Genomic DNA, 144,179 nt, shown 5'->3' on the forward strand with positions numbered 1-144,179 from the left:
GTTCATAAGTTTATTGTGTTCATTAAATTCTACATATAAGTGACATCATGTAGTATTTTTCTTTTACTGACTAGCTTAATTCACTTAGCATAATTTCCTTCAGGTTATTTTCTTAAGTATTTGAAAGTCAGTTGCAGAGGGGAGAGAGGGGAGAGGGGAGAGAGGGGAGAGAAGGGAGAGGGGAGGGGGGAGAGAGGGGGGAGAGGGGGGAGAGGGGGGAGAGGGGAGAGAGGGGAGAGAGGGGAGAGAGGGGAGAGGGGAGAGAGGGGAGAGAGGGAGAGGGGAGAAAAGGGAGAGAGAGAGGGGAGGGGGGAGAGAGAGAGAGAGAAAATGAATGAATTGTTGTTCCACCCATTCATGCATTCATCGGTTGACTCTTGTATGTGCCCTGACTGGGAATGAAATCTGCAACCTTGGCAAATGGGTGTGATGCTCTAACCAACTGAGCTCCCTGGCCAGGGCCAGTATATGTCTTTTCAAGACTGGTTTATTTCAATTACTGTAATGTCTTCCAGGTTCATACATATTGTAGCAGGTGTCGGAATTTCCTTTTTAAGGCTGAATATATTTCATTGTATGTATATACCATATGTTGTTTATCTGTTCATTCTTGATGGATAGTTTGTTTCCACCTTTCGATTGACCATGAACACTTGAAAACATACCTAAAGGTAGGGAAAATATTATATTAGTAACTCTCATCCAATTCAACAATTATCAAGATTTTTGCCACAAATTTACCTGTGCACAATATGCATGAAAAAAATTTTAAAGGACGTTTTCTTAGCCCTGGCTGGTGTAGCTCAGTGGATTGAGCGCAAGCCTGCAAACCAGATAATCGCAGTTGGATTCCCAGTCAGGGCACATGCCTGGGTTGCAGACCAGTTCCCAGCAGGGGACACATGAGAGGCAACCATATCTCTCTCCCTCTTTCCTTCTCTTCCCTTCTAAAGATAAATAAATAAAAATCTTTTAAAAAATCTTTTAAAAAAGGACCTTTTCTTATAAAATCTCAATGCTATTTTTATTTTCATGCATAACAAAATAACAATTCTTTGATTGGTTGCTGTCAGGTAATACCTTGTCTACAATCTAATTTTCCTAATTGTCTTATAACGTCTTTTATTTTGAATCGTATCTAAACGAGATCTCCACTCACTATATTTGGTTGTTGCGTCTCTACATCTCTTTAAATTCTAGCAGTTGGCCTTCGCTTTTTAAAAAATGTCATTTATCTTTCTGCAGAACTTAATTTACATACACACGCATTCACTGCAACCCGCCCCCCCCCCCCGAACTACACACATACACACATTCAAAAGGAATCAAACAGCGTGAAATTTTCAGGTTTTGGAGCTTGATTTTATTTAAAAATACTTTTAGTGTTCTAAAGGCACAGCATTTCTAAATTCATGTAAACCTCATGGTATCGTATAGGTCGATTGTTGTCACATGATCAGACAGCAACTTAGGGAACCACAATTTTGGTCTCGGTAGATGCAGCCCTTACAGGAGGGGGCAGGATTCCCTCCTGCCAGAAGAGTCCAGGAAACCCCTTCCAACGCTAAGCAGGGAGAACCGTTTTCAAGTAAAAAAAAAAAAAAATAACTAAATGAAAAACTTTCTTCTGAATACAGAGATAAAGTAAATTACCAAGGAATGTAGTGCTAAGGAAACGTAATACTGAATTAAATGATCAGTGCATATGGAGAGACGGTGGGCGACTAACGGAGGAAGGTGAAAGGTGGGATAAACAGCGGTTGTCCGAGACGGGCGAAACTTGCTCGACCTTTCCACCCGAAGAAAGAACTCAAGACTCAGAGGTAAAGCCCCTGGGGCAAATGGAGTCAAGCGAGAGAAGAGAGCAAATCTCAGCGAACTACGGGTGTATGACATGCAATACTGGAACCGGTTTTACCAGGGAGTGGAACTCTCCGGAACCAGGCTCTGGCCGAAAACTCTGGCCGAAGCCTCCCTCCACCCAAGGCACACGCCCAGCACACGCCCCCAGCAGGTGATTCACCTTGCATGACTCACTACCGGAGTCTCAGCCGCAGAAAGTAGTCCCGGACCGCGCAGCCTCAAAAGGAAGGAAGGAGGAAGAGGAAGAGGGAGCTTCGAAGTTCTCGGAGCGTAAGTCCCACGAGCGACAGCCGCTCAGCCAATCCCTGGAAAGGAGAGCGTCGTCAGCTCGGCCCGCAGATCCCTCCGCCCGCATTCGCTGTGCTGAGGCCGCGGGGGCCTCCATTTTGGATGCTTAGCCGTGATTCGGGATTCAGTTTGTGCTGTTTTCACGCCTGGATTTGGCCAGGTGAGTGTGGCATCCTCTGCGTCAAGGGCCTTTTCTACCATCTTCGCCCTGCGACTCAAATGTAGAAGTCTCTAACCCGGGGTTCAAACCATCCTGACATGGCAGGTGAAGAGAAAAGGGAGGATCCTGGTTGTGGGGGGTCAGGCCGCAGGGGCTGAGGCCCCGGAGACCGCTGAAGGCCGGGGGCGTGACTCGGTCGTGAGCATCTTGGAGGTCACTGGTTCAAGTTACTTGAACCTGTCAAACTTTCCTAATGTCTTCTCGGTCCCGAGGTGTCTCTTCCCTGGGGCCGAAACGCCTCGGCTACCGCCCCAGTCGGCGAAAGGGCTCGGGCTGCATTTTGAACTCCGAAAAGCGAAGCCGCTACCCCTCTACTCTGGCCCAGAAAGACTTCGGGAAGGTTGTCTCTCCAGTGTCCGGAAGGGTCTATTCGCCTCCGAGTCTCGCGGCCTTCTGGACTGGTTCCTGCGCGGCTCGGAGGTGGGGCACCTTGGGCTGAAGGAAACTGCGGCCTCAGCCCCTTTTCGCAGACAGGATCCTGCGTGTCTGACGAGAGACCATGAGAGGAGCCCGTGGCTCTGTCCTTGCCCCTCTCCTCTTTGTGTACTAGGTGTTCCTCTCCCGGGGTGCTGGAGGTGGGGACCTCGAACTCCACCAGTGCAAACCTTCTCAGGGATGGGGGAAAGACGCAAGAGCGTCTTTTTCATCTTTTTATATAAGTGGGACATTTTGAGATAATTACTAGGTACTAGGAAAGGCACAAGAGAGACACTTTCACTCTCTTTAGTAGTAAAGTTAAAATTAAGAGCCGGAAGTAACTCTTCTTGAGGATTGTAATTTTCCTGTTATGCCTATGTATTTATTATTTTTAACTTTGTATTGCGAAAATTTTATTTTTTGAAAAATTTTACTCATTTACTTTTAGAGACGAGAGGGGAGGGAGAAAGAAGGGGAGAGAAACAACAATATGTGGTTGCCTCTCTCAGGCATTGGGGACCTGGCCTGCAACCCAGGCATGTGCACCCTTTGGTTTGCCGGCAGGCACTGAGCCACACCAGCCAGGGCCAGGACGGATGTTAGCATTAATTTTATTTTATTTTTTAAAGATTTTATTTATTTATCTTTAGAGAGGAAAGGAAGGAGAGAAGGAGAGAAACATCAGTGTATGGTTGCCTCTCATTAGTCCCCTGCTGGGAACTGGCCCGCAACCCAGGCATGTGCCCTAGCTGGGAATCGAACCGCGATCGTTTGGTTCACAGGCCTGTGCTCAATCTACTGAGCTACACCAGCCAGGGCAGCATTAATTTTAAATGCACCCAGTTTAAGTCCTCTCACTTTTAAAGTAGTCTTACTGGTTTGTCCAAATTACTTGTTTTCATTTTTTCCCTTTACCTGTGTCTTTGGCTTCTAAATGATCAGAACTCCAGAATTCCCAACTCTGATTTACTTAATTTAAGCTCTCATTCCTTTAAAGTCAGTCCCAATTACATGCAGCCTGTTCGGATTAAAAAATATGGAGTGTAGTCTTATGAAGTAACTTCAAGAACAGGGAAAGTAGTAAGCACATAAATACTAATTTCAGCATTATGACATGGCAAATGTCAAAGGGTTGGGAAATTAATATAAAAATTATTACTCTGGAATATTAGACAGCCATTAAAATAGTATTATATTACAGCATTATAAAGATTGTAACAATCTTTATACAATACTAAGTAGTGGAAGGATTCAGTGATGCTCAGAGTCCATGATTTCAACTTTGTAAATACATGCCTTAAGAAAAACTCTTGGTAAAAACTATGCTTAATTAATTTTCTGTAGTTTTTAAATCACTTCATTGAGAAACAAATTAAGAATACTTTCATAATGCCTACACATTTCAGATTTATAGCACTTTCCATAAAATCTTGATGGTCTCTGAATTATGTAGCCTGTACTTTGCTTGCGAGTTACGCATGATGCTACCAGTGTTGTGGGTTTTTTTTTTTTTTTCATTTAAAAAATTTTTCAATCTTGATTAGTTTGATTAATAAGGATCTGATTACAGTTTATAGCACAGGTGGCAAACACAAGGCCCTCGTGTTGAATCCAGCCCTCCACCTTGTTTTATCCGGCCCTGCATCTTGTTTCTACCAGGTGGTAGTGCTGAGTTCCTTGCCCCTAGTTAAGGAGTAGTTCCATTTATACAGTCCTAAAGTTACATTCAGCCCTTTGAAGACAACCGCGAGGCTGATGTGACCCCCTGTGAAAATGAATTTGACACCCCTGCTTTATAGTGTGAAAATATAGTACATGCAGTCATTTTAAGTATTGGTCTCTATTACCTTGGAAGTGCTTTTTAGCTTGTTCCTACTTTTTTAAAAAAGACTATTTATTTTTAGAAGGAGAAGGGAGGGAGAAAGAGTGAAACATTAGTGAGAGAGAAACATGGATCTCGCATGCGCCCTGACCAGACAGGGTACTGGTTCCTACTCTCGTTGTCGTTACTTCATAACTGCAGTTTCAGTGGTTATCCGTAAAACTGTTCATATCACTTACTTTACAAGAAAGAAAAGTTCAACCCTGGCTGGTGTGGCTCAGTTGGAGCACATCCTGGGGCGTCTAACCTTTTGGTGTCTCTGGGCCACACTGGAAGAAGAAGAGGTGACTTGGGCCACACATTAAATATATTGTGACATATAGTCAGAAAAAAAATCTCATGTTTTAATTAAATTTATGACTTTGTGCTGGGCTGCATACCCAGAGCCACATGGGGCCCAGAGGCCACAGGTTGGGCAGCCCTTTAGGTTTCGGGTTTTATTCCTGGTCATAGCACATGCCTGGCTTGTGGGTTCCATCCCTAGCCAGGGAGAGTGCAAGAAGGCAACTGATTGATGGTTCTCTCACATCCACGTTTCCCTCCCTCTCCCCCTCCTACTTCCTTTCTCTAAGATCAATAAGTATGTCCTCAGGAGAAAATAAAAAAGAAAGAAGGGAAAGAGAGTTCAGGATCAATAATACATTGCAAATACAAAAGTTTTCCTATAAACTACAAAATACAATTCTAGCCACTGTTGACTCTGTTGCCCCCTTGCCCACTTGGTAGTTTTGGAGGTACAGACTTTAAATCTGGTCCCTTAGTACTTTAGGGTCTTTTTTGCTATTTTAAATAGAGTTTCCACTAGTTGCCCAGCTTCAGTATTTGGGGCAGTGAGTTGTCAAATATGAGGAATGACTTAATCCATGTGTTTTACACTTTCCTGTATTCAGAATGGAGAGATTATCCAGCTTTAAAAGGCTCTTGGAACTAAGTGATTAAAAGAGGGCCTAGATGAGTGTGTTCTAATGTTAAGGATTGGGGTAAAGGGAGGGATTGGAAAAAAAACAAGAAGGGCACATCAGGCTGTTACTAATGTGAAACATAATGGTGTTTCACTAATAAAAATAAAGTATGTAAACGAGATAGAATGCTGAGAACTATTTCTGCAGTCACTAGTTCTGCAGTCACTAGTTCATAATCCTTTTATAACATTTATGTGAAAGTTGTGTGTATATGTCTTACAGTTGTTTTTATGCCATCCCATTAGATTTTGAGCTCCTTGAAGTGCTACGGTCATTTAAATGCCTCCTCTATGGTGACTTTGCACAGTATTTGGTAGATTAGCACTCAAGTGTTGTGGAGTGAGTGAATGATGGTAAAGATACTGGGGTACAAAGTGATCTTAGAATAATCCCTGAATCAAAAAGGACTTTTAAATTAGGTAATTGGACAATATTATTATGTGAGATGTGTATAAATTCATTTTTGCAAATATTCGTGTGCTTGTTTTATGTATACAAGGTGGGGCAAAATAGGTTTACAATGGAGTATGCAAAAGGGTTTATTCTTGTATTATTATTTATTATTGTATTATTTCCCATATGAACTGTAAACCTGCTTTTGCCCTACCCTGTAGAGATATTTGTTTATAAAGCAGTAACAGTTGACCATTATATTTCATTTACTTTTAGGTTATTCCTAAAATCAATATTCCTAAGCATGTAAGCTACAAAGTTTATGTTAGTTTTGGAAACACAGATTCAAATCCTGAAATGGTAATTAAATTGATCTTTTGTATTAGTCTCACCTTGGGACTAATGATTTATATATTGGTAATTATTATAGATAATTATTTAGGACATGTCCTTATTACCTCTGTAGTTTAGTGTCATTTTCTTTAATTAGTTTTTTAGAATAGGAATCAATTTTCTGAACATTGAAAATCATCAACACTTAAGTTAACAAAAGACTTTGGCAAATTCCTATTTCCTTTCTTTAAATTTAAAGCAAACTAAGTTAGTGGAATTTTTAAAAAGTTACTCTTGACTTCCGGCTAAGATGGAGGCATAGGTGGAAACACTGTGCCCCCTCCCACAACTAAATTTAAAGACAACAAAGTTTTAGAAACAAAAATGCAGCCAAAACAGTGAAAATTGAACTGTATGGAAATCCAACAACAACAAATCACTCAGCCAGACCGGTAAGAGGGGCGGAGGCAGCGGTGGAGCAGGGTCGGGCTGGAAAGACCATTCCCTCCGACCAACCCAGGAGCTGACCCAGGAGCGGAGGCAGAGGTGGTTGGTGGATCCCAGGCTTGGGGTGGTGACAAGAGGACCCAGTGAGGGCACAGGGCGGCTGGCTGACTGCAGTCACACATTCGTGCACAGATAAACCAAGCAAAGGAGCGAACAGTGAGACAGACCACTCAGGCTCCGGCCCCAGCGACGGGAATTAGAGCCTGAAAGCACCAACTGGAAAGACTTTCTTGGGGTCGAGGGTCCAGGAGAGGCTCCCAGGCTCACAGAATTCGTTGGAGAGACCCACAGGGTCCTTGAGAGTACACGGGCCCACACACTTGGGAACCAGCACCAGAGGGGCCCAATTTGCTTGTGAGAAGCTGCAGAGGGGACAGAAATCTGAGAGAGAGTGGAGCAGAGCGGAACGCAGCACCATTTTTTTCCCCTCTCTGACCCCGCCCCCACATACAGCGTCACAATCCAGTGACTGGGTTGCCCAGCCCTGAGGAACACCTAAGGCTCCGCCCCTCAGCCATCTGCAACATGCTTTTTGGCTTATGCTGCATAACACAGATGGGGGCTACCCCTGGCCTGCACCACCTGGGAAACCCCAGAGCCTGTGCACAAGTGGATAGCTACAGACCATGCTGAAGCACCATCATCCTGCCCCTGCTACTCCACAAAGGGTGGAAGTTGGTGATCAGTGGTCATAGCCAGTCCTTACAGCTGACTGGCCTGGGTAAATCCTTCCCACTGACCTGCCAACAGCAACCAAGGCTCAACTACAAGAGGGTGTACTCAGCGCACACAGAGGGTACACCTTGAGTACCCAGCTTGAGTGACAGAAGAGGCTGTGCCACCAGATCCTACAGATGTGCCACCCACTACATTAGGCCACACTAACACCTAAGCAGGAAGTCAGAGCCCCTCTACCTAATTCACAGAAACAAACACAGGGAGACTGCCAAAACAAGGAGACAAAGAAACATGGCCCAATTGAAGGAAAAAGAACTAAACAAAATGGAAACTGCATCTGAAAGAGCAGTCTTTCAGATGCAGGATTCAAAACACTCGTTATAAGGATGTTTATGGAACTTAGTACTTTAATTGCGTGAAAAGAAATCCAGGCAGAAATACTAATGGAAATAAAGAATAATTTACAGGGAATCGACAGTACAGTAGATGAACGTGAGAATCAAATCAATGACATGGAACATAAGAAAGCAAAAAAAACAATCAGAACAACAAAAAGGAAAAAGAATCCAAAAAACCAAGGACAGTGTAAGGAGCCTCTGGGACAACTTCAAGGATTCCAACATTCACATCATAGGGGTGCTAGAAGAAGAGGAAGAGCAAGAAATTGGAAATCTATTTGAAAAAATAATGAAAGAAAACTCCCCAAATTTGGTGAGGGAAATAGACAACAAGTCCAGGAAGCACAGAGAGTCCCAAACAAGATGAACACAAACAGGCCCACACCAGGATACAACATAATTAAAATGCCAAAGGTTAAAGAGAAAATCTTAAAGGCAGTAACAGAAAAGCAATTAGTTACCTACAGGGGAATTCCCATAAGACTGTCAACTAATTTCTCAAAAGAAATTTTACAGGCAAGGGACTGACAATAAATATTCAAAGTCGTGAAAAGCATGGACCGATAGCCAAGATTGCACTACCCAGTAAAGCTATCACTTAGAATTGGAGAGCAGATAAAGAACTTCCCAGACAAAAAAACTAAAGAAGTTCACCATCACCAAACCATTATTATATGAAATGTTAAAGAGACTTATTTAAGAAAAAGATCAAAATTATGAACAATAAAATGGCAATAAACACACAGCCATCAATAACTGGGTCTGAAAAACAAACTAAGCAAACAAGAACAGAGACAGAATTGTGGATATGGAGAGCATTTTGATGGTTTTGAGATGGGAGAGGTTGTGGGGGAATGGGTAAAGAGGTGAAATGGTGAGAGGATCAGATAGGGCCCTGGCTGGTGTGGCTCAGTGGACTGATTGAGCAGGGGCCTGTGAACCAAAAGGTTACTGGTTCCATTCCCACTCAGGGCACATACCTGCGTTGAAGGCCAGGTCACCAGTAGGGGGTGCATGAGAGGCAACCACACAGGGCTGTTTCTCCCCCTCTCTTTCTCCTTTCCTTACCCTCTCTCCAAAAAATAAGTAAAATCTTAAAAAAAAAATCAAATAGGTAGTTAAGAATAGCCATAGGATGTAAAGTACAGTCTGGAAAATGGAATAGCCGAAGAACTTATATGCATGACCCATGAACACGAAAAAAGGTATGAGGATTGCCTCAGGAAATGGGGGGTGCAGTGGGAGTGGGCAAAGGGGAAAAAATCAGAACTGTAACAGCATAATCAATAAAATTTTTTTGAATTCCAAAAAATAGAAAGTAAAAAATAAATTCAGTCAACAGACCCATATTCAAAAAGTCTCACTCATCATCTAAAGATGAGCCGAGGCCCTGGCTGGTGTAGCTCAGTGGATTGAGCTGGGGCCTGGGAACCAGAGGATCGTGGTTTAATTCCCAGCCAGGGCTCATGCCTGGGTTGCAGGCCAGTTCCCACCAGTTCCTACCAGGGGATGCACAAGAGGCAAACAACCATACATTGATATTTCTCTCCCTCTCTCCTTCCCCTCTAAAGATAAATAAAATATTTTTTAAAAAAAGATGAGGTGATAGATGTACTATTATGTGCTTTAGGTTAAAATAAAATATTTAAGGTATGCTTTGCATCCTTTCCCCACTTTAACTTTTTGATTATTAACCTGTTTCAACCATACTGAAGGATTTCAACTGTACACAATCTGTATAGCTCCTGTATACCATTAATATAGGTTTCATCGCTATTCCCACACTACCTACCATAAGTGCTTTGTACAAAGCTGTCGTTCATTGTTAATCAGCAGGAAATTTAATTAAGAGTAACTTTTTTCATTCTATTTTTTAAAATATATTTTATTGATTATGCCATTACAGTTGTCCTATTCCCCCCTTCACTCCCCTCCACCCTGAACACCCCTCCCCTACCATTCCCCCCTTTCATTCATGTCCATGTGCCACAAGTTCTTTAGATTCTGCATTTCCCATAGTATTCCTGCCCTCCCCCCTGTCTATTTTCTACTTACCATCTATGCTACTTATTCTCTGCACCTTCTCCCCCCTATTCCTCCTCCCACTCCCCTGTTGCTAACCCTCCATGTGTTCTTCATTTCTATGGTTCCACTCCTGATCTAGCTGTCCTCTTGGTTTGCTTTTGTTTTAGGTGTGGTTGTTGATAACTGAGTTTGCTGTCCTTTCACTGTTCATATTTTTCATCTTTTTCTTATATAAGTCCCTTTAACATTTCATATAATAAGGGCTTGGTGATGATGAACTCCTTGAATTTGACCTTATCTGAGAAGCACTTTATCTGCCCTTCCATTCTAAATGAAAGCTTTCCTGGATAGAGCAATCTTGGCTGTAGGTTTTTGGATTTCATGACTTGGAATATTTCTGTCCAGCCCCTTCTTGCCTGTCAGGTCTCTTTTGAGAAATCCGCTGACAGTCTGATGGGAACTCCTTTGTAGGTGACTGTCCCCTTATCTCTTGCTGCTTCTAGGATTCTCTCCTTCATTTTAATCTTGGCTAATGTAATGATGATGTGCCTTGGTGTGTTCCTTCTTGGGTCCAACTTCTTTGGGACTCTCTGAGCTTCCTGGATTTCCTGGAAGTCTATTTCCTTTGCCAGACTGGGGAAGTTCTCCTTTATTATTTGTTCAAATAAGTTTTCCACTTGTGGCTGTTTCTTTCCCCCTTCTGGTATCCCTATAATCCGGATGTTGGAACATTTAAAAATGTCCTGGAGGTTCCTAAGCCTCTCCTCATTTTTTTGAATTCTTGTTTCTTCCTTCTTTTCTGTTTGGTTGTTTCTTTCTTCCTTCTGGTCCACTCCCTTGATTTGAGTCCCAGTTTCCTTTCCATCACTATTGGTTTCCTGTGCATTTCCCTTCATTTCAATCAGTTTAGCCTCCATATGTTCCTCTAATTTGTGGCTAAAATCAACCAAGTCTGTGAGCATCCTGATCACCAGTATTTTGAACTGTGCATCTGAAAGGCTGGCTATTTCTTGGTCACTTAGAATTATAGGCTCTGGGGCTTTGAGCTGTTGTTGAGTCATAATGCTTGATATGTTTACCTATACCTCCATATTCTAATCTACTTTAATTGACAGATATTTATACAGTGCTTATTGTATGCATATAACACTTTCTATGCACCAGGAACTGTTGTAAATTAAAAATTTTTGTTTTATTTAAGTGATTGATTTTTAGAGAGAGAGGAAGGGGAAGAGAAAGAGAGAAAGACCAGTTTGTTTTTCCACTTATTTATACATTCATAGAGTGATTCTTGTAGGTACCCTGATTGGGAATTGAACTCACAACCTTGGCATATCAGGTTGATGCTGTAACCAACTGAGCTATCCAGCCAGGGCTTTCTAAATTATTTAGACGCTTAATTTTTTTTACGTTCTCATACCAGCTTATGACTTGTGATGGTTCGTGTAGTGTTGGTGCTGATTTTCTTGAATGTTTGATAGAATTTCCCTAAAAGTTTGATGGAGAAGCTACTGGGGCCTGGATTTTCTTTTAGAACTGTTCTTAATTTTAGGTGCAGGTTTTGTAATGTATATGGGCAATTACATTTTCTATTTCTTTGTATGAATTTTGATAAATTGAGTTTCTGAGAGATTTGTCCTTTTTTGTTTTTGTTGAACTTACAGATATAAGTTGGTAATAATGTCTCCTTTTAATATGTGTAGGATCTGTAGTGATCTTTATTATTTCTGATACTGATAATTTGTGGATTTGTGGGTTTTTTTAATACCCACCCAGTGCTTCTGGTGTTATCTAACTAGAGCACTGTTTTTTTTCCTTCTTAAGGAATTTATTGGGGTGACACTGGTTAATAAAATTATACAGGTTTCAAAGTGCACAATTCTTTGGATACAACACATCATTTGGATGCTGTAGTGTGTGTTCACCCCAAGTCAAGTCTCCATCCATTACCAGTTTTATCCCCCCATCCCCTCTGCAACCTCCCCTTCCCTGCCTCCCCTTCCTTTCCTGGTGGTTACTGCACTGTCATCCATGTCCATGGGTTTGTGGAGGTTTTTTGGTCAGATTTATCAACAATATTTTTGATCTTTTCAAAGATTCAGCATTTGGTTTCATTGATTTTGCTTTGTTTTTACTCTTCTGTTTCGTAAGGTTTTGCCTTGTGTTTATTACTTCTTGCTTTAGGTTAGTTTTCCTCTTTTTTATGGTTCTTTCTGGTGGAAGCTTATGTGATTAGATTTACAGGTGATGTTTTAAAGTCTTTATCAGTTAATTCCAACATCTGTGTGACCTCAGCATTGATGTGTGTTGTTTTCCCCGTGGGTTGACTTTCCTTGTTTGGTATATTGCACCCACTCTCTCTCCTCTTTGCCACTGTTCAAGTTGGGGTAGAGAACTTCTCTTGGTGCTCTTTCTTTCAGTGCCAGTGCGTATTTCAGGTGTTGGGCTGCCTTGCATCTCAGGACAGGCAGTATCAGAGGGGAAAAAAGTGGTAAACTCACTGCCACTTTATTCGTACTTCAGATTCTGGTCTTTCCCACCTAGCTGCTATTGTTTACTTTTTACAGTGCTCAGATAGCTGCTCCAGACACTCTGTTCAGGTTTTATAGCTTCATTTCGTGGGTGTGTGACACTGAACCTGGAACCCTGTTCCTTTTTTGCTTCTGTTTTTAAGGACTAACCAGGCTTTAAGTATATAGCTTATTCAGAAATTCTGACTGCTGTGTAGTATTCTGTCATGTGCTTTTGTCGCATTTTACTTTTTCTCTTGTAATGGACACTTAGCAAGAATGTCTCCACCTCCTTAAAATCACAGACTGCGTGTGTCTTCCAGGAATGGGATTGCTGGCTCTAAGGTATATGTTTATATTTACATTAAGGCATAGATTTACCAAATACTAATAGGCTAGTACTGTTAGAATACATTAATAGAGCCTAGACTCTTAGACTAATTCAGCTTTTAAAAGGAAGAAATCTTGTCACATGCTATGACATTGTACTGTTAAGACTAGACTAATACTAATATTCATGTGTGTGTGTGTACCATTTGTCAATGGACATTTGGGTTGCTTCCACCTCTCGGCTGTAGTGAATAATGCTGCTGTGAACATAAATGTGCAAATATTTCTTTGTGACCCTGCTTTCAGTTCTTCTGGATATATAACCAGAAATAGGATTGCTGGATCATATGATAGTTTTGTTTTTAGTTTTTGAGGCACCTCCATCACTTTTTCATAGTGATTACCACTTTATAATCCCATCATGCACAAGACCTCTAGTTTTTCACAGCCTGTCAGCACTAGCTATTTTTTCTGTTTTTGTTTTTTTTTTTTAAATAGTAAGCATCCTCATGGGTATGAGGTGATATCTCATAGTTTTGACTTGCCTTTCTCTGATGACTTGTAATATTGAGTATGTTTTCATATGCTCGTTGGCCACTTGGGTATCATTGGAGAACTGTGTTTTCAGGTCCATTAACCATTTTTAAGTGTTTTTTTTTTTTTTTGAGTTGTAGAAGTTCTTTATATATTCTGAATGTTTTATGGATCTTTTTGTGTGTGTGATGGGAAGAACACAGTGATATGTTTTATCTTTTTACGTATAGAACTAATACAGTTTTGGGTATATACTGAAACTTTATAAATACTAGTTGAATGAAAGTGACTTGCTTTTTTTCATAAAGATGGTGTTCTCATTTTAAAAAATAGATTTTTTAAAAGATTTTATGTATTTTTAGAGAGAGGGGAAGTGAAGGAGAATGAGAAGGAAAGAAACATCAATTTGTGTTTGCCTTTTGTGTGTCTCCAACCAGGTACTTGGCCTGCAACCCAGGCATATAACCTGACTTGGAATTGAATAAAAATAGATTTCTAAGAGATGTGTTGAGGATTAATCTCATTTGTCTAGGCATTTTTGCCTATTTTAGTTCAGTATAATTGGGTAGCTAGTGTCCTTTAGAATCTTAGGGTTGGAAGGCACTTCAGAGATTATAAGAACTTAAATTATGTACATTATACAATACTTTTAATTGTGGAATGGACATATAAATACACAATTTTCTTAGACATTTCAGTTAGTTTCCATGTTCTAGTCCGGTTAGTTAAAATCTTACCAGTATAAATCTGGGGTTGCTTTGGTAGATCTAGGTCTCGAATTCTTCGGTCTTCTTTAACTGTAGTCTTTGTGCTGGTTTTCTTACACTTTCTCCTCCAGAGCCTTATTCCTCTGATGTACTTCCCTCAGGACTCACATGTGCACTGTGTCTGTGGGCCTGTTGCTTCCTGGCTTCCACTTCCATGGGTAGTTGGAAGGCACAGTCAAGAGGAAAGAGGGCTATGTTGTGTATTACCCTATTCCTTCCCTGCCAGGTTGCTGCAAATTGCCTGGATGCCTCTACCAGTAACCATGATTCCTCTCAGGAGATCCTCTTCAGGTTCCAGTTATTCATTTTGCACTGTTTACGCCTAGTTCTGGGGCAATACACTATTATTTTTTGGTTTCTTTAAACCTACTTACACCATTGTAAATAGTCTCTTCATGAAATTCTCAAATTACCCAGGTTGTGAATGCCCTGGGTTCCCAGTGGAACCCTGATTTTAGGCTGTTTTAAGCATCCCTGGCCTCTATCTAATAGATGCCAGTAGAATCCCCTCCAGTCCTAACAGCCCAGAATGTTCCCAGTCATTGCCAGGTGTACTCTTGGGGGCAAAATCACTTGCATTTGAGAACCACTGTAATTATAGTCCTTATGAAATAGTATTGTAGTTGCTAGATTTTCTTAGCTGTTTCCCCCCCAGTAGAATATATGTTCCCTTGAGGGCAAAAACTTCTTTATTTTTTCATCTCCAGCAGCTAGTCATTGTCTGACATACAGGTACTCAGTAAATATTTGTTGAATGGATTGTACATAATTCAGTAAATGGTACCCAGATATTTTGTGACATATAAGTCCCATTGTATATGGGGACTTGGTTAATTAGGTAGTAAAAAGAAAATGTATTTAATATTTAGTATTAGTGGTATGCACAAGCAAACACTATTCCCAGTGGTTTTCTGTATATTTGATATCTTGTTTGGTTTGTCTACTCTTCATTTACTTGGTTAGACTTAGCTTTTGTTTAGATATTACATGTTTTGAAGTTCAAATCCAGAATTAATTGAGAAATAAGAATTGTGCTGTCTAGATACAGAATGCACAGTGGAATACCCTAAAGCCAGGGGTGTCCAACCTTTTGAGGTCTGGGCTACACTGGAAGAAAAGTTGTCTTGGACCACACATTAAATACACAAACACTGAAGAAAACGATGAGCAAGAAAAAGGTTTTAAAGCCTAAAAGGCCTTAAGTAAATATATGATTCTCTGTCAGGCTGTGGGTTGAACACCCCTGTGTAAGTCTTGTGGGTGAAGGAGGGAGTGGTTTTGTTGATTGTAACTCTACTATTCAGTGAAAGTGTTGGTAAAAATAGCCTTTTTGCCCAGTCTGGTGTGGCTCAGTGGATTGATTGCCAGCCTGTGGAGTCACCAGTTGGATTCCCAGTCAGGACGCATGCCTAGGCTGTGGGCCAGGTCCCCCAGTTGGGGGCACATGAGAGGCAACCACAGATTGATGCTTCTCTTCCGCTTCTCTTCCACTTCTCCCTCCCTTCTCCTCTCTCTAAAAATAAATAAAGAAAATCTTTAAAAAATAGCCTTTTGTTGTCCAATTTTGTAGAGCAGCTTTTGTTTCCCCCTTGGGGCGTTTTATCCCTTTGTTTATTTCTTTGCATGTGCTTAGTGTTAGTGCTTTTTCTGTGATCTCTGGCACTAGTTTTTTTTCCCCAAAAAGCTGAGACTTAGAGGGCGGATTTGAATAATTAAAATGAGAAATATTTAAAGTTTTTAATTTATCGGGGTCAAATTGGTTATAATAGCATTATATAAGTTTCAAGCATACAGTTCTAAAAGATATCATCTATATGTTGCACTGTGTACTCACCACCCAAAGTCTTGTCACCTTCTATCACCTAATTTATCCTCGTCAACTTTTCCCTACTTGCTTTTCTCTTCTGGTAATTACCATAGTATTGTCTATAAGTTTGTTTTGTATGTTCATATGTTGCATTCTATTTTATATCCCACATATGAGTGAAAACATGTTTTTCTTTTCCATCCGACTTATTTTGCTTAGCATGATACTTTCAAGGCCCATCTGTGTTGTTGCAGATGGCAGTGTTTTATCCTGGCATTGTTTATGAATGAGTAGTATTTCATTGTATTGGCTTGGCCAAAAGGTCCATATGGTCTTTTTCTGTAAAATAAGACACACATTTTTATCTTTTCACCGATAACTTTATTGATTTGGATATTTTGAATATGTTGGGTATCTCTTGTGTTGTATAACATTGATTGTTCTTAATATGTCAATTTGATTATTATCAACTTCAACTGGTCTGTGGAAATCTCCAACACAAAACTTCACAAACCACTTTTGATATGTTCCTTGTCACAGCACCTTCTCTACACACTGCACAGATCTGTTTTTGTGTTTCAATTGCATTTTTTTAAAGATTTAGTTTTAGAGAGAGGGGAAGGGAGGGAGAAAAGGAGAGAAACATCAGTGTGTGGTTGCCTCTTGCATGCTCCCTACAGTGGACCTGGCCAGCAACCCAGTATGTGCCCTGACTGGGAATCAAACCAGCAACCCTTGGTTTGGTGGTTGGCACTCAATCCACCGACTCACACAAGCCAGGGTCAATTGCATTTTTATGTTTCTTTTTTTTTCTTCTTTTTTTTCAAGATTTTATTTATTTATCTTAGAGGGTAGGGAAAGGAGAGAGAGAGAGAAAAATATCAATGTATGGTTGCCTCTCATTTGTCCCCTGCTGGGAACGTGGGAACTGGCTTGCAACCCAGGCATGTGCCCTGACTGGGAATCGAACCGCGATTGTGTGGTTCACAGGCCCCCGCTCAATCCACTGAGCTACACCAGCCAGGGCAATGTTTCTTGAAATAATAAAACATAATATGCCAAAAATGTTGCTTACTTTCTTCCATCTTCAATATTAAAATGGCTACACAGTTCACCAATTTTGATTTTTTAAAAATGCACATTGAGCCCTGGCTGGTGTAGCTCAATGGATCGAGCATGGGCCTGGGAACCAGACAATCGTGGTTCGAGTCCCAGTCAGGGCACATGCCTGGGTTGCGGGCCCGTTCCCAGCGGGGGATGCATGGGAGGCAGCCATGTATTGGTGTTTCTCTCCCTCTCTCCTTCCCTTCCCCTCTGAAGATAAATAAATAAGATCTTTAAAAAAAATGCACATTGATATGACAGCTGTCACACTACAGTGTAACAAAATTGTTTCAAATGAAGTTGAAGACAAGTAAGCTCTATTGGAGCCGGTTACGGAGAAAATTGGCCAACCCAATATATATGTTCTTTATCCAGTCATGCATCATGCATCATGCATCAAAGGACACTTAGGTTTCTTTGTCTTGGCTGCTGTGAATAATGCTGCAGTGAATATAGGGATATATGTATATATACTTATCAGTGCTTTGGGTAGATAACAGAAGAGGGATTGCTGTGTCTTATGGTAGCTTTATCCTGAATTTTTTTTGAGGGACCTGTGTTCTGTTTTTCATAGTGGCTGTACCGGTTTACATTCTCACCAGCAGTATGAGGATTCCTTTTACCCACGTCCTCTTCAGCACTTGTTATTTTTTGTCTTATTGATAATAGCCTTTCTGACAGGTGTGAGGTGGCATGGAAGTATCTTGTGGTTTTGAATTTCATTTCCTTTAGAGCTAGTAAAGTTGAACATCTTTTCCTACATCTGTTGACCACTGGTATATCTTCATGGGAACAGGGTCTGATCAGTTCCTCTGCCCATTTTTTAATAGGATTGTTTGTTTTCTTGTTGAATAGTATGAGTTCTTTATATATTTTGGAATTAGCCTCTTTTCAGAGGTATTATTTATAAATTTTCTGCCATTCGGTTGGTTTCCTTTTCATTTTGTTGATGGTTTCTTTTGCTTTGCAGAAGCTTTTTAATTTGATGTAGTCCCATTCGTTTATTTTGGCTTTTACTTCCTTTGCCTTTGGGGTTAAAATTGACTAAAGCCTCTCTGAGACCAAGGTCTCTAACTTGAGTGCCTATATTTTCTTCTAGGGATTTTATTGTTTCAGATCTTATATTTCTTTTTTAAAAAATAATTTTATTTATCTTTTAGAGGGGAAGGAGAGAGGGAAAGAAACATCAATGTATGGTTGCCTCTTGTGCATTCTCTGCTGGGAACTTGCCTGCAGGGAACTGGCCTGCAACCAGGCATGTGCCCTGACTGGGAATCGAACAGTGATCCTCTAGTTCACAGGCCTATGCTCAATCCACTGAGCTACACCAGCCAGGGCTTATATTTAAGTCTTTAATCCATTTTGAGTATGGTGTCAGATAACAGTCTACTTTCATTCTTTTGCATTTGGTTTTCCAGTTTTGCCAGCACCACTTACTGAAGAAGCTTTCTTTTCTCTAGAGTGTGTTTTGGTTCCTTTGTTGAAAATCTGTTACCCATATATGTGTGGGTTTATTTGGGCTCTCAATTCTTTTCTATTACTCTTTTAGTCTGCTTTTCTGCTAGTACCACACTGTTTTGATTATTGCAGCTTTGTAGTATAATTTGAAGTCAGGGAGTACGATACCTCTGGTTTTGTTCTTTTGTGCTGTTTGGGCTTTTTCGTGGTTCCATACAAAGTTGATGTCTTTTTTTTTTTTTTTAATGCTTTTGGGATTTTGATGGGAGCAACATTAAATCCGTATATTGTATTAGGTAATATGGCAATTTTAACTATGTTGATTCTTCCAATCTATGGACAAGGAATATCTTTCCATTTATTTGTGTCTTTATCATTTTCCTTCAGTAATGGCTTGTTTTCAGTGTATAGATTCTTCACTTCCTTTATTAAGTTTATGCCTAATAATTTTATCCTTTTTGTTTCAGTTACAAATGGAATTGTTTTATTTCTTTTTTAAAAAATATTCTATTTATTTTTAGAGGGGAAGGGAAGGAGAGGGAGAGAAATATCAATGTATGGTTGCCTTTTGTGGGTCCCTTGCTGGGAACTGGCCTGCAACCCAGGCATGTGTCCTGACTGGGAATCGAACCACGTGATCTTTTGGTTTGCAGGCCCACACTCAATCCACTGAGCTACACCAGCCAGGGCAGAATTGTTTTATTTCTTTTTCTGATATTTCATTGTTAGTATATAGGAACACAAGGGATTTTTGCATCCTGCAGCTTTGCTCTATTTCTGATAGTCTTTTGGTGTGATCTTTAGGGTTTTCTGCATATATAATCATGTCATCTTCAAAAAGTGACAATTTTACTAATTCATTCCCAATTTGGATGCCTTTATTTCTTTCTCTTGCCTGAGTGCTCTGGCTAGTACTGTGTTGAATAACAGTGGTGACAGTTGGTATTATTTTTTTCTTCCTGATCTTAGAAGAAAAGCTTTGTTTTAAGGTGAGATTTTTGGGAGAAGCAGACCTTCCTGCTTCTTTGTCTTTTTATTACCCCACTCCTACACCAATACATGGATATTCATCTCATATGTCAACAAGTTCTTTCAGCTCTGCCTTCCAAATAGATCTCAAATCTGAGTACTTCTGCCAACTACCCCAGTCTAAGCTGCTTCCATCTGTTGTCTGGAATATAGTAATAGTCTCCCTTGTCCTCTCACTTCCATTATTATCCTCCCCCAATCAGTTGAACATCCACACAATAGCCAAAAAGCTTTTATATTTTTTAATACTTTTTAGTTTTTTCCTCACCTGAGGACATTTTTCTCATTACTTTTAGGGAGAGAGAAGGGGCGGGGAGAGAGAGGGAGAAGAATATCAATGTGAGAGAGAAACATCGATTGGTTGCCTCTCCCATGCATCCTGACCGGGGACTGGACCTATAACCCAGGCGTGTGCCCTGACCTGGAATTGAACCTGCAGTTTTTTGGTTTACAGGATATGACACTCCAGCCACCTGAGCCACACTGGCCAGGGCCAAAAAGATCTTTCAAAAATGTGAATCAGATCATATCACTTGTCTGTATTAGGAAAAGCACTCTGGTTTATAGTGTCAAATAATCCATCCTCTAATGGGTGTTAGTTTCTGAACTAATTTTAATTTGAAAATAGTCAAAATACTGTGCTTCTTATTTTTTTCCAGGAGGAACAGCACAGCATGCTGGGCTCTGGATTTAAAGCTGAGCGTTTACGAGTCAATTTGCGATTAGTCATAAACCGTCTTAAACTGTTGGAGAAAAAAAAAAGTGAGTAATAAATAGATGATTGCCTTTTATTTTTCTCCCCCCGAATACATCACTGGATCCTAGCACTCCAATATTGGCTCTTTCAGGCTGGTGCCATGAAGTCTTAGGGATCCTATTTTTAAACATTGGATAATACATCTGTTTAGATTGAATCACTGTTGCAGGGAAAGGGACATACTCTGTTAATATGAAATGGATAGCAGGACTCCTGAAGTTTCTGGCTACACAAACAATATTCTCACCTAGACTAAATAGCAAGTTCTAGACTAGATTTGCTAAGGGAGAGTGAGTTAGGGAAAACATGATAGGAACAGCCCCTTGTCTCTGTTGTGGTGGAGGTCACCTTCAGGCCATGGCCCAGTGTACTGTGTGACTACTACTGTGTGACTAGAGTGGGATTTGTACCTTAGCGGAACTGGCCCAGAAAGCAAGGAAAGAGATTGCTGATTATCTGGCTGCTGGGAAAGATGAGCGAGCTCGGATCCGAGTGGAGCACATTATACGGGAAGACTACCTCGTGGAGGCCATGGAGATCCTGGAGCTGTACTGTGACTTGCTGCTGGCCCGGTTTGGCCTCATTCAGTCTATGAAGTAAGACTGTGTGTGTGTGTGTGTGTGTGTGTGTGTCTTTTTAAATTGATGTATAATTGATAGAGAAAAACTACACATAATTAATGCATGGAGTTTGATGAGTTTGGATGCATGCATACATGTGTATACAGATACCACAGTCAGGGAGGTAAACATCTCATCTCCAAAAGTTTCCTTGTATCCCCTCCTCCCCCTTTTCTTTTTTGGTAAGAACACAACATGATTTATACCCTCTTAATAAAATTTTTAAGTGCACAATACAGTATTATTAATTATAGGTGCAATGTTGTTCAGCAGACCTTTAGAACTTATTCATCTTATATATATATATAACCTTAATGAAGTGAGATATTTTGATCAAAATGCTGAATAAAACCACCTCTGGAATTTGAGAAAGGGGCAGTATTGGACTTCCTACATGTAGGAGGCTAGCACCAAGGGACTATTTCACATACCTAAGGACCTTTTTCCTACTATTTGCTTGAAGGCCTGAATCCAATGTAGACAACTGTTGAAAAGAAAATATAGAACTGAACTCAAGAGGCCTAAATCTGAATTGAGTCTTGGCTGGACCATTTTCTGACTGTGACCTTGGGTGCATCATTTAGTTTGAGTTTTTGCAGAAGTAAAATAGTGTGATGAAAATGGCTAGAAGTTTAGAGTTATTGAATATTTAATGAGATTTGTGAAATAGCTTTAGAGGCCATCTGGTATATCATAAAACTGTTAGGGTTTGTTGGTTTGTTGTAAACAATGTTAAATTTTATTAATATTTTCCTTAATTAGGGAGCTGGATTCTGGTCTGGCTGAATCTGTGTCTACACTTATCTGGGCTGCTCCTCGACTCCAGTCAGAAGTGGCTGAGTTGAAAATAGTGAGTATGACCAGTTTCAGTGATGTCTGTAGTTTTTCATGTAGTTAGGAAGGTTGGTTAATGTAAGTCATTTCTGCTTATGTAACCAGGTATTTGTACTCTTCTCATGCTGCCTTTGACACAGGGTTCCTTTTCAGACCTCTTATATCATAGAATAAAAAAGTGTTTTGCAATCTCAAATAATCATTTTAAGGAACAAAGGGCCTTTCTAAGTGAGAGGCAATAAGCATTTATTTCAAATCAATAAGAACAGCTACTGGGGATGCACAGCTTTAGGCAGAAGCCCAAATAGTGTTTCCATTAAGAGTCAAAGGCAATGGATATTTATGGGAAGGGAAAGGGGACTGATTACATCAATAAAAGAAAGGCATTTCTATTGGGGCAGATAATGGTAATGTTAATTCTAACTAATGTTTTTTAATTTTCATTTTAGTGGTTTCTTGTTACTTTGGCAAACAGTTCTTTGGGAGACACTGTTGTCCTAGGCCCAGCCCAGAGAGCGTTTGCCCTGTTTTAACATTCCAGAGATTTGAGGCATAAGACATGCAAAGCAGTTCGTCAGGCATTGAGAACTTAGGTTCCATTTTAAAGCGGCACCATTTATTTTTTGTTTTGACAGATGTTAAGTATATACAAATAGAAAAGTTCTTATACAACTGTACACCAATAAAGTTAAAATAACAATTTTATATTAGATGGTTTTGCTTCAATCATTACACAAATATTTATTGAGCAGATGTGAGAGCTAGGTAGGCACTGAGGATATAGTGATGAGCAAAATAGGATACTTGTAGCTTAGAGTCTAGCAGAAGAGATAGACATTAGCTAAAAAATTGCCTGCCACACATAGGTACGGTATTGACTCAGTTGAAAATAGGTCAGTTATTTTCTCTGTCTTTGTGTATTTGTTTTATCTTTTTGGAGATTATCTTAGTCTTGTCTCCCAACCCAACTTTTGAAATTTCCTTCTCTTCTGTTTTTATTTTTATTTATTTTCATTTTTAAGAGCTCTTTTTAATTTTCTGAGTACTTTTTAATACTTTGTTGTTTTTGTTTCATGGCTGCAGTGTCTTCTAACTTGATAAGAATATTATCTGTTCTTTTTAATTTTTGTTTCTGTAATGTTTTCTTCTATTTCTTAGATTTAGACTATTTTATTTTTTTAATTTATTTTTTAATCCTCATCTCAGGATATATTTGATTTTAGAGGAGGAAGGAGTGAGGGAGGGGGAGAGAGAGGAGGGAAACATTGATGTGAGAGAGAAATGTCAATCAGTTGTCTCCCATATGTGCCCTAACTGGGGTTTGAACCTGTGACCTTTTGATGTACGGGACAGTGCTCCAACCAACTGAGCCACCCGACTGGGGCAGATTTAGACTGTTTTGTAGTAGGGACTTTTCTCAAAGCTTTGGTGATTCTTGGCTGTTGGTTTATAAGTAAGATACTAAAAAGCAGATTGGAACCTTTTGTGTGCCTGGGTGGGGCTTATTGTCAGATGCCTTCATTGTTGAACAATCTGACTGAGCCCTTTCTTGAGGGAATGCCAGACTGTCAAGAACTAGTTTTCTTTCCTTGGGTTGGTCGTTTTCCTCAGAGAGGAATCCTACACCTGGAAGGTATAAGCTGGGTCAGCATTTCTGAGAGCCCAGGAGAGAAGGAAGCCAAAGGTCTCATTCTTTTCTTGAAGAAGACCTACACTTAATTCTTCTGTTGTCAGTAAGTATCTCTGCTGTGCTTGGAGTCCAGAGTCCCTTTAGTTCAACCTCCCCAGAGAGTAAATCTGTGTTCGAATGGGGCAGGGAGCATAGGCATAGTGTTCGTGGTAGAGGAAGGGGAGAGCAGGGCAGCTGCTGCTTACGTAGTTTTAACCTCAGTGTCGTTTTTAGCTTCTCCTATGCTTCTTCTTTATATCAAAATTAATTCCAATTGGAAAAGATTTACATGTTTTTTAAATAATGAAACCATAAAAACTTGAACAAAACCATGCAGATTTTTAAAAAGTATACTACAAAACCCAAAAGCTATAAAAAGTGATAAATTAATACAAACATTTAAAAATCCTACATAATACATAACAAAAATCATTATTAAAAGACATATGACAAACTACTTAAGGTACCAAGTATCCCTGAAAGTCTACATCTTGGACAGTGAGGATCCCCTCACTGAGCTCCCAGGTGTTGGGACCACTCTGGTGCAATGCTACTGTCATCTCTTGCCTAGACTGTTGTAACTTCTTGAATACTCTTCGTATATCTGCTTTGGTTTTCTTTATTCTGTTCACCGTTCCATCAGAACTGAGGTTCTGTTCAAAACACTGATGGGATCCTGTCACTATGCATAGCCCTGCATTGTCTGGCCCCAGTTGCCCTTCTTCATTTCCTACTACATTCCTCCCTCAGGCTCTGCACTAGAGGCTCACTGTCCATATTTTGGAATTAGGATTGGCCCTGTTTTTCTACTTGAGGCCTTTGTACCATGCTCTCTTCCTGGGATGCCCCACCTCACCTGTTTAGTTAACTACTAATCCTTTGTATCTTAGTGAAGCACTGCTTTCTTCTGGAAGCCTTACCTAACTTTTTAAATTTCTTGGGGTGACATTGTTAATAACATAAGAGTTTGAAGTATACAAGTCTATAATCTGTACATCTGTATATTGTATTGTATGTGTACCACCCCATTACCTTTTTTTTTAAAGATACTATTTATTTTTAGAGATAGGGGAAGGGAGGGAAGAAGAGAGGGAGAGAAACATTGATGTGAGAGAGGAACATCCATTGGTTGCCTCTCATACATGCCCTGACCTGGGATTGAACCCACAACCAAGGCATGTGCCCTGACTGGGAATTGAGTTGGCGCCTTGTCACTTTGAAGGATGATGCTCCAACCAACTGAGCCATACTTGCCAGGACTATTTTTTTTCTTAATCATTAGATCTGATTCTGTCATAAGCTGTTTATAGTATGGTGTACTTTCCCTTGGTAGCACTTAGTACAGATGCATTTGTACCTTTACCTGTGTGATTGAGTAATGGCTGTTCTCGCTAGACTGTGAAACTCTTAAGAGTGGAAACATTGTCTGGTTTTGTTCATCATGTTTACAGTGTACATCACAATGCTTACAGTTTTGCGCACAGTTGCAGCTCAGTGGATGGATGCATAAACAAGTAACTGAATGAATTAGTATGTACCCCTTTAGATTTTACAGGCCCCAGTTTTTTGGATGCCCTGTAATAGAAGCCTGTTCACTATTGATAGGAGGGAACTTGAAGCAGTCTTTAGAAATGGTTTCCACTTTTATTTACCGTTCTTTTTTTTCCCCTGTAGGTTGCTGATCAGCTCTGTGCCAAGTATAGCAAGGAATATGGCAAGTTATGTAGAACCAACCAGATTGGAACTGTGAATGACAGGGTAACAAACACACTTGTTAAACATGAATCAGTGGGCAGGGTGGGAGCAGGTTGATTTATTGCCTGCAGTGCTCTAGTGGGTACTGCTGTATGTAAGGGTGAGTCTACGGCTGCACATGTCATAGTGAGGGTGGGGAGAAGGCTCTCTGGTAGGCAATGCAGTCAACTCCTTACCCTGATTTGTGAGGCTAATGTCCTGTGTCCTTTCTTATTCGCCCCTATTCTTTGTGCCCCTTGTAGTTTGTGGAGGTAGAAGTGAGGTTGGGAGAAGGGTGGGTGAATTCAGATATAGAAGGCAGCAGTATCAGCTTTTCACCAACACCTCGGTCATGTAACCAGAGATTGTTAGAATGACAAGGGTCTTGTAATGTACTTTGCAGCTGCGAAAAAAAAATTAACTAGTCTGAACCTTTTTCTCTTTTCCTGCCTCAGTTTACCTATAAAATGAGAGGAACAAAATTTACAAGTGAGATATGTTAGGCTTAGGCTAGTTGGTATAGATGCATCTTAATCTTGGGTCTTTTAATTACAGCTAATGCACAAACTGAGTGTGGAAGCTCCGCCTAAAATCCTGGTGGAAAGATACCTGATTGAAATTGCCAAGAACTACAATGTGCCCTATGAACCTGACTCTGTGGTCATGGTAGGTTTAGAGTCTTTCAGAGTACACAGAAAAGTGAGTCTCTAGGTATCACTTTCTTTGTAAGCATTATTTCACTACAGTTTGTATGTGAAAGTTGAAGCCTTTGCCTTTTTGGATAAAAATAATTGTGCCTACATATCTCACAGAATACTTAAGGATCAGGTAAAACAAATGCCTGAAAGCATTTTGAAAAGGTACAAACCCCAAAATAGTATTATTGTTGTTTTTGTTTTTAATGTAATTATTTGTTGATTTGAGATAGGAAGGTAGTGAGGGGAGAAGCGGGGAGAGAGACATTTTTGTTCCACTTATTTATGCATTCATTGGTTGATTCTGGTATATGCCCTGACCAGGGATAAGACCTGTGACCTTGTCATATTGGGATGGTGCTCTAACCAACTGAGCTACCTGGCCAAGGCATTGCTAGTTTTTGATGACGATCCAGGAATTATGAATCATCCTGTGGGTATTGAGAAATGCCCTAAGACCCAGAACAAATCCTGAAATGTTCACTGGGTACCTATGACATGGCACATAATAAACAGAAAGCTGAGAGTACAGAGATACATAAAAACAAGGTCCATGTCCTGAAGAGGCTTACAGTGTAAGGAGGGTAAATATGCAAATACAATTATTCAGCAGTTAAGGTCAGTGAGTATAGTAGATGTTTTAGTGTGCTACTTAGACAACCCCCACCCCAAATATACACACTCGCTTCAGAATAGAAACACTTAATTTCCATCTCTTGAGATTATTAGTGATTGGTGTCTCATACAAAGCTGAGTGCTTCTCTGCCGAAGAAAGAGCTTTCCTACCCAGAATCTTTCCTAAGGGTGGCTTGTATTTAATAGCTGGTCGGTGCAGGGATTCAGAGACACTTTCCCTTTGACACAGTTGGGGACATCTGCTGTAGGCTCATCCTTCCTAGCTAGCTAGCTCCAGAGCTCTCTGGCTGAAGCCTCTGACTGCATGCCAGCCCAGCTTGTTCCTTTACCCCTCCCCACTTCCTTCACTTTCTCACAGGTCATTATCCCAAGAGACCTCCCCAGTAAACTTCCATCATGCTAATCTCCATCTCCAAGTTTGTTCCCTGGGATTGTAGCCCATGATGTGGGCTAATGATGTGGATTTCTCTCTTTTTCTCAGGCAGAGGCTCCCCCTGGAGTAGAGACAGATCTTATTGATGTTGGATTCACAGATGATGTGAAGAAAGGGGGCTCTGGAAGAGGAGGAGGAGGGGGCGGGTTCACAGCCCCAGTTGGTGTACCTGACGGAGCAGTGCCAATGCCTATGCCCATGCCCTCTCCAAGTACTCCTTTCTCATACCCTCTTCCAAAGGGACCAGTAAGTATACGTGTAAATAAATACATGTGGTATAAGCTGTATGTAACAGAAGGTGACAAGTTGGCTCTGAAAACATTCAGAAATTTTAGGTTGTCAAGAGGATTTAAAAGTAAGAGCATTTGATATTAGTTTAATAATCATATAGTGAAAAAATGGGATTTAGAGAAAGTCTTTTTGGTTTAGCTATAGGTAATGCGGGGGGGAATCTGGAGAGATAGTGTTAGAAAAACTCATATTCGTGTTTTTTTTTTCACTGAACATATTTGGGGACCTGTTGTAGTTGTACTAGTAGCTTTTTCAAAAAAGGAACACAATCATTTATTACCAAGTAGAAAAACCTATTTTGTAGACAAGATGTTGAAGGTAATTGCTAATAAAATCTAATAATCTTCCCTAAATAATTGATTTGGTAATTTGGTTACAGATCTTTAAGAATCTGGAATCCTTCTGATGATGTGGTATTTTAGGCTTTTTTTTTTCTTTTGTGGCTCTTGAGTAGTATGTATATTGATACATGTGTATAGTTCGTCCTCATTTAATGTCATTGATATTTCTGTGACTTTAAGTGAAATGATTATTATGAAACTAGGTTTTACCATAGGCTAAATGTTAGAAACAAGAGTTCCATTCCTAGGGCATTCAATGTTTTAATGAAATGATATTATTTGAAGACCTCCAGTGTGTGTGTATATATATATTTATCCCTTCTTGTACACAAACCTCAGAAAATCGCTAATTAGGGGCACTGTCTCTGATGTTGCCTTTCTCCTCTTGCAGTCGGATTTCAATGGATTGCCAATGGGGGCTTTTCAGGCCTTTCCCAATATTCATCCACCTCAGATACCAGCAGTTCCCCCATCGTATGAATCTGTAAGTGCCTGAGCCTCTTTTATAAGCAGCAGAAGAGTGAATCCCATGAAGAGAGCAAAATAATGGCCACAGGGAAGGCAAAGTTTTGATCAACTCCTAGTACCAGCATTGCTCTTGCTTTGGATTCTTGTGTTGCTTTAACATTACCCTGGAAGTGGGGTGTGGTGGTGGCAGCAGCATCATTGGTGGCAATGCTTTGTCTGCAATTCAGCCAGAAATCAGGAGGGAGCCGCAGATCTCTTGGAAGGCTCTACCAGGGCACTGAAAAAAAAGACTGGTTGACTGTAGAGAATTAATTGAAGCTGATACAGTCTTGGTGCTGGAATAGTGTAATAATTGAACTACCAGTTTTATAAATTCTCAGTACTGTGTAAGAGAATAGTGACCAGACTTTTATCTTACATAGAAGTGTCCAGTAGTAAGTTTCAGCTTGTAGCATTAATTGTACTTTTTAGTTTTACAGTTAAAACTGGCTATAATTGGCTGTTGTGGTAATGCTGCCTTGAACTGTAGGTGGTTGGAGCAGCTTTGGTTTAGAATTAGATGACTTTTTTACTGCCAGCCCCATTTGCTCAGCTAGTATGTGCGTTTTGAGAGCTATTTCCAGTTGATGCATTACTGAGAAAACAAATTGGTATAGAATTTGTTATGGAAATGATTCATCTAGGGAGAGTCTCCTGTTACCCAGCTTGCTTCGTATTCTTTCCTTTCGTTTTTATATTGGGCCTAAGTTTTTGTTTTGGTCTTGCGTGCACTGAGGCATTGCCCAAAACTCTTAGGAATGAGGTAGATGATTTTCATCAGTATTTGAAGACTGACTTCCTCGAGATGAAGTCAGTGGCTCAAAAGGTGAAGGTATCAGTTTAAAGAGGTGTTAACGCTGTTGTTAGGTTTTTCTTTTTCCCTGCTTGGTGGTTGTGTTCAATGTGGTATCTATGTGTGTGGGAAGATCAAAAGAAGTGGAGGGGCAGTTTCTTTGGAGCAGGTTCTGTTGCTTTTGCCAAACAGCTTAGCTCTGGGGAAGTTCAGGGGCTTATATATTATATCAGTTCTTTCTCCAGTGATGCCATTGTTTTCTTCTCTGGTAACAATTTTTGTGTTTCAGGTTGATGACAGTAATGCTGATAAGAATGTCTCTTCTGCACAGATTGTTGGTGAGTGTAAGTTAGAAACCCTCCAGGCTCAGTGCCCAGCCCATTGCTGGTTTCTCATTACTGATTCTCATTACATGGTTTTCCTGTACATGGCATTCAGCTCACATGCCCTGTCCTCCCTCCAGGTGTGGTATAGCAGAAACAGAACTCAGAATTTCTCTCCTCCAAAAAGAAAAAAATCTTCCCTGGCCCCAAGAATCTCTCTGAAAAAATGACAGTGTGTGAAAAAGGACACGAGAAACAATGTCTGGTTTTCAGTTACTCTTAAGTTCTTTATGTTCCTGCTGCTTTAGCTTCCATTGTGCCTGGAAATTTAAAAAAGGTGTAAATAGGCACAAATTATAAGTAAATAGCTCAGTGACTTTTCATAAAGCAGGCAGGCTCATGTAGCTGTCCATTCAAAAAATAAACTACCACCAGCACCCTATAAACCCAAGGGTGTATATTTTTTAAGATTAAACAGTTGTATTTTTATATAATTTATATACAAAAGTACAGAAGTATCCATTTTGATACTACATGTGTCTGTACACACAATATGTAACCACTACCTTAGTAAGATATAGAATATTTCTGTCACCTGAGAAAAGTTCCTTTATATTCCTTTTCAGTCAGCTCTACCCCAGAGGCAAGCACTGTTCTTAAACATTTAACAGTAGGAACATTACAGTAGGTAGAGAGGTGGGTGGGTGATTGATTTTAAATACAGATCCTATTATTGTACATCAAATAAGATTGACATTAACATTTCTTGACCCCCTAAGCCTTAAAGAGTAGCTTCGTCCCAACACAATTACAGGAGCAGGCCTTTGTGAAAGGGGACAATTTGTTTAAATGAATGCTCTGTGCACTTCCCTATAGAATTAAATATTAACCATTTAAAAGGAAAACTAGTGTTTTCTACTGTATTTTGATTGTTTCTGCCAAAGGGGACCGTGGGTTCTGAGGGTCTGAGCCACTTCTCTGGCATTTCTAATACTGCTCCTTGCCCTAATTTAACTAGGTCCTGGACCTAAGCCAGAAGCCTCTGCAAAGCCCCCTTCCAGACCCGTGGATACCTATGACAACTTTGTACTACCAGAGTTGCCGTCTGTGCCAGATACACTACCATCTGCTGGTGCCAACACCTCAGCATCTGAGGACATTGACTTTGATGATCTTTCCCGGAGATTTGAAGAGTTGAAAAAGAAAACATAGGCCTCTTAAACCAGGCAGCATCAAAGTTATGGGAGTTGAGACTGAGCACTTTCTCATTGTAACAAAGAAATCTCCATGAAATTCTGTTCCATCTCTTAACCATCACTGAGCACACTCTTCCTCTGGGTTCTCTTCCTGTTCTACCAAACTGTGCAGCTTGCCAGTTCTTTATTGCTCCTAATAGACTAATGACTGGAGACACTATGAGGCCAGACCAGCTGACTCCTGTAAGCCGTGCTTATCTGTTTCCGGTCAGTATGATCCCAGGTTCTCTCCTTGCTGGTCCCACAAAGCATTGTGGAGAAAGCTGATCAAGATGGCTGGGCTGTGGAAGAGAGTAGAAGACACTTCAGGAAACGTCTCAGCCCTGAGATGAGGTTCTAGACTGAGAAACAAACCCATCTGTACGGAGGCATTTGTGGTGAGTGAGAAAGCTGAGACGAAGGGGAGAGAAAATGACTCAGGAAGCTGGGTCCTGTCATTGGCATATACACTACTCCTTGCTGCAGGGCAGTGTTCCACCTGAATCCAGTTGCAACGTTGAAGGCCTCTCTCATTTCCACTGGATTCACAGGGAGCCCTTGTGGCCTTTTTCTTTGAGTGCTGTGCTTCCCTTTTACCAGAGGGCAGCACTGTAAATTACTGTTTTTTCCCATTGCATGTTCTGTTGGATCGCATTACTAAGGCAGGACAGGCCACGAAATGGGCAGAAGTCACCATTCAAGGCTAAGGTAGGCTTCCAGTTGCCTTAATAGAAGTATTCAAGTCTTTTTGAATAGTGAGCTGGAAGGCCTACAGGAGAAGAGGGGTTCCTGTTTTCATTTGAAAACTTTAAGAACCTTTAAAAACATCTCAAATTTTGGTGCCCATGTGGCTATAGTGGTTTCCTACTTTCCTTGATGGAGGAAACTATTACATTGTAACTAACGTGCTCCTTTGTTCCCTAGCTAAGGTCGTCTTTTCCCACAGTGATGACTTTGGCTTCTATGTAATGTATCTATGTATACCTGTTTCAAGTAGCTTTTAATGTTTTTGATTGGTTTGTATCTCATAGCTCAGCAGCTGATAATAAAATTTAAAATTCTGTGCCCTGCTTTCTCTACTGGTGTGATCAAATGATGAGCTGTGGATTTTAGTGGAGAATTTTCTTTAATTGTTGAAATACATTTGTTTCCATTTTCCCCCACCACTTGGGAGAATATTTTAAGCAAGTGGTCCATGCTTAGACACAAGTCAGACCTTACCTTGGGCTTCCTGGGGAATGTGGATGCCTGCAGCAGTAAGGGGCCCATTGTAGTCTCTGTATGTGAGCCCAGGTGGCGTCTGTGAGTTTGCCTGGTTACTCTCGGGCCTTTGCAGAGGCTTCTGGCTTGGGTCCAGGACCTAATTCAATTAGAGCAAGGCACACAGTACTGGAAATGCTCGCCATCAGCCAGGTCCCATGCTTGTACATTTCTAATAAGCTGGAGTGAGTTCACCTTTGATTCATTCATATTCCCCACAACCATCCTGGAACATGGATTGTGAGGGTTCTGTTTCTTGCTCTTTGGCAGCGGAGCCAGTTTAATCTGTCACTTTTGTAGCGTTGACCCTTTCCCAACAGTGCCAAGATCCGTAACATAAGAACTGTCAGTGAAGGGGACTTTGATTCCTCACTGACCAAGTTTTCTAAGCTACACTGTACAAAGATAGGTATTAGCTAGGCGGTAAAAGGGTTAAGACAGTTCATCTTTGAACAGTTTAGTGTCAGTGCCCATTGCTGTTTACTCACATGTGCTCTGGCGTACTGTATTCCTAACAAACTGGAGAGTTTCTGTAGCAGCGTATCTACCAGTGCAGCTTCTTTCCAACTCTGTGGGAAGACATGAGGAGAAAATAAGATGAATTTGTTGCTCATGTTAAAGGAAGAAAAGTAAACATACATTGTAAAGATACTGTTTCCTTTAATTTTCTGTTAAGCAGAAACACTCCAGTGCCTAATAGCTGAGGATCAGCTATAATGTTCTAGTCATTATAGGCCAGTGGCTAGAACATAATGTAGTCTTGGTAAAATTGAATTTCCTGGGAAAATAGATGGCAGAGCTGTGGGAGACTAATAAGGGAATATGCTGATCTTCTGCATCGGTAATTTTAAGACCAGCTACAGTCAGGCTTTTCCAGTCGTATAAAAATGTTGTTATTTTTTTTATATACAGGTATTCCCTACTTTACGCCACTTCATTTTTAGGAAAGACCTATGTTGTTAGTACCTGTTTTTGCCAATCAGAAGAAATCTAAAGAGGACTTTCACTTTTATGAAAAAGGCAGAAAAGTGAAATTGTGTTCAGTATTTGCAGAGAGCTGTTAGAGGCAGTGTACACTGTGAAATCACACTGTACATTATTAGTGCTTTACATAGCTGTATATTACATCATTCCTGCTTTTACTCTATGTTAGTGTTTCAGGTTTGATGTATTATTTAGTAGGTTATTTTAGGGGTCTGGGAAAGCGTAAAAACTTATCCCATATAAATGAATGGTGATTGCATCTCTCCTTAATGCCATTTCGGCTTTTGAAAGTTTTCATAGGAATTCGCTCTACTTTTGGGCAGTGGGAGAATGATCAAGCCACAGAGTAACCTACCTTAAGAAACATTCTTTCTTTACTAAAGGACATCAGAATGGCAGAAACAAAAAGGTTAATGATCACAAGTACCATCAAGATGACGCTGATGAGGATCAGAAAGGAGCCCAGCACTGGGCATAAAGCGATAATCTGAAAAGGCAATAAAACACTTTGAGTTTAAAATTGACCATTTCATTTTTACTTTAAAAATGTAAATTGCATGCTATCTGATGTTTGGGATATATTCACATAAACCATGTCAGGTGGAAACTAGGGAGAAAAGCAAAAGTTAAAAAAATAACTTGTGAGTGGACAGAAGAGCAAGGACGCCTGACTCGAAGGGCGCCTTCAGGGCTTTCACAAGAAGAAAACAGGGGAGCTGAAAAATAAGCCCATTTGAGTTTTGGCAATTCCAGAAAATACAGGGACGAGCAAAAGTAGGTTTACAGTTGTGAATATATGAAACAAGTTTATTGTATTATTTATTAATTATTGTATTATTTTCCCTGTGAACAAGTATAAACGTACTTTTGCCAACCCCTATGTATCTAAACATGGAAGCTTGGAGGAGTAGCAGAAGCGTATTGAAAGAGTAGATACCAGAAACCACAATGAAAACTATCTGCCATTCCAAGAAACTTACATTCTAAACACGGAATCACTCCAATAACACAGCCATAGAAAACCAGCTTTTAATTTAGTATTTTTTCATTGTTACCTTTAAATGGGTAACTACTGAGTTTTGTTACTCTCTTCAGTATAAAGAAATCTTTCTAAAACTTAGAACTTAAACTAGAGTGGTTTCCATAATAATCTTATTTTAATTTAGGTGTGTATTTTAACAAATGATGTTGGTTCTCCAACACTGATGTTATTTTCCCTTGGAATTGGCTCTTTCATTATTGGCACTGTTTAAAAAAAAACAAACAAACCAACCCCCCCGCCCCCGCCCCGTAATTTAGAGAGTAGATACTTACACTAAATATCACTGTGATGGAAATCTCCTAGATGTCAAAACATTTCCTAGTCGGTGTATCAACCAATTAAAGTGCTTAATTATATCAAGCTTAGGCAATCTTTTTGAGTTTGTGATGTGATAAGACTTTTCTCCCCAATAAATATAACTCCGGTCAACCTTTACATTGTACAGTTATGATTAGAACAAAGTTTGTTAAAAATCGCCCAAAAAGTAGGTGTTAGTAAAAGCGTGTTACTCTGATCGTCGTTACTTCAGTATAAAGTGTTCCAGGGCTGAGGACTTCGTTCCATAGTGTTGGGACTAAAACTACAACAACAGGTCACCCAGGAAAGGGGCAACTTTCCACATTAGAAACTATGTTAACTTCCCCATTTTTATTAGTATGCTTTGAAATCTAGATTATCAGAATGATTAGCCTTGATGAAAGTCTTGATAGTTTCACTAATTTGGCAGTTTTCCTTCCTTGATCGAATCTGTGTGCTTGTGCTTTGGACCCAAATCCTCATCTGGGTTTCCTACTTTATTTTGTGTTGAGTAGAAAGGGATTTGTGTTGGTAGTTCCTGGGGGAAATACTAGGCCATCTGAGGTATTTGTTAACTATGAACAGAACTATCACAGCTCTTCTGGAACTGTACCTCCCTAGTTTTTTTTTTACTTTTTTAAAATTTATTTTATTTTTTTTCAATCCTTTCACTTCTCATTTTCTTTTTTTTTTAAATATATTTTATTGATTATACCATTACAGTTGTTCTATTCCCCCCCTTCATTCCCCTCCACCTGGAACACCCCCTCCCCCACCATTCTCCCCCTAGTTTATAACCATGTGTCTCAAGTTCTTTGGATTCTATATTTCCCCCACTATTCTCGCCCTCCCCCCCATCTATTTTCTACCTACCATCTATGCTATTTTCTGTGCCTTCTCCCCTCTTCTCCCCCTCCCACCCCCCTGTTTCTAACCCTCCATGTGTTCTTCATTTCTATGGTTCCACTCCTGATCTAGCTGTCCTCTTGGTTTGCTTTTGTTTTAGGTGTGGTTGTTAATAACTGTGTGTTTGCTGTCCTTTCACTGTTCATATTTTTCATCTTCTTTTTCTTATATAAGTCCCTTTAGCATTTCATATAATAAGGGCTTGGTGATGATGAACTCCTTGAACTTGACCTTATCTGAGAAGCACTTTATCTGTCCTTCCATTCTAAATGAAAGTTTTGCTGGATAAAGCAATCTTGGCTGTAGGTCTTTGGATTTCATGACTTGGAATACTTCTTTCCAGCCCCTTCTTGCCTGTAAGGTCTCTTTTGAGAAATCCGCTGACAGTCTGATGGGTACTCCTTTGTAGGTGACTGTCCCCTTATCCCTTGCTGCTTCTAGGATTCTCTCCTTCATTTTGGTCTTGGCTAATGTAATTATGATGTGCCTTGGTGTGTTCCTTCTTGGGTCCAACTTCTTTGGCACTCTCTGAGCTTCCTGGATTTCCTGGAAGTCTATTTCCTTTGCCAGACTGGGGAAGTTCTCCTTTATTATTTGTTCAAATACGTTTTCCACTCGTGGCTGTTTCTTTCCCCCTTCTGGTACCCCTATAATCCGGATGTTGGAACGTTTAAAGATGTCCTGGAGGTTCCTAAGCCTCTCCTCATTTTTTTGAATTCTCATTTCTTCATTCCTTTCTGGTGGGATGTTTTGTTCTTCCTTCTGGTCCATTCCATTGATTTGAGTCCCAGTTTCCTTTCCATCACTATTGGTTTCCTGTGCATCTCCCTTCATTTCAATTAGTTTAGCCTTCATGTTCCTCTAATTTGTGACTATGTTCCTCTAATTTGTGACTATAATCTACCAGTTCTGTGAGCATCCTGATAAATAATGTCCTGAATTGTGCTTCTGAGAGGCTGGCAATTTCTCGGTCGCTTAGAGTTATTGGCTCTGGGACTTTGAGTTCTTCTTGCGCCATCTTTCAGGTTGTTCGTGCCTGTTCCATAGCAGGATCAGAGCCCTTAAGTGTTCACTAGAAAAGGGCAACTCAGTCGCTGGGTTGTGACGCTGTATGTGGGGGCAGGGTCAAAGAGGGACTATGGCGTCCTGTCCACCGCCTGCCGCCACAGCCCTCACCGGTGCCGCAGTTGCTGCTGTCACCTGGCCCACGTGTTTCGTCCCACTGCTCGCGAGTGTGCCACCGCCGTCAGCCCTCGCCCCCTGGGGCCTGCGTGGTCTGTCTCACTGTGCACGAATATGCGCCCGCGGTCTGCCCCGCACCCCAACTGGTTCCCGTCTGTCTGCGTGCCTAGGTCGGGGGCCCTGTCTTGCCCGACCCTGCTCCTGCTCGCTGCTGGCTCCGCCCCTCTTACCGTCCCCGTTAAACGGTTAGATGTAGTCAGGCTTCCGTCTAATTCAATTTTCTGTCCTTTGGTTGTGTCTTTGTTTCTCCAAACCTTTGTTGTATTCAAACTTGGTTGTGGGAGAAGGCACAGTGTTTCCACCTATGCCTCCATCTTGGCGGAAGTCCCCCCTAGTTTTTTTTAAAGTCACTTCCATCGTATACTTCAGACCCAATCTCCTTGGCTGTAAGATGTAGTAGGTATACAAGAAGTGGGAGAGGTTGGGACTATGTGTTTAGGAAATGACAGATTTCTAAAAGTAATAGCCACTCAAAAGCTGTATATACTGTAAACCAGAATGGCAAAGGATCTAAATGTCTCCCTTTCCCAATGTGCAATGGTATAATAGGGTCTGCTTTCATGAACAGTACTCTTTTGTTAGATACAGGGTGGGCCAAAAGTAAGTTTAGTTTTGCTTAATGGAAAATAATAGCCCTGGCTGGTGTAGCTCAGTGGATTGAGCGCAGGCCTGCGAACCACACGATCGCGGTTCGATTCCCAGTCGGGGCGCATGCCTGGGTTGCAAGCCAGTTCCCGGCCCCTGGCGGGGGACACACGAGAGGCAACCATACATTGATATTTCTCTCTCTCTCTCTCTCCTTCCCTTCCACTCTAAGATAAATAAATAAAATCTTAAAAAAAATTTTAAAAAAAGAAAATAATAATAATAGTACAAGAATAAACTCTGGTCCTGGCTGGGTGTCTAGGTTAGAGTGTCATCCCAATATGCTAAGGTGGTAGTTCTATCCCCAGTCAAGGCACAGACAAGAATCATCCAATGAATGTGTAAATAAGTGGAACAATAAGTAGATGACTCTCCCTCTCAAAAAATCAATTAAAAAAACAACCAACTTTCATGTACTCAAGACTGTAAACCTCCTTTACCCGACTGTGTATATTAAAGCAAAGAGAGTAGGGAAAACAGGATAGAGTTTTCACCTCCTTGTAATGAGAGATTCCTATCAGGAGACCAACAAAAGTCACTGCTGAGCTGAAGAATGTTCGGTATTCAGAGATGCTCCATCCAAATGCCAGGTTCAACTGAAAGGAAAGGAGAACTGTCAGAGGGCCTGGAGAGCAGGCGAGGCTATTGCAGTTATTTGTCTTGAGGTGCTGGGTAAGGATGAGGTCTGCAGAGAACCAGTGGAATGGAAATTAAGTTCCTCAGTGGCCATTTCACGTATGCCTAAAAAATACATAAAATTCTTTTGTAATTACAGTGTTTTCACGTAACTTTGACCTTCACACTTCTGTGTGCTAAGTGTTATCACCATTTTAGAGATGAAACAAATGTAATAGGTTGGCCAAAAAGTCTGTTGTTTTTTTTCCATAAAATACATTTTTCATTTTCACCAATTACTTTATTGATTTGGCTATTTTGAGTATGTTGGCTCTCTCCTCTGTGGTATAATGTTGATTGTTCTCAGTATCTTGATTTGGTCAATATAAACTTCAACTGGTCTGTGAAACACTGTCCAGTAAGAAATCTCCAACACAAAACTTTGCAAACCACTACTGACACATTCAGTCACAGCTCCCTTTCCATACACTACTCAGATCTTTTTTTTAAAATATAGTTTATTGATTATACCATTACAGTTGTTCTATTCCCCTCTCTTCATTCCCCTCCACCCGCACACTCCCTCCCCCACCATTCTCCCCCCTTAGTTTATAACCACGTTTCTCAACTTCTTTAGATTCTGTATTTCCCCCACTATTCTCGCCCTCCCCCTGTCTATTTTCTACCTCCCATCTCTATGCTATTTTCTCTGCCTTCTCCCGACTTCTCCTCCTCCCACCCCCCTGTTTCTAACCCTCCATGTGTTCTTCATTTCTATGGTTCCACTCCTGATCTAGCTGTCCTCTTGGTTTGCTTTTGTTTTAGGTGTGGTTGTTAATAACTATGTGTTTGCTGTCCTTTCACTGTTGATATTTTTCATCTTCTTTTTCTTATATAAGTCCCTTTAGCATTTCATATAATAAGGGCTTGGTGCTGATGAACTCCTTGAACTTGACCTTGTCTGAGAAGCACTTTATCTGTCCTTCCATTCTAAATGAAAGTTTTGCTGGATAAAGCAATCTTGGCTGTAGGTCTTTGGATTTCATGACTTGGAATACTTCTTTCCAGCCCCTTCTTGCCTGGAAGGTCTCTTTTAAGAAATCCGCTGACAGTCTGATGGGTACTCCTTTGTAGGTGACTGTCCCCTTATCCCTTGCTGCTTCTAGGATTCTCTCCTTCATTTTGGTCTTGGCTAATGTAATGATGATGTGCCTTGGTGTGTTCCTTCTTGGGTCCAACTTCTTTGGCACTCTCTGAGCTTCCTGGATTTCCTGGAAGTCTATTTCCTTTGCCAGACTGGGGAAGTTCTCCTTTATTATTTGTTCAAATACATTTTCCACTCGTGGCTGTTTCTTTCCCCCTTCTGGTACCCCTATAATCCGGATGTTGGAACGTTTAAAGATGTCCTGGAGGTTCCTAAGCCTCTCCTCATTTTTTTGAATTCTCATTTCTTTATTCCTTTCTGGTGGGATGTTTTGTTCTTCCTTCTGGTCCATTCCATTGATTTGAGTCCCAGTTTCCTTTCCATCACTATTGGTTTCCTGTGCATCTCCCTTCATTTCAATTAGTTTAGCCTTCATGTTCCTCTAATTTGTGACTATGTTCCTCTAATTTGTGACTATAATCTACCAGTTCTGTGAGCATCCTGATAAATAGTGTCCTGAATTGTGCTTCTGAGAGGCTGGCAATTTCTCGGTCGCTTAGAGTTATTGGCTCTGGGACTTTGAGTTCTTCTTGCGCCATCTTTCGGGTTGTTCGTGCCTGTTCCATAGCAGGATCAGAGCCCTTAAGTGTTCACTAGAAAAGGGCAACTCAGTCGCTGGGTTGTGACGCTGTATGTGGGGGCGGGGTCAAAGAGGGACTATGGCGTCCTGTCCACCGCCTGCCGCCAGGGCCCTCACCGGCGCCGCAGCCACCACCGTCACCAGGGCCACACGCCCCGCTCCACTGCACACGAGTGTGCCACCGCTGTCAGCCCTCCACCACTGGGTTCGCCCCCTGGGGCCTGCGTGGTCCATCTCACTGCTTGCGAATATGCGACCTTGGTCAGTCTGCCCCGCACCCCGACTAGGTCCGGGCTGCCTGCGCTCCTAGGTCTGTCCTTCCGGACCCTGCTCCGCTGCTGGCTCTGCCTCTCTTACCGTCCCCGTTGAACAGTTCGTAGCTGTCGGACTTCCGTATAATTCGGTTTTCTGGTCTCTGGGTGTGTCTTAGTTCTCTAAAACTTTTGTTGTATCCAAACTTGGTTGTGGGAGAAGGCACAGTGTTTCCACCTATGCCTCCATCTTGGCGGAAGTCTTCAAATCTTTTTTTAATTTCAGTTGCATTTTTATCTTTTTTGAAATAGTAAAGCATAATATGCCGAAATTTTGCATATTTTCTTAATTCACCTATTTTGATAAAGTGCACGCTGATATGACACCTGTCACAATACAGTAACAAAATTGCTTCAAATGAAGTTAAACACAACTAAGTGTCACTAGAGCCATCTCATGGAAAAACGAACTTTTTGGGCCAACCCAATACGAGTTTAAGTCATATTGCTAATTAAGTATGGAACTCCCAACTAAAACCAGCTTTCTTACTCCACTACATTTTTTCCAAAACTCATTGCCAACTTGAACTGATGATTTTCCATATAGAGGCCTTTTCTATAGTAAGCAACACGTGATTCCAAGACCACAGCACTTAGGAAAAGACAAACACTGAAATGGGGGCTCACCGCAATGGCGTAGCCTGTCAGCAGGATCAGGATGACCAGCATGAAGCCCACCATCTCACCCCAGGCTTTGTTGAGTGTTCCACCGATGACCTGCAACCTGGAGTTACGATGCAGCAGGTTCCATAGCCGAACAGTTGCCAATAGAAGCAGGAAGCCTATGAGGTGAATGACAGCTGAGTTCACTTTTACTGCCTCGTAGAAGTTGATGAACCTGTACCAAGGAAGGCTGAGTTATTCAACACGAAGTGTGTGCCATCATCAATTCCTGTGATGTCAGTTTCTCCAGGGTTCCTGCTGCCACAGTGCATCAGTTCTGAGAGTCCTATTTTGTGAGATGCTTGTAAGAACTGCTTTCTAGTGTGGCCTGTTATTTGTGGATATGACAGCACTGGAAAAAGAAACATATTTGGCACTGGCTGGTGTGGCTCAGTGGGTTGAGTGCTGGCCTGCAAACTGAAAGGCACTGGTTTGATTCCTGTCAGGGCACATGCCTGGGTTGTGGACTCAATCGCGTCCCCAGTTGGGGGTATGCAACAGGCAACCAACCGATGTTTCTCTTCTTCCCTTCCCAAGAATAAATAAAATCTTAAAAAAAAAAAAACAAGAAAAGAAACATTTGGGAGTTATGCTGAAGAAAACTCAAAATGTGACCTCTAGATTTCTTTACTCCAATTTCCTCCTGAAAATTAAGGCCAATCTCCTCTACTCCTCTGGTTTGAGTTAAATCTGGAAAGCATGTGAGTTGGTGTGGTGAGATGTGCCATTATGCTAATCTGTTTTCTGTAACATTAGTCCTATATTGTTCTCTGGCAGTAGGTAATTGATCCTCTAATAGGTTTAACAGTACTGACAGTAGAAATAGTAAACTAGAGGTAAGGGGTGTTACTTAGCAATTAGAAGTTGGCTTTTTATGTGTTTAGCTTTTGTTATTTGAGAGGTACATTCATAATTCCATGTTGCAGCAACTAGGTTATTGGGATAGACCTCCACTGGTGTGAGCATGTTGGCACACAATCGATTCTTTTTGTGTCTAAGACCAGGGCAACGGCACACGACAGGGGGGACCTCAGCTGCCAGCATCAGGCAAACTGCACAGACCTACTGTCCCTGCATTAACAACCCTCATAGGCCTTCCTGGGACACTGCCTCAGTCTTACACAGATCAGTGACCCAGGCTGTTGACCACTGAAATGTTAGAGAAGCACCACATGGCAATACTTGATCTGGGACAAAGATGCTCTTCCCCATGAGAAAAACCAGAGAATGAGGCCCAAGGGGCACCAGAATGTCTCAGTGTGGATGAATGTTCCTACCCAGACAGCAGCTCACTTTGGATTTAAAGTATGTACTGTTGTGGTTTTATTTAAAGAATGATCATTTGTCATGCCTCAGGTTTTATTCCTTGGCCAGGGTGCAAAATAATGACCAGTCCAGGCCCTTCCTATGTGAAAAGCTGAAAAGCTTTTCAACCTGATCAGCAGTGTAAGCTTCTAAGTTCATTGTTTCCTCTGCCGTGAACATTATATGGAAACAGATTTGGTAGAGCAGCAGCAGAGGAGGGCGAGTTTGAGAGATCACGTGTGCAAACAGGAGACTGGACATTGAGGAGTATCTTGTGCTTCTCGGGCTCCCTCTTACCTGTCACGGTTATGGTGGTGGTGTGCCATGTTTTTCTTATGTAGGGAAATAAGCTTCATGTCAAGCACCAAGACGGCAAAGGCAATAAGGATTATGCTCATGTCCAGAATGTTCTTTTTCCTTGTGAAGAACCTCCATCCCTGCTGTTTCAGCCGACAACCCTAGACAGACACCACAGTCACCACAGACACCACTGCTTGCCTGCAAGACCAGCTATGTCTCTCCCCAGTGGAGTGTTAAGAACACTGGCAAAGCACTCAGCTGGCGACTTGTCAGATCTAATCTGGACACAGCGGGCTGTAGTCTTGGTTTTCTGCTCTGTAGTCATTCAGAGCTGCTACTTAGTAAAAAGTTGCCTTTCTCTAATAAAACTTTCATGGGGTAGTCATTTTTCTTGTTGCTTAAAGTTTCTAAATTATCAAGTCTGAAAATTTAAAAAAATGAAAGAAAACTTAGGCTTAGGACATATTTTGAGTACAGTTATCTGTATTTTTGAATACTTGCTCTGTTCATCGTACTTTTAATCTCTTGCTATTGCCCTATGGAGGGGTAATACAACTGTACAGAAAATAATACTCTTTCTACAGACTTATTTGTTGTAAATTGAAAGAGCTACTGTGGATGGAATTCTATGCTGCAGAAAGGAAGAAGGAACTACTACCCTTTGCAACATCATGGATGGAACTGGAAAAGCATTATGCTGAGCGAAATAAGCCAGGCGGTGAAAGACAAATATCATATGATCTCACCGTTAACAGGAATCTAAACAAACCAAACAAGCAAGCAAAATACGACCAATGACACTCAAATATGGAACAGGCTGTCAGGGCCCAGAGGGGAGAGGGGAGAGAATCATAGGGGAAAAGGGAATGGACTCACATGAACAAGTATAAAAGACACATGGACAATAACTAAGGGTGGGGGGTGGAAAGGGTAGGGAGGCGGGGAGCATGGGGTGGGGGGCGGGCAGGGTTGGGAATATAAGACAGAAACCTGTACTTGAACAATAATTAAATAAAAATTATATTAAAAAAAAAAGAAAAAAAAAGAAAGAGCTACTGTGGGCAAAACCAGTTAGTCTTTAACTGAAGTCAGACTTTTTCTGGAAAGGACCAAAGTCACAGCTATAATTCAAGCAATAGCACATTGTGCCACTCGCTGTACAAGCCTGAGACTCTTAGATCTAACATTTTGGCATTTCCAACTTGCCTGTATGAAGCCATAGTAACCAATTAGGAGACAATAGATGACTTGGGAGACGACAGACCAGGCAAAGTCCTTCTTTGATGTCTGAAGGGAAGTTAAAGTGTCCAGTCTTACAGAGGCGAAGAAAGCACCTGAGAAAAACATTTGGAGTGAAGAGTCTGTACAGCTCTTGCCTCTTCAAACTCTGTCTCTGAAATAATCCCAACTGTGCCTCTTCCATTAATTTCAAATGTTCTTGGGTCTCTAAGCTCAGTATTTCCTCTCGAGCTGTGATAAACATTAAGTGAGATCGTGTGTGCACAGGTATTGGAGAAATGTGTTGACTGCAGTACAAGTCAGTAGAGGGAGATTATACTGTTGATCCCACCTGGAGGGCAGTGTCAGTGACCGCAGCCGCTCCAGGTGGCAGGTACCCTTACCGAGATGGGACAGCGGCAGAGACAGGCACTGCTGCAACATGTTTGAGAGAGAGAACTGACAACTGCAGTGTAAAATGGACAACGGAGTTCAATGTGAGTGTGGCACTTTTGTTTAAAGCTATTTAAAATACATTTTCAGAAATTAGTGTGACTAAAATGCTTTGAACCATTTCACATTTATTTTCTGTGTAAAGCATCAATACTGTCCCATAAATACCGAGAATATCCCATCAGTACTCAAATGTTTGTATGAGGATGGACTTACAAAGCTTCAGCCTCCACCTAGAAAGACAGTGATAAAGTTTTATAAATGCATGAAAGATCTTGTGCATATAACTTCGTAAAGCCCCAAAATATTAGTACTAAATGCACCCCTTGTAGTAAAAAGTACATTTTAAGAACAAAGAAATCTCTACTTCACAGAGCCAGCTCTCAGGACTAGGAATTTCCCTTAGTGTATTTTACCCCTATCTTTTTTTCCCCTTTGGTACTTACTAACAGTGAAAACCCTCAGGAAGTCTTCATGCTTCATTTATAAGTACGAGAGAAGTGGTCTACTCTGTGGGGCTGGAAAGAGGACTCCTGATTAGAAGGAAAAAGCTGGTGGTAAATAGAAAGACACTTGGGGGCAAATTCTGGGGGAGAGAAGAAAGAAAGGAAACAGGTTCCGGGCAGGGCAGCCTTCCTGTTAAACGCGGGGGAATCGAATGTACGAGGTTCCCTCCAGCTCTTTACAAAATGCCACTACAGTGACAATGAAGGGATAAAAATGACAAAGGAGAGGAGGGCAAATGGGAGTGACAAATTTGGAACCTGGAAGATAGACGCATGGTGCTGACTCAGCAGATTCAAGAAAGCAGAAACCCAGAGGCAGGCCAATTCTTACCACAAAACCCTGGAAAGGCTGAGAAATGAGAGGTCTCAGGTACTGCTGAAGGTAGGGGGTCAAGTGGAACTGAGAACAGGTTGCATGTCTGAACATAAGCAACTAGATCCCTGATTCCCTCTCTCTGTCAGGACCAGACATTTGCCACCCATCCTGCCTTCTACAACCCTAGTGACATGAACTAGAGAGAATCTGAACTCAGAGGCACCAGGCACATCTGCGAGTCTACTGGAAAAGGGAATTAAGAGAAACTTTACACACTGCATGCTGAGGCCCTTTCCAGTCCCCTTCCCTCAACTGGCTCTGAGAGGTCTAAGGCTGATTAGCCTAAAGCAGGAGTTTGGAGGGTGCCCCTCTCTGGAAACTGACTGCCCAAGAGAAAAGTCATACACACCAATTGACAAGCTCCATGCATACACAGCTGATTAGCATTTATTTGTTTTGTTTTGTTTTTTTTACATTTTTCAATATATTTTATTGATAAAGTTCTTTGGCTTCTACATTTCCTTTACTATTCTTACCCTTCTCCTGTCTATTTTCTACCTACAATTTATGCTGCTTATTCTCTATACCTTCTCCCCCCTTCTCTTCCTTCCACTCCCCTGTTGCTAACCCTCCACGTGATCTACATTTCTGTGTCTCTGCTCCTGATCTAGCTGTCCACTTAGTTTGCTTTTGTTTTAGGTGTGGTTGTTGATAACTGAGTTTGCTGTCCTTTCACTGTTCATATTTTTCATCTTCTTTTTCTTATATAAGTCCCTTTAGCATTTCATATAATAAGGGCTTGGTGATGATGAACTCCTTGAACTTGACCTTATCTGAGAAGCACTTTATCTGCCCTTCCATTCTAAATGAAAGCTTGGCTGGATAAAGCAATCCTGGATGTAGGTCCTTGCCTTTCATGAATTGGAATACTTCTTTCCAGCCCCTTCTTGCCTGTCAGGTCTCTTTTGAGAAATCCGCTGACAGTCTGATGGGTACTCCTTTGTAGGTGACTGTCCCCTTATCTCTTGCTGCTTCTAGGATTCTCTCCTTCATTTTCATCTTGGCTAATGTAATGATGATGTGCCTTGGTGTGTTCTTTCTTGGGTCCAACTTCTTTGGCACTCTCTGAGCTTCCTGGATTTCCTGGAAGTCTATGTCCTTTGCCAGACTGGGGAAGTTCTCCTTTATTATTTGTTCAAATACGTTTTCCACTCGTGGCTGTTTCTTTTCCCTTTCTGGTACCCCTATAATTTGGATGTTGGAATGTTTAAAGATGTCCTGGAGGTTCCTAAGCCTCTCCTTATATTTTTGAATTCTTGTTTCTTCATTCTTTTCTGATTGGATGTTTCTTTCTTCCTTCTGGTCTACACTGTTGATTTGAGACCCAGCTTCCTTCCTGTTACTGTTGGTTCCCTGTACATTTTCCTTTATTTCACTTAGTGAAGCCTTCATTTTTTCATCTAATTTGTGACCAAATTCAACCAATTCTGTGAGCATCCTGATCACCAGTGCTTTGAACTGTGCATCTGATAGGTTGGCTACTTCTTCATTGCTTGGTTATATTTTTTCTGAAGCTTTGATCTGTTCTTTCATTTGGGCCATATTTCTTTGTCTTGATGCACCTGTTACGTATTGAAGGGCAGAGCCTTGGGTGTTCACTGGGGTGGGGCAACCCACGTTGCTGCGTTGTGACACTGTCTGTGGGGCAGGGGTCTGAGAGGGAGCAATGGCGATTGCTCCGCTCTGTGCTGGATTTCAGTCACTTCCCAGCTTCCCACCAGCAAACTGGGCCCTTCTGAAGCTGATTCTTAAATTTTTACTGTCTCTTAAATATGAAAGAACAGCCAGATGTTTAAACCTTTAACATTGAAAACTGGAGATCAAAATACAGGATCCAGCAGAAGTAACGTCTGTTTGGGTGTGGCTGTAGTATAATATGGGTGTAATAACTAATAGTTTTAATCTGGACATTTCACTTAAAATGTCATATGGTATCCTTGAGTGTGATACTGTTATGTTACAGAATTACATACTTACGATTTTGTAATAAAGAAGGTGCATTATTTGTGCCGGACCCTATGTATTAAATAAATAAATAAAAAGTTCAGAGGAATTAAGAGAAAGTGAAGGAGCTGATAAAAACAAAATGAACCTGTAGTATCCTCAGAGAGTTGAAAGGATACTGATTCCATAAAACAACAGAAGAATATGAAAAAAATATGAGCACAAACACAATTTTTGGAAATTAAAATATAAAAATGAACATTTCAAATGGTTTAGAAATTGAAGTGATCTCTAAGAAATCAGAAGGAAAAGATGGAACGGCAAAAACAAGAAAATCAGAGGATTAGTCCAGGTGTTCCTACCTCAAAATTCTAGGAATATCAGAAAAAGAGAAAATCGAGGAGAAATTTACAAAGAAATGCAAAGAAAATGTCTCAAAACCTAAGGACACGGTTCCAGATTAAAGGATTCACCACGGGTCACTCAGGTCCTTTCATAACCCTGGGGACCAAGAGACAATTCTAACCACCTAGGAGTGGGAACATCGTCATACTGATTAACAGCAGTGCAAGAAGTTCAAGGCAATGGACTACACTTTTAAAAGTTCTGTGGAGCCCTGGCTGGTGTAGCTCAGTGGATTGAGTGCGGGCCTGTGAACCACACTATCGCGGTTCGATTCCCAGTCAGGGCACATGCCTTGGATGCAGGCCAGTTCCCAGCACGAGACTCACGAGAGGCAACCATACATTGATATATCTCTCCTTCCCTTCCCCTCTAAAAATAAATAAATAAAATCTTTTAAAAAAGTGATATGTATTTAAAAAAAAAGTTCTGTGGAAAACAATGGTATTCAGTCAAACAATCAAATGTGATAAAAAATTTTTGGATGTGCAAGTTTTCAAATAATTCTCTTGCACCCTTCTAGAAAGTTATTGTAGGATATGTTCCAGCAAAATGAGAAAATAAACCAAGAGGGGAAGACATGGGATCTAGGAGAAAAGGAATTCAGCAGATGAGAAGTAAAATTAATCCCTAGTGTGACAGTCAGGATACGTGCTCTAGAACAAGCCTAGAGAATAACCAATCCTGGCTGTGCCAAAAGGTTGGAGGGCACTGGGGAGGGTGACTCTTAAGAAAAGGACAAAATGATAGGTTATGTGATACTTTTGACCAGAACGAGATTTTTGTTTCTAGAAAGAGTTTGATTCATCTCCAATGATGAAATGCATGCAAAACCAACCAAACAAAAAGTAATTATAAACTAGGGGAAACAGTTATGAAAGATAGGAAACTGAATTGTAATATATGGCTCAGCTTTGGAAAATATCACAATAATGGCCATGGCTGGTGTGGCTCAATGGACTGAGCACTGGCCTGTGAACCAAAGGGTCACCAGTTTGATTCCCAGTCAGGGCCCATGCCTGGGTTGCCGGGCCAGGTCCCCAGTAGGGGGCACTGGAGAGGCAACCGCACATTTATGTTCCTCTCTCTTTCCCTTTTACCCTTCCCCTCTCTAAAAAGAAATAAAATCTTTTTAAAAATCGCAATAATGAAAATAAACAAACTATATTGCTATATTGTAAAAATGAGGAAAGAGAAAAGGTGCATTTTAGGGATATGTATGGGTGTAGGAAAGTTCAATCCTCATCATTATTAAAAATACATACTACCTAAAATGGAAGATTCTTGAAATAGCTAATAAGCATATTGATTTTAAATTCCAAAAGAACCAGTTAGAAAAGCTTTCTGGTATAGCAGCTTCTGGGACATAAGAATGAGGTGGGAAATGAGGACTGCCAGTTTTTGCCTTGAACTATTTGACTTTTAAAATTATATTACGTGCAATCACTTTAATTAAAATAATGTCTTCTAATGGTACAAGAAATTGGGACTTCTGAGATACCCAGGTCAGAGGCAGGAGAGAAGAGGTCTTCGTACCCACACTGTTGGACTCCAAAATCAGGGTCACTACACAGAACAGGTTCACATTAGCATTGAAGGCCACAAATTCCACGAAGAGGCTTTTGGTGCGATGGTCTAGCCAGTGGCTCTGTTCAAGGTGCTGTAGAATTCTGCAAAGACAGGGACAGGGCTGCTGCTCTCCATTCAACCCCGCAAAGGAGGAAACACCCCAGCGTTGCCAACGTTACGCATTCCAAGTGGGGATCTCCGTTTCCCAGGCTAGTTTACCTGGGCAGTATTTTATAATTACTGATGCCCAAACTTTTGCTAGCGATAACATGAATATCAATTTAGAGGGCTACAAAAATAGTTTTCATAACAGTAGTCACACCAGGGTTAAACGTTCAAGAATATATTTGGCATTTACGGTCTGAGGTAGCATTTTATATACATGTTAACTACTTGTGTTTGAAGTGTTAAAGGCTATGCTTTACTAATAGTTACTCAGTTTTGAGAGTTGTAAGGGGTGAAATGTCATTTGGTTGGCATTGTTCCTTATTAGTTTCTTGGTATACATTTAAATGAAGAGATAATTATTTTAATTTAGACTTTTTCATACTCATAGAGACTCAGGATTCATATACAAAATCACACTATAAGTATGGAAATTTATTTTTGACATTTGAATTATTTTGGATTAATCATGGTTCTCAGTGAAGGACAGTGTTTTTTTCTTGTGATTGGAGAGTACAGTTTGCCCGAGCTGGAGTTACCCAAGTTCTCCTGAGCTAGGAGTGAAATTGATACATTTTTCAGATGAGATAAGAAATGAGATTTGGCAAATTGGCAAACTAAAATATACCTGTAGCTCGAAGCTGAACAAAATTTTTAAAACTTAAATTTCCTTAAAAGTCTAAAATGAGCCCTGGCTGGTTTAGCTCAGTGGATTGGGTGTGGGCTGTGGACCAAAGGTTTGCTGGTTTGATTCCCAGTCAGGGCACATGCCTGGGTTGTGAGCCAGGTCCCCAGTGGGGCCCATGTGAGAGGCAACCACAGATTGATATTTCTCTCCTTGTCTTTCTCCCTCCCTTCCTCTCTCTCTAAATAAAAACTTTAAAAAAAAAGGCTAAAGTGAAAAGTGCCCACAAGTCATTATAGTAGTTGTCAAAACTACTTAAGTGGGTACTTAATTCCTTGTCTTAAGAATGGACAGAAGCAGACATCGTGGCCCCCTTGTTCAGGCCTCAGGCCCGCTCACCTGACTGCAGCAGTGGAATTTCTTCCAAGTCTGGCAACGTAGCCTCCGCCTGAGTAAGTGGCAAACTCCCCTTGGATGGGGTAGCCACCCAGTGTCTCCTGATTCTGATAATGCCAACTGCTGTCTGAGTCCGTGGTGTTTGTTTCAGGGGGCCTCCAGTTCACCCCATAGTTCTCTGTATCCTCCAGATCTGGGTGAGATGGCTTCACTTGTTCTTGGGCAGACACTCTGGATGGAAAGACTGGGGCACCAGGAATGCGAGTCTGGCGAAGCAGAACATTGCCCACGAGAAAGGAGTTCCCATCAGTAACAAATCCTAATGAGAGTACAAGAAGCCACTGTAAAAACTGTCTCATTAAATTAGTAGGAAAAAATGCAGTTTCACCATTATTTTTTCTTTATTTAAAAATATTTTATTAATATATTTTTAGAGAGAGGGGAAGGGAAGGAGAGAGAGGGAGAGAAACATCAATGTGTGGTTGCCTCTCATGAGCCCCCTACTGAGGACCTGGTCCGCAACCCAAGCATGTGCCCTGACTGGGAATCAAACCAGCAACCCTTTGGTTCACAGGCCAGCACTCAATCCACTGAGCCACACCAGCCAGGGCAGGAAAGAAATTTTTTTTAGCATTTCTCCAACACTACCTACAGCAAAGCATACCAAATCCTCTTGATAGTGAGATTCTTTGAAGATACAGACCATATTATATCCATCTTTTTATCATTAGCTTTTAGGACAGTTCTCAGCATACTAGCTGTTCAATACATATTTGTGGAACTGAACTGGATAACCACACAAGGAAAGTTACAGACACGTAACAGACTTGGGAAAGATCGCTCATGAGGAAATACGTCAAATCTCATCTGGTGTGGAGATCTTTCTGGTTACACTGCTTTCCAGGTTCTGTGCTCGCCAACAACCTTATCAGCTACATGTGGTTCCCCCCTTCACAAGGAGGCAGCCAGTCCCAGGGATCACTCCCACTGCTTTTCATGCTGTAAGTGAATAAATCCTCATTTCTATTTACCAGCCCCTTGTGAGACTCACCAGTTGGAATCAGCACCCATGGGCCTGATCATCCTTGACTGAAGAGACATAAACTTGAACCTGCTTAGCTGGGATCTGGGGAGTGGAATTCTTGGGGTGCCTACCAGGGTACAGCCACGTTGAAAAAGCCAGCTGACCTTTCATTGGTGTTCTAGCATGTCATGGTAGGGGTGTTTGGAAAACTAATTGTTCCCCACATGTGCATGGCGGGGCCCAGGACTGTGGCCTTACCTCTGTAATCCCCGTACAGGTTAGGAAGGAGTGTGTGAGTGGCCCAGGGGTAGAAATGCTTCAGAAGTTTGATCTCTGAGAAACGGTGAGAAAAGCTCTTCCGGAGAGCTTGATGGAGGTAAAATCTACTGGCATTCTGTGTGGAGTTGACTGCAGTCATCAGCAGGACAAGGAAGAGGATTTGTACTATTGTAAAGCAGAAAAAAGCATAAGCCAAAACATTTGGCTGTATATCTATATATTTCTTCCCAGAATTGTTCTGGCACTAGTTAGCAATTTTACTTAAGATGCATAAACTCCCCCACAGAATTTTTGTATTTTAGTTCTCAGAACGAAAGCCCCATGCCAAACCTCTCCCCCCTCCTCCCTTTCCATGCCCCTCGCTATCCACGCTCACAAGAAGGGAAGGCACGGTAAAGACAAATTATGTTCTTGGGGTCAGGGAACCCAATAATGCCAATGCTAGCTGTGCCGAGCAGTCACTGTGCACTTACAGGATAGCCATTTTTCAAAGCATATTCATTTTTGCTCCACTCTGAAGTATGTGGATCATGTTTTTTTATTACATTCTGCAGATAGAGAAAGTGACTTACTCAAGCACACAGTTAGATCTCAAGACTCCAGGAGTCTTCCATTTATCATATCACCTTGTTCACTGGAATTCTGATTTTTCAAGATGAATGTATTATGCTATTCCCCTTCCATGTTTTCCATTTCATACTCACTACCCCTCGTCCTTGCTGGGCACTGCGCGGCAGTAACTGCATGCCACCACCGCCTCTCCTTACCTGAGATATCTCCTGTCAGCTTGAAGAGCTCTTTCTCCTTCAAGGTTCTTCCTGGGCGCTTAACTGGGCTGTTCAGAGCCGGGGCTACATAGATGGGGTTCCTCTTGTCTCTTGAACCCGGTAATGATGAAGAACATTTTGCTGTAAAAATTCAAATACAGGCCAAAAATGTTATATTTCATTAAGCAGTTATCCATCAACATTTGTTGAGTATCTACTATGAGTACCTCCTATTAAGTGTTGAAGAAATAAAGAAAAAAAAGCTAAGCAGATATACTCAAACTATCATGAAGGACTTGCTTAAAAACATGCCAATCCATCAGGAACTGATACTTTTATAAAGTACAATAAAAATGAATTAGTAGACAAATGAATGAGAACAGAGGCCTCTAAAACAATGGGCCTATAACATTAGAGTCAGGCCTAAAGTAAAGTCTGTTCAATTGCTATAAAAGTGTCTAAATTGCCTTCTCTCTGTTTCTGTACTTATTGTGGACTAGAAAGTTTCAGTCAGTGAACACACATTGGGAACACGACCTACAGGTGTTTCTCAGACTTTAATGCGTATAGGAATCACCTGTCAATTTTGGTGCGCGTAGACTTGAGGGTGAAGCCTGAGATTCTGTATGTCTGACAATTCCAGGACATGCTGATATTATTGAATCATACAAATCAAATCATGATTTGATATTACAAAGCATAACATTTGCCACCACAGAACTAATCCCATTTTACATTCTATTTGAAGCACACTAGGGCCAGCCCTAGTTACCACCACTGGCTGAGGCAATCAGGGTGACTAAATGCAGGATTTCACTTCCTGTTTCACACACCAGTGGGATCACTTCCACTCCCCATTGCACTAATCTATATTCAAAACCTTATAGGCTCATTAAATTCCTGCTACTCCAATACTGAATTCAACCTCTGCCTACTTTCTGATCTAATAGTTTTCTATGACTTGCAGCATGCATAGTAGCATTTACAGTGAAAATGCCTCTCTACGGCCTGCATTTATGACCACCGAAAGCACACCGAGAAGTCCCGTTGCTGGCCCTTTGCTTCTGCAGCTGCACCACCCACACGAGCTGTGGTACGCTATGGATCACAATAATGCTAACCCTCCTAACAAACGGCAGAGCACACTCCTTCCCAATACTCCCCTTCCGAGACAACTATAACCAGTTGTCTTCTGTGTCAGACAGGCTGCAGTTGCCCGCCGCATACTCCATCAGCCACGGAGCCCTAGTAACTGCAGCCCTCCTTATTCTAACCCATGAAGCGATATTGGAGCCACCGCCCCGCTGATCGCACACAGCCTCATCTCCCCACTCAGTACTACTCTACCTGGCAAACTGAAATTATGAATGAATGCACAGCCAGACTCTTTCTTCCACTGAGAGCAGCATGGTAACTCCTAGCAAGTCTTACTAATCTATCTTTCCCCACGGCAACACTTTATTTGTGAGTTCTTCATAGTTATGTTGACATTCTCATGGTCTAATGTATTTGTCTCTTACACTGGAGCCAACAGTGGTATCGCCACCCTACTACACTCCCCGTAAATACTAATTATGATCCAACAAGGGAAACTTCACACTGACAACATCAAGCCAGGCTCTGCAGGAGTGAACGCCCTCCTAACTGCACACCCACTGTCTCTCCTGCTCCTACCCACTGACCCTAAAATCACTTGGGGAACTTTGTACTGTAAATATAGCTTAATGAAAACATCAGATTTTAAATTTAATCATAGAAACTAAAAATTATTGTTTTTTAAAAGTACACAAGAGCTGCTAATTCATACCTCCATGTATACATCAGCACGGCCTTTTCAAACTTTTGAAGGCTAGGAATTATCCATTGGTCTTAGGAACCAAAAACTAGTGCAGTTCCAAATACAAGTAATAGTTTCTATTTGCTTCAATACTAATTTCTCTACTTGTACTAATCCTACCAATCATAGCAACCATTTCTAATACCTACCAAAGCAAGATGTATTCTCACTTATGTAAAAACTACAATTTTACTAGCTCAGTCCCAGTGAAAATGATCTACTTGGGCTAAGAAATAATCATCACAAATTAATACTGAATAACTATTCAAACTCTAAAAATAACACTCAGCTTCAAGCTAGACTATTCTCAATACTATTCATACCAGTAGCATTATTCATCATATGCCCAATTGCAAAATTCTGAACATGATATATACACTCAGATCCTATTATTAACCATTTAAAAAATTACATCTTTATAGTTCTCATTATAATCTTAGTCACCAGTAACAATCTTTTTCAACTAGTGACTGATAAGAAGGACCGGGAATGATGCCGTTCCTATAACCGGACGATGGCGCGGTCGAACAGACGCAACACTGCTGCTCTCTAAGCAACTGGGTATCATTTCATCGTAGGCATCAGACTTACTATGTCAATGGCATGATTCTTGTTTAACTGTGACTCATGAGATCTGCAATAGATCTTTTTACTCAAATGAAAACAACACTAATTTCCCACTGGCTGGGCGCCTCCTAGCTGCCGCCAGAAAATGTGCCCAATTCGGACGTCACCCATAACTGCCTTTCATGACAGCAGAGCTGACACCCGCCTCAGCCCTGCTCCATCCACTCAAGTACAATAGTCCTGGCAGGAATCTTCCTGCTAATCTGATTTTATCCATTAAAAAAACAAGCTTATGGGGGCAGGTGGGGGGAGGGAGGAATAGAACAACAACTGTAATGGTATAATCAATAAAATATATTTTAAAAAAACATTATGCCTGGGAGCCATTACCACATTATTCATGGCAATCTGCGCTCTTACTCAAAAGGATATTTAAAAAACTGTCACCTTTTCTACCTCCAGCCAATTAAGCCTAATAGTGACCACCAGCATTAACCATACCTAGCATTTCTCCACGTCTGCACCATTCTTCAAAACCATACTATTCTTATGTTCTGTGTCTATTATTCAAAGCCTAAGTGATGAACAAGGTATCAAAAAATAGGTGGCTTATTCAAACATAACCCTTCGCTATGACTGCACTCATTATTGGCAGTCAACCACTCATGGGAATGATTCCTCACAGGATTCCTTCCAGGGACAGTTCCAGACCATGTCACGCACCAAGGCCAGAGCCCTGCTAATTACTCTCGTTGCCACACCCCTAACGGCTGTCATTAGTACTTGAATCATCTTTGTACTCCTAGGAGAACCACACTTTCCTATTCTAATCCTAATAAAAATAACCCTTCCCTAACAAATTCTATTAAACATCTTCTTTTTAAATATATTTTATTGATTATACCATTACAGTTGTTCTATTCCCCCCTTCATTCCCCTCCACCCTGCACTCCCCCTCCCTTCTCCCCCTTTAGTTTATAACCACGTGTCTCAAGTTCTTTAGATTCTATATTTCCCCTACTATTCTTGCCCTCCCCCTATCTATTTTTTACCTACCATCTATGCTACTTATTTTCTGTACCTTCTCCCCCCTTCTCCTCCTCCCACTCCCCTGTTTCTAACCCTCCATGTGTTCTTCATTTCTATGGTTCCACTCCTGATCTAGCTGTCCTCTTAGTTTGCTTTTGTTTTAGGTGGGGTTGTGAGTAACTGAGTTTGCTGTCCTTTCACTGTTCATATTTTTTATCTTCTTTTTCTTAGATAAGTCCCTTTAGCTTTTCATATAATAAGGGCTTGGTGATGAACTCCTTGAATTTGATCTTATCTGAGAAGCACTTTATCTGTCCTTCCATTCTAAATGAAAGCTTGGCTGGATAGAGCAGTCTTGGATGTAGGTCTTTGGATTTTGTGACTTGGAATACTCCTTTCCAGCCCCTTCTTGCCTGGAAGGTCTCTTTTGAGAAATCCACTGACGGTCTGATGGGTACTCCTTTGTAGGTGACTGTCCCCTTATCTCTTGCTGCTTCTAGGTTTCTCTCCTTCATTTTCATCTTGGCTAATGTAATGATGATGTGCCTTGGTGTGTTCCTTCTTGGGTCCACTTTCTTTGGGACTCTCTGAGCTTCCTGGATTTCCTGGAAGTCTATTTCCTTTGCCAGACTGGGGAAGTTCCCCTTTATTATTTGTTCAAATAAGTTTTCCACTCATGGCTGTTTCTTTTCCCCTTCTGGTACCCCTATGATTTGGATGTTGGAACATTTAAAGATGTCCTGGAGGTTCCTAGGCCTCTCCTCATTTTTTTGAATTCTTGTTTCTTCATTCCTTTCTGGTTGGATGTTTTGTTCTTCCTTCTGGTCCACTCCATTGATTTGAGTTCCAGTTTCCTTTCCATCACTATTGGTTTCCTGTGCATTTCCCTTCATTTCAATTAGTTTAGCCTTCATATCTTCCTCTCATTTGTGGCTAAAATCAACCAGTTCTGTTAGCATCCTGATCACCAGTGCATTGAATTGTGCATCTGAGAGGTTCACTATTTCCTGTTCGCTTAGAGTTATTGGCTCTGGGGCTTTGAGTTCTTCTTGAACCATATTTTGGACTGTTTGTGCCTGTTATGTATGAGGAGCAGAGCCCTAGGTGTTCACCAGGGCCGGGCCACTCAGTCACTGGGCTGTGACGCTGTATGTGGGGGTGGGGCCAAAGGAAAGCAATGGCGGGCCCCTCTGCTTCCTCCCGCCACCACCATGGGCCTCGCGGTCTGTCCCACTGCTCACTCCTTTGCTGGTTTATCTGCTCGCGAATGTGTGACTACAGCCAGCCTGCTGCCCTGAGCCCTCACTGGGTCAGCCCCACACGGAGCTGCCTGGGTGCCTGGGGTTGGGGGATCTTTCTTGCCTTTCCCTGCTCCACTGCTGGCTCCGCCCCTCTTACTGGTCTGGTTGAAGGTTCATTGTTGTCGGACTTCCGTATAGTTCAATTTTCTGTTCTTTGGCTGCGTCTTTGTTCTCCAAACCTTTGTTGTATTCAAACTTGGTTGTGGGGGAAGGCACAGTGTTTCCACCTACGCCTCCATCTTGGCGGAAGTCTCTAAACATCATCTTAATTGGAAGCATCTTTGCCGGTTTCTTTATTTACAACAATACTACCCCAACAACTATTCCACAGATAACAACGCCTTATTCTCCAAAACTATCAGCCTTACCTGTAACTGTACCAGGTTTTATTCTGGCACTTGAACTCAGTCTTACACACAAAATCTAAAATTAATTATCCTTCAAACCTATTCAAATTCTCTAACCTTCTTGGGTATTTCCAACTATCATATACTACCTCTCACCTTTCATGAACTTAGCAGTGAGGCAAAAACGAGTATCACTATTGCTCAACCTAATCTGACTAGAAAATGTTTTACCAAAATTAATCTCCCAATTCCAAATAAATGATTCTACACTAGCATCCAACCAAAAAGGCCTAGCCAAATTGTACTTGTTTTCTAATAACATTGATCCTAAGCTTGGTTATACTTAGTTTCTATGAATAATTTCTGTAATAACAGTGATTCCAATAAGCAAGCATCAACTAGCAACCACCACAAATCAAGTAGGACAAACTATAGAAGCAGCAACACCCAGAGATTCCTTACTGAAAAAACCCCAGAATCCCCAGTATCATAAATAGCCCAATCTTCTAGCCCATTAAACTTAAATACCACCTCCACTTTCTCATTTTTAGTGCACATAAAATTAATATAACTTCTATAATTAAACCAGAGAGAAATGCTTCTAGGACAGTTTTATTAGGAACTCACACTTGAGGATACTGTTCAGTAGCCATAGCTGCATATAACCAAAGACTACCGACATGAATTAAAAATACTATTGAGCCTAAAAAAGACCCACCAAAATTCATCACAATCCTACAACCAACTCCTCCAGTCCCAACCAACTCAAGTCCCCCATTAGTTGGTAAAGGTTTTGAAGAAAACCCTACAAAACCACCAAAATAGTACTTAAAATAAATATATCATTATTCTTATATGGAATCTGTCCATGAACAATGACACGAAAAGGCATCATTGTATTTAATTTTTAAAATATTTATTGATTTTTTAGGGAGAGGGAAACATAGATTTTTTGTTCTACTTATTTATGCATGCGCTGCTTAATTCCAGTATGTGCCCTGAGTGGGCACATACGTTGGCATGTCAGGACAGTGCTCTGGCTGGGTAACGAGCTGAGCTACCCAGCCAGGGCCCACTGATGTATTTCAACTACAAAAATAGCAATGAGCAAGTCTAGAAATCTCACCCACTAATTAAAATTACCAGCTCATTCTGTATGATGAAACTTCAGATCCCTTCTAGGAACCTGCCTAGCCCTGCAAAAACTACCAGGGCTTTTCCTAGCTCCACACTACACATTGGACACTGTCACTGCCTTCTCTTCCACAATCCAAACCTGCTGGGATGTAAACTGCTGAATTATCTGCTATCTACACACCAACGGAGCATTCGTGTTCTTCACTTCTGTTCGTACACGTGGCAGGAAGTGGAGATCACAGACCTGCCACATTTACAGAGACCTGAAACATCAGAATCATTTTAGTCTTTACTGTAATCGTGACAGTATTTATAGGTTATGTACTACCATGAGGTCGAATATCTTTCTGAGGGCCAAATCTTCTTTCAGCAATCTCTTACATTTGAACCAGCTTTGCCTAGGAGGCAGGGGGGAGGAGGGTGGGAAGAGAGGGAATGAATCAGAAGATGACATACTTGGCAGCATGTATATGCCAAGTGCTGAGGAATCACCGAAAAATGAGAGAACGGGTCTCCCTGAGGGAGTCAGAGAAGGTGTCACAGAGGAAGTGACCTTTGATATTTGTTTTGAAGTATTAGCTAGAACTCTTCAGATGGACAAGGACGAGGACAAGAAAAAAATAAGTCATTTTAGGCAGAGGGAAGAGCAATTCAAGAGCATGGAGACATGAAATGAGGACTGTAAATGCAGTTTCTAGTTAGTTTATTAATTTCTTTAACTTCTGAAGAAACGGGGCATCCCCCACCCTGGGAAATCGGTGGTGGCCGACATAGAGTCCCGTGTGCACCTCTGTGGTGCACTGTCTCTTTGCTTTGGAGAGCTAAGTCCTCTCCTGGGTTCTGGCATTTATCATTTCCACGCGTTTCTTCATCACACTGAAGAAGAAGGCGCGCACTGTTTTACGTGATCACAGTGCTGTGTTAGTTCTGCCAGTTGCTTTCCTGCCCACCATGGTGCTGGTAAGGCTCACTTGCAAGGCATGAGCAGCTCCAGTCGGCTACAGGGTAGCCCTTCAGCGCAGTGACTGACTGAGCATCAGAGAGGAATTCAGGATCACTCTGACATTTTTCGAGAATGGTGATCCTCAACTGAGATGAGAAAATACAGTAAAGAAGTGGGTTTGTGGGGCAGACAAACACTTGTTTGGGGCATCTTTCATTTGAAACGTGTTCAGAGGCAGGCGGTGAGCATGTGGGGCTCAGATGTGAGGAAGAGGTGGAGGAGGTCTGGAATTCGGGGAGCGGGTGACCTCATCTAGGGAGGCATTCCTGCTGAGGAGTGGCTGGCCTTGGGTGGGGCTGCAGGAGCAACTAGCTGATAGACAAGATCCTCCAAATGACACATTGGTCCGAGTGAGGTGGCTAGAATCCCACCGTTCTGATACAGTCTGCACTTTGCCTGATTAGATATTGGAAGTTAGAGCTACCTGAGAGTGCCAAGATCCTCTTCGTTTGCTGCTCCTTCTCCTTGTTAAGGCAGGGCACCCTGTTCCAAATCAGCGACAGAAGCACTGAGAGGAAGATCACCTGGACAGGAAGATCACAGGGGAAACTAGTGAGCATGTATCACAGGAGCCTAGAAAGTCAACGTCACTGTGTGAAGGTGAAGGTATTAATAAATTTCAATTATTTGGCCATATCTTTGGAAAACTGAGAATTAAATAATTTCGTAATTATTTTTGTATAATCATGGGGACCTGGAAGTGTCCCAAGTGTCAGAGTAAAGCTAGTATTTGTATTTTTGCTCATAGTCCTCAATCTGCTTGTTTAAGAAAGCTTCAACTATTCAATGCTTTATGAGGGTTTGCATAAGTTGTTCAGAAACAGCTGTCTTTGGACAACCAGTGATGAGCTCAACTGGAGAAGCCACACTTTTAAAAGTTCCAAGTATGAAATATCAGTTTTGCTAAAGAAGTCATGGAATCTTAGAACTGAGTATGAACTTAAGTATTGCCCAGTCCTTAAGTTTCCAGGGAGGAAAGTGCTCCAGTCCTCAGGAGAGAAAAGGACAAGGGCCATAATACTGCACCCCCCCCCCCATGTCACTGGGAAGAATCTGTGCAGGTGATTCCCTCCCACCCTCCCCAGGCTGGCCTGCCTGCAGGTGAGTCCATTCTGCTCTGCTGGGTTTCCCAGGGCTGGGCAAAGTGGACCAGGCCTGAGGTCTAGAGGAGGGTGTGAGATCTTTTCTGCTTCTACTTTTGGAATTTCATGGATTTGAGGCAGCAATTCTGGGCATGTCTGCCATGAAGACTCAAAGTCACCCTTCAGTGGGCTAGACTAGGGTGGGAAGTGGTAGAAAGTACATTGAGCTGTGGGTCCAACCCAACTCTCCACTGAAAAACTAGCAGCAGTTTGTACGTCATGCACTCACAGTTAACGTACCCTGGTAACAGAGGTTGGAACTTTACTGATGGGAAACTGTTGATATGTCACTAAACCCTGGTAACTGAAATTCATGTATGTTGAAACATTGCAGGACTGGCTGCATTCAAAACCGTATCACCTAAAAATCAGGACATTCTTACACCATTATCATACATACGGAAATTATCGATTACTTTCAAGTATAATAGTCTGTCCATATTAGGAATGTCTCGTTTATTCTAAAGACCTAGAATAGTCCTCCATATTAGTATTTTGTATGGCACTGAGTCTTCAAAGGAACTAGATTTGTTGTTCAGGATGCTGCCCCTCAAAGTGTGACCCGTGGACACGCAGCACCAGCATCACGTGGGAGCTGCCAGGCGTCGAGTCAAAGCTCAGCCCACCCCAGACCTGCTATCCTCCATTTCAGCGTGTCTTTTTCAGTTAATTATGCCTGAGACTAGGTAATACCTTTCAATAGATAAATTCCATGTTTCTTTGCAACTGTGGAAGTTATTTCCATTGTTTAGTTATTTCCACTCCTACCAATGGCATGCTAGTTACCCTGGACTGCTGCCTAGGTCTCTGTTGCTTTATGATTTCAATATTTTTTATGTATGGTTTGTTTGCTATTATTTTGGTTTATTTGACCTTCCTGGTCATCGACAGTGACACCTTTTTCAATCCAACCTCTGAACTTTAGAATTTCTAAATCACACTTTTCATGTCCTGAAAGCCTTAGTGTCTGATACATATGGTATGCTCTCACTTAACATCATCCTTAGGTTCTCAGAAACTGTGACTTTAAGTGAGACTACCTAAAAAAAACAAATTTTATTTTACCACACGCTGATAGACACAGGAGTTAAGTTCTTTCCTATGGCACAAAACATTTCTGGTCACAAAAACATCACCAGGCTTCTAAGTAAAGACCCCTCAAATACTTCTAAAATTAAACACTGAAATAAATGAGCTCTACATACATTCAAGAGTGATTAACAAAAACAAGTAAGATAATTATGTTCCAACCCACTTATTCCAGTTCAGGGCGGTGCTGAAGTGTCTCCCAGCAGCTCTGAGTGCAGGGTGGGACCCGTGGAACCTCACCATGAACAGGACACCCTCCCATCGCGCAGGGCGCTTGGGTGCCCACGCCACACTCAAACTGGGGCAACGTGTACATCTTGGATGTGAGGGAAACCGGAGTCCCCAGAAAATCCCCACACAGACATGGGGACATTGAGCAAACTCCTACAGACAACAGCTCCAGACAGGAAGCAGTTTTCCCCCTCGCCCACATTATGACAAAACAACATCATTCGATAATCTGCTGTAATTGAATCTAAGAGTCCCTGTTAGTTTTTGGTCTTTCTCCCCCAGCAGTTTTTTAAAAATTAAGATCCACGTACTCCCTGTCTCGGTCCCTCTTCTGTGACCAGTGGATCTCACACACAGCTGTACAGTGGAGTTGCCTGAGAAGCTGTACCAGGTTGGGCCCTGAAGCCCAGCTATAGAAATTATGATTTAATTGGTCTGTAGTGAGGCCTAAGCAACCAGGGTTTTTAAAGCTGCCCAGGTTTGCTCGGGGGAGCTCAGGCCCATCTTTTAGAGTTCTTAAAGCTGAGGCAGTTCTGCCCTGAAAACCCAAAATATTGGAAACTGTACAGGACAGACCACTAGGTTTTTTCAACAACTACGATGTGAGAAAAATAGCAAGAATAGAGAGTGAGAGAAAGAGAAAAGGACAGGGGGCCTGCAGATTGAGTGTTAACAATACTTAAGAGACAGAGCAACCAGTTGTAACACGTGGACCTTATTTTGATCTGATTTGAACAAATCAACTGTAAAATAAATATTTATGAGATAACTAAAACAATATGAACATTGGATTTTTAAAAATCTTGCTAAAATACATATAACAAATAACTTGCCATCTAAACTTTTAAAAAATGTATAGTTTAGTAGTGTTAAGTACATTTGTATTATTGTGTGGATATTAAATTGTTGCTAATTTATTTAGATGTGATAATGGCTTATATTTATGTTTAACAAAGTGTCATTATCTTTTAGAAATATACAAATATTTATGAATAAAATGTGAAGTCAGGTTTTTTTCTCAAAATAGATAAAACAAGATTGGCCATAAATTGGTAATTGTTGAAATTAGGTAGTACAACTTCATGGTTTACTCTCCTATTCTCTACACATTTTTGTGAGGGTATGGCATTTTCTTTAATTAAAAGTTTTTAAAAAGTAAGTTGCATTGTTGCTTTTTTTCCAAAGTAGTTTGTTCTCAGTTGTTTTTTATTTTTTCACTTGTTTCCCTTAATCACCCAATCGTTTTCTTCTGTGCTTCCACTAGTCTGTTCTGTCAGTTTTTCTGGGACCATTTCACACATATTCCCTACAAATTTCACCCTTCCTCTTTCTTTTGAGGGGAGCATTCTCTTTTTGGTCAAATTGTCAGAACCATTAGGCACCTTGGGTCAATAGCCATGGACTTCAGTTCCCCAAGCTCCCCACAATTTTGCGCATTCCTCACACGCTGGTGGGGCCCGCTGCTCACGTACCTTGACTGGCTGGATGATGAAGACATTCTGAAGCACTGATAAAATCATTGAAATAACCCAGCTGGTGGCTTGCTTTTTATTTAGTTCCAGGCTATAAAGTGCTGTAAAAAAAGCTGCGGCCAAGCTAGTGACCCCCAGAAGGAGCCAGCAGACATAAGTCAACCATCTAGGGAGACCATTAGAGGTGGACTTCTTCCCTTCTTCTGGGCTCAGGATGGGGAAACTGGTTGCCTCCCTGAAGAACACAAGTCAAATGATCTCATAACCAGCAGCTGAGAGAGAGCTGTGTGTGTGTGGGGGGGGTGGGGGGCGGTTTGAAGGAGGCCAGGTGTGGTGCATTACCTGGACGGTCCTTGCTCTGTGGGAAGAGTATGTGCTTCTAAGAGTTCCTGGAGTGTCTGCAGGTGGCTGGATGCATCTGGGAAGTCACAAGGCTGGTCAGCCTGGGTGGGACCCAACGCGCTGAAGTGAGACTGCAGCCTCTGCAGGACTCTGAGCAGGTAGCAGCAGAAATGACGGTGGTTCTCAGGAACCTCTGCAGATGTATTCCAGGTTGGCATTTATTAATAAGTGGGAGATTTCTATAACTAGGACACGTGGTAGAGATAAGCAATTCATTATTGATAGTGATTTTAAATTTCTCAGTCAGTGGAGACTGGACCCAACCTGCCCAATATTCTTGTCTTCTCTGAGCACACTGGTAAATCTCTAACATCTTGTATAATTCCATGCTTTGATCTAGAGATTTTTGAAATCTGGTTGAGCATTTTCACCACAACTGCAGTCACATGTGACCTATACTAGGTAAGTGCCCAGGAAGCCCAAACTATATCTGAGAATCCATAAATCACATAATCTCACCATTTCACAGGAGAAAAAGATGACACATTTCAACATTCTCCAACAAAGCAGATGACATATGGGGGTCTCACACAGAAAACATTTTGGGGAGCTTTTCTTTTCTTTTAAAAAATATTTTATTTATTTATTTTTTAGAGAGAGGGGAAAGAAGACAGAAAGAGAGGGAGAGAAACAGTGATGTGAGAAACATCGATCAGTTGCCTCTCATACCCCGCCTCCCCCATCTAAGGACCTGGCCTACAACCCAGGCATGTGCCCTGACCAGGAATCAAACCTGTGACCTTCGAGTTCACAGGCTGGCGTTCAACCCGCTGAACCACTCCAGCCAGGGCTATGGGCTTTTCATTAATCCTTTGCTTGTTTCACCAGATATATTGTCTCAAAAGCTATCAAAGGTATCAAAGGTATCAAATTATCAGTTCTCTATTAAAAGCTCAAAGAAACTAAAATAAGCAGAAGGTTGTAATATGCCTGTTGGTTATTCCAAAAGACAATGAGTAAGAAAGAGACATGCAAGGGAATGGGAGGCAGAGGAAAGAGTAGTTACTAAAACCCACTGAACTTACCGTTGGCCCAGGAGGGTCCTCCTGCCTGCTGGTGACAGCCTTGACCCTCTAAGTGAGAATAAATGAGGTTGGATAAAAGTGCGACCAGCTCGCTCCCGTTGTAAGAACTCCATGAAGATTGTTCACACTCTAAGAGTAGCTGTGTATTTCTCCTGAGCAAAAATCCCACGGTTTCCTTTAATTCCTGCATGTAAAGCCAAGATGAGAAGTCAGTCTGTTTGAAATGAACCCAGGAATGGTAGCAATAATAGATGGCAATAGGTTATATCTTTACTCAGGGGGGCATATTCTTAGTGCGAAGAACCTCAATTTTTCATTTTGTCTCTACTTTTTTAAAAAGAAGTCACCTCCTAGTAGTTTCAAAACTGGTGTTAGGAGAGAATACAGAATGAAAGAAGGGACGGTTCGACCAAACATCAAAAGCTAAAACCACTCCAGAGAAGTGCATTCTGCACTCACATGAACCCTCAGAGCATCACAGTCAGGAGAAAACTCAGAGGCATGATGGGTCACAGACCAGGGGACAGGAAGGAGGGAACAGCCGGCGAGGTTAGTAAGACCTGGCAGCCTTCTAGCAGACCCGCGTCACTGGTCTGCTCTACGACACATGGCAAGGAGGCAGGGGGTTTCCCTGGGAGATTTCATGCCAGGCTTACCTCAACAACCTCTGAGACAGAGAGGGGCTCAAAAGAAGCATCTGAGAGGCAGGAGGCCTGGACGGGCGGAAAAAGAGGCAGAGGTTCCTGTGGTTGAATCAGTGGGAAGAGCCGCCCAACTACAAGGTTGATTGGGAAAAGGATGACAGCAGTTTGGATGCTGATAAGCAGTTCGGACCAGGTCACAGCAAACGGACCCACTGAAAGAAAAGCATTACATCACCCTTCTCAACAACAGAACTCATCTGTAAGGCACTCCTCTTCCAGGTTTAAGTGTTCATTTAGCAATCTAACTGTGACTCTCTAACGACAGAAAGGTATCATGGCAGTAAAGGTCCTGGTGTGTTCCTAAGGCTGCTTCATTTATTAATGAATGAGGACAATGAGCAAGTTTGCTAGAGTATTCTCATGTTAAGGCAGCAAAGGAAAAAATGAAGGCACATCAGGATTCCGTTTCTAACCTGAAAGTAAGGCGAGTGGGGTACAGAGAAAGGATTACACGCCACGAACAACACAGCAGGGCTCATCCACACCTTGCTCATCTCTCTGGGCAGCGGGGCTGTTCACCTTCCAGAACATCACATTGATGACCATGTTGCAGAGCAGAAGGGTCACGCAGCAGGTGAGCCGCTGCACTCTTGTAAACTGGTTCCAGGGATGGCGAGTTGCAATAGAGAGCCACAGATAATCCTGGGTGAACTTTTCTACAATCATGGAGGAAAACAGGTGTCTAAACAGATAAATTAGAAGGAAAAGACATGAGATTTCATTCTGAAAGTGCCCGGGACTAGGATGTGGTTTGCCCAGCAGCAAGCAGCATGACAGCAACTCTGCCCTACTGAGCACCTCTGTCAAGATGCTTTCACATCACACGATCAATAAATAGAATCTTTAAAACAAAACTGCTAGTCAGAGATGAGTATGGAGATAGAGATTAAGATTTAACAATAACACCACTGAAAATGAATATACAACTCAAAATTCCTCACCACATAAACAAATCTAATGAAGAAAAAGGCACCCAACAATCAATAATTCAGCCCAGGAGAAATTAGTTTTATGGGCTAGTCTGACAGACTTTAAAATAAGTATTTCTTTTCAGGTTGTCCACAGATATAAGTAAAAAAATAATATTCACTTAAGGAGAATACAAAATTATGAAAAAAGAGAACTAAAAAAATAGAAATCTTGAAACCATAAATATAGTCATCAAAACAAAAAATTTAGGGTATGTTAATATTCTTGAAGAAAAAATTGGTGAACTGAAATGTACTCATAAAGAATTGGAAAAAAACCCAACCAAACAAAAAAAAAAAAAAGAATTGAGCCAGAAGACGCCAGAGAGATAAGAAAAAGTAAGTGCTCAGGAGTAGTTTAAAGACACAAAGGACAGGTTGAGGCTCTAGGTTCAGTAAGGAATGTCATTGAGCAATATTTTCATAAGTGACATCTGAGAATTTTTCAGAATTCAATCCACTGTTTTGTATAAGTACGTTGCATGTGACGTGTACTTTACCACAGTAAAAACATTTTTTAAAAACTAACTTCTGAGTACAAAACAAGGTAAAAAATGAATCTACAGTAAAAACAATTATGGTAAAATTTGGAACATTAAGGGGGAAGGTAAAATATGAAAAAGAGAAGGGGCAGCGCACTTACAGAAATAACAGCTAGACTGACGGAGACTGGACACAAGGGCCGTGTTAGGAGGCAGTCGCCATGAGCACTCCGCACCAAGGCTCCCCTCAAACATTTGCACCCACACTGTCTTTTAGGGAATCTTGGTACAAGCTGACAGCATCAGAAAGATAGAGACAGTGTCTCCCTTTGGAGCAAATTTACTTACATTTCCAGATTGTAAAGCTAGAGTTACCCCCCACCCCAGATTGTCCCTATGGAAGCCATGATGCTGGGTTTACTAGACAAAGACTTCAAATCAGCTATTTTAAATGTGTTCAAAGAACTGAAGAAAACCATGTCTGAAGAACCAAGAAAAAGTAAATGAGAATGATATCTTGTCAAATAGATCAAAAAAGATACATAAATTATTTTTTAAAAGATTCAAATAGTAAGGCTGCTGTTGAAAAATGCACTCAGTGAAATGAAAAACTCACTATAAAGGTTCAACAACATAAACAGAAGAAGAAAGATTCAGCAAACCTTAGACAGGTCAATTTAAGTTACACAGTCTGGCCCTGACCTGTGTGGCTCAGTCGGTTGGACACTGTCTGGCAAAGCAAAAGGTCACCAGTTCGATTTCCAGTCAGGGCATGTGTGGGAGACAGCTGATCGATGTTTCTCTCTCACATTGATGTTTTTCTCCCTCTCTTTCCTCCTCCCTTCCCCCTCTCTAAAAATAAATAAATAAAATCTTTAAAAAATATTTTAAAATAAAAAAAAATTATACAGTCTGAAGGAAAGAATAAAAATAAAGACAGAGCCTCAGAGACCTGTAAAACACCATCACTTCCCAACAATACCTAAAGGCAAAGAGCTCCTTCTTTGAGACTGGTATGAAGACCCGGTCACGCTCACAGTCTCCCAGGTCCATGGCCAGCCAGCAATTGCACAGGAAGTGCCATTTCCTGTTACTTGCCACATCACTGACAATCACCTGGTTTACATACCTGTAGTAAAATGAACATAATCATGTTGCAATAAGAGGTAATCTTATGGAAACAACCTAAATGTCCACCGATAAAAAAATGGGTTAAAAAATATGGTGTGTATACACACACACAGAGCAATTATTCGGTCATAAAAAAGAATGAAACTTTCACTTTGTGACAACATGGATGGGCCTTGAGGGCACTATGATAAGCTTAATGAGTCAGAAAGAAAGCCAAATACTGTATGATTTCATGTGTATGTGGAATCTTTAAAAAATGCACAAAAAAAACAAGCTCATAGGCACAGAGAACAGATTGGGAATTGCCTGAGGTAGGGGTGTCTGGGAGCAGAAGTGGGTTGGGGAAAGGGGTGAAGAGGGCCAACAGGTAGAAACTTCCAGTTATAAAACAAATAACTTATGAGGATATAGAGTATGGCATGGCAACTATAGTTAATAATACTGTACTGCGTATCTGAAAGTTATTAAGAGAATAGATCTTAGTATTTCTCAGCACAAAAAAAATTCTGTAGCTATGTATGGTATCAGATGTTAACTAGACTTATTGTGGTGATCATTTTGCAAAATATACACAAATACTGAATCATTATGTTGTATACCTGAAACTAATATGCTGTATGTCAATTATACCTAAATAAAAATGGATTAAATAATTTAAAAAACATAAGTTTTCACTGTCAATAAATGTCCAGATAAATGGATTCTGTTTCATTGTAAGGCAAGAAGTAAAGAAAGCAGTGAGAGCTGGTCCCATTTTCCCCTTGAGGGGAAAACCACCCCCTTTCTCCTCACGCTGTTAACACTGACACTAGGTACAGAATCCAGGATATAGTTGTTTATTACATTTACCCTTTAAATATGTTTATTCACATTTAGAGATGCTTATAATTTGTGGTACTTGGGGCAATATTTTGGGGGGGTAATATTTCTTTATTATTACTTATTATTTACAACATGACAACATTTAATGAAAACAAGAAAAATGAAACATCTACCATTCTACCACCCACAAACACCAGAACGTACCAAACACCAGAACGCAGACTTCTATGACCTATGAATAGCCTAGTGTGGGCACATGTTCTTCCAGTTTCCTGGTTCCACATGTGACAGTGCTCTGTCACTGCTAAAAGCATCCCATCTGCCTCTGTCTTGGAAAATAAGAGGCTGCCCCGGCCCCAGGTGATTAGAGATCTGCTTTGGTCTCTGTAGAGGAGTTGGCCTTTTTAAGACTTTCATATATGAGGCCTCACACACTGCATTCTTCTGGGGCTGGTGTCAGCTCAGCACACTTTTGGGAACTCACCCATGTTGCGTGTGTGGTGGCGGATCGTTCTGTTTGTCAGTGAGTAGTGTTCCAATGAATGAATATGTTGACATTTGTTTATTCGCCTGATGGACATTTGTGTTGTTTCCAGTTTTTGGCTACTAACAATAAAACTGCTATGAACATATATGTGCATAAGGCTTGAATGGACAGTTTTTCATTTATCTGGGTGAATTCCTAGGAGCGAAATGTCTGGGCCACATGGTAAACGTATTTTTAACTTTACAAGAAACTGACAAACTGCCCTCCGACGTGGCCGCACCATCTTACCCGCTGACCGGAGCTGTGTGAACACTCTCCCTGCCCCCCATCGGCACCCAAACTCAGTTTTGCCAGACTTTTCAGACATGCTGGTGGCTGTTGAGAGCTATCTCTCTGGTTTTAATTTGCATTTCCTGATGACTAATGAAGCTAAACATCTTTTCAAGTGGTTATTACATATTCACCTTTGTAAGTGAAACTGGAACAATACTGTACAGACTGTTTGGTAGATGCCTGATCAGCACGGAGGCAGCAAGCACATGGTCGGGCTCTCCTGGCCTAGTGGTTGGTGTATGTGGCCGAGCAGGAGAGCCTCATTTTCGGCAGGCTGTGTACTTTTTTCAGAGTGGGCCATACTCAGCATCTGACTCCTCTGAGTACCTCAGCCTTGGATCTTTGACTTCATTCTCTTCTTTTTTCCTAACTCCAACAAGCCAATTATCTTCATCCTTAATTCATTTTATCATCTGCTTTCTCCACCCACCTCTGCTAATTCCCAGAGCGCTGCCAAAGGAAGATGCAGAATCATTCGGACGCAGCAGAAGCCAGAATCACACCCTCACACTGAGCGTTTCTCTCTCTGACTCCTGAGGCACATTCCACACCCTTTCTCCTCACGCTGTTAACACTGACACTAGGTACAGAATCCAGGATATAGTTGTTTATTACATTTACCCTTTAAATATGTTTATTCACATTTAGAGATGCTTATAATTTGTGGTACTTGGGGCAATATTTTGGGGGGGTAATATTTCTTTATTATTACTTATTATTTACAACATGACAACATTTAATGAAAACAAGAAAAATGAAACATCTACCATTCTACCACCCACAAAAAATCATATTGTTAACTTTCCATATAGATTTCCCAGGTTTCTTCTTCACAGATAGCTTTGAAATGAAAATCTAATTTTTTACTATTTGGCACAGAGTGCTATTGTTACTTCCTGTGATGACACAGTGCACTTGACCCAGAATGCTGAATCCACAGGAAAGAACAAGCCAGCATGGTCCAGGTACTTACCAAGAAGGGCTAACACCCGAATTGTCGTGCCAGAGCCGAAGGCTGTGCAGGTCCCCTAGAGGGGACGGAGTGCTCAGGAGGAAGACATCCAGTGCCCCTCGCTCAAAGACTGCCTTCTGGGGGTCACAAAGGTGATGGGGCTCACTCCGTCCCTCCGATCCATAGAGGGTGATAACCACCTAAGACGTAACGTGGAAAGATAAAACCCGGGAATTTCTAACACAATTATGTGGTTCTGTGCGTGTATCCCTAAGGAGAAAGAGGAAGACAGAGAAACTACTGAGATGGAGTCTCTGGGATCTTGGACAAGTACAGAGGGATCTTCAGATTTAGAGTTTAGAACAAGGCAACATCCCTCTGAGATGCCCTGTAAGTGCTATGGGACACTGGATATCACCACATGAGAGTGCATCTCGCATGGCAGAAGACACAGAGCAATGAATGAAGGACTTTTATTTCTTTACCTTAGCTGTTGTAGAGGCCCTTCTTCTATATCCAGTGGAGACCTGGACAAGATAGTGAAACTGAGAGCTGGGGTCATTATCAGCCAGGACAGTGACCTTTACCTGCAGGAAGAGCAGAACCAAGAACATTGGCCGACCTTATTTAGTGGAGCTGCTTCCTCCAGCTAAGAAACAGGAGGGTGCATTGCTGCAAACCTGGCTGCTGTACGGAAAGCAGAGGTGAGGTGTGGGTCAAGGGCAAACAGAGCGGCAGACCTTGGCTAAGTGATAAAAGTGGGATGAGGGCTGGCAGCCCAGGGTTTATGCCTCTAAAATGAAATAGTCATAGAACCAGTCAGGTCTTGGGCCTCTAACTCTTCCCACCTCCCTCTCACCCAGATAGATAACACATGAAACATCCAGTTAAACTTGAATTTCAGACAAACACTGAATAATTTAGGAGCATAGTTATCCCTAAAATGCATTCACTATTTATTTGAAATTAAAATTTAATGTATGTTCTGCTTTATTTATTTATTCATTTATTTTTTCTCAGGACCATTTATCCCCCCATACCCTCTTCCACCTTCATCTACCTCCCCAATTGTCCTGTTTTTTTAGTTGCTAAAACTGGAAATCCTATACCCAAAAGGAACAAAGAAATTGAACATGTTGTATATCCTACAATTTCCAAGTGTAAGAAAATACAAGAACTAGAGAGAAATAGAATTAAGATCAGGCAGTCATCAAAATATTGTTTGTTTAAAAAAAGATTTCTTACAGGCTTTTAATATATTGCAATTACATTAAATTGATATTTGATTTACACATAACTTTTTATGTCCAATGTATACAGTGAAATAAACTTGCATTTGATTATAGTTAAATTCTCTAGGTGTTTTCTTTTGGCCTATTCCTAGATAGGAGAAAAGGAAAAAAAAGGAGATAGAGAGTTTAGCTCCTAGGTCTTGAAAGAGTAGATATAAAGAGAAATTTAAGAAAAGCGCTTGAATTTCTATACTACCTAGAACGATGTGACCTGCTTCTTTTAAACAAGAATTTTTTTCCCCATCTTGTTCCAAATACTCAAGACACTGGCGAAACTTTTGGAATCAGACTCATCACCTTCTGCATATCTGCTTGATCCTGTCTCCAAGTCCACACGAACAGGAGCACATAGAATCCCAGCAGGCTGGCCAGCAGTGACACCCCAACAGGGTTGTTGGTCACACGCAGGAGGAGCTTGATTGTGTCCTCAACATTCACTGTCCGGGGCACAATGAAGAAGTTGCTGCCAAAGTAGGTCAGGTGGTTACAGAGACACTGTGTCCTCAAAAGTGTGCTCCGTGGCCCAACCTAGAATTAGAATCAAGACAATGACACTAACGGAACAGAGTCTATTAAGGAAGGGACAGACACAAAACACAAATACAGGCGATTTAGAGAGGGCAAAGAATGCCTTGGTCACTCATTCACTGCTGGCGCCAGTGTAAACTGGTACAACCAGTGTGCAGAGCAGTCCAGCTCTGAACGTGTGCCCTAGGAGATAACTTCACACACGTGCACAGGAGATCTGAAAATGAATGTTTCTGTCAGCACTGCTTGTAACTACAAAAAACTGGAAACAACCTATATGTCTAGTAACAGCAGAATGTACAAACAAATAAATACATAAGTAGGGGCAAACTGGTGGAATACTATAGAGCTGTTAAAATAAACATAAACATGGATAAATGTTGAATGAAAAAGAACCAAGTTAAAGAAGGATATGTAGCCCTGGCTGGTGTGGCTCAGTGGATTGAGTGCGGGCCTGCGAACCACACAATCACGGTTCGATTCCCAGTCAGGGCACATGCCTGGGGTGCAGGCCAGTTCCCAGCAGGGGACTCTCGAGAGGCAACCATTCACTGATATTTCTCTCCTTCTCTCCTTCCCTTCCCCTCTAAAGATAAAGAAATAAAATCTTAAAAAAAAATAAAGAAGGATATGTAGAATTTGATACCATTTACACAAAGACCAAAACCACACTTATTTATCCGCTTTTGTCTCCAGTCTTGGAGCTAACACTGGAATGTTAGCTCATGAGGACTCTGTGTTGTCCATCACTGTATATCTAGTTCCTAACCTTGGGCTCAGCATGCAGAATATGCTCAATACATATTTGCTGGAAGAATGAATACATGTAAAAATTTCAAATTCAGGGCAGGGGTTACCCTTTGTGGGAGGAAGGAAATCAAAATGGTGAAGGATATACAGAGAACTTAGATTAGTCCTGAGTGTTTTGTTATTTAAAAAAATCTTAACTAAATAGAGAAAAATACCAATTTGTGATAAGGCTGTGGTGTGTTTAATGGTTTTATTATATTATTCCCTATAACTTTCTATATCTTGTAACATTTCTTCATAAAATTTTTTTTAAAAGTTGCTAGGCGAATAAATAGAAGGTACCAATTCCATGCTTGATTTTGCAGTGAGCAGTCTGAAACAGTGTCATTATGACCGACTTCTTTCCATGGCACAAGGTTAAGTCCTGGCTGCCCAGTCCATATTCTGTTCCACCTTTGGGGGAGCTCTCATCCAGTCCTCTGCAGCCCTGCTCCTTTCACAGAGTCAAGGGCTTCAAGGAGGCAGGAAATACCCTGAGGCCTTTTGCAATTAGTGGGCCACTGCCGTGCCACAAGAAAAGCTCTCAAGTCTTGTTACTCAAAGTGTAGTTTTCTGGGCCAGAGGCACTGCCATCACCTGGAACGCATTAGAAAGGCAGAATCTCAGGCTCACCCAGACTTACTGCATAGAATCTACATTTTAACAAGTTTCCGTTTGAGGATTTGATTGAAAATTGTGGCTCCAGATCTCCCAGAAATCACTGCCTGAGGCCTTGCATGGTGGGGGTGCCTTCTAGAGAATCCTCTTTCTTTCCATTCTAATCTGGATGACACTTTCTCTGGTGGTTTAAGAACAGCCTCATGATTTCCAGAACCTTTCATTACATTCTTTGTGCAACTGAACCAGGATTTAAATCAGACAGAATCTCATAAATCACTAGTGTGAAAATATAGAGTACTGTTTTAAAGTGGGCAGACACCTGGAAGCAGGCAATAATTACAAAAGTGACAATCTGGCCTGGCCTGGAATGTACAAGCATCTGCTAGGTGTCATTTGTTTGTCTGTTTTTTAAATATTTAATTTATTTATTTTTAGGGAGAGAAGGGAGGGAGAAAGAAAGGGAGAGAAACATCAATGTTGGAGAGAAACATCAATTGGTTGACTCTCCCAGGCCCCCAACTGGGGACCTGGCCTGCAACCCAGGCATGTGACCTGACTGGGAATCCAACCATTGACCTTTTGATTTGTAGGTCAGTGTTCAATCCACTGAGCTACTCCAGCCACGACTGCTAGCTTATTTTTAAGTACAAAAATTCTCTTTTATTTAGCAGAACATTCATTTCACTCTACCCATAATATATTTAATACTTGAAGAATTGAACAGCTTCCATATGTTGCTTTTCTTATTTTATCTTTTTTTTTAAAGATTGAGGCTCATTTTTATTTTTTATTTTTAAATCTTATTTTTAAAGATTTTATTTATTCATCTTTAGAGGGAAAGGGAAGGAGAGTGGGAGAGAAACATCAATCTATGGTTGCCCCTCGTGCGTCCCGCCCCGGGAACTGGCCTGCAACCCAGGCATGTGCCCTGACTGGGAACCGAACCCTGATCGTGTGGTTCGCAGGCCCGCGCTCAATACACTGAGCTACACCAGCCAGGGCTATTTTATCTTATTTTGTCACATTCACTCTGAACTAACATTTGAGAAAAAAATTTTAAAAATATATATAAAGCATAAGCCTGCTCTACAGATTCACTCTTGCCCAACCCACTACACAAGCCCCCCTTTCCCCTAGGCTGACTTAAGGGGCCCAGGACCACCGTGTTTCACACCAGCTAAGGCAGAAGAGAGGCAGAAGGGGTGGCACAGCTTCTTACCTGACATCCGCTGCTCTTCCAGGTGCTGTTGTGGCTGTCCCAAAAATAGCACTGAGTGACAGCAGTTACAACGGAGAACAGGGTGGGTGCCTGCTGAGCACCCTCCTTGCTTTTATTCAACACAGCTGTTATGTGGTAGATGCCGGCCCCACACTGAAAAGTCTCCGGAGTCAGCACCCATGTATACTCCTCGTCTGAGAACAAAGCAGAGTGCTTACTTGCATTGCACATGGGAGAAAAATGCCATTAGAGCCTTTCTTCTGAAGGGGCCATTACTATTTTATTTTACAAAGTAATAACTCGAGAGTCATAAATGGTTTTTTTAAAAGATGACCAGTGATACAATTCAGGGCTTTGGATTATTCCTGTTGCAGTAAAAAGTCATATTCTTCTGATAAATGAAAATTATTTAGGTCTAATGAATTAGAAGGTATTATGAGTTTTAGAAAAACGAAATCATCAGACACCCAAATTAGTAGATAGAAGACCTAGGTGAAAGAAGAAACCCCAGGACAAGGCGAGGACAGGAACAGCGGTTCCAGGAAGAAGCCCTGCGCTGCACGCCAGGGGCCTGATTTCAGGCCCAGCTGTGTTTCTAGGTGGCCGTTAAGGGCAGGTCACCCAGTCAATCTGGTTTTCTTATCTTTCAAACAAGGAGCTTGTAAGGATCTCAAAGATTTCTTTCAGCCCAGAATGATGTGATGTTATTGCCAAAATCAGCAAGAAGAACAGAGTGCATGTTCTCAATTGGTAAAGAGCCTGTTGGTAATGTTGACAGAACTTTGTAGCCGGCAACCCAGTACTGACGGCTGCTGCCTCGAGTGCTCTGTCTGAAGGGAAAGTCACTTGTAAAGTGCTTGTTCCTGTGTTTGTGAGGCCTATGTGAGAACACAAAAAATTTGGCCAGCCCTGGCTGGTTCAGTGGATTGAGTGCCAGCCTGTGAACCAAAGGGTCCCTGGTTCGATTCCTGGCCAGGGCACATGCCTGGGTTGCAGGCCAGGTCCCCAGTAGGGGGTGCGTGAGAGGCAACCACACACTGATGTTTCTCTCCCTCTCTTCCCCTCTCTAAAAATAAAAGAAAATTATTTTTTAAAAGTTTGGCCAATGTGGGAAGACTGTCAGGAAGGGGGAATATAACATGCTTTATCCATCCTGATTATTTTTCCCAATACTTTTAAGGCAAAAGTGTAGCTCTTAAGACTTTTCAGTACTACATTTAAATTTTTTTGGTCAAATATATTCCATGCACTATTCATATATCTCAGAACTTAACTATTAATATATGTCTCAGAAATTCTTAACTTTCCTAAACTACATTGTAGCCATTCTGATATTATATCAAACTTATTGAGATATCTCCAGGCATTATTATTAAAGTTGAAATATAAATGGTATATTGCATATATATTATATATATTTAAATATATATAAAGTTATATATACACCTATATATACTTATAAATATGTATATATTTATAAATACACATATATAGATGAATTAATATATACATAAATATAACTTTACTTCTGGAGTCTCAACATTTTATTATTAAAACTTTCAACCACATAGAATTTTATAGTGAACACCCATATAATCACTAACCAGATTCAACATCTTACCAAATTTGCTTTATAATATATGTACCCTTCTATTCACCCCACAATCCATCTTTTTTTAAAATGTATTTTATTGATTATACCATTACAGTTGTTCTATTCCCCCTCTTCATTCCCCTCCACCCGCACACTCCCTCCCCCACCATTCTCCCCCCCTTAGTTTATAACCACGTGTCTCAAGTTCTTTAGATTCTATATTTCCCCCACTATTCTTGCCCTCCCCCCTATCTATTTTCTACCTACCATCTATGCTATTTTCTGTGCCTTATCCCCCCTTCTCCTCCTCCCACCCCCGTTTCTAACCCTCCATGTGTTCTTCATTTCTATGGTTCCACTCCTGATCTAGCTGTCCTCTTAGTTTGCTTTTGTTTTAGGTGTGGTTGTTAATAACTGTGTGTTTGCTGTCCTTTCACTGTTCATATTTTTCATCTTCTTTTTCTTATATAAGTCCCTTTAGCATTTCATATAATAAGGGCTTGGTGATGATGAACTCCTTGAACTTGACCTTATCTGAGAAGCACTTTATCTGTCCTTCCATTCTAAATGAAAGTTTTGCTGGATAAAGCAATCTTGGCTGTAGGTCTTTGGATTTCATGACTTGGAATACTTCTTTCCAGCCCCTTCTTGCCTGTAAGGTCTCTTTTGAGAAATCCGCTGACAGTCTGATGGGTACTCCTTTGTAGGTGACTGTCCCCTTATCCCTTGCTGCTTCTAGGATTCTCTCCTTCATTTTGGTCTTGGCTAATGTAATTATGATGTGCCTTGGTGTGTTCCTTCTTGGGTCCAACTTCTTTGGCACTCTCTGAGCTTCCTGGATTTCCTGGAAGTCTATTTCCTTTGCCAGACTGGGGAAGTTCTCCTTTATTATTTGTTCAAATACGTTTTCCACTCGTGGCTGTTTCTTTCCCCCTTCTGGTACCCCTATAATCCGGATGTTGGAACGTTTAAAGATGTCCTGGAGGTTCCTAAGCCTCTCCTCATTTTTTTGAATTCTCATTTCTTCATTCCTTTCTGGTGGGATGTTTTGTTCTTCCTTCTGGTCCATTCCATTGATTTGAGTCCCAGTGTCCTTTCCATCACTATTGGTTTCCTGTGCATCTCCCTTCATTTCAATTAGTTTAGCCTTCATATGTTCCTCTAATTTGTGACTATAATCTACCAGTTCTGTGAGCATCCTGATAAATAGTGTCTTGAATTGTGCTTCTGAGAGGCTGGCAATTTCTCGGTCACTTAGAGTTATTGGCTCTGGGACTTTGAGTTCTTCTTGCACCATCTTTTGGGCTATTCGTGCCTGTTCCGTAGCAGGATCAGAGCCCTAAAGTGTTCACTAGAACAGGGCAACTCAGTTGCTGGGTTGTGATGCTGTATGTGGGGGCGGGGTCAAAGAGGGACAATGGCTTCCCGTCTGCCGCCTGCCACTGTGGCCCCGGCGCCGCAGCCACCACCGTCACCAGGCCCACAAGTTTCGTTCCACTGCACGCGAGTGTGCCACCGCCGTCAGCCCTCCCCCACTGGGTTCGCCCCCTGGGGCCTTCATGGTCCCTCTCACTGTGCGCGAATGTGCGACCGCGGTCAGTCTGCCCCACACCCCGACTGGTTCCGGGCTGCCTGCGCGCCTAGGTCGGGGGATCTGTCCTGCCCGACCCAGCTCGCTGCTGGCTCCGCCTCTCTTACCGTCCCCCGTTGAACTGTTCGTAGTTGTGGGACTTCCGTATAATTCCGTTTTCTGGTCTTTGGGTGTGTCCTAGTTCTCCAAACCTTTGTTGTGTTCAAACTTGGTGTGGGAGAAGGCACAGTGTTTCCACCTATGCCTCCATCTTGGCGGAAGTCCTCCATAATCCATCTTTTTAAAAATGCATTTCATGCTCACATATATCTACATGTGTAATAAAATTAAATAGCACTAAATACACACACACAGGAGTGTTTTGAAAGTAGTGGAATCTGAGTAAGACTAATGCTTTGTATTAGTGCTGTTTTCTGGTTGTGATATTGCCCTGTGGTTAGGCAAGATGTTACCATTAGGAAAAATTGGGTAAAAAGAACATGAGCCCTGGCTGGTGTGGCTCATTTGGTTGGAGCATTGTCCCGTACACTAAAAAGTTGTGGGTTTGATTCCTGGTCAGGGCACATGGCTGGGTGGTAGGTATGATTCTCAATCCAGGTGTGTACGAGAGGCAATCCATCAATGTTTCTCTCATCCACCAGTATTTTCCCCTCTCCCTTCCTCTCTCTCTAAAAGCAATGAAAAAGTGTCCTTTGCCAAGACTTAAAAAATAATTAAATTAAATCTAAAAAAGAGTAGATGAGATCTGTTTTATTTCTTATGCTTGCATGTGAATATACAATTATCTCAAAATAAAAAGCTAAGTTAAAAGGAAAAGGAAAAAATGCATTGCAAAGCAGTAAACTGCGGACATCTGAGAGGGGTTTTACCTTTCTGTTGCACTTGAGCCTTTGGAAGGGTGATGTTCAAAGTGTGGTTGGGCTGACACTGGAACCCCAGGTAGAGTGTCACTGAAATGGGACTTTCGGGCTCTATGCACAGGATCAGGGATTTCTCCAGGGAAGTGATGTTCACTGTGATAGTAAAATGGTCTGTGCTCAGGTTGACGCTGGTGGCATGGGTTTCCATGCTTGCATTTCTCCAGAGAATGATCTAGAATAAGAAGCAGTGAATCAGTCTTGACATTTAGGATGGCCCATCCATTGCTACCTTTCAGCCACCTTTATAATGAAAACAGAATGAAACGTCCTATTTCTTCCTTTTTGAATTTTAGTGGGTAACACAGTGTCAGGGGTTAAGGAAGAGTATATGAGGTGGGAGCTCCCCCAAACCAGATTTATCTCCTGGAGGGAGGGCCCCTTGTAGTACAGGCTTCCCCGGCTAGGTGAGTATTCTAGGAACCCATCTGTATCATCGTACCAGCTGGTACTGTTGTGAAAGGCTGCGTTAGGCTTTGGTAAATCTTTTCTTTTTTTGAAGACTCAACGCATTTGCCCATTTCATGATGGGTGATTTATGAATGCACCTACCCACACTGCATGAGTGGTCAGTAGTTTTTGACCAAAAACAGCATGATCCCCATGTCCCAACCTCCCTATTCACCTGATCAACATTTCTGATCTCACCCTGAACATTTTTTTGTTGTTTCCCTGGATTCAAAAAGTCCTCAAAAGGAAATGTTTTGCTGATGTGGAAGAGGTGAAACAAAAAATGGCAGAAGCACTATAGGGCATCAAAATCGACAAGTCTAAAAACTGTTTAGAGCAGTGGAAAAAGCTCTTGATAAGTGTATTACATCAAGTGGAGAGTACTTTGAAGGTGACCAAAGTTTAAACATGTTAGAATAAATACACAATTTTTATAAGTAAATTCAGGGGTTTTTTTGAGGCCCCCCATCATACAGTCTAAGACCTAAAACAACTTCTCAGTTTATAAATGTTCCTAAGTAAAGACGTTGATAACAAAATGACACTGCCATAAATCTCAAATGATCTCCTTCAATGTGCTACGTCCTTCTATGCTATTCTCCAGGGATTCCTATTCCCTTCTATAATATTTTATTCCCTAACAAGTAAGTCATACCTCAATATCTTCCATTAAATCATGGACTTTGAGCAAATTACGATTAGAGCTTAGTAACACACTTCCGATGCTTCCAACAATGTTCTTGTCATCAAAATCCTTGAAGGGATTGAAAGCTAGTCCTGTTACCTAGAAACAAGAAAACTCCAGTTTCCTCAATTACTGAAATATTTATAAATAATGCTCCAATAAGTAATAAGGTAACCCGATACCATAAAGTACTGTATTTTTCAGACCATAAGACACACCCCTCACCCAATTTGGGAGGAAAGGGGGTGTTATTAAATATTTTACCACATTTTTTGCTTCATATTTGTTTTCTTATTTTCCTCCTCTAAAGCCTAGGTGCATCTTATGGTTCAGTGCATCTTATAGTCCTAAAAATATGGTAAATGTTGGGGTTTTCTCCTTGCTAGTATCTCAAATGAAGTATTTCTCATTATAAGAGCATATGAGAAAGAATTAAGTAAAGATGAGTCATTTACTTATGACCCTCAGAATTATATTTTTTTATATCTTTATACCTAGAGGATTCATTTACTAGGAAGTAAGTATTCTGTCCTCCAGGATAAGGCAACTATCCTACTTCTGTTAGGTAATTGTTGAAAAAAATACAATATATTGATATGACTAGGTTGGTATATTGAATCAATAATCATTCAAATAGTCCCAGCTTTCTGGAGATCAGGACTATTCTCATAGTCCTTTTCTGGACTATTCTCATTCTGTGATCTCAGAATGAGATCACATCATTACACAGAAACCTAGTTAAATCCAGAAGTCTGTTTAATACTCCCAACCTTTATACTGGATCGTTTTTTAGGTACTTCAATACTGCCAGTGCGAACTAGAAATTATGGCATACAACCTTCTCTCGTTTGGTCTGATTAGCTTACATTTCATGGTGCATTCTTGTCACCCAAACGCCTACAGCCATCAAATCCCATTTTCATTCTGATCAGAATCAATTTCACACTCACTTGAACATTAACTCCTGGGTGTTTATTCAAGAGTTCCTTCAAAGCTAAAGCCGATGGGAAGCTTAACCTCACAGGTGCTGGGTATCCCAGAGTGTAAGAGCTCAGAGGCAAAGTTGATATGTTTTGCCTAATGAAAAAGAAGTTAAATGGAAACCAATTACGTATGTTTTCTAAAGATCAAAAACCGAAACGGAAACTCTCCCCCTTCCTTCCTCCTATATTACCTGCTCAAAATCAGGGAAGCAACAGAAGAGGTCAAAGTCACCGAGGACTCAGAATGCTGATTCTGCTGTAGAAATATTTCCTGGATCTCTCCAAGGACCAGAGAGGACATTTTCAGAATATTTTCTACCTGCATTTAGAGGGAAATATCATGTGACTTGTGTGATCTCAGTGTACTGTGTTAGTGAAATAATGATTTTGAGGGGGTTGGCAGGTGAACAGGGATCTTGACAATGAGGTAACGAGAGGTGACATTCATTGAAGAGAATCCATAGAAAATACTAGTAGTTTGGCTAACGACTCATCATTCTTTATATTACTAAGGGGCCACTGGAGGGAATATGCATTTCTTTGACCCATAATATAAGCTGCCCTAGGTCTACTTTGATGGGTTTTTACATTTTATTTTATAAAAGCTTTATTGCAATGAAATTCACACATACAATTTACCCATTTAGAGTGTACAATTCAAAGTTTTTTTCCTATATTCCTGGGGTTGTGCAACTAGCCCCATGATCTAATTTTCCTGTATTTTTCTCTCTCCTATAATAAACCCAGGACCACTGGGTTTATAGGATGGGAGCAGCCACTGCGCATGCTCCCATCCTCCTCGCCTCTAACCCTAAGTGACTACTCTTCCATATTTTACGTCTACAGATTTGCCGCTCTGGGACATTTCATAGAAAAGGAATCAGAATATGTGGTCTTTTGTGATTGGTTTCTTCCATTTAGCATAATATTTTCAAGGTTCATTGTGTTGTAGCATGTATCAGTGCTTCATTCTTTTTTGTTGCTAAACAATATTCCATCTTAGGACACACTAGATTTCATTTATCCATTCATCAGATCACAGACATCTAGGTTGCTTCCACTTTTTGGCTATCTGAATAATACTGCTATGAATATGATTGCACAAATTTCATTGTGGACACATGTGGGTATATTCCAAGAACTGGAACTGGTAGGTCACATGGTAATTGTGTTTTTAACATTTTGAGGAACTGTCACAATGCTTTGCAAAGTAGCTATATCATCTAATAATCTAACAATGTGTGAGAGTTCCAATTTCCCTGCCTCTTTGCCAACACTTGTTCTTAGATGTGAAGTGGAATCTCATTGTGGTTTCATCTGCATTTTCCTAAAGATTAATAATGCTGGACATCTCATATGCATAATGAATATGATTTACTGAGTGCTCACTGTGTGCCAAGCATTTACTAAGTCCTTTTCACCAGATTTACAGCATTAGGTGGTCTTGGCTCACTGGTTGGGTAGAAAGGAGGACCCAAAACAGGCTCAACAGAGCAGTCTCTTCAGTGGGGCCAACTTAGCTGGGTTCCGTTGTAGAGTCCAGGGAGAGGCTGTGCGATACCTGGACCCGTCAAGGTTAAAACGTTTCCAAGGAGGCTGGCCACCAGCATATGGTGCACCTACCTGCTCAATGTCATGCTTGGAGCTTGGCCCGTCTGCTTTACCGGCTTTCACTACATTGCCGAGGGAGTGAAAGAGGCAGACAGTCACAGGAATTTTGAAGCCTAGAGTGCTGTTACTCTCAAAAGGGCTTTTCAGTAATTGCTCAGTCAGGTAAATGAGGGAGTCGACAACATCAACCTAGGAAATTTAAAAAGCAAACATGCATTCCTGAATGTTTTAAATGTATGTGTTCTGCTGATAATGAGTTCAAGGTTCTTTACACATTGCAAATACTTTTTATAAGAAGCAATATTACAACATGTCAGGGAAGCAAAATACACTATTACATATCACCTAGGGGGAGGGTTTGTATTTCAGGTTACTCTAAGCAACCGACACAACCCTTTCTGAGTGGTAAGTGGATCAAATACCCAATTTAAAAAACTAAGCTTAGAAAAGAAATGCTGAAGAAAAGAACAGTGCTGACTGAAGCAGTGAGTGGACTATCCCTTTCTATTGAGGACCTCAAAAGCATTCAAAAGCAGAGACAAAACAGAGATCAAGGAGAAGGTCTATACGAAATAAAAATGCCAGTTCTCCTTTCTGTAGGTTCTCATGTAAAACAAGTCAAATAAACCAACTGACAGATATTTGCTGAATATTCACTGTAAGTACTACTATTTGTGTTTTAAAATGTTGTTTATTTTCAAAGTTACATTTATTAAAAACTACAAAGTAAAAGATATAAAAAAATTAAATATAAAATAACAGCCCTGGCTGGGTAGCTCAGGGGTTAGAGCATCCTCCTGGCACCCCACGGTCAGGGCACATACAAGAATCAACCAACGCGTGCATCAATAAGTAGGACAACAAATCCATGTTTCTGTCTCTCTTTCTCTGTTCCTCTCTCTAAGTCAATACATAAAAATAAGCCCTGGCTGGTGTGGCTCAGTGGATTGAGTGCTGGATTGTGAAGCAAAGGATCGCTGCTTCGATTCCCAGTCAGGGCACATGCCTGGGTTTCGGGCTAGGGCCCCAGTAGGGGGTGTGAGAAAGGCAATCCCACACTGATGTTTCTCTCCCTCTCTTTCTCCTTCCCTTCCCCTCTCTCTAAAAAGAAAGAAAAAAAATCTTAAAATAAATAAATAAATAAAATATAAAATAACAAAATAAGATATGGGCCCAAAATATTTGCAATACATCTAACAGAAGGCTAATATCAACAATGACCAAAGCGCTCTGATAAACAACTAGAGAGTCCAGCAACCGAGTGGGGAAAATGGATGAAGGATATGAAGAAGGAATTCAGAGGAGAAATAAAAATAGCCAGTAAATACAAAAAATGATGTTCAGCCTCCTTAGTAATCAATAAAATGCTTTTTTTTCTTTCCTTGCCTTTAAAGTTGGAAAAAATGAAAGTGTGGGGAAAAGGTTGGTCAGAATGTAAAACAGTTGCTTGTAGGAGGGAAGGGCCATTTAGTCATCTATTGGAAATTTACAAGTCCGTCAGTTCTATGTCTAGCGCCTCTCCCACAGAAATACTGCACAAGCACTCAGAGATGTAGGTACAGAGATGTCCATGGGAACACTATTTGCAAGGGTAAGCAAATGAAAAATGGCCAGGCAAACATTAAGAATAAGGAGTTCATTTTATGTGTATTGACATGAAAAGGCAACCACGACACAGTACTAAGTAAAAACATCAAGGGGCAGAAATATTTGTAAACTTTAATCCCATTTTTATTAAAATAAACCAAACTTGTGTTTGCATCAAAATGTTTGGAAGGTTATGCACAGCAAATCAAGACTAAACTAGTAAAAGTGGTTACATCTAGGAAATACCTTTTATTTTATGTGCTTTTGTTCTAGTTTTTTAAATAACAGGCACATATCATTTCTGTAATTAAAAAGTCCAAATAAACCAATACAGATTGCATTTATATACTTATTGCAGAATATTTGAAAATACAGGAAATGGAAAACAGAAAAATTAAAGTGCTCGCTAATCCTACCACCTTCGTTTTACTCTGTGTAGGGAGTAGAAGGAGGCATGAATAATTAGGAGGAAATAACGCTGGCAATCGTGCCTGCAACAAATGCAGATATCATGGGGTACTGATGCCTGATGCCCGTTTCCGGGCTGCACTATGCTATGGCAAGGCACGGACCAATTTTTGTCTCCCATGATTTCTCCTAACCCATGTATCAGAAAGGCAGTAAGGTGATAAATGAGGAAGTCATTACTGATCACATTTTTTCACACTCTTCAGATTCAAAGGCACAAATGTACTTGCTAATATTTCAATTGAGTCTCCATGCAAGTTTTATAATGTTGAATTCTGCAGAGAGCACAATGTCCAGATTATGTGTTTCCTATTTTACTACACTTTTTTCTTTCTGTTTTTCACTTTCCCTTCTCTCACATCTTGTTCCTTCCAAATCAGCCTTTGCTTACCTGAACTGTCCGAGAAAACCCCAGGATAAAGGCCATCAGTTTCCGCAGCGCTTCACAAGCTTTCTGTAGTCTGTTGTGAGTTGGTAGAGCATGGATTGCTGTGCTAAAGTTCCATGCAATCTCATGAATGACCTATTGGGAACAACGGATTTTGTCAAAATTATTTATATATAATTATTGTACTTTAGTAGTTTGGGATGTTTTGATGAGAGTTGACCTTTGATGCCATTATAAGTTCTATGAATCACAGGCTGTCTGTAACATGTATTACTTTCAGAAGCTTTTTTGCAAATAGATAGAATTTAACTTTCACCTCTCCCATACAGTAGAGAAAATGGATAACAAGGTTATACAATGATTGATCTAAGGACAAATGAGCCTGGAAATAAGATTTATAAGAGTAAGTTTATGGGGGGTGGTGGTGAGCTGGGATGGGAGTAAAAGACAGAAAACTGTACTTGAACAACAATTAAAATAAATAAATACTTTTTTTAAAAAAAAAAGTAAGTTTAAGTCTATGGCCATGATCAAAAAGTGTGGAAAACCTAGAACTGAAAACAAAAACTTTTCTATTCAGAAGTATGTCTATCCCCTCAAGTTTTCCACTGCATTTCTCTCAATTCATGAGTGCACGTTCAAGAGGGAAATCCTTGAAATACCACATGGCAGGAGGTAGGAGGCAGAGTACCTCCCTGAGAAAACAAACCCAGAACACTAGACAGAGTCCCAAAGCTTAAGAGGCTACTTCTTTTGAACTGGACATCCAAGGCAATCCTGAGACAATCTATTATATCAACTACTTGGTGTGATTTCTAGAGAACAACCCACTTATAGCTTAATTCAATCGTGTATTCAGTAAGTCCTTATTAAATGCCTATGGCCAGGCTCATGAGTTGTAGCAGTTAAGGTCAGTCAGGATCCTGCCCTCCTGGACCATGCAAATGAATAGGGTCATGCCTAATTCACAGGGTGCGTAGGAGGCTGGGTCAGTTATTGAGAGACCTTAGAGCTGAGGACCACCCAATTTTGGTTTAAACTTTGGGACCGAGGTGTAACCAAGAAGGAATGACGATATAAATGAGACACAGTTCCCCCCGACTGCCTGTTTGCCGGCACAGGTCAGACCTCATTCGATGCCCTTCCAGCTCTAGTCAGGCAGGTCGCAGAGGATGCCGCATTTGACGTGTCAGAGAAGAACGTACAGCCTGGGCTGAATCACTGTAGATCTCAGCACTCACTTAGCCTTTCTTTAGTATCTTCTAATCAAGCCTTTTGGTGGTTTCTGTAGAAGCTTTATATATCTTTAGTTAGATTTATTCCTAGGTTCTCATTATTATACCTCTTTAAAAGGAAATCTAATTTTTCTAACCAATTGTTGCTGCTATGTAGTGACACAATTAACTTAAGTATACTGATCTGGTATTCAGTAGCATCTCTAAGTTCTCTTAGTATTTCTAATAATTTATCTGTAGACTTTCTGGGTATTCTATAGTTCAGATTTCTACTGAAGGCAAACCAACGCTCTTGTTCGGGCTACTATGCATCAGTTTTCCCAGCAGAACACAGTGCTCACCGGGACAGTAACAGTGAACATCTGGCTCCCATTAACACCGAAAGCAGATCCAGAGTAAACAGGATTCTCTTCTAACAGGGAAATGTTCGAGTGCATATAAGTAGGGCTTGTGTTTTAACAAAAAAAAAAAAAATCGAGAAGCAGGATGATTTTCTTTAGTCAACACTGTTAAAGTAGCTTTGCCTTTTTTTTTCTGGCTTGTGTGAAAAAGCGAACAGAAGTGAAAGCAGATTTGGGATAGTGAGTGGGAGGGGATGTTCAAGGGGGTCGCAGCTGCTAAAAACGTGGGGCAGCTGAAAGAAGGTTCCTCCCACCTGAAGTTAATCCTGCGTGTGACAGGATTAACTACCAATGACACACTAAACACCAAAATGGGTATAAAACCCACTGTGGAATATTTTCATGGACTTGTCTGGGTTTGGCTTTTCAGAGGGATATATGCTTGTCTGTCGGGCACTCTCAGGTTCAGTTCTGCTCCTGAAACATCAGCACAACAGAAGGAGGGGACAAAAGTGCCTCTTCAGTGTCACAGATGCACCCAGTGTGGACTCCCAGGCTTCACATTTACCTGATCAGATGCACTCTGACTTGAAGCCTGTAGATGAGTGGTGGAGACATGTGGACTCGAGTCCTCGCTGGGGCCTGAAGTGATTTCTACCGGAGCTTTTGCAGCACGACTTACAGGTGCAGGCCTGGGGGGCTCTGCCACCACAGGGAGAAGCTGGCTGGTGGACACAGACGTGACTGGCACTCCCTGCTGTGTGACTCTGGGTAGGACTGACGGAAAGGGGCTGCCAGAAGGGCACAGGGTCTGGGACTAAAAGACAAATATATGTAAAGGAAAAGGCTAAATCTGATTTTAACTAAACAATGAAAATTAGGCAGTGTTTCCAAAACTGCTCTGGAACTCCCAGGCCCTGTGAGATATTAACAGGCATTTCTCTCAAAAAGATCTTGTGTCCAAATAGTTTGAAGAAAGTGGCATATGGTATTACCCTCTTTGAGATGCACAGTTTCCCTTAGTTTATTTATTGTCAACATTCAATAATTAAAATTAAACATCTACCATGAGCTGAGCAGTGATCTGGGGAAGGGAACAGACAGCGATGAGCCCAGTTCTCGCCCTCATTGAGCATCCAGTTCAGGGGTGGAGACAGAGAGACAAATTACATCATCTCTTCAACTAGTGCCATGAAGAAAAAAAAATAGGAGTAAGCAGAAGATGAAGAGAAAGGGTACACTTCAGGGAGGGTGCTTGGATGTCAGGAAGGGGCATTTTTGCCGAGCATTAAACTAAGCGAAAGGGAAAGCTGTCATATACTGGGAAGGGTATTTGAGAACCGCGAAAGCCCTGAGTCTACAGACTGCTGGTGTTGTCTGAGGAAGAACAAAAAAGCTGGATGAACAAAAGTGGGAGCACAGGAGATAAAAAAGATCCGGGGGTGGGGGAGACTGAGGGAAGAAGGGTGTTGGAGAGCAAGTCCTGCAGTAGGAAATTGGGGAGAGTGTGGTTTTACTTTGAAGAAGAGGGGAAGATGTGGGGCTGGGGGCTCCAGGCAGCGGCAGCCTGATCTGACTTGGGTTGTGAAGGCTCCGGGACTGCTATGCTGGGAGCTGAGAGAGAGCAGCCAAGGGCAGAAGCAGGGAGTTCAGTAGGAGAAAGATGCAAAGTTCAGAGGGGAGTGAGGTGCTTGGACTGGGGTGACTGGGGTGCAGACAGTGGGCAGTGGTTAGGTTCGGGGATATGAAAAGCTCTGAGAAGTCCTACAGTCAAAAACCTTTGTTTTCTTTCCTTCTGGCAATGCTGTAAACAATGTTGTTATTCTGCAGAACATTGCTTGAGAAATACTGACTTAAGGGATTTTAATTTTATCCTCCTTCTCTTTTATGCTGCTAAAAACACTTTTTTTTTTGCAATGGACCAAACAAATGTAAATTTATATGCAGACACCCACTGAAAGGTTTCTGTGGAGGTCTCAAGGCATGAAAGCTAAGAAATTTCTTGAAGGTGAAATTTTATGGATTATGCAGTTTTTCCATGTTTATTTTTCTCTCACAGTGTTCTTTTTTTAAAAATTTAACAATTTTATTGAATTGTATATTTGTGTAAGATGCCACAAATCCCTTTTGGAATGAAGCAGGGAATAAACAACCAAGACAAGGTAAAAATACCAACATGAAAGCCAAAGATAGGCTTTAAAATCTTCTTTAATAAATAATCCATTAAACATGATTCTTTCCTGCACTTAAGTACTGTCCTTTCCTTATCAGAAAACTATCTCAGAGCAGCTATGACCCAGAGTGCAGAGCTCTGGCAGGACCCACTGGGAAGGGAGAAGATAGTGACCTTCCCAGATGTGCAGTGTGGAGGCAGGTACTTACAGGGTTAGCAGGTTGGTGACATGTGGCTGAAAGATGGGTGGCTCCTGTAGAAAAAAGAAAGTGGATTAAGTTCAAGTAAAAGCCTAGCACAGAAACAGTTCTCCCTATTTCACTTGTTATTCTTGGCTAAAAATACATATCATACAGAAAACCAGAGTGATCACTTCCCACTGTTGGTAATCTGGAGGGCAAACTAGAATTCTGAAGCTGAAGAGTTATAAGTCACTAATGTCTCATCCCTTTGCTTATTCTTCAAAACCCTTGATATAAAAATAAATATTAAATAAAACCAACCATACAGGTGCCAGTATATAAACATTAGTGCAAAAATATTTGTCTCATAATTTTACAAAAAGGATCTCATTATTAATAAACCAGAATACGTTTCTCAGAGACTTCTAGAAAATGATTATTTACAACACTTTACCAGATTACCATTATTGCTTTCATTCTCTTTCCACATTTTCCAGTAAGAAAACCATGCTCTGAAGGCAGTATCGGTGTGTTCACATGCCTGTTTGCTATTAACTTAGCGTGGTATCTTCCAAAGTACAAGTGTCTAGAAAGACCACTCAGTAGGCCTGGCTACAGCAAGTCTACTTTGCCTTCTGGCTTCGCTTGTAACATTCCCTCAGTTGTTCACAGGACTGACACGTATATTCAGTAGCAGAATCACTGCAGCTACTACTGCTAGGCAAGGACAGTTCTGAGATATTCTTCTGATCAGATCCATGTCTTTCTATCAAGGCAAACAGGTGGAGGATAGAACAAAGAAACTGGATTCAAAAGACCTGGGGTCCAAGCCTGAATTGCCTTTTACTGTAACTATAAAGCCTTAAGCAAATTATTTAACCTCTTCATTTTTTCATCAGGAGTATGGGTGTACACTAATACTATCCAACAGTGTGAAAACTAAAGCAATGGAGGCAAAGTTGAGTGAAATGTCACCTTGGATCAGGGTTATCAGCCTGCTGACCTTGTACTTCAGCTGCAGGTCTGAAAGGGGGTCATGCTCACTAGATAAGCCAACAAGTTGCTGAACGAAGGGTGACCCGATTTCTTGTTTTCTTGAAAATCATTTGGACAGAGCTTGTCCTCAAAGATAAGGAAAAAATCAAAACTAAAAGAGAGCCAGTGAATATCATAGAACCTGGAAATTGAATCCAGAGGACTCAAAGGAAAGTACACCTCTGAAAATTATTTTTTAGAATTTTCTAAAAAATTTTCAGAAAGCTAATTAACATCTTTAATAGAAACAGAAAGTCTTATAGGCAAATCAACTGAAGCTAAAATACATAAGAATGAAATATATTAAAAGTGAAATAAATGATATCAGAAGATTTCAAGAAAACTAAAATTGCTGTGGAAATTTAAAATCCACATTGAAGGTCCACAGAACTCATGCAAAAAAATCAAATCAATCATATGGAGAATAAATGTGAGGCATTTCTCCAGAATGCAACAGAAAAGGTTACAAGTAGGAAATAAGTATTTTCATTTAAAAGAATAGTAGGAAAGATATGGAGAATGGAGAATATACAGCCATTGATCCAGTGTTTTAACTTGAACATCTTCTAACCTATGGCTTATCAGTGTTGAAGTAACCAGATTAGGTCCAAGATGGAGTTACTCACGCTAAGCCTCTTGTCAGCAAACCAAAACTTAGTGAAGTTTCTAGGCTTGGCTCTCCCAGAACAGGCAGGCCTAGGTCAAACAATCAGTGCCTGCCTGCTCAGCGCATGTTATATAACCTGGCCTCAAGACTTACCTTTGTTCCAAATAAGAAAAGTAACCCTCCTCACTTAAGTATATAAAAATCTCTCACCTCACCCAGCTCTTCAGAGCTCCTTTTTATTTGCTAGATTGAATGATGCCAAATTCACAAATCACTGAATATAAAAGCCTAATAAATCAGTAAACTGGGGAGAATTTTCTTTCAACTTTGGGAAGGGACAAGAAAGACCCCTTTTGACAAGTTCCCAAAATATTTCCACCAGTCAATCTTTCTTGGGAAAACAATTGTAGAATAAAACAAAATTAAGAACTTAAGAGAAAAGTGAAGTTATGATATAAGATGATTGCTGATAAATATAAAAACAATTAAATAGAAATAAGTTCTAAATTATTGTTGGAAATCTGGCTTTGATAAAAGTTTGAAAAATGTATTCTTAAGAGAAGTTGTATAATATAAAAATAGTAATTTGATATAACAATAACCTGAATAAAACCCACAGAATATACTAACAAGATCTAGGAAATGAGAGTGGGGAGAGTGGGGAAATGAGAGTTTTATACTAGTAGAAAAACTAGTATAAGCTGCATTCCTTCAACAAGATGATGAGGCTTCAAAAGAGACTTTCATTCCTGAGCTTGACAATTAGAAAAAATATGTATAAGAATATGTTTTTTAAAAGAACAACTTTTTAAAGATAAACAATTAAAATAAAAATATTGAAGAGCAAAGTTTCAACAAAAGACAAAAGAAAGTAGCAAGGAAGTATTAGAACCAGAAAGCATAGAACAAGGCAAGAAAGGATATATGTTAAGATAAATTTAAATGTGATAACTATTATAAAAATATCCTCAGGATGAGTGAAATAATTAGATGCACTTATGTGAAATTTAATATGGACACACTTAAAGCAAAGTTACACAAAAATTGTTAAAGGACCACACATATATGTGAATAAACGGACAGTAACCCCCCAAAATAGGGCAATCTCCTCTTTTCTCAATGAGGAGGCTTTTTAAAAGTTATTTTTTGGCAAACTTGACTATATAAACTTAAAGGATGTAGGTGGAACATCACATGTCTACTTATTTTGTTTTATAAAGGCATATTTAAAATCACATGTTATGTAGATGTATGTAATTTATAAAAATTGCTCTCATGAAACTCACATTTCATGACATAAGATGTATTCAGACTTTTCAAATGCATCTTCATCATCATTGTTTTAATTATAATCAGAAGAACTTTCAGAGTTATTTAACAATTTTCCAAAAATATCATCTTTAATTCCATCTAAGGCTATATCACTAAACACTTATCCCAACTCACAAGCACCTGTTTCCAAAGCATTCAGAAAAGTTGACTTTTACATCTGTTCTTTTTTAAAATATCATGTTGTATTTTCAATTACAGTTGACATACATCATTCTATTAGTTTCAGGTGCACACCCCATATGTAATCAGACATCACCTAGCTTCCCAAGTGGTTGTCCTGATGAATCTCGCACCCATCTGACACCACACAGCCATCAGACCGTTACTGACTATTACCTGTGCTGTGCATGCCCATGACTATTCTGTAACAACCAATTTGGACTTCTTAATTTGTTCCTTAGACTTATATTCAAACGACACTTTCCAGGTTGTTCTCTTAAGGGATACTTAAAGGGTTTGTTGACAAGGACACCTAACACTGATGTTATGAGATCATAAGAATAATCACCAGATCCACTTTAAATTTGTCTCTTGTTTTACCCATTCTGTCAGGTGGTTTCTATAATCATCCAACACTGATATTGATTGAGGTCATTTCAGGCTAATGCACCTTCCCCAAACAGATTTTGTTTTTCAAATTTAAAAAAAAAATTGAGAACACCACAAATTGACAGACTTTTCAAGGACTTCAAGAAGCCTCTATTTTTTAAAAGGCAGATAGATAACTGTACTTGAACAACAATAAAATTTAAAAAACGGAAAAAGAGGCCTCTATTCTTTGATAAAACATTATGTGGGAAAACCTCTGTCTTTTATTTAGGCATATGTGAAAAGAGGATGGCGAAAGGAATATCATGAGAATAAGAATTTATAAAATGAAAGCAAAGACTGTAATATTAAGATCAGACAAAGTAGAACACAATAAATATTTATTGGGTACCTGTTATGATGATACAGTTCAGCATTAACTGTCTGTGCACCCTTTAAGACAGGAATTGACTTCACTACACATTACCTGAGATTGTTTTGTTTCTTGGTGTCATGACTTCTCTTTTTGTCTTCTTGGGATGCCAATGAGAATAATTTCCATTTCTTTCATAACGTGCATCTTGGTCTGAAAAGGCATCTACTCGGAGTTAATTTATAGGATACAGCTAACTGTAAGTCTATGAAATAAGCATTATAAGCACATATGTGATCATCAAGAAAACGCAAATTACAGATCAACATGTTTTTTAAAAAGAACAATAATGTAGGAATTCTGAAGCAGCTCTTTTGCTCTGGAGCACAATCACCGCTTTACATGACCCAACATCTCAAAATTAGGTCCACTGATTGGGTCCACACTGACAAGACAGAATTAAGGCCATTCGAAGAACTTACATTCTAAGCATCATATTCTCCTTTGTAGTCTATACTTCATATTGGTAGAGATATAAGAGCTCAGAAGGTTGGTGACAATATTCTTGAACGAGCCTCGAGTGCATCTGCTGTTTCTCCTCACACTGCTGAAAGTGGCTAGAGAAAATGGTACTACCCCACTGACTCTGTCTCGGCTTCGATTCGGACCAGGAACCCAGGGGCCTGCCTCTGCACTGCCTGGTAACCGTACTGTATTCCCCTAGTCTATTCCTCCTCCCACTCTCCTAAATAACCCTCTCCCATTTCGTCTTCTGCTTGGATCTCCAACATCTGGGCATTTCCCTGATTCTCATTCTCAGGTCAAGTGACCTTACTTTCTGTCTCAAGGAGAAAATGGAAGCAATTAAGAGTCCATTTCGCAGGCCCCCTCCACCAAATTATCCACTGACCAGCATCTGGACTCACAGACACCATCCTCTCTCCTGTTACTACACACTGTCCGGGCTCCTACACAAAGCGCACCCCTGTAGTTGGATCAGGAACATTGTCCTAGTGCACTATTTTTCTTGTCTTAAAAGCCTCACTGATTCACATTGCCTCAAGAACTATGTACATATAGCTTCATTCCCGGTCTTGAGCAAAATTCCCTTAAAAGTATCTTAACTGCACACCTAATTCCTCTCCTGCTCTCTTCTTCTTTTTAGGGATTGCTTTTTTCATTTTAAATTTGTTTTCTAATTACATAAAACACGTGTAGAGTTCCATTGTCAAAACTATGAAAGGAGGTACATTCAGAAAGGTCTAACTTCTATCTTTGTCTTTTCTGTCCTACTTCCTCCCTCCCCCACAGGTAATCATACCTATTAGTATGTGTTTTTTTCTGTTATGTTTCCATATGTGGATGTACGTATATTCATATCTTAAATGAATTTTCTTAAATTAAAGTAGCATACTGTATATGACTGTTCTGCAGTCTGCTTTTCTCCACTAAAAAGAAAAAACATAAAGATAACCCCATTGCTGTACATCGAAATCTTTCTTATCTCTTTTTACAGCCATTTCCCTCTTGAAGGGTATGTGGGTTGTTTCTTCTCCTTGCTATTACAAATAGAGCTACAGTAAATAACCTACACCTCTGTCTTTTTGTATTTTTGCCAGCGTAATTTTGGGGTAGGTTTCTAGCAGCAGGATTGCTGGGTCAAAGTCTAAATATGTATGTAACTTTGCTAGAAATTGCTAAGTTCTCCTCCATATAGGTTGTACCTTATTGCATTCCCACTAACAATTTAATGAGAATGCCTACTTCCCTATAATCTTACCAACAGAATATGTTAAGTTTGTAAATTTATGCCAACCTCCTAAGTGGGACATGGTATTTCAGTTTATATTTAATTTGCATTTCTCTATTTTTTGGCAAGAATACTCTTTGGCACTTCATAAGTGATGTGCATACTTACATTGGTGCATTTTTTTCTTTCTTTTTTTAAAATTAAAGTTATTATTTTGAGATAATTGTAGATAATTGTAAGAAACAATGGAGAGATGCTATATTCCATTTATTCCACTCCCCTCAAGGGTGACCTCTTGCAAAAGTACAGTACAACCAGGAAATTGACACTGATACTGTCAAGATAAAAATTTTCCATCATCATAAGAATCCCTCATGTGGCCCTTCAGTAGCTGCACCTACTTCCCTCTTACCCTCCCTCCCATCTTAGCCCCTGACGAGCACAAATTTGTTCTCAACTCCTATAATTGTTCATTTCATCTCAAGAATATTAAATAAATGGAATCATATAGCGTGTAACTGTTTGGGATTGGCTTTCTTCAGCATAATTCTCTGGTGATTCATTCAAGTTGTTGTATGTATCAAGTTTGTTTCTCTTTATTGCTGACTAGTACTTCATATCATGGACATACCTGTTTATGCCCATGGTACCACAGCTGTTCACCCATGCACCTGTTGAAGGACATGTGGGCTGTTTCCAGTTTGGGGCTATTACACATAAAGCTGTCATTAGTATTCATGTGCATTGTTGGCTAGAGGCTCTCTCAGATTCAAGTTCTAGTTTTTTGTAAAAATACTTAGTAGGTGGTGTCAAATATTCCATCAGGAGTCACATAATAGCTGTCTCTTTATGATGTTAGCAGTCATTTGTGATTATTTCCCAGATCTATTTTTTTCACTAGGGGTTGTGGAAACTGGTATTTACTACTTTATTACCAACTACTGAATTTATAAATATCAAAACATCACACATTTACTACCTACACAAGAACAAAGCCAAAGCTAACTTTAGAAAGTAGCAGCAAATATACATGTATAACTGGAGGATAATGATAAACGATGACCCTCCTAAAGCACAGGGTGTTTCAAAGGATGTACAACAATGTGGCCTCATCCCAAATGGCAGACAGTGCTACGATCAGTTTTCAGATGTTGGCAGGACAGAACTACATTTAATAATGGCCATCAGGTCATCCTATGATAATTAGTTTGAAGTAGCTTATACTGTTATTTTACCTTACCAATGCATGGGAGTATTTTATAATTTTCACAACCAGTGCAACTGCCTTGGTACATACAGCTGAATATCAGCTTTATCACAACACAAACAAACAGTGGTTGGTTTGTTTGTTTTTAAGTGGTTTGTTATTACCACTTAAAAACAAAACAAAAACAAACTTCACCTGAGAATATATTAATTGATTTGAGAGAGAGAGAGAGAGAGAGAGAGAAAGAGAGAGATGTGAAAGGGAAACATCAATTGGTTGCTTCCCATAAGCACCCCGACTGGGTATTGAACCCATGATCTAGGTATGTGCCCTGACAGGGAATCAAACCTACAACCTTTCAGTGTATGGGATGATGTTCTATCCAACTGAGGCATCCAGCCAGGGCTACAGTGCCACTTTTAATACCAACTATTACTTCTGACACTCTTAGGAAGGAACAATTTTATATGTGAGCTTAATCTTTAAGTGCTTTTTTTCAAATAAAGAAAAATTTTGAGTCCAATGATTCCAGTGTGCAAAAGTCAATCTGTAACCTCAGTAATACTGTATGATAATATAAAGCATTAGACTTCTTTCTTTAATTTTAAGGAACTAATTTAAAATACTTCTCCCACCAACATGTTATCTTGGAAGAGGCATTTCTTTTTTTAAAGATTTTATTTATTTGCCCTGGCTGGAGTGGCTCAGTGGATTGAGTGCTGGCCTGGGAACCAAAGGGTTGCCCGTTCAATTCCCCAGTCAGGGCACACGCCTGGGTTGCAGGTCAGGTCCCCAGTGGGGGGCGCACAAGAAGCAACCACATACTGATATTTCTCTCTCCGTCTTTTTCCCTCCTTTCTCCTCTGTCTAAAATAAATAAATAAAATCTTTAAAAATATATTTTATTTATTTATCTTTAGAGGGGAAGGGAAGGCGAGAGGGAGAGAAATATCAATGTATGGTTGCCTCTCAGGGGTCCCCTGCCAGGAAATGGCCTGCAACCCAGGCATGTGCCTGACTGGGAATCAAACGGCCATCATCTGGTCCGCAGGCCCGTGCTCAATCCACTGAGCTACACCAGCCAGGGCTTATCTTGGAAGAGGCATTTCTTAAATTCAAAAATGTATAAACACTGTGACAGCAACAGTTATTTGAAAATACTCCTGAGCAATTACATTGTACAGATACTTTAGTTTTAAAGGTAACTAGCAATGTGGGCTCTCCAAAAGTGCTTTTCCCTTTGACATGAATGTGGAACTCTCCAGACGCAGAAAATAAACTTTGAACAAAAAATAGAATCTGCACAATAATATAATATTAACAGCAATAGTTAGAATATTATGCCAGGCACTGTTCTAATATTTCACTGTATTACCTTAATTCTGGTAACAAACTTTTGAAGAAAACTGGGTTGCACAGAGCATCCTAGTTAAGTTGCTTGCCCAGGAGTCACAAGTGGAAAGTCACAGAAATGAGATATGAGCTCTGACTCACGAACTTGTGAGCCTGAGTGCTTAGCTGCAGTTACTTCCTCTCCTGATGGGAATGCAGGTTCAGAATTTTCAGAATTGGCTTAGATGAATTAAATTGAGTTATTTTATTGTCTGAGATTATCATCTGCACAAACACTCTATATTTCATAGCAGTAATCTCTTGCAAGTACAGGAATGATGATATCAGAAAATACATTTCACTCCAAAACCAAGAGTTGCTGAGAATGTCTGAAAACCCAAATCTTGGATAGTGAAATATGGATACAATAGTCATCATCATTTAGGCTATTTAGGAGTTGCTTTTCCACTCCTGGAGATGACGAAAAACAGTTTACAACTGTAAGATGGCCAATATGAGGGATGCAATTTGTGAGAATGAAACACATGACCACTAGACTCATGCGGAGATTAGGTTCACGACCTTGGCCTCAATACCAATAGCATGCTAGAATGGCAAAACAGGACAAAAATATCACAAAGAGCTTGAAAGGGTAAGAATGAGAGATTGGACACTAGAAATTAATTATACTGAAATACCAGGTCCTCTCAATCAATACCCAGTACTTGAAGAATACTGTATTGAGAAACATTTCTTGTGATAAATATTGCCATGTATTCTGTTTAAGAAGCACCCACACACGCTTTCTATTTTCATAAGAATGTATCTGTGACTTTAAATAGTGAAACAAAATTTTTACCTAGAAAATCTGAGACATTACAAAGTCTCCAAGAATTCATCGAGCAAAGGGGTACAGGCTTTCACTCACCGTGAAAAACATTGCTTAATTACAAAAATGAAAACCACCCAACCCCTCCCACACACCTTAACTCTGATCTACCTCTGAACATGCAAACCTCTAACTGACGAAAATCTCCTCACCCTTCATTCTCTTGTTTTTCTTCACCACATTCTCTTTTCCTCCTTTGCTTCCTAGTCGTCCCTCTAAAGCCCAAGTGCTGAATGGATTCCTTGTGGAAAATTGGGCTTACCAATAATACACTCTCTCCCATGCCCCACCCAAGTCAAGCAATGAAGGGAACATCAAGGCACAGCTCTTCCCAACTACCAGAGTGGGATGCATAAGGAAGTCACCCCAAATGACACTAATCTGACACTAATCAGCATCATGAAAATCAAGATCCTTGTACCCCTCCTATGGTCTCTCACTCATGGACTTGCTACCTAATGCTCTCACAAAGTCTCCTTATTTAGAATCAGTTCCTAAAGTTAGGTCTTTGGTAGCATGTGGCTTCATCACTTACCAGCCTGGCAAATGAAATAATGCCCTAGTGAGCACAAGTCTACTTTTGATGAGACCCCATTGGACCTTCTGGACATGTAAGTGCATCTGGTGTGCTCTGTGGTCCTGTGGGCTGTGACATCTGCGGGAGGAAGACCAGATCCAGATGAACTTCATAATCAAAAGTCAAACATTAAAAAAAATTTATTGACTTTATTGGGATTATATCGGTTAATAAAAAGTCAAACATTAAAAAAATAAATATGAGAACCAAATTTGCTAGCTCTCAATAGATGAAAATTTAAGGGCCCCCATATTATAGATTATTTTTTCATATTATGTGTTCTTTATCACAAGGCTTAGCACTAATTCACTTAGACTTCAGTGAAGGCAATTACGACATAAATGCCTTGGAGGTTTTTCTAAGACCACAAGATTATGGTGCATAATCTTGAAAATATCTAAGAAAGAGGCAAACATTTTCTCTCCTAGTTTCTGCATTAGAAAATTAAACTTGAAGCCAAGAATGATGAAGAGATATTTACCAGGAAAAAAGTGAGCACGAAATGCTTTCTACTTCAGAATCCTGCACAATACTTCCAGTGAAGTACTAGTTAACTTCTGATGGGCTCTAAGAAAACCACACCATTTTTGCAACATAGACAAATCAAAGGCTGCAGCACAAAAGTGGAAATATCTCCAAGGAATAATAGTAATGCAGTAAAGTGACTAATTTTTCTGTATACAAAGATAGAAAGATTTCAATTTCTGCTGTTCCAGAATAAAAGTAAGTTTCCTTCATAAACACCAAACCTCAGAGCCTTACTTGGGTGATTTTTTCCTTGATATTTTCCAAGCAGCATTAAATTTTGCCCAATCCACCACTTCTTCCCTTCTTCCAGAAAGTCCCAGAGGAGATTTTGAATCTCCTGGTTCCAAGTGTAAGCAAGGTGTCCTCCCTGAGCACGGCAGTAATTTGCTGCTTCCTCAAAGCTGCAGTGAAACCTATTAAGCTGATAACAGGAACTTTTACCGGGATGTTCTGGACCATTTAACTCACTCCCTAGAATGATACTTGTTCTGATGTATAACCAAAGCCAGGTTCTTTTGAAGAACATTTTCTCTGTGAACTGGGAGCACGAAAAAGTGTGGAGGCTCAGAAGCTGCCTGGCCCTTTAAATATATTCTCGGTGGGTTTGTCTTATGTATTACTATTATTCTTTTAGGAATTGGCAATAAGCTGTCAAAGAAACAAAAAGGTTTTATTTCTAAGGACCCAGGTGGAGTTCCCATAAGCTGAAAACAAAGAAAGATCAATAAAGCCTTTACAGCAGCTGGGGCTCCATCTGTGTCTACAAAACCCGATATGCCTTCAGCTTTATAATAATACGTCTTTATTTGCTAAGTCTAAGCTGTAAGGGAACAGAGGATGATGAATTTCTAAGTCAGTGTTGCTAAAAATGGAGTAATGTATTGTATTTTTTTAAAAAAGAAAACCATGAATTCAAATAATTGTATTGTTTCTTAAATACATGGTCTCTATCCTAAATCTTATATAACCATACACGCCAAAGACTAAATATTTAATGAAAGAATGAATACAAATTAAATACAAACAAAACTGAAAACCAGTGAAATTCAAATTTGCTGAACTAAATAGTCACTTGTCAGATACACATGGTTGTGGCCTACAACCACATAGGTTGTTTTGAGTATGTCACGCAATAGGGAAGAATCAATTCTCTCACCACTTTAACTTGCTGAGAAACCTCTGTTCTATGTCATTTGATCTTCACCTGTAATTCATCTACCATTTACATTTTTAGCCAGTTTTCTTTCTTGGGGCCAAATGGACCATAAATACAAATAAAGGTGGGCACTGAAATCACTTCGCAGGCTCCAGGGTTCAGTTGGTTATCCTCACAATGCTTGCAGTCTTTAAAATCATTATGAACGTGGGCACCAAAATGAAAAATCCTCGGAAATGTAGATCCCAATACATCCCTGTTTTAAAAAGAATGCAGTAATTAAATGAAAGACTAGCATGGTATGGTCTGTAAATTCAAAAATTTATGGTCTAATCAGAGAAGTAAAGATATAGTTGTATTTTATAAAGACATAATAAGCGTAGTTAATAAACAAAGTGCAGCTAGAGAGGAAGTTTAAATCTATGAAGGTTCAACCTAGGAAATTATTTCCAGCACTTGAACATGTAAGGATGGCCGTATTTAGATGAAATGGGCATGCTGACAGAGGCGTCAAAGTGAGTAAACACGTAGAAGAAAGTGGAGGTTATTTATAGAGATGTAATTCTGTGTGTGGGGGGGAGGGGGGAGTGGCGCGTACTTGGGAGGCAGTGAGAACGGAACCTACAAAACTGCAATGTTTCAAATGCTACGAAAAAGACTTTGTCATTTAAGGTTTCTGAGCCCTGGAGTCCATCAAGTCGGTGCTGCAACGAAATAGCTGGGGTGCAAGATACTTTCAACTACAAAGTCTTACTTTCCTTTACGCACATACATACATTTTAGGCATTTTTAAATTAAACCTGAAGCTGGTGGAATCTTCTTTTAAGTCTACAGTGCTTCATTTCAACCCTTTTTCCAGTGCCTGATATATACTTTATCAATACACGCTTTGTCTAGGGCACATCAATAAAACGATAAAAAAAATTGCTGACTGTGTTGTTTAGAATTGAAAAACCAACATGTCAGTAGTCTTTCGCCCACGTTGGGGCACCGCTGATGAAGCCCGCATCCTTCCCAACCTTAGCTCGGCCCCACCTCAGCGACACCCACAGCAGGCGCCGGAAGCGGTCCCCGCGGACGGAAGAGGCGTGGCCGTCACAGCTGCGCGCCCGCGCGCTAACTGCCAACCAGATCCTCCGGGAAGCGAGCGTCCTTCCCCGCCCAGATGCGCCGGTCCCACCCTTCCTCCCGGCTATTGGTGAGTTGGCAGCTAGAGGGGACGGGCGTTAGAGGTCTCCTCTCCATCTCCTCCAATGGAAATGAGACAGAGGCGGGCCCAGTGGCGGAAAAACCATGGCGTGGAGACAACTGAAAGTGAGTTTGGGAACCCGGCCTCTCCCGCCGGCGAGGAAGAGTCCTAGAAAGAGTAGGGACCGGGGAGGATGTAGGGGTAACCGGGGTGAAGTGTGGACGAGAGGTCGCTCCAAGAGCGTCGGCCCGTCTGGCACGTTTGTGTGTCTCTGCAAAGGCTCGTTCACGCGCTTTTGTACACTTCGTCAGTGTGTAAAAAGCACGTGTGTGCCTGAGTAGATGCTGTCAGCGCAGTGCACGAGCTCAGTGCAGTGGGCCAAACCTACTAAACCTGGCAAAGGGGCGCTCAGTGAATACATGACCGCTGAGCATCGTGTGCAGCATCCAGCATGTAAGGAAATTGCAAGAAGACATGGTGCCAACCCTGCTGTATAAAATTTTAGGGCGGGCCCTCTTTGCTGGAATTTGTTGATTGACATTGAGGGGGAGACTGGAAGTAAGACAACGAACACGTGATCTAAATTAACAGCTAGGAGTGATCCTTAAAGACAAATATCATTTCTTGTTTAGGGAACAAAACCAAAATCTTTATTCTGGTCAAGATTTGTGCCTCTTCCCGGCTTCTTTATGAGTCGGTTCCTAACATACCTTCCCTCTTCCCCCATTCCTTGGGCGCATCTCATTCTTCGCCACGGGAAGAGCCTTTCCACTTTTTTTTCTTCCCCCATTGCCTCCTACTTAACTCCTATTTATTCTTTGAATGTTAGCGTCACTTCCTCAAGGAAGCCTTTCTCTACCTCTTAGGTTACATTCTTATTCTATACTTTTTTTTCTAAATAGCAATTGCATGGCTATATATCTGCATGATCATTGATTTCTGTCTCATTAAATTGTACTTTCTCTGAAGGCAGGGACTCAGACTGATTAGCCTATCTCTGAGAGGTCAATCACTATTTGATGAATGATTGAATGAATGAATGAATGAATGACTTAGCAGCAGGCAATGATAGAGAGAAGTATTGTGAACCATGTTTGAGCTAGGAGACTGGTTCTTGACTCAGTAAGACCTGACACTTCTTTAAAAAAGAACATTTTGCAACTCCCTTTATTAACCTGAAATGGAATTTACATATAATCTTTCTGAGTATAATTTTTTAAAGTCATCATAATATCCTAATTAGACAATAAAAGAGAAGTGAAAGTAATTTAAAATGAGATGCATTTCAATATGTAACTGTTAGGGCATGACTTACCTAGATAGTGGGAGTGAAGTGTTTATAAGCCTCTACTTAGAAATTCTAGTACCACAGGTATGTTTGACAGACACCCCCAGCAAAGCACCATACCATTCCTGATGGGTTTTCTTGGTAATGTTCTGTGCAAAATAGTACAGTCCCTTAACTTACAAGGTAATTGTATTCCTGGAAAAGTCAATGTGTGTGGAAACTGTGGGAGATCGTTTGTGTTTATTTGGTGAAAGAGTTTGGTTCTAGGCTCAGGTAGTGAGTAGACATTTTTTACCTACTGAATGTCAGTAGGGCATTTGACAGTTGTACAGGGCTGGGACAATTCATCTGTTAGTCTAAAACAACGCAGGGTGTCTGACTGTACTGATCCCTGCACACTGAATCTATTAGCATTTCCCCCAAATGCCCACCACATGTCTCTTAGGGGGCAGTAATACCCCTCTTGAAACCTCTGGCCTGGAGTCTTTCAGGACCAGATGAGTGTGTGTCAGCAGAAGTGTAGATACAGCTTCTGACTACAGAGACCAGTGTGTGGGCAAGACTAGAAATGAAGGAGACCAGTGTCAGCAGAAGGCTAGGGACATTGCTTCGTGTGGCATGTCATTATGTCCTCTGTGTGTGTGGGTGTAAAGAAGGTGCTGCAGCCTGGCTTTGACGGCCAGTGGGTTCTTTCTTTTCAGAAGCGGGCCCAGGATGCGCTGGTCATCCTGGGGGGTGGAGGACTTCTCTTTGCCTCCTACCTGACAGCCACTGGGGATGAGCGTTTCTATGCTGAGCACTTGATGCCGACTCTACAGGGGCTGCTGGACCCTGAGTCAGCCCACAAGCTGGCTGTTCGTGTCACCTCCCTGGGGCTCCTTCCTCGTGCCACATTTCAAGACTCTGACATGCTGGTAGGTACTCTTGGAACTCCTTGTGCGATACAAAGTAGAGGTCAGTGTCCTCTAATTTTCACAGCTGGAGCTGAGCCTTTTGAAAAGCCGAATCCCAAGTTAGCCCCATCTATACAGATCAGGAAACTGAGGTGCAGAGGAGTTAAGTGATTTCCCTAAAGTCACACATCTAGGAAGTGGATGAGCCAGGATTCAAACCCATGGAGTCTGACTTGGGCAATGGTCCCCTTAGCCACCGGCCTGCCTTGCTCAGGTCAGGTAGCTCAGTCTTCACCTCTGCACAATATGGAAACATGCCAGAGTCATTAAACATCTAATGTGACATAGGCATGTCTATGACCAAGACCTTTGGGGAAGGCATACAGACACCTGTCCCAGGGCTATTCAATCCCACGTTAATCCATGGGCCCCCCATGTGCCTGTTACTGTTCTGTGTGCAGGGGTTACTGCAGCGAACAAAACAGCGAACAAAACTAGAATCTGTATCCTCATGTAAGCCCTAACATTTTCCATCTGAGGAACTCTTACCAGATGGGGGACATTAGAATGATGAGAACATGAAGACAATAAACATGAAGTGTTCTTTGGGGAAGGGTCACTGTGATAAATCAAAGCTGCCTTTCTTTGCATTTTCCCTTTTTTTCTTAGAATCCCTTTCACTTCCCCATCCTGCAGTTTTTGAGCAGATGTGGATTTTTACCTGACTTACCATACTTAAAGGCCTTGGAAGTCACTGTAGAATCAGAGCATTGTTTCCTTGAAGCCTTCCTCCTCCCCAACTGCTAGTTTGAGAGTCCTGGAACCCAATGTCTCAGCAGTGAATTAAGAGGGGAGTGCAGAGATGGGGTAGGTTAGAAAGGAAGTCAGTTCGTGGCTGGGGATGGTACGAAGCTATGTCCTATAAACACCACTCACAGGGAGAGCAAGTGCAGGCTTTGAGCTACGGTCCCCACCTTCAGCAATTTATTACTTAGAGGTGGTCCAGACTTCTTAACCAATAGCCAGCACTCTTGATAATCTCACCCCAACTTAATGTTCTAGTGTTAGCTCTCAACCATTTCTCTGATTCTGTGGTTCTCAACCCTGGCTGTGTGTTGGAATCATCTGAGGTGCTTTTGGAAAATACAGATGCTCTGGCCTCATGCCAGAGCCATTTAACCTAATCTCTGGGAGTGAGGACTGACAGCTTCCTGGCATGCACCAGGGTTGACAGCCACTGTCCTCCAGGAAGCCCTGCTGGTCCAGCCCCACACACTCTGTGTCACAGTCCCTGAGGTGCTGTGTGCACACTTCCACCTTCATTTTTTATTGTTCTTTCTTCCTCGAGCAGCCTTTCTACCTCCTGCATACAGGGCTAGATGGCAGCCACCCTTGGAGACCCCTGTTATTTTTGGCAAAGGATTTCCTGGCCACATCAGCTATCAGTGGTATATTCCATTGGTATTTTCTGGCTTTTTGATAGCTCTTGATTTCTTTCACGCCTGTTTTTTGTTTTTATCCTCACCTGAAGATATTTTTTTTCATTGAGAGAGGGAGTGGGGAGAGAAAGAGACAGAGACATTGACGTAAGAGAGAAACATTGACCCGTTTCCTTCTTGTAAGTGCCCTGACTGGGGACTGATTGAACCTGTAACCTGGGTATGTGCCCCGACCGAAAATTAAAACCATGACCTTTTGGAATGGCACTCCAACCAACTGAGCCACACCGGCCAGAGCTCTTTCATGCCTTTTAAAGTACTTGTCTTGCTACTGGATTTGTTGGCTCCATCAGGGCAGGAACCCTGAATTACTGAGCAGTCAGGCTAGAGCTGACAGTAATTGGGCTGCAGTCTCTCATTCCAGAGAACGACTTGGAATCTCCCCAGCGTCTGACAGGGAAGAACCTGTCTGCAACCACAGCCTGGTACTGGAGCCCAGCGGTCATTTCTGCCCAGCCGCGCACTCTTCTCCCTCTAGTGCCTCACAGGGGTTTTGGGGTCATCCCTGGGGCTTGGGACCAGCCTGGCAGAGGAGGAGCACAGCTGGCACTGACTTTCTAAGCTGATTCAAGGATTTTCCTGCTTGACACTATTTCGGGATAGCACTAGCCAGAGGCTGACACCAACCAGCCACTCCCCCACCAAGGATAAGAAGGGATGACTTAACCATAACTAGAAAAGACACACCATATCCTCCACCCATGGTAGAAACATTGTTCTTCTCCTCAGTTTTGGTGAATGGTTCTTGAACTCCAAAAAGCATCAGAATCACCTGGAGAGCACTGTTAAAAACAGATTTGCTCAGCCCTGACTGGCGTGGCTCAGTGAGTTGGGCATTGTCCCGTAGACTAAAAGGTCACTGGTTCAGTTCCTGGCCAGGACACATGCCTGGGTTGCGGGCCAGGTCCCTGGTTGGGGGCATGTGAGAGGCAGACCAATCGATGTTTCTCTCCGTCTCTTTGTCCCCACCTTTTCCTCTCTCTAAAAATAAAGAGCCCCATTCTGCCCCACCATCCCCAAAGGTTCTGACTCCTTGGTCTGGAGATGGGATGTTTAACAAGCTCATGTGGAATTCTGACGAAGGTGTACGGGGACAGCACCTTGAGAAACACTGGTATGGCCTTGTGTACCTCTGACTCTGTCTCCCTCTCTCTAGGAAGTGAGAGTCCTGGGCCGTAAGTTCCGAAATCCGGTAGGAATTGCTGCAGGATTTGACAAGCATGGGGAGGCTGTGGATGGACTTTACAAGATGGGCTTTGGTTTTGTTGAGATAGGCAGTGTTACCCCAAAACCTCAGGAAGGAAACCCCAGGCCCAGAGTCTTCCGCCTCCCCGAGGACCAAGCTGTCATTAACAGGTAGGTGAGTGGCACAGAGGTAACCGGGATGCCTTCTTCTAGCGGGGCACTCAGGATGTTTTTTTCTCTCATGTGATGTGGACATTTTTGTGTCATTTGGTGTGTACAGGAACCGTGTGGAGCATCTACTATGTACCAGGCACAGGAGCAGATTTTAAGATTTCAGTTTAACATGTATACATACACACTGAGGCTCAGAGAACAACCTAACTTAGCTACAACCATGAGCTCATAAGCAGGAAAGCCTGGGTATGGATTTAGGCTTATTTGGCTTTCAAAGAGTTTGTGCTTTTTCTACATTGTTACTTCATTGCCCTTGCCCAGCGCTGTCCAGTAGAAATATAATGCAAGCCCCATATGTAAGTAATTTAAAATACTCTAGTAGCTATGATAAAATAGTAAGAAGAAATAGGTGAAGTGAATTTCAGTAATATGTTCTATTTAGTTTTTTATAATTTATTATTGTTATTTAATACTTAATATATTCTAAATATCATTTAACATCCCATAAATATAAAAATGCCAATTTGCTATTTACCTACTTTTCCTTGGAGCAAGTCTTCCAAGTCCAGTGTGTGCTCTTCACATTCCCAGTGCCCAGTAACACATGTAGCCAAGGCTCTGGGGTTGAACAGCACAGCCCTCTAGGCTTTCGTAAACTGGAAAATGTAATAATCAACATACAAATGCTTTTAGTAAGAGGGACCCTTCTAGAATGTGTGTGGTCCTCTTTATAATCCTGGGCAATCTTCACCACAGCAAACCCAGAGAATAAGGAAGGTCCTACTTTTTGGTAACACGGTTTTGAAGAACCTCCTTAGGGAGATTTGGAGAGGTATCTTTGGCCACGAATGGCCAGGAAGACTGACCAATGGGAAGCTGATTAGGCTGCCACTTCCTGCTTTACTGTGCTTATTTCAGGGAAATTTTCCAGCATTAGAGATCAAGTAATTGATCTTCCTGCTGCACTGCAGGCTGGGAAGATATTGTCAGAGCAGAGTCATGCCTGGCCGAGTCCTGGGAATGAGGAGTGACAGACAGGAGAACCTGTGTTCTGGAGCACTGTGTGTCCAGCCTTCTTGCTCCACGAGGCACATGGTGGGTGCTCAGTAAACTGCTGAATGAATGGATGAATTTACTCATTTAGTCAACCAGTGCATGTGCCACTGTATGTTAGGTGTTTTTGGCTACAAGTAACAAAGCAGATTAAAGAGTAGGTGCTTGTTATTATTTTCCTCTCATACCAGGTGTAGTAGCAGTTCTAGGGGTGTCGAGCAGTAGGGCAAGGTCAAGACTCTGGTCCAACCTCTATGGGCCTTCCCTTGTTTGTAAGACGGTTGCCCCAGCTATAAGCAGCACGTCCTCCCCTGTGGACATCCGAGAGCAGAAAGTGAAGAGGAAGCCTAGATTTGGGTTGGGGGAGGGGTTCCCAGGAGCTCCCCAGTAGACATCACTTTGTGTCTCAGTGACCACGCCCAGTCACATGTTCATGCTTTAGTTGCAAGTGGTCTGGGAAAAGAGTCATTGTTATTTTTACTCAGTATCAGAGGAGGCAGGGAGAGAGGATGCCCATTAGGTCAACCTTCCACAGTGGGGCTGGGGAGACAGACATACTCGAGAGATGAGGTTGCTGCCTTTGTAGAGTGTGTACTGGCAGGGTGATGGATAGGTAAGACATGTCCCTTGTCCTCAAGAAGATCATAACCTGGTAGGGGAACTTAAGCATACATATACATCCCAAGCCAGGAGAAAGACCGGTACAAAGCCCTCAGTGAATGCCAAGAGGTGAGGAATTACCTGTGGCTGGGAGCTTTATTCAAGGAGGAGAGGGAGCATTTGATCTGGGCCAGGAAGAGGGGATGACTTTAAGAGGGGAAATGGAATGGGAGGATGGGTCGCAGGACGTGCATTCAAGGAGCACAGGCAGACAGTGGAAAGACGGGGTTGTGAGTGGCGATGGCTCCCAGCACAGGTAAGGAGGAGTCTGGGCTGGACCCAGGCAGTCAGGGGCAGCTATTCGGCCAAGTCCAGGCTGTATTCAGTGCTAGCTGGCTGGATGGCTTGTATGCAAAGTTTAATTTTCCTTTTTGTTTGATAGTGGTTTGACAGATTCTCTAGGAGGTCCAGGGGTGTTTAGAAATTGGAAGTCTTAAGAACTGACTCATCTCTTTTCCTTTTCTGTTTTTTAAAGTCATACATAGGGCCACGGAGCCATGGCCCAGTCTTCGCCTTCTGGCCGAGGGCCCTGACCTTGTCTGTTCCCCATCTGCTTGTGTGTTACAGATACGGATTTAACAGTCACGGGCTGTCGGTGGTGGAACACAGGTTACGGGCCAGACAGCAGACGCAGGCCAGGCTCACCGAAGGTAAAGTGGGGCTGCATTAGAGAGACTTTCTTCGCTTGTTGGAAGGACACATATGGGAGAAACATCAGGAACTTTCACCATGACATCAACATGATTGAGCAATAGAAAAACAAACAAACAAACAACACTACAGAACTCAGGGCTCTTTTCCTAGAGGAATTTTCCTGGCTCCACCACAGTTTCCAAGATTTTAGCAGAATTTCACAATTTAGCAAAGATGCACTTAGTTCCTGCCTTGTTGCCTAACCAATGTTGTATCTAAACTGGGCCAGCATGGCAGTGAGCAAAGCAGAGTGGCTTTTCTGTGATCACACAGGTAGCTAAGATGTGGACAGGGCTCAAGCACCATCTTCCTTGTCCTGCTCGTGTCTTTTTGCCTGTTGTATAAATAATGCAGGTTAATTGTAGAAGAGTTAGTAACCACATAGAAGCATAAAGAAGAAAATTAAAATTGCTCACATTCTTCCCACCTCAGGGCTAACTACTCCTAGCATCTGGGAGTTCAGAAACACCGTGACTTTTGCAGGCCACCTTTGGAGGTGCTCTCTGCTTTGCCGTCCCTCGGGAGGCACTACGTGGTCATGCTGCTGCGTTGCCCTCACCAGACCTTCCACGGCGCTCTCTGGGATTACTGGGGGCCACAGCTTTTCTCCTTGTTGGATCACTCTGTAAATCCTTCCAGGAGGTTTCAGTCCTACTAGATAACCTTGGTGGTGAGATGAGGTGATTTGGCTATCAGAATCAGTTCAGCAAGTGAGGTGGAAGGGCTGAGGCTGTCAGCAATCTCTGATTTGGGTAGTAGGAAGTGACCTTGTTTGGAAATCCCTGGTTTTGGTAGACCACAACCTGCTATACTACAGACCTGGCCATATAAGGAATTTTGAAGATAATAACATGACTTTTATGGTTTGTGATATTTTCCTGCCTTTTGCCTCCCTTTCCTTTTAATTGTTCAGTGCTCTTTAGGCCAGCTCTCCCCACCTCCCTTGCCCATTCCCTCACCCTTTACTCTGGTGCTAATACTCACTGGAGCGAAGCAAAATCCCATAGCCAAGCTCTGCACGTAGTGTTCACCAGGAGCTAGAAGTCTGGAAGACAGTTCATTGCTAGCACCATGGCCAGGAACATGAGCTGGCAAAGGCTGTGGTGCCCTTTGGGGATACTGTAATTCAGCAATTTCTGTCTAACTTCAAAATCTTGTCAGTGTGGGCAGATGATTAGTAATGAAAAATCCATTAGGCTACGTGAAAGTGATACTCTTTCAAGCCAGTTTACTTTTGCAGAAAAGGTGAGTACTTACAAATGCTCTTGTCTTGATGAGTGCTACACTTGGAAAGCTTGGAAACGATGTTATGTAACCTTTGTCTAATGGGTTCTAACCATGTCCACTTCCCAACACAAAAGATTAGCTGCCTAAATCTCACTTACTTTCCAGCTGATGATAAAAGGGTGACTAAATCTAGGGTGTGAGGAGGTAGTTAGCAGGACTAGATGTTGTTCTTCGACCCCCCTTGACCTAACACAAGTTTTCTGAGCTAACTTGATGTTTCAGGTCTTTTCCCAACCATCAGATAGAAAAGCAGCTGGTACCATCAACATACCATTGACTTTTGCAGATAAGGTGATATTTTAGAAGAAAATGCCTTGCTTCCATAGAAAGCCTGTTATTGAAATATAGTTTTCTGCAAGTTCAAAATGTAAGTCAGGTGATAATCCAATGGATTTTAAAATAAGGTGGCTATATTACTTACTGTGCAAACTGAGACACTTTTGAGAGCAAAAGGCAGGCAGGGGTTAGTACAATAATACGCCCAGGCTGAAGAGTAATCAGGGCTGTCCTGGGAACACCAACATGTGCGGTTACCCTAGTTGTAAGGGGGAGGCCCTTCTCAGAAAACTGAAAGTATAAAACAATTATACCTCTACATCTTAGGCATGAAAATTGAAAATATTTCCGAGTATTTTATACATAGCCTTTAATTTTGTTTTTTCTGCGCAACCACACACCCAGTCATTTGACCCAAGTCCAGCAAGAGTAACCAGCTACCCCTTCCAACATGCCTGTTGATTTCTGTCTGTGCTCATTTTTATTACATTTATGAGGGGTCTCCCCCGCAAAAATACTGGAATTATCTTCTGGAAGGTGGGTCCCTTGTAGTACAGGCTTTCCCCACTAGGTGAGTGCTCCAGGAACCCATCCGTATCACTGTACCAGCTGGTGGTGGTGTGAGAGGCTGTGCTCGGCTTCAGTGAACTCTTTTTAAAGACTCAGCATGTCTGTCCATTTCATGATGGGTGATTTACAAGCACATCTGCCCACACCATGCTGAGTATTCAGCAGTTTTTGACCAAAAATAGCATGAGGCACCTCTGTGCCCCACCCTCCCAAAGCTCCCAATCTCATTCCAGTGACTTGTTTTTCTTTCCCTGGATGAAAAAAAGTCCTCAAAGGGAAATGTTTTGCCTGTGTGGAAGAAGTGAAACAAAAAACAACAGAAGCACTAAAAGGCATCAAAATTGGCGAATTCAAAAACTGTTTTGAGCAGTGGAAAAACATCTTGATAGGCATACTGGATCAAATGGCGAGTACTTTAAAAGTGACTTAAGTTTAAACATGTAAGAATAACTACACAAATTTTTAATAAATAAATTCTGGTTTGGGGGGGTCTCCCCTTGTATAAGTCTTGCCTTTTTTAAATCACTAGTATTTGCATTCTGAATTTCTCCATTTTCCATTAATTTTTTTAAAAGAACAGGGCACAGTGCAGTAAAACATCCTAGTAATTGCCCAAACTGATAGGCAGACCAAGATGGTGAGCTGTTTCCTGGTCGTCAGGCCCCAGCCCCCTGCAGTATTTCACGGTATTTGTCAGCTGGTGCCGGAAGTTTTCATTGGAGGTTGAAGGCCTGTGAGGCTGTTCATGGGCTGCTCATGTCAAGGAAATGTGTGGGGACAAAATCTTGACCAGCGATATTTGCAGGTGGGCTGCCACTGGGAATAAACCTGGGGAAGAATAAGACCTCGGTGGACGCTGCCTCGGACTACGCTGAGGGGGTTCGAGTCCTGGGCCCCTTGGCCGACTACCTTGTAGTGAACGTGTCCAGTCCCAACACCCCAGGGCTGCGGAGCCTTCAAGGGAAGGCTGAGCTGCGCCACCTGCTGACCAAGGTGGGAAATTACATCTCCAGGCCCAGCTCCTCCAGAATGCCCTGTGCGTTCTCCAGGGCCAGGCTTCACTATCTAGGAACTGTCCTTAACACCTGAACCTATTAAGACCCCTCACTGTACCTCTAACCCCCTATCATAATACTGATTGTGCTCAATAGTAATTAACTTCTCAGTTACCTGTCTCTTATGTTAAACAATAAATGTCTGTAAGAGGGACTGTATTGCTCATCTACCATGCTATTCCTAACACCTAATACATTGAATGAATGAATGAGTGAATTAATTAAATGATTGTTAATCACACAGGCTTACTATAGCTTTTGGGAACAAAAGTCTAAATAAGCCATAATATATTAGCTGATGCCAGTGGCCACATTAGGAACTTAATCTTGGGGATATCTTGGTTCAAGAGAATGGAATCAGGTTCACCTTGATGGGGTGAATCTGTGTTTTCCAAAAAGCAGAAATTGCTTATGCTTTAGTTTGACAGCAGATGTGAAAACATGCTGATCTGTGGCTGCAGTCACAGCTGCACCCTCGGCCTGTGGTCTCAGGGGTCCCCTCTCTGGCTACATGTCGCTGCAGGTGCTGCAGGAGAGGGATGCCCTGAAGGGGCCACAAAAGCCAGCCCTGCTGGTGAAGATCGCACCTGACCTCACAGCCCAGGACAAGGAGGATATTGCCAGTGTGGTGAGAGAGGTGAGCGTGCGGCCGGGAGCATCTGTCTGTCCCCATTGCTGGCAGTGACCATTCAGCCAGCTGGGCTTGCCCAGAGGGCAGCCTCTGCTTTCCTTTCTGTGATACTGAGGGCTGGTTGGTGTCTGTCACGACTTAACTCATCTTCTGCTAAAAAGAAAGCTTGAATAAATATTTGAATGAGTCTTCTTATGCTTCTTCCCCACTCTCTTTTCTCTTCTCATCTAGCAAGAGCTTTCAGGTGTGTGCTTACATCATTGGCCAGTCTTGGTCAGGGTGGAGCACAGCATACCTCGCTCTGTGGCACTTCCTGGGTGCTGTGTGTTTTTACCACCTGCATACTTGCTTTTTTGTGGTGGTCTGGAACTGAACCCGTAATGTCTTTGAGGTATACTTATATTCTCTCTGTCTTCAGTCCAACGCTATGCCTCTGTCACAGGAGCATAGTGGAAACAGACTGAGCCCAACAATCCTGGGTTCAAATCCTGGTTCTATCACTTACTACCTGGAGACTTTGGACATGACACTCTATGGAACTTTATGGGTAGTCACTATGTAATGGCAGCTGTCTTCATGTTGAGGCTCATTCTGACACTTGTTCAAGAAGAATAATGAAGTCTGGGGTAGTTCTTGATTTCAGGGGCTGTGGGTGTGGGCACGTGGCCTAGCTGCTGTCTCAGACCCCCAGGGAGGCTTCTCCAAGTCCGAGAACACCATGACTGGGTAGCTCTTTCTCTGTCTCACACTGCAGTTGGGCATTGATGGACTGATTGTCACGAACACCACAGTGAGTCGCCCTCCCAGCCTCCAGGGTGTCCTGCGCTCTGAAACAGGAGGGCTGAGTGGGAAGCCCCTCCGGGACTTATCGACACAAACCATCCGGGAGATGTATGCACTCACACAAGGCAAGGGTTCGGTGTCCGTGTCTTCAGATCTGTGTGTGGTTTGGGCTTGGGGGTTGTGATCAGAATTGGTGTTCCCTGAACTACTGCATTCAGCAGGTGGGCTGAGGGCTGAAGCCAAACCGAGTCCCTGGTTCTCACATTATCTGCCCTTTTTCATGGTGTTGTCCTGTGCTTCTTGGCAGGCAGAGTTCCCATCATCGGGGTTGGTGGCGTCAGCAGTGGGCAGGATGCACTGGAGAAGATCCGGGCTGGGGCCTGCCTGGTGCAGCTGTACACGGCCCTCACCTACTGGGGGCCACCTGTGGTGGGCAGAGTGAAGCGGGAGCTGGAGACCCTTTTGAAGTGAGTGGGGCCACATGTGTCTTAAAACTGAAGTTAAAGTGGTATCAATTTAGAATGGCTCAAATCAAGGGGATCTTACTGTTCTATATTTACTCTTCATGCAAAAAAGGATTTCAGGGGTATACTCGGAACCCAGGAGGAAATTACTCTGTTGTTCCTCTCACAAGGACAATGTCAAGGAATTCAAGGTTAACTTCCAAGGCAATGGTGTGTATAAGCCTGAGGAGTTCTCATAAATTCAGTACATTGGCTTGATGTCACGGAGTTGTCAGTGCTTAAAAGCAACTGCCTTCCTGATCTGAAGACCTGGGCATTCATGCCTCTGGATTCCTGGGTAGAAGATGGTGTATGGGGCATCAGGTGTGTGTTTAGGATTAAGAGAGAGAACGAGGTGCAGTTATGGAGCAGATAGAGCCCAGATGAATGGGGGCTTCTGGTGAGAACAGGGCCCATTCTTCATCATTTGCTGAAATTGCTTTGTTTTCTTTTTGTCCAGGGAGCAAGGTTTTACCAGGGTCACAGATGCCATTGGTGCAGACCATCCGAGGTGAGGACGTTGTCAGTGGACAGCCTCATCTGGAACGCTCCTCCGAATCAGGCGAGCCTTTGTGGCTGAGTCAAGAGAGGGAGGTCTCTGTCTTTAGCCACACCCTACAAACTGTAAAAGCCCTTTCTCTGAGGCCGGCCCGGACTGTAGAAGTCACTTGTGAGGGTCACCAGAATCAACACGAGGCTTTCTTCAAGCACTTTTCAGACTGTGAACTACATTTGGGATTTTTTTCAGACATGAACCCCAGGATTCTTTGACATTGCAAGGGCATTAGTTATTTGGGCGGGGGGGGGTAGGGAGATCATGGGAAAAAATAAAGCCATTTTAAAATCTGGATAAACCCCAGCCCCTTCTGGAAGGTCCACTGGCTTCAGACACTGTAGGTCCTTCCAGGCCTCTGCTACATGGGTTCTGCAGTAGGTTTCCCAGGAGCTTGAATCTCTTACGTTCTATCTCTATTTTTATTTATTTTAAATTTTAACTTTATTTTGAAAACATTTCAAACATAGGCAAAGTTGTGAGAAGAGGGCCCAGGCATGACTGTCCCCTCTCTTCCTGTGTCTCACATCACCCTCTCTGCGTGTGTCCTGATCTCTGCCTGTAAGGACACCAGTCATCTGGATCGGGGCCCACCCCAGTGACCTCATTTTAACTTGATTACCTCTGTCAAGACCCTGTTGCTAGATAAGGTCACACTTTGAAGTATTGGGGAGTTAGTATTTCAACGTATCAGTTTTGGGGAGACACAGTCCAACCCGTCACAAGAAATGTACTTGCTGCTTCCCTGCTTTAAAGGCACACGTCATGTGACTTGGGGTGCCATTGTGCAGACAGGTACTCAAGGTGCTTGAAGGTACTAGACAAGAGGCTAGAGAGTTATAGTCAATAGCTAAAGAAATAGAGAAACACTAATCTCTTCAACACGGAAAAGCACACGGTGAAGAGAAGTTGCGCACTTGGTCTGGGAAGTGCTGTTGATGCCTGGCACACCTGCACAGCCAACAGAAAATCACCTTTGTTCCCACCCCCTTAGTACAGATTGTATTGTAAGTCTGATTTCTCGGTAGCTCTGGAGAGGCATGTGGCCGCAATAGTGATAACGTGTCCTGTTCCTTTGTCTTTTCATCTTGGCCCCAGCCTGGCCCTCTCTCTACCCATTCACTCTTTGCCAAGAAACAGGCAGACAGCCTCCTGATTTTTTAAAAAGATTTATTTTATTAGGAAAGTAATAGTTACTCATAAATAAATTTAAACAATACAGTCCCCCAAATAAAAGCTGTCTACCTGTTCCCCCTTCAAATAATTCCACTTCCCAGAGGTAATCACAGTTAACTTTTGTATCTCTCTAGGTTTTGCCAGATATTTTTCTTTGTCTATATGAACGTATGTATCCATAGCTATCTGTCTTTTTAATCTGTCTGCATACACATATATAGACATGTTTCAAGAGTAGTACAACTTTTTTAATACCGAGTCATTTGAGGGTGAATTGCTGATTTGATGCCCCGTCATCCTGAATGTTTCAGTGTGGATTTCTTGGCAAACAAGTATGTTCTGCTACACAACCACAACACAACCATCAGAAGCAGGATACCAACACTGATAGGTTACTTCGCCCTAATCTCAGGCCCTGTGGGAGGCAGAATTTCTAATGCCTCCTCTCCCCACATGCCCTGCTCTAATCCCCAGAACCTGTGCGTATGATCAAACAGCACTCCCAGGACCAGGCTGGTTAAATGGTTTAAGGTAGGAACCCCCTCGAAGATAAGAGATTATTTGGGTGGATCTAATCTAATCACATAGCCCCTTTAAAAGCAGAGCTTTCTCTGGCTGGGAAAGAAGACAGAGATGCAAAGCATGATAAAGAACACAAGTACTGCTGCTGCCCTGGCCAGTGGCTCAGCTGGAGCATTGTCCTGTGCACCAAAAGCTTGGGGGTTCAATTGCCGGATCAGGGCACATACCTAGGTTGCAGGTTCAATCCCCGGTATGTGACCGATCGATGTGTTTATGTCTCCTCCTTCTTCCTCTCTAAAATCAATAAAAATATCCTTGGCTGAGGAGATATACACATATATTACATATATGCATATGTAATATATGTGTATACTATGTGTAGCATATTTTTCAGACTATAAGATACTCCCCTCAATTTGGGAGGAATAATGGTTGTTAATGCTGCTGTTGAGTTCTGTTTACATTTACATTGATGAAATATTATGTTATTTATGCTATTAAATATTTTACCATATTGTTTGCTTCAAAATTTTTTTTCTTATTTTTCTTTTCTAAAACCTAGGTGCATCTTATGGTCCGAAAAATATGGTATATACACATATACATGTGTATAATGTAATATAGATACATGTGTATATATATTATATGTGTAATCTCAGTGTCCATTCTGGCAGGAAAGTTGAGTGTGCAGGACACTGGGGGTTCATTTGGCTCTGCCCTCAGTGCAGATGGGGACCTGGGCTCCATCTGGGAGAGGACTCTGCTCTTCAGTGGTGGCTTGTCACTCAGGAGGGCCAGCCAGTGTGTCAGTTGATTAGAGAAGGCAGAATCCGCAAGTGTTATATGGTGGCGATTGGTAACTTCCTAACTCCCTTGAGCCAGGTATACCAGAGGGAAAAGGCTGTGGGGTGGAGAGATAACATCAGGAGAATGACCATCTCAGCCAAGGATATGCTGGTAACTGTAGACTCACCGAGGGTGGGGGAAGAGCACAGACTTGGAGTCGGCCTTGAGAGAGTTACCAAACCTCACTGAGGCCCCGTTTTCTCACCTAGAAAAACAGTACTTTGGGCAGTTAAAAGATACCTTAACAGAAACTTTTACAAAGATCCATACTATGTGCCAGACACATTATGTACTTATTGGCAGTGGGTGATCATGTACATGTAGTGTGCCTCAGTTTCCTAATGTGTAAATGGGAAGAAAGAATAGTATAATAATTATCTATGCCCCCTCCACCCACTACACCTATTTTACTATCAGTAATCCTTACTATGTTTCTGACTATCTTCCCCATGTTTTCTTTATCAATTTCTTTACCTATTCATATACTATGTATTTTAAAAGATCTTTATTTACTTTTAGAGAGAGGGGAAGGGAGGGAGAAAGAGAGATACATCCATTGGTTATCTCTTGCATGTCCCTAACTGGGGACCTGGCCTGCAACCCAGGCATGTGCCCTGACTGGGAATCGAACCAGTGAACTTCCTGTTCCCAGACCAGCACTTCATCCACTGAGCCACACCAGCCAGGGCAATACTGTATTTTGTTAAGGCATTTTGAAGGAAGTGGTAGACGTCAGGCTACCTCACTCTTAGCCTGCACCTCAGTTCAGAGCCTGCATTTTCTAAAAATAAGAACACAATCCTATAGAAACAGTTCTATGATTATACTTAAGAAAATGGACCATGATTCTCCAATACATCTGACATTCAGTCCACCTTCTAATTTTCCTTGTCCTAAAAAAATATTTTATAGTCACTTAAAGCTCACCTCTATGTTTCTTTAGTCTTTAAAATCTGGAACAGCCATCTCTGAAGAGATCAGACCAGTTGTCTTGTAATTGGTCCTACATTCTGGATTCCCAGGGTAACGGCTGTATTTCCTGACCTCTACTGTAGCTGGATGTGGATATATGACTAAAGTCTGCTCCATGAGATATATGTGAAAGTACTACGTGCAACTTCTGGAAAGCCTGCTGCCTAGAACATGAGTATGATGGCTGGACCTAAGGATCAGGGTCATCCCAAAAGCAGAAGCTGGAAAGAGCTGCATAGAACTGGCCATATTAGGTCTGTTTGCTTACTTTCCTACTCTTTAATTTGAGAAAATAAAATCTTATGTAAGTTGAGATTTTCTCTCATATTTAGCCAAATGTAACTCTGGCTAATAAAAAAGCCAAATTGAGGTAATTCTGTATTTGCCTTCAAGATATGTTATCTGCTTTCTACCTGGCTAAGACACACTTCAGGACTTCTCTTCCCTCCAGGTGTAGATGTCTGGGGCAAGCACACTGTGAGAATGTACTCAGACTATCATGTTACCTACCATCTAGTGTTGAGTGAATCTTGACAGCAGAACTATCTTAAGAACGCTGTGGTTATTAACGTGGGAAATAAAGTCAGCATGGCTTATCACATGAAAGAACACCAGGGGACAGGGCTGAGAGGTGTGTGTACAGGAGCGGGGTGGGAACGACTTGGACTTGGCACCCAACGGGTTTGTGAAACACCTGGGCAGCAACACAGGAGTGAGGCTCCAAAGGGCAGGGCATTTAGGGAAAGAAATGCAATAAACATGCAAACTCCTTGAACCCTTGCCCGCCAACGAGAGGTTTCCTGGGTGTTGACAACTCCACTTGGAATGTGTTCCACAGGAAACAAAAGGAGTTAACAGCATGTGAAGGCAAACTGACTGCACTACCTGACACCAGTTAGTCATTAGGGATTCCCGGGTGGGTCTAGGAACAAAGCTGTGCATCTCCGGAGGGTCGGAACATTTCCTGGGTCAACACGACCCAAGTGTGTGGAAGACTTGTAACCTTGGTGTCACCATTTCGATCCTGGTCATCTGAGAGACTGGTCAGTGTTTTCAGCTTTGACTATTCTGTTGGATGTTAAATTTTTGGTTCTTAATGGATCTAGTGACATCTTCCTATACCTCAACAGAGCAAAAAAGTGTGGTTGGGTCAGAATTCCAACTGTATTTGAGACTCTGATGTTACCATTAAAATACAAACACACATACATGTAGACATGAGGTAGAAGAATAGGGCTGACCCATATTCATTTATTCTTTCACTACTCATCCTTCCAACAATCATTTGTGAGATCGGACTTCCTTCCGGTGGCTGTGCTATGTGTGAAGATGAGGATAACTGACTTTTCACAATTGTTGTCTCAGAAGAGACAAAGAAACAAAATCGGCCGGACTCTGCTGGGTCACATTCTACACCAGTGGACAGAGCTCAGTGCTTCCCTAGCAGAGAGGAGTCACTGGGGGCTCAGCCAGGTAGAGTGACACTGATTTTTCTGTGTTGCCAGGACTAATTTCATACAGTTTTCTGGAACCATAATTATACAAATCCTTGATTTCTTGCACTGATGGCTCAAAAGCAGAAACCCATTTTAACACCATTTCTTCTAGAGAGCTCTGTCATGGGCATGAGTAGATGGCTCAGCTGCTCCCAGAAACTGGCTGGCTCCCAGGTACACTGTTCCCAAATGTTTTACTAGGCAGTGTCCTTGGTCTATTTCCTAAGGAACTTCTCGGCCATGGCCACGTGGTCTTTGCCTGCTTCCTGGTGGTGGTGCCCTCCAGGGCCTGGATGGGGGTGGGGTGGGGCTGTGTGGGAGTGTGGGAGTGTGGTGGGCTGCCTCCTGCTCAGAAGGAGCCTCCACTTTGCGGCATCAGGATTCTCCAGCTTGGTGCCAGAACTTCAGGGTCTTCCTTGCCTTCCCTACTGGGTAGCACTGTGTGGGTCATGGTTTTAATCTGACACTTGTGGTTCTTAATAGACTTTGATAGCCATTTAAAACTATACCCTTAGGCTGGCTAATGTAGTTAGTCAGCCAGTATGTTTCCCCTTCCAGGTCTTCTTAACTCAGTAGAGGATTTGTCTCTATATGAGCCCTAAAAATGACTCTAATGGAGAGAACTTGAGGCTGAGTATGTGAGGGGACCTGAAAATCCTGTGAAGTTCATCAAGCAGGAGAGTTAGTATCCCAGGATGGCCAAGGGCTTGGCCTGGGTTTGAATCTTATCCCTGTACTTAACTAGTTATGTCACCTTGAGCAAATTCCTTCTCTGTGCCATTTGTACAAATAGAGGTATTAGATAATAAAAGGCTCTGCTTAGAGCTGTTGAAGAATTAAATGAATAAGCACACAGAAAGCACACACAATAGTGCCTGGCACATACTAAGAACTCTCACAAGGTCAGCTGTTATGAAATGAGCACCTGTTATTAGGCACTTGTAGGACTGGTTCCAGTAACAGCTTTTATGCCTTTGAGGTCCTGACCCTTATTGCAGATAGAAGCTGATGTGACAGGCAGGATTTAATTCTGTTGTAGTAATCATTTCTCCCTCAACTAGAATTTGAGGGCAAAGGCTATATTTATTATCCGTTCAATTCAGCAAACTGACTTGAGCATCCGTGTGCCAGGCTTTGCTGGGTACAGTGATAAACATGAATAGCCAAATGCCAACATGGCCCCTACCCTATTTCCTGGGACTTAGGAGAATGTCCCCAAAATGGAGGTCGAAGAACTAGGAATGTTGATATGAATTCTTCTGAATACAGATTTAATTTTTAAACTTGTAATATCCTCACAGCTTTGACTGTTGATCAATTTTGTACTGCCCTGGTTGGTGTGGCTCAGTGGATTCAGTGCTGGCCTGTGAACCGAAAGGCTGCCAGTTTGATTCCCAGTCAGGGCGCATGCCTGGGTTGTGGGCCAGGTCCTCAATTGGCGGTGTGTGAGAGGCAACCAATCAATGTACTTTTCATACATTGATGCTTCTCTCCCTCTCTTTCCCACTCTCTAAAAGTAAATAAATAAAATCTTTTTAAAATTTTGTTTTTGGAATGGCAGATTATATTTTAAATTTTGATGGACTATGTGGGTTCTGCTGCCTCTGGTTGACTGCCTTTATTGAAATGAAGCTGGTCTGAGGATAATATTTGACTTAGAAGTTTGGAAGTTAGGAGTTCCTCATTTACAAAGTGTCAGAGTTGATGCTACTTTTGAAAAATGATTTATTTATTTATTTCTAATTGAAGTATAATTGACATACATTATTATATTAGTTTCATGTGTACAGCATGGTGATTTGACATTTGTACATACTGCAGAATGATCACCACAATAAGTCTCGTTACCTTCTGTCACTATACAGTATTATGGACTATATTCCCTATGCCGTAAATTACATCCCATGACTTATTTATTTTATAACCGGAAGTTTGTACTTCTTGGTCTCTCTTCCCCCATTTTGCACCTGAACCCCGATCCCTTCTGGCAACCACATCAGTTCTCTGTGTCTATGAGTCTGGGTTTTGTTTTTTTAGATTCCACATGTATGTGAAATCGTGGTATTTATTTTTTTGTCTGACTTATTTTACTTAGCATAATACCCTCAAGGTCCACTCATGTTGTTGCAAATGGCAAGGTTTCATACTTTTTTCATGGTTGAGTAGTATTCTATTGTGTATATATACCACATCTTTATCCAATAGTCCACCAGTGGATATTTAGGTTGATTCCATATCTTGGCTATTGTAAATAATGCTGCAATGATCATAAAAGTGCACATGTCTTTTTTTAACAAAAAATATAAACATACTTGTTTTTCTGTCTTCTTAGCTTCTTTAAAATATATGTTATAAAAAGTAACTATAACAGTGCATTATTGGGCATGTAACATTAGTGAATGTAATATATATAAGATAATAGCCCCCCCAAAGGAAAAGGGAATGGAACTATATATATGAGTAACATTTTTTAAATTGTTGTTCTATTAAGTTGTCTCAATTTTCCTTCATCGCTCTCCTCTGGGCCCCCATCCTCCCATCCTGTTCCCACAGTCAATCCCCACCCTGTTGTCCATGTCCATGGGCTGTTTATACCTGTTCCTTGTCTAGACCCTTCTTCTCCTTTCCCCCCTTATTCCCCTTCCCCCTCCCTTCTGGTTGCTGTCAGTTTGTTCTTTATTTCCATAACTCTGGTTCTATTTTGCTTGCTTGTTTGTTTTGTTAATTAGGTTCCACTTATAGGTGGGATCAATGGTATTTGTCTTTCACTGCCTGGCTTATTTCAGTTAGCATAATGCTCTCTAGTTCCATTCATGCTGTCTCGAAGGGTAGGAGCTTCTTTCTGCTGAGTAGTATTCCATTGTGTAAATGAACCAATTTTTTGATCCACTCATTTACTGATAGGGACTTAGGCTGTTTCCAGCACTTGGCTATAGTAAATAACGCTGCTATGAACTTTGGGGTGCATAGGTTTTTTTAACTTGGTGATTCGGGATTCATAGGGTATAGTCCGAGCAGTGGGATTGATGGATTGAAAGGCAGTTCCATTTTTAGTTTTTCTGAGGAAATTCCATATTGTTTTCCACAGTGGCTGCACCAATCTGCATTCCCACCAATAGTAAAGTGCATGTATATTTTTAAATCTTTTTATTTATTGATTTGAGAAAAAGAGAGAGAGAGAAAGAGAGAGCGAGATTTATTGTTTCACATATTGCTGCATTTATTGGTTGATTGGTGGTTGTGCCTTGACTGGGGAATCAAACCTGCAACCTTGGTGAATCAGGACTATGCTCTAATCAAATGAGCTACTCAGGCAGGGCTGCATGTATCTTTTTGAATTAGTGTTTTCATTTTCTTCAGATAGGTATCCAGGAGTGAAATTGCTGGATCACATGATAGTTCTACTTTTAATTTTTTGAGAAATCTCCATATTGTTTTCCACAGTGGTTGCACCAATTTACATTCCCACCAACAGTGCATGGAGGTTCTCTTTTCTCCACATTCTGCTAAAACTTGTTATTTCTTGTCTTTTTACATTAGCTGTTCTGACAGGTGTGACATGGTATCTCACTGTGGTTTTAATTTGCATTTCCCTGATGATTAGTGATGTTGAGCATCTTTTCATGTATCTGTTGGCCATTTGAATGTCTTTTTTGCAAAAATGTCTATTCAGATCCTCTGCTAATTTTTAAATTGGATTGTTTATTTTTGTTGTTGAATTGCATGAGTTCTTTATATATTTTGGATATTAGCTCCTTATTAGGTAGATGAGTTGCACATACTTTCTCCCATTCAGCAGGCTGCCCTTTTATTTTGTTGGTGGTTTCCTTCACAGTGTAAGAGCTTTTTAGTTTGATGTAGTCCTATTTGTTTACTTTTGCTTTTGTTTTCCTTATCTTAGGAGTCAGATTTAAAAAAAAATTGGTAAGACCAATGTCAAGCAGCTCACCACCTGGATTTTCTTCTAGACGTTTTATGGTCTCAGATCTTTCATTCAAGTCTTTAATCTGCTTTGTGTTAATTTTTGTACATGTTGTAAGATAGTGGTTACATTTCATTCCTTTGTGGGTAGTTGTCCAGTTTTCCTGACACCATTTATTGAATAGACTGCCTTTTCCCCATTGCATATTCTTACATCCTTTGTAATAAGTTAATTGACCATGTATTCATAGGTTTATTTCTGGTCTCTCATTCATTTATGCATCTGTTTTTATGCCACTTTCATTCTGTTTTATCTCTATAGTTTTGTAGTATAGTTTGAAATCAGAAGCTTTTTTAAAAACTTCAAATATCAGGGAGTTTCAGCCAAGATGAAGGCATAGGTAGAAATGCTTTGCTTCCTCACACAACCAAAAGAAGGATAACAACCAATCTAAAAACAATAAACAACCAGAAGTGCCAGAAAATCAAACTGCATAGAACTGGAACAACCAAGGAGTTAAAGAAACATTCACCTAAACTGGTAGGAGGAGCTGAGATGGGAGATGGGCAGCTGAGCACAGAGGATGTGCTCAGCAGGGTGGCAGACTGTGTGGGCAAGGCAGGTTTGGCTGAATGGGAAACTGAAGACTCAAAGCTAGCTGTAGACTATGCTAGAGGTTGCCATAGCAGGAGAAACTCCCAGTCTCACACTTGAGAGTTTGTTGGAAAGTGAGGCTAGAGCGAAGCAAAGTAGCCACATTGTTCCCTCTCTGACCCTTCCCCACATACAGTGCCACAATGCAGCAAAGAGGATTGCCTCGCCCTGGAGCATACCTAAGGCCTCACCCCCTCACAACATAACAGGTGCACCGAGACAAGAAATATGGCCCTGAAAGAATAGATAAAAACTTCACAACTTGAACAAGAATTAAATAAAAAAATTATTTTAAAAAAACTTCACAAAAAGAGCTAAGCTATGAGGAGATAGTCAACTTATCAGATGCAGAGTTCAAAACGCTGGTAATTTGGATGTTCACAGAACTGACTGAGTTTGGTCACAAAATGAAGGAACAAATGAAAGCTACCCAGAGTGAAATAAAGCAAAATTTACAGGGAACCAACAGTGAAGGGAAGGAAACTAAGACTCAGATCAATGATTTGGAACAAAAAGAAGAAATAAACATCCAATTGGAACAGAATGAAGAAACAAGAATTCAAAAAAAATGAGGAGAGGCTTAGGAACCTCTGGGAAAACTTTAAGAGCTCTCATATTAGAATCACAGGGGTGCCAGAAGAAGAAGAACAAGAGCAAGAAGTTGAGCAGTTATTTGAAAAAACAATGAAGGAAAACTTCCTCAATATGGCAAAGAAAAATAGACTTCCAGAAAGTTCAGGAAGCTCAGAGACTCCCAAAGAAATTGGACCCAAGGAGGAACATACCAAGGCACATCATAGTTACTTTAGCCAAGATTAAAGATAAGGAGAGAATCTTAAAAGCAGCAAGACAAAAGGGAGAGAGTTACCTACAAAGGAGTGCCCATAAGACTATCAGCTGATTTATCAAAAGAAATCTTACAGGCAAGAAAGGGCTGGAAAGAAGTATTCCAAGGCATGAAATCCAAAGACCTACATCCAAGATTTTGCAGCAAAGCTATCATTTAGAATGGAAGGGCAGATAAATTACTTCCCAGATAAGGTCAAGTTCAAGGGGTTCATTGCTACCAAGGCCTTATTATATGATAATGTCAAAGGGATTTATCTAAGAAATAGAAGATCAAAACTATGAACAGTAAAATGACAACAAATCACAACCATCAACAACCAAACCTAAAACAAAAACTAAGCAAACAACTAAAACAGGAACAGAATCAGAGTAATGGAGATCACATGGAGGGTTTTCAGTGGGAAGGGGGAGGAGAAGGATGGGGGAAGGTATAGGGAATAAGAAACATAATTGGTAGGCATAAAATAGACAGGGAGAGGTTAAGAATGGTATAGGAAACAGAAGTCAGAGAACTTATATGTACAACCCATGGACATGAACTAAGAGGGGAATGCTGGAGGGTTGGGTGGTACAGGGTGGAGGGGGGATAAAGGGGAGAAAAAATTTGGGAAAGCTGTAATAGCATAATCAATAAAGTATACTTAAAAAACCCTGAAAATATCAGTATGTATGTCTGCCAGTGGCCTCATTTTTGACGAGAATTGCTAGCACTAAGGAAGTACAGTTGGGAACCAATGTACACGTTCCAGGCACAGCAAGCAGGGTATCATAGTCCCTGGTCCTTGATGACTGAGGAAAAGGGAGAGAACTTAGAAAAAAGTGTAATAGTAGAAACATGTTTGTTTAATTTGCTTATCCAAACTGGAATTTTGAACAATGTGTGCTGTTCCTAATTCAACACTCTATTACTCACTGGGTTCTAAGGTCATGTACATACCTGGGGAAAATCCAGTGGTTCTCTTCCCAGGGCTGCTCAGTGACTTGTGACCATAGTATTTCATCAGTTTTGAGATACTGATTATTTTTCCATTTTTAACATCTCTGAGATTGAGATGCATTTTACACTGATGGCACCTTAAGCATTATTTTAGAGTTTAATTGGCAGAAACTTTTCTTTCATATAATTCATAGTCTATTAAATTTAATGAAGTATGGCAGTGGTTCCCAAACTCTGCTGCACAGGATCATCTGGCTATCTTTAAAAAATACTGACACCTGGCACCCACCCCCATTCATTCTGATGTAATAAGGCTGGGGTACGACCTGGACATCAGGATTTTTAATAGGTCTCAGACATTTAAAAATACAGCAAAGTTTGGGAAGTGTTAAAATAGAGCATTTCTTCAAGCTTTTTTCAACTCATAGGTTTCATGGACAGCATCCTTACAGATTCTGCTTCTTATAACTGGCATCCTCCCCTGTTTCAATTAAAGATGTCTTTCCAGCTGCATCCACTAAGTCATTCTTCATATCCCCATTTAGAATGTCAGCTCCAGGCCCTGGCTCAGTTGCTCCATAAGTTAGAGCATCATCCTGATATGCTAAGGTTGTGGGTTTGATTCCTAGGCAGAGCACATACAAGAGCACAATCAACCAATGAATGCATAAATAAGTGGGACAGCAAAATTCAAGTTTTTTCTCTCTTTCTTTCTCTCCCTTTCTCTAAAATCAATAAATAAAGTCATACACACATGCTAGCAAAAGATTTAAAAAAATACTTATGACTTAGAACACTTATATGTAAAGCACATGACAAAAATAGCATAAAGGAGGAGAGCATTTGAGATCTTACTCTCTGGCATAAGTTGTCAGTTTGGCTCAAATAAACTCTTACAAAAACTGTAAAAAAATGATGTAAAGGATGGGAGGAGGTAAAGACATTAAGTTGCTGCAAAGTTATTTTATTACTTGGAGAGTAGTAAAGGCATTAACTTAAAGACTATAAAAGGTCAAGGATGCATATCTTGATGTATTTAGGGTAACCACTAGAAAAATAACATAAGAATATGTAACAAAATAAACTGTCAGAGATTTTTGCTAAAAAAAACTAAGTACAGACAGGAAAGGAGAAATATAAGAAAAAAGATCTTATGGCTTAATACCAACTTTATTAGTAATTATATCAAGTGTAAATAAAAATATATGCCACAATAACACTAACCAAAACAAAGTTGGTATATCTTTTTAAATTTATTTTTAAAAGATTTTATTTATTTATCTATAGAGGGGAAGGGAAGGAGAGAAGGAGAGAAATATCAATGTATCGTTGCCTCTCATGTGTCCCTTGCTGGGAAGTAGCCTGCAACCCAGGCATGTGCCCTGACTGGGAATCGAACCACGATCGTGTGGTTTGCAGGCCTGCACTCAATCCACTGAGCTACACCAGCCAGGGCTTAGTTGGTATACCTTGAGTAATGTTAGACTGAGAGACTTTATGGCAAGAAGGATTACTAGATATAAATAAGGACATTTCAATGTGATAAAAAGTCAATTTAAAAGAAGACATAATAAACTTCAATTTGTAATATACCTAATAAAAAGAAATCAAGGAAAAAATAGAATCCACAATCCTTCTTTCAGTCGCTAATTCAAAAAGCATGAAAGACATCAGTAAGGATATAGAAGACTTGAACAACAAAATGAACAAACTTGACCTATTAACATAGAACACTACACTCAAGAACTGTTGTCTTCTCAAGAACACATGAAAACACTTATTCAAACAGGCCATGTGCTAAGCCATGAGGCAAGTCTCAGTAAAGTTCAAAGAAAACATTCTCTGACTACTGTGCAATTAAACTAGGAATTAATAATAAAAAATAAATTTAAAATCTAAATACTTGGAGGTTAAACAAACATCTAAATAAATAAGAGAATAAATAAGACATAAAGTGAAAATTAAAAAAACATTTTAAACTGATTGAAAGAAATCAAATATATTAAAGCTATTGGGATATAGATAAAGCAGCATACAGGGAGAAATACACAGTTTAAAATGAATGTATTAGAAATAAAAAGTTAAAGTTGATATGTTTCTACTTTAAGAAGATCAAAAAAGAAAAAACTAAAGTAAGTAAAAAAAGAGGAAATAATAAAGATAAAAGTGAGAATCACTGAAATAGAAAGGAGACAAACAATAGAGGACTTCAACTAAGGTAAATGTTTGAATTTTGAAAAGATTAATAAAACTGATAGATTCCTAGCAAGACTTTTCAATAAAATAACGAAAACGCAAATTATCAACATCAGGAATAAAAAGGGGAGCATCACCATTAATTTTACTTATATTAAAAATACAATAAAGTGCCCTGGCTGGTGTGGCTCAGTGGATTGAGTGCGGACCTGCAAACCAAAGGGTTGCTGGTTTGATTCCCAGTTAGGGCAATTGCTGGGTTGCAGGCCAGGTCCCCAGTTGGGGGTGCACGAGAGGCAACCACACATTGATGTTTCTCTCCCTCTCTTCTCCTTTCTCTAAAAATAAATAAAGTCTTTAAAAATATAATAATGTTGGGAAGAGCTTTATGACAGTAAATTTGATAACTTCATTGAAATCGGCAAATTTCTATACAAACATAACCTACTACTAGAAAAAATAGAAAATCCAAATAGTCTTTTATCTATTAAATAAATTGATCTGATACTTAAAATCTTCCCACAAGAAAATTATAGGATTATCTGGCTTCATTGGCAAATTCCTCCAAATAATAAAGAAATAATATCAATCTTACACAAACTCTTCTATGTAGCAGAAAAATAAGAAACACTCTCCAACTTGGATTAAGAGATTGCTATAACCTTAATATGAAATCCTGACAAGGAAATTACCAAAAAAGAGAGAAAATTATAGACCAATATTTCTCATGAATTCAGATGGAAAAGTTCTAAAAAATGATCAGCAAACCAACCCAGCAATATATAAAAATTGTACTATATCATGAGAAATTTAAGATTATTTCAGAAATGTAAGGTTGGTTTACCACTCAAAAATTTATGAATTTAACTCATCACATTAACAGAAAAAACAAATGTTCATAATGGATAAAGAAAAATTATTTAACACCTCTTTAAGTTTAAAAAATAGTTAAGCAAACTGGGAATAGAAAGAAACTTCTTTAACCTGATAAGGGATATTTACAAAAAGCAAAATAAGTCAATAGTATACAGATGATGTGTTGTGGAATTGTGCTCCTAAAACCTGTATAATTTTCTTAACTGGTGTCACCTCAATATGTTCAACAGAAAGAAGAAAAAAACGGACTTCCGCCAAGATGGAGGCATAGGTGGAAACACTGTGCCTTCTCCCACAACCAAGTTTGAATACAACTAAGGTTTGGAGAAACAAAGACACAGCCAAAGGACAGAAAATTGAATTATACGGAAGTCCGACTACATCTAACCGTTCGACGGGGACTGTAAGAGGGGCGGAGCCAGCAGCGAGCAGGGTCTGGCAGGACAGGTCCCCCAACCCAGGCGCGCAGGCAGCCCAGAACCAGTTGGGGCGTGGGGCAGACTGACCGCAGTCGCACATTCGTGCACAGTGGGACGGACCGCGTGGGCCCCAGGGGGCGAGGGCTGGCGGCGGTGGCACACTCACGTGCAGTGGGCCCGGTGACAGTGGCAGCTGCAGCACCAGTGGGGGCCACGGCAGCAGGCGCGCAGGGGGGACGCCATAGTTCCTCTTTGACCCCGCCCCCACATATAGCGTCACAACCCAGCGACTTAGTTGCCCTGCTCTAGTGAACACCTTAGGGCTCCAATCCTGCTACAGAACAGGCACGAACAGCCCAAAAGATGGCACAAGAAGAACTCAAAGTCCCAGAGCCAATAACTCTCAGAGACCGAGAAATTGCCAGACTCTCAGAAGCACAATTCAAGACACTGTTTATCAGGATGCTAACAGAACTGGTTGATTATAGTCACAAATTAGAGGAACATATGAAGGCTAAACTAATTGAAATGAAGGGAGATGCCCAGGAAACCAATAGCGATGGAAAGGAAACTGGGACTCAAATCAATGGAATGGACCAGAAGGAAGAACGAAACATCCCACCAGAAAGGAATGAAGAAATGAGAATTCAAAAAAATGAGGAGAGGCTTAGGAACCTCCAGGACATCTTTAAACGTTCAAACATCCAAATTAAAGGGGTACCAGAAGGGGGAAAGAAACAGCCATGAGTGGAAAACGTATTTGAACAAATAATAAAGGAGAACTTCCCCAGTCTGGCAAAGGAAATAGACTTCCAGGAAATCCAGGAAGCTCAGAGAGTGCCAAAGAAGTTGGACCCAAGAAGGAACACACCAAGGCACATCATAATTACATTAGCCAAGACTAAAATGAAGGAGAGAATCCTAGAAGCAGCAAGAGATAAGGGGACAGTCACAAAGGAGCTCCCATAAGACTGTCAGTGGATTTCTCAAAAGAGACCTTCCAGGCAAGAAGGGGCTGGAAAGAAGTATTCCAAGTCATGAAATCCAAAGACCTACAGCCAAGATTGCTTTATCCAGCAAAACTTTCATTTAGAATGGAAGGGCAGATAAAGTGCTTCTCAGATAAGGTCAAGTTCAAGGAGTTCATCATCACCAAGCCCTTATTAGATGAAATGCTAAAGGGACTTACATAAAAAAAAGAAGATGAAAAATATTAACAGTGAAAGGACAGCAAACACACAGGTATTAACAACCACACCTAAAATAAAAGCAAACCAAGAGGACAGCTAGATCAGGAGTGCAACCACAGAAATTAAGAACACATGGAGGGTTAGCAATAGGGGAGTGGGAAGAGGAGAAGGGGGAGAAGGCACAGAAAATAGCATAGACGGTAGGTAGAAAATAGATACGGGGGAGGGCAAGAATAGTGGGGGAAATATAGAATCTAAAGAACTTGAGACACGTGGTTATAAACTAAGATGGGGAGAATGGTGGGAGAGGGAGTGTGCGGATGGAGGGGAATGAAGAGGGGGGAATAGAACAACTGTAATGGTATAATCAATAAAATATATTAAAAAAAGAAAAAAAAAAACAAAACAAGCCTATAGTAACACAATCTTAGAAACTTTAAATTCTCTCTCCCTTCCTGAGTTTGGGAATAAGACGAGGAAGTCCATTCCCCAATTGTATTTAAGACTGTAATGAAAATCTTAGTGCAATAAGGTGAGGAATAGAAATAAAAGGTGTAAAGTTTAGAAGAGGTAGAAAAGCCATTATTTGCGGATGACAAAATTGTACACCAAAAAAGTTTAGAACATTAATCAAACTATTAGACTTCATTAGTGAATTTACTGACATGGCTGAATAGGAGGTCAATATACAAAAATCAATTAAAGTTTTCTCTATTAGCAATAAATAATTAACAATTTAATGAAAATATTTACAACTGCATAAAGTCAATACTTAGGAGTAAATTTAATGAAAGAGGTTGCAAGAGATCTATTCTAAAATGTATAAGGCATTGAAATGAAAGACAACCTAAATAAAGGAAAAGTTTTACTATGTTTATGGTCTGGAAGACTCAGGAGCAATGTCAGTCCTCCCCAAACTGATTAAGAGATTCAATGCAATCCCAATCAAAATCACAGCAGAACATTTAGGACAAAAAGAAAGCTGACTACAAGACATCTGTGAGATGCAAAGGACCTAGAATAGTCAGACACAGCCATTTTGAGGAAAAACAATAAACTTGGAACACTTATAATACCAGGTAACAAGATTTATTATAAAGTTCCTGGTTAAGATAGACTGGCATTGGCCCAGCATGAGAGAAGTTGACTAATGGAACAGAATAAAGAATACAAAAAGAGACCAACAAATATGCTGTCACCTAATTTTTAGCAAGATACCACTACAATTTAAGGCCAAGGATAATCATTTCAGTAAACGACACTGGATCAACTGCATATCTATATGGAAAAAAACAAACTTGAACTTTTATCTCACATCATGTACAAGCATTAATTCCGCATGGATCATAGACCTAAATGTGAAAGGTAAAGTGATAAACTTCTCGAATTAAACTTAGGAGAATGTTGTCATGACCCTGCTGGAAAGATTTCATAATGAGGACACAGAAAGCACTAACCATAAAATAAATTTAAAAACCCCCACTAAACTAGGACTTACTAAAATTAAGAACATATGTTCATCAAAATACATGACTAAGAGAGTGAAAAGACAAACCGTAGAATAGATGTTTGCATTTTTTCTGATAAGAGACTAGTATTCAGAATATCTTTAAAAAAACTCCTACAAATCAACAAGAAAAAAAAGAATATCTAACTGGACCAATAAGAATATAAAAAATGCTCTGTATATGATTATCAAATCAGATATCCAGGAAAAGCAAATTAAAGCCATTATTATAATTTACTGCATATACTCCAGAATGGCTAAAATTAAAATGTGCTGGCAAGGATATGGAGCAGCTGCACTAGCAGCTGAGCCACACTAGCCTGGGCCAGGCAGAACTATTCTATCATGATAGAGGTCAGCACAGTGATTATTTTGGGGGTAGGGGGTGGGGAAAGTACCCAAAGTAGTCTTCTGGGGTGCTAGAAATATCCTATATTTTGATCTGAGTGGTGCTTACACAGGTGTTACAGAAAGATTTGTTGAGCCCAACACTAAAGATTTGATGTTTTTTATTTTCATATTTTTTTAATTATATTTTATTGATTATGCTATTACAGTTGTCACAATTTCCCCTCTTTGCACCCCTCCATCCAGCAACCCCGACTCCCTCAGGCAATCTCTACACCATTGTTTATGTCCATGGGTCATGAGTATAAGTTCTATGGCTACTCCATTTCCTGTACTGTACTTTATATCCCTATGGCTATTCTGTAACTACCTATTTAACTTCTTAATCCCCTCTTTTCATCCACTCCTCCACACCCCATCTCATCTGGCAACCATCACAATGCTCTCCATATTCATGATTCTGTCAGTTCTTCTCGTTTGATTAGTTTTTTTAAAGGATCTTTTTAAAAAGATTTTATTTATTTTTAGAGAGAGGAGAAGAGAGAGAGAAAGAGATGGAGAAACATTAATGTGTGGTTGCCTCTCACGTACCTCTCACTGGGGACCTGGCCTGCAACCCAGGCATGTGCCCTGACCAGGATTCAAACTGGCAACACTTTGGTTTGCAGGCCAGCGCTCAATCCACTGTGCCACACCAGCCAGGGTATATATATATTTTTTAATCCAATTCTTGACAGATATGTATTTATTTCCATTTTATTGTTCATATTTTTTTATCTTCTTTTTCTTTAATAAGTCCCTTCAATATTTCATTTAATAATGGCTTGGTGATTATGAACTCCTTTAGTTTTTTCTTGTCTGAGAAGTTTTATCTGCCTTTTGATTCTAAATGATATCTTTGCTGGGTAGAGCAATCTTGGTTGTAGGTCTCTGCTTTTCATGACTTTGAATATTTCTTGCCAATCTCTTCTAGCCTCTAAGATTTCTTTCAGAATATCAGTTGACAGTCTTATGGGAACTCCCCTGCAGATAACTGCTCTTCTCTTGCTGCTTTTAAAATTCTCTCTTTATCTTTAAACTTTGGCATTTTAATTATAATGTGTCTTAGAGTGGGCCTCTTTGCATCCATCTTGATGCTTTCTGGGCTTCCATGTCTGTTTCCTTCACCAAATTAGGGCAGTTTTCTTTCATTATGTTTTCAAATAGATTTTCAATTTCTTGCTCTTCCTCTTCTCCTTCTGGCAACCCTATGATGTGAATGTTGGAATGCTTGAAGTTGTCCCAGATGCAGCTTACACTTTTTTGGTTTATTTTTTCTTCTTATTTTCTGATTGGTTGTTTTTTGCTTCCTTATGTTCCAAATCATTGATTTGATTCTTGGCTTCATCTGCTCTACCGTTGTTTCCCTGTAAATTGTTCTTTATTTCAAGTAGTATATACTGCACTTGTGATTAATTTTTTTATGCTGTTGAGGTCTTCACTAAGTTTCTTGAGCATTCTTATGACCAGTGTTTTGAACTCTGCACCTCATAGCTTTCTCATCTCCATTTTGTTTAGTTCTTTCTCTGAAGTTTTGATCTGTTCTTTCATATGGGCCATGTTTCTTTGTCTTCTCATCTTGGCAGTTGCTCTGTGTTTGTTTCTATGTATTAGGTAGAGTGGCTATGACTTCCTGTCTTGGTAGCATGGCCTAATGTAGTAGGTGTCCTGTAGGGTCCATTGGTGAAGCCTCAACTATTACCCAAGCTGGATAATTGAGGTACACTCTTAATGTGGGCTGAGAACAAGAGGAGGCTCTTGAAAATGAGCCTTCATTTGTCTTGACAGGTCAATAGGAGGGATTTACCCAGGCCAGTCAGCTGCAAGGACAGGCTGTGACCACTAAACACCAACTTCCACCCTCCCTGGAGGATCAGCTGTGTAGGTAGGTGTAGGATGATGGTAGTCCGATGTGGACTGCAGCTATCTACTGGGTACACAGGCTCTGGAGTTTCCTGGGTGGTGAAGGCCAAGGTCAGCCCCCACCTATGCTTTGCCCAGGGCCACCCTGTATGAACTGTAAAGCAATCTGAGATCTCTGTTACTTGTGCTAGGCTAAGAGATTTCCAGGCAAAGCCAAGCTGTGAATGTAGGTTGGCTGCTGCTATTGCCGGGCTTGGGGCCACTTAGCAAGAGGTGTGGAGGATGGGGGCTCACTGAAGTTGGCTATTACTTGTTTGAGAGGATTTAGGAAGTTGTGGAGCATGAGCCAAGACTAGCCATTTATGTGGAAAAGTCACTGTTAGCAGCTTGGGTTGGCCTGTAAGTTGGGTGGGAAGAAATCTCAGGTGATGTCCAGGGTGGGGCAAACAGTGTTAGCTAGGTTGATGAGTCTCAGATATGGTACTCACCTGCGGGCTCTGTACTTCTGTTCAGGGAAGGTTCAGAAAAGGGACAAAGACTCCTGCCTGCTTTTCTGTCTGGGAGCAAGCTGTCCTCCAGCTCTCACCTCAATGCCAGGCACACACTTCAGTTCCTCCCCGTATGCCATTGGTGCCTTTCAAGCTGCTGCCCTGGAGCTGGAGCTCAGATGAGTGGGTCTGATAAGTCTGTGTGTGGGTTCTTTAAGATGAACTGCTTGGAACTCCAGGAATTTGTTTCACTGACTCAATCCCTGCTGGTTTCTGCAGCCAGACATTATGGGAACTTGTCTTCCTGGCACTGGAACTCTGGGCTGGGGTGCGGGTTGGGGGCCTCGTACAGGACCCGAACTCCTCACTCCTGAGATATCCCTCCCTACTTTTTATACACCACATGTGGGTGTGGAAACAGGCTGTCCCACATCTCTGTCTCTCCTACCAGCCTGGATGAATGTGGTTTCTTTAATTCCGTAATTGTCTGACTTTGATTCAGCTGGATTTCTGACAGTTCTGAGTGATGGTTGTTCTATAGTTTAGTTGTAATTTTGATGTGGCTATGCAAGGAGGCATGCTGTGTTTACTTATGCCACCATCTTGAAGTTTAAGAAGTTCAAGATTTTATATTTTTAGTAATTGATGCTACATTAATTATATATAAACATAGAATAAAGTAAGCCTGGCCTCTTATGTCACTTTCCTGCGTATATGTAAGATGTTTCTAACAGACAAATTAGAATAATTTTACATTTCCAACAGTGAGAAAATAGTTGAAGTATATATGATACATTCTTAAGTTAAAAATATATGGCATTAAAAAAGTTTCAAAGAGGTTTTCTATAAGAATTGCCTATAACATGGGGTGAAAAAGGCAGGCAACAAAAATCCTGTATAAAGGACGGTAAAAGCGCTACTCAATGTGTACAGAGAAAGCCTGGAAGGAAGTAACACTAAACTGTTAACAATGGTTATTGGTTGTCTTTGGTTGGTGAGATAACGGGTAGATTTTTTTCTTATTTTTATTTTTCTGCACCTTATAAAATTTCAAGACTTTTGTAATGGCAGAATGAACTTTTAAAAAATATTTTTTTCCTTCCAAAATACAAACTTTGCCCTTCAAGTCTTCTCCCAACTGCTGTCCTGCCTTACTGATATGTCAACCTTTTCTGCTTTCCGTTCTTACAAAATGTATTCACTACTTCCCCTGGCTGGCTACACTGAGGCTTCTCACTTGCCACCTCATCTTGTCCACTCTGAGTTTCCAATTGAGAGAGAAGGCTTTTTGGCAGGATACCCTTTACTGTCAAGTAAATGAAGGACGTCTGTGGCAGGGAGGCTGTGAACCTCTGTTGTCCAAGACAAGGGGTTGGTGTAATGGAATTCGAGTTTTGTTGGTAGAAGAGATGTGAATTTTCATGCATTGGGTGGGTAAGCAATTATTCTACAGTGGTGGTGAGACATGGTTCATTTTATGTACATTAGGAAGGGCAGCTGCAGCCTATAGAGAACTGGCGTTCTCTGAACCCATTTCAGAGGCTGCCATGCTCCCCTATCCCGCGGGGAATCCACAGAAACAAAGCCCCTCTCTTCTCTGAGGTATAGTAGTAGCTTCTGGGCAGACAAGGAACAAGCTAGGGCTGCTACATTTGTAAGACACTAGACAAAGGCTTGTCAGAGACTGAGGTTTGAGGACTTCTAAGAGGAGAGGTGACAGACTGAATGGGTGATAGGGAGAAGAGGAAGGACACGAGGATGCATAGGAGGGAAGTGCTTCATATTTAGTGGGAATGCTTCTCAGCCTATAGCATGTGTTCTTGAGGAAAGAGTTTTGGAAAAGTAGGGCAGTAGCCCCTGTCTCGCTGAAGAAAACTGATAGGCAAACAGCTGGTAAAAATAAACTGCTTATAGGTAGCCCTGGCTGGTGTGACTCCGTGGACTGAGCACTGGTCTGTGAACCGAAAGGTCACCAGTTTGATTCCCAGTCAGGGCACATGATGCCTGGGTTGTGGACCAGGTCCCCAGTTGGGGGCGTGCAAGAGGCAACCAAGCACACATCAATATTTCTCTCCCTCTCTTTCTCCCTTCCTTCCCCTCTCTCTAAAAAGAAACAAAATCTTTTAAAAAATGATATGAGGAAACTAGGGAGCAAAATTCAAACCCTCTCACCCCAGATTCAGCCAGAATAGTTTCATTTTCATGTTTCATATACTGGGTGTATGAGTTCGCATTTGCTACTTAACAAGCCTTCTCAAAGCTTTCAACATAATCCTTTTATTTAGCTTATGATTCTGTAGGTCAGCAGTCTGGGCTGGGCTGGGCTGGGTTGATCTCGGCAGGGGCTCACTCAGGCATCTGTGGTCAGCTTCCGGGTAACTGAGGCTGGTGGGGAGGGGGGCCTGGGTTTTCTTCCCTGTGACCTCTCATCCTCCAGCAATGGAGGAGTAGTTTGAGCTCATTCATTCATATGGCAGCCCCCAGATTCCAGGTGCAATGAGAGAAGGTGAGTTCCAATTTACTAGCACGTTTCAAGTCATTCTTTTCTGTTTGCTACTATTCCATTGGCCAAAGTAGTCATACAACCAAACCATGACTGGAATTGCTGCAGTCACAGTGCAGTGTGCATATGGGGATCGGGAGAAGTTATGGTCACTTAAAATGCAGATTCTCAGACTCTGCTCGAACATATTGCATCATATGTCTGCAAAGAGGGGTCTGGACTTCACCTCTGTCAGGTGGTTCCCTTTCTTTCATATTTTAAAATGTTAACACTATGAATATTATATTTGAAGTGCATATGATATATATCTTTTAAAAATAAGGCACAATAACATAATGTACACTCATGAACCTATCACCCCACCCAAAAGCTGGATCATTAGCAATAATTTACCTATATTTATATCTACCTATGTGCTTTTCTCCTATGCCTTCCTCCTACCTCCCATGAGAGGTAACACATTACATTTTGTTTTCCATTCCATTAAAATTTTAAAAATGCCTGTACAACACATTGCTTAGTTTTGCTTTCTTTAAAAAAAATTTGGCGCCAAGTAAAAACATTTTTTACTGTTTTATTTCTTGAATTTTTATTGTGTTAAAGTACATAGAACAAAATTTCTGATTTTGATAATGCTTAAGTGTATTATTCAATGGCATTAATTATATTCAAAATGTTGTGTAACCATCACCACTGTTTTCAAAAGTTTTCATCACCCTAAACAGAAACTTTGTACCCATTAAGCAATAACTCCCCATTCTTCCCTCCCTCTAGCCCCTGGTAACTGCTTATCTTTTTTTTTTTAATGAATGAATTTGCCTTTCTAGCTATTTCATATAAATGGAATCATGCCATACTGTCTTTTTGTGGCATGATTTTGTGTCTGGTTTCTTCTTTCACTTAGCATAATGTTTTCAAGGCTTTTTTTAAAAGATTTTATTTATTTATCTTTGGTGGGGAAGGGACGAAGAGAGGGAGAGAAATATCAATGTATGGTTGCCTCTCGTGAGTCCCCTGCTGGGAACTGGCCTGTAACCCAGGCATGTGCCCTGACTGGGAATCGAACCGCGGTACTCTGGTTCACAGGCCTGCGCTCAATCCACTGAGCTACACCAGCCAGGGCTTTCAAGGCTTAAAAAATATTTTTTTTTATTTATTTATTTTTAGAGAGGGAAGAAGGGAAGGAGAAAGAGAGGAAGAGAAACAACAGTGTGTGGTTGCCTCTCACGTGGCCCCCACTAGGGACCTGGCCTGCAACCCAGGCATATGCCCTGACTGGGAATCAAACTGTAACCCTTTGGTTTTCAGCCTGTGCTCAATGCATTGAGCTATACCAACCAGGGGTGTTTTCAAGGCTTTTCATGTGGTAGTGTGTATCAGAACTTCCGTTTTATAGGTGAATAATATTCCATTGCATGTATATACCACATTTTGTATGTCCATTCACTTGTTGAAGGACACTAGGACTGTTTCTATCTTTTGGTTATTGTGAATCATGCCACAATGAACACTGGTGTACAATGATCTAAGTCTCTGTTTTCAATGTTTGGGGTATATACCTAGTAGAATTGGTGGGTCATATGGCAATTCTATGATTAGCTCTTTGAGGAATTTTCAACTCTTTTGCATTGAAACTATTATATTTTACATTCCCATAGGAGTGTATGAGAATTTCAATTTTTCTACATTTTGGTCAACACTTTAAAAAAATTGTAGGCATGTTAGTAGGTATCAAGTGGTGTCTCACTGTGGCTTTGATTTGCATTTCCCTAGTCACATTTTCCAGTGATGTTGAGCAGCTTTTCATGTTCTTATTGGCCGTTTGTATATCTTCTTTGGAGAAATGTCTACTCAAATAATTTGCCCATGTTTTAATTGGGTTGTTTATCTTTTTGTTGTGGTAGGAATTCTTTACATTAAATCCTTGTGAGGTATATGATTTGTAAATATTTTCTCCCATTCACAGGCTGTCTTTTCACTTTCCTGATACTGTCCTTGGATGCATAAAAGTTTTTAATTTTGATGAACCAATTTGTCAATATTTTCTTTTGCTGCTTGTAATTTTGGAGTCATATCTAAGAATCCATTGCCACGTTTTGCTTGGTTCTGAGCACTAAAACAGTGGTGTCATTCTGAAAGTAATCTTCTGAAACTTGCAGTTTTCTTTCAAAATTGTGTTTATGAGATTATCCAGGTTCTTTCATAGCTCGTGCACTTTCGTGGCTGCATAACATCCTGGGACAGGACTATCCCACATAATCTCCTCATTCCCTTATTAACGGGCATTTGTGTTGTTTCTGGTCATTGTGGTATTGCTTCAGTGCCACCACGAATATCCCAAAGTGACTCTTCTGTACGCTGCACTTTTAGAACCATTTACCTATTTTTAATGAATAAAGCAATTTTTTATTGAGTTGCTATTAAGTTTCAGTTGAACAGTAATTGGGATAAAGAGGCACAGATGTTGGAATGAAGCATATACATTTTTTTCATATGCCTACTTGGATTGATACTGACTATAAAACCATTTAGAACTACTAACACTGAGTCTGGTGTGTTGGTCTACAGTCTAGCTTTAACCATTTTGTGTGATTTCTTGCCAACAGCAATCACAGAAGATATAATAAATACATGTTACTGATTTGAGGTTGGAGAGCGTTTAAGCAATAGGGAGATGTCAACACAGGACAGGGGAAATGATTGTGAAAAGGAAATGCTTTCTTTAGAGCCCCGTCTCAGCCAGGTTGCAGGAGTGTCTATAAATGGTTTGAAATAACCCAAAGAAGGGCTTTTTTTTCCAGCGCTGAATACTGTCCAAAATAAAGAGATAGAGACTGATAGTTCCTCCTCCAGCCCTGCACAGTGGCTGATTTCGGGAAGCTCTTTGGCAGGCACCTGGGGTCATGATGTGGCCAGGCTTCTTTGAGGTTTGTAAAAGAACAGGGAAAACTCAAGTGTGAAGCAAGAGCCCGACTCTTAACAGGGATGTTTGTGGTTTTGTTACTGGAAAATGCCAGTACTTTAACAAGGCCAAAGTTGTGTAGACACAGGAATTACAAAATCAAGAAGGGGTGGGGTGAGATGTTACAGGCATAAAAGCATCAGCAGGCTCACCCCACAGCGCGGCTCTTCCTGAGGCAGGACAAGCCAAAGATGCGGTGAGTCCACAGCTCTGCTCCCATTGCCTCCCTTTCTCTTGTTCCTTGTCTCATCCTTCTTTGCATAAATCTTTTATCTACATGACAGCCCAGGTATAGGAGAAGCTACAGAACAGGTGCAAAAATATAAGAAAAAAACAGGGCAAATGGGCTATGTTAAATCCCCTGCTTTTCTGCATCCATAAGAGAGAATATTTCAGATACTGCTGTCTTTGCCAGGAGATGTGACTTGCTTTAAGCAGTATCTTTTTTTCCTTGAGGTTATGAAGTTTTCATCTTTGTAGGAGATGACACCAGCTTCCATGGCAGGCTTCCTGGTATTTTAAATATATTTATTAGTTTTTCTCTTTTTAGAAGCGTATAATAAAAAAGACCAAAAGTGACATACTTGGGTGTCACAATTAAGGCACTTAGAGTTTATCAAAATAAAAAGATTTTTAAAAATGTGGAAGTAGGAAGACTAGAAACTTAACCAAGCAATCTCTGAATAGCTGACATCTGTCAGTGTGATAATTAACTGGTAAGTGTGGCCTGTGCATTGATGCCAATGTCCAGTCAGGCTTTTAGGAAGCCAGTTATCTTCCAGGTAACCTTCTGGCATTTTGGGGTTTCCTACCATTTCTTTTTAAGATTTTTTTAAAAAAAGTATTGCTTTTATAGAAAGAGAGAGGGAAGGAAGGAGGGGAGGGAAGGAAAGAAGGAGGTGGAGAGAGATTTTGTTGTTCCACTTATTTATGCATTCATTGGCTGATTCTTCTATGTGCCCTGACCAGGGATCGAACCCACAACCTTGACATATCAGGATGGCAATCTAACCAAATGAGCTGCTTGGCTAGAGCTAATATTTCATTTCTTGAAACAAATTATCATAAAATAAGAGAAACAACCACATAGGTATTTTATTTATTTATTTATTTATTTATTCTTTATTTTTTAAAATATTTTATTTATTTATCTTTAGAGGGGAAGGGAAGGAGAGAGGGAGAGAAACATCAATGTATGGTTGCCTTTCATGCGTCCCCTGCTGGGAGTTGGCCTGCAGGGAACTGGCCTGCAACCCAGGCATGTGCCCCGACTGGGAATCGAACCGTGATTGTCTGGTTCGCAGGTCCGCGCTCAATCCACTGAGCTACACCAGCCAGGCCCACATAGGTATTTTAAATGAAATATTTAAAAAACCTTTTCATATGGAAAATTTTGAAAAGTAGAGAGACTAGCACAGTGAACCTCCACATTCCACTAACTTTCATTTTATTTGCAGTGTCCTTGTAGCCCAGTACTTTAGTGTTGCCTGAGGGAAGCTTCTCTTTGCTGGAGAGCTCATATATTATTACTAGTTTAATGATTCCTTAATGCTGCCAGACATTGAGGCCCACACACCTGTGTACCTTCCTAATTTGGTGGTTCCTTCCTGAAGCTCACGTAGAATTCCCAGCAGCACAGAGCTTGCTGGGCCTGCACATACTGGGAAGCTGTGAAGTAGGTATTTGGTGGGTTGCAGCTCTTCCATGTGGCGATTTCCTCTCTGGCTGCCGATTGGGTATGTGCTGTGAAGCAGGGAGAGGAGCTTTGCATTCCTTCCTGTTTTCTCTTCGCAGCACCTTGGGAGCTGTAGTCGCCCTCTTGCTCTGGGGTCAGCTTTTCGCAGTGGACACTGGCAATGAGGGTACAGGTAATGCAGGTAGGTCTTTGGGTTTGGGCAGGAGCCGTACATCCCAGCACTATTAGATCTGCACCCTCTCTTCAGGAAGACCCAGATCCCCTCTTCTCATCCTAGTCTCTGCTCTTTCAATACGATGAAGAGCATTGGGGAGCCAGTCAGAAATAAGAGAAGACTCCCCACTTCTTGGCTTCCATTTGGGATGGAGAGGGGTTGACATGCACAGCAGCTTCCTCTTATCTGACTTTTTGTGGGTCTTTGGGAATAATTTCTGAATATTAACTTCTTCTTCCTATTTTTCTTTGCAGATGACAGCTGCCCAAAGGCCCCTGAGATTTCAAATGGCCATGTGGAGCACTTGGTTCGATACCAGTGTAACAACCCCTACTACAGACTGCGCACTGAAGGAGATGGTAAGACCTGGACAAGAGTCCTTGTGTCTTCCCCATCCTGGCATTTCCATGATGAATGGAGCCAGGGTTGACTGGCTAGGAAATTCACATGTTATCCTTGGTGCCAGGAGGTGTAGATTCTAATAAGGATTTTGTTACCAGTGCTGTGGCCTTTAGGGCAGATTAACTCTGCTCAGCCTCAAGTTTTGTCTTTTGTTAAGGGGAGGTGATGCCACATAGCCTACTCATCACAGAGTGAGAGCAATGTCTACAAAGGATGTGGCAAGAGAAAGACGGTGACCATGTTGACACTGATAGTCCTTACTTTAGTGAGTACTGTGACCTGGCATTGTTCTAAGTGGTTTACATTTATTTGGTCACTTAGTCCTCACACATTCCTCTACACAGATACTGTTATTACTATTTGCTGATGAGGAAACTGAGGCATAGAGAAGCAACTTGCTTAAGATAAGGTAGCCTGTAAGAGGTAGAGTGAGGATTTGAGCCCTGACTCCTACCCTGTACTGCCTCACCATGACCACCATAAGCACAATTCTGTCCTGCTGGGCTTCACTGGTGCCCCCAGCACTTGGCTTCTAGTACAGTGCTCCCCCCTTCCTCCTACTCCCCTGCCCCTTATCTTCCTTCGCCTTCTAGTTCTTCTCTTTAAATATCTTCTCTCCTCACACAAAGTCCAGATTCAATTTCTCTTTTGGCTCATTTCTTTTGTTTCAGGAGTGTACGCCTTAAACAGTGAGAAGAAGTGGACAAATAAGGCCATTGGAGAGAAGCTTCCTGAATGTGAAGCAGGTGAGAAGCCAAAGGGCCCTGGGGAGCAGACCAAGGACAGGTGTTGTGGGTCCAGTGCTTGGGCAGATACCTTGGATAGTGTGTCCTAGATGCACGTGCCCATCCTATGTGGCTTCTACTGAGCATACAAAAGCCAAGGCGAGGGACCAGGGAGAACCACAAATGGCCAGTGGAAAATGGAGCAGTTAGATGATTCCCCCAGAAACTTCACTAAGGATCTTGTTCATCTGGGCATGCAGGGCATTGACTGAATCTACTGTGTACACTGCCCCCGGGGATCAGAGACCTTACATGGACACACACACTGCCCAGAGAGCCTAGGGTCAAGGGTAAAGCCAGCTCCAGAAAGAACAATCCATGGGAGTATGACTGAGGGCTGGAGGTGGATTAGGACTTCTATTTCTTGCTATTAGGAAGAGCTATTGCTCTCTCCTTTTCCCTGTTGGAACAAGAAGATTTTGCCCATCCTCTTCTGCTATTGGTGTGGAACTGCTAACATGCCTAGTATTCACTGCAGTGTCAATAAAACCTGAGTTCTGGCCAATGCTGCTATAGATCCCTCTTTATTCAGACAGAATGAATTAGTATAGCTTCTTGCTGTTACAATGAATTCCAAGGACTTGTGGACATGTCCTTGTTGTGATGAACTGCTTAAATATACATACAGCTCATCAGTCAGGATTTCAAAATCTGTTTCTTTTGTGAGTTTGGAAAGCAGGAAATAGAACTCTTAGTGATGTAAACAATTTACTGACTGTAAACATTGGAGAGGAGAGGTCAGATGGTAAGAGCAAAGTGTGTAAATATTCCTGGCTCTGAAGAAATGAACAATAATTTAGACAGCAATCATAGTCAGAGCTTTTACCCATGCCCCCAAACTGGGAGATTCTCACGCTTCTGTTCACAATTTCCTTGCTCTCCTTGACAGTGTGCGGAAAGCCCAAGAACCCAGTGGATCAGGCCCAACGGATCCTGGGTGGATCGGTGGATGCCAAAGGCAGCTTTCCCTGGCAGGCTAAGATGATTTCTCACCATAATCTCACTTCGGGGGCCACACTGATCAATGAACAATGGCTGATGACCACGGCTAAAAATCTCTTCCTGGGTCATTCGGATGATGCAAAAGCAAAAGACATTGCCCCTACTTTAAGACTCTATGTGGGGAAAACTCAGCTTGTGGAGGT

The 144,179-nt window shown here is 41.3% G+C and overlaps 4 protein-coding genes across 10 annotated transcripts in view; 3 read left to right on the top strand and 1 right to left on the bottom strand.

The window, feature by feature from the left end:
* Nucleotides 1-2,094: 2,094 nt before the first annotated feature.
* Nucleotides 2,095-31,436, top strand: IST1 (IST1 factor associated with ESCRT-III). Of its 5 annotated transcripts, none has more exons than XM_037063729.1 (10): nucleotides 2,095-2,311; nucleotides 20,165-20,267; nucleotides 20,678-20,858; nucleotides 21,645-21,732; nucleotides 25,060-25,143; nucleotides 25,675-25,785; nucleotides 26,932-27,129; nucleotides 27,907-27,999; nucleotides 29,147-29,153; nucleotides 30,157-31,436. In XM_037063729.1, exons 2-10 carry the CDS (start codon nucleotides 20,180-20,182, stop codon nucleotides 30,348-30,350), a joined length of 1,044 nt encoding a protein of 347 aa, XP_036919624.1. In that variant the 5' UTR covers nucleotides 2,095-2,311; nucleotides 20,165-20,179; the 3' UTR covers nucleotides 30,351-31,436. The 5 variants fall into 5 exon arrangements, with proteins under 5 accessions (XP_036919624.1, XP_036919626.1, XP_036919623.1 ...); XM_037063728.1 differs by having other exon boundaries at nucleotides 2,098-2,311; nucleotides 29,105-29,153; XM_037063731.1 differs by lacking the exon at nucleotides 27,907-27,999 and having other exon boundaries at nucleotides 2,096-2,311; nucleotides 29,105-29,153.
* A 96-nt stretch (nucleotides 31,437-31,532) lies between these two features.
* On the bottom strand, nucleotides 31,533-99,250 carry PKD1L3 (polycystin 1 like 3, transient receptor potential channel interacting). The gene is given in 33 exon segments (XM_037063752.1): nucleotides 31,533-31,733; nucleotides 32,122-32,202; nucleotides 32,973-33,104; nucleotides 37,244-37,345; nucleotides 40,087-40,297; nucleotides 41,725-41,885; nucleotides 42,934-43,061; nucleotides 50,373-50,454; nucleotides 50,457-50,637; nucleotides 50,639-50,849; nucleotides 51,452-51,592; nucleotides 59,097-59,196; nucleotides 62,607-62,841; nucleotides 62,949-63,141; nucleotides 64,034-64,217; nucleotides 64,690-64,889; nucleotides 65,223-65,419; nucleotides 67,170-67,316; nucleotides 69,934-70,112; nucleotides 70,398-70,499; nucleotides 71,502-71,732; nucleotides 74,362-74,555; nucleotides 78,416-78,638; nucleotides 79,569-79,697; nucleotides 80,549-80,675; nucleotides 80,773-80,900; nucleotides 82,205-82,381; nucleotides 84,639-84,770; nucleotides 86,780-87,028; nucleotides 88,594-88,637; nucleotides 92,556-92,666; nucleotides 98,155-98,274; nucleotides 98,959-99,250. Coding segments are annotated over 33 exon segments (5,274 nt in total). The 3' UTR covers nucleotides 31,533-31,583.
* Nucleotides 99,251-101,149: 1,899 nt separating this feature from the next.
* Nucleotides 101,150-115,934, top strand: DHODH (dihydroorotate dehydrogenase (quinone)). Of its 2 annotated transcripts, none has more exons than XM_037063734.1 (9): nucleotides 101,150-101,194; nucleotides 103,059-103,271; nucleotides 105,906-106,105; nucleotides 108,389-108,471; nucleotides 111,453-111,640; nucleotides 112,226-112,339; nucleotides 113,088-113,241; nucleotides 113,424-113,583; nucleotides 114,080-115,934. In XM_037063734.1, exons 1-9 carry the CDS (start codon nucleotides 101,174-101,176, stop codon nucleotides 114,132-114,134), a joined length of 1,188 nt encoding a protein of 395 aa, XP_036919629.1. In that variant the 5' UTR covers nucleotides 101,150-101,173; the 3' UTR covers nucleotides 114,135-115,934. The 2 variants fall into 2 exon arrangements, with proteins under 2 accessions (XP_036919629.1, XP_036919630.1); XM_037063735.1 differs by having other exon boundaries at nucleotides 113,428-113,583.
* A 24,092-nt stretch (nucleotides 115,935-140,026) lies between these two features.
* The window catches only part of LOC118999257 (haptoglobin), a 4,819-nt gene continuing 666 nt past the window's right edge, over nucleotides 140,027-144,179 (top strand). The window contains exons 1-5 of one of the 2 annotated variants that reach the window (XM_037063737.1): nucleotides 140,027-140,133; nucleotides 141,732-141,814; nucleotides 142,102-142,206; nucleotides 142,921-142,995; nucleotides 143,924-144,179. The exon at nucleotides 143,924-144,179 is cut by the window's right edge and continues 666 nt beyond it. In XM_037063737.1, the coding sequence (XP_036919632.1) occupies nucleotides 140,129-140,133; nucleotides 141,732-141,814; nucleotides 142,102-142,206; nucleotides 142,921-142,995; nucleotides 143,924-144,179 (524 nt within the window). In that variant the 5' untranslated portion in view covers nucleotides 140,027-140,128. Of the gene's footprint in view, nucleotides 140,134-141,660; nucleotides 141,815-142,101; nucleotides 142,207-142,920; nucleotides 142,996-143,923 lie in introns of those variants that run through there. The other variant, XM_037063736.1, reaches the window with a different exon arrangement.

Source organism: Sturnira hondurensis, unplaced genomic scaffold (assembly GCF_014824575.4).
Source record: "Sturnira hondurensis isolate 20B ecotype Veracruz unplaced genomic scaffold, ASM1482457v3 Scaffold0014745, whole genome shotgun sequence".
Classification (NCBI taxonomy): domain Eukaryota; kingdom Metazoa; phylum Chordata; class Mammalia; order Chiroptera; family Phyllostomidae; genus Sturnira; species Sturnira hondurensis.

What these genes read in the sequence shown, in the direction of transcription:
- DHODH (XM_037063734.1), top strand. Translation starts at nt 101,174, where the DNA reads ATGGCGTGGAGACAACTGAAA. An exon ending in TGGCGTGGAGACAACTGAAA is followed by an intron (nt 101,195 to 103,058) that starts GTGAGTTTGGGA and finishes CTTTCTTTTCAG; the next exon opens with AAGCGGGCCCAGGATGCGCT. An exon ending in GACCAAGCTGTCATTAACAG is followed by an intron (nt 106,106 to 108,388) that starts GTAGGTGAGTGG and finishes TGTGTGTTACAG; the next exon opens with ATACGGATTTAACAGTCACG.
- IST1 (XM_037063728.1), top strand. Translation starts at nt 20,180, where the DNA reads ATGCTGGGCTCTGGATTTAAAGCTGAGCGTTTACGAGTCAATTTGCGA. An exon ending in GGCCTCATTCAGTCTATGAA is followed by an intron (nt 20,859 to 21,644) that starts GTAAGACTGTGT and finishes TTCCTTAATTAG; the next exon opens with GGAGCTGGATTCTGGTCTGG. An exon ending in CTCTTCTGCACAGATTGTTG is followed by an intron (nt 29,154 to 30,156) that starts GTGAGTGTAAGT and finishes TAATTTAACTAG; the next exon opens with GTCCTGGACCTAAGCCAGAA.